The sequence below is a fragment of the Channa argus genome, chromosome 17 (genome assembly GCF_033026475.1).
Source record: "Channa argus isolate prfri chromosome 17, Channa argus male v1.0, whole genome shotgun sequence".
Lineage (NCBI taxonomy): Eukaryota > Metazoa > Chordata > Actinopteri > Anabantiformes > Channidae > Channa > Channa argus.
Window position 1 is genome coordinate 19,054,582 of NC_090213.1, and position 121,896 is coordinate 19,176,477.

Consider the following 121,896-nt stretch of genomic DNA (forward strand, 5'->3'; position numbering starts at 1 on the left):
CACACACACACACACACACAAGCTGGCTGGCAGGGTAGAGGGCAAAGGCTTCAGAGTCTGCCACATAAGCCACCTCCAGATTTTACTACCAGTGACATCTGCTGCTGTAGGTTACATGTGTGGATACAACACTGATAATACAGCAGAGTGGGATCTGGCTCAGGGATCACATCATCATCTAATCTAACAGAATCTGCAATCTTGATCAGAATAATTGAAATAGCAATTAGTTAATCACTTTACCCATATACAGTATATTAAGCTATACAATTCAATCGCAGAGATGCAAACTGAATTAAGTTATATACAGCTACTTGCTTTAAAGGACATGTTTCACAACTTAAAGTTGATCTTGATTAATTGATTTGACACAAGACCACCTGATGGTTTTAGAAGAATGGGCAGTCACAGAAGATTTCTTTGCAGCCAGTGTAAAACTCGTCACTAGTAAATGAAATTTGACATCCAAATTTGCATCTAATGTCGGTTACATTTTTCCTACTAATTTCTGTGTTATTGAAGTGTACTCAGTGAAAATGTAGGGAATTAGAATTAGTAACAGTCTGATTTTAGCAGATGCTGAATTATATGAGCTAATTTTTTTATTACTCAGACAAATATCAGTGATATTGAATGTGTTTTATTTGAAGTACCATAGTATTAAATAGAGCCCAGTGAGGGGATGCTCAGCAGTGGAAAGCAGGCCAGTGAGTGACTGAGCTAGTGTATTCCAGACCCCACCCTTCTAATCCAATCTGACTCTCATCTTAACCCCATCTCCTGCTCATTTGTTACACAATGATACAATAGCCCAGATGTACACAAACACTAACCGCATGCTGCTGCTGCTGGTGTGTTGCTCTCTGTCAAAACTGATAAGATGGCAAGTCAAAAAACTTAAAGATGAGTAAAAAAGTAGAGTAAAGTGAGAGGTTCTGTTGAAAAATAATCCTGGCAGTTCTCTTGCTGTAATATCCAAGTGTAAAATTGTAAGAGTAAAGTATAAAATGTGAGTTAAAAAAATGTCCTGATCTACAAAGGTTAAAAGGCAACTAAAGTCTGTGGACTCCTGTAGTACTAAACTGCTGTCCAGTGGAGAAAGCAGTAATCTGGCATAATCTCACTAGTGTCTACTGCAGAGATTATTGTCTGGCTTCCTCCAGTCCATACCCAGGGGACAAAAACATGGACACACGAACATAGGTAGAAAAGAAGATCAAATGCACACACACATTAAAAGACATACACCGGCATCCTTAGGCAGTTTTCTCCTGAACAGCAGCTTCAATACTGCAAACTTAAAATACACCAGCAGCTAAGGTCCCTTCAGTACCAGGGTGCTGAAGCCTAATTACAACACTAAAAGTCCCCTTAATGAGCTTTCACCTAACTCACATCTACAACTGTTTGTGTGCATTTTTTGAACGGAGGCTGGTAATAAGCAGGCTGCTTTTCAAAAGTGCTGTTCGACTGTGGGCTGGCAGGGGCCGCACCCCTGGTCTCTGCAAGTTTAATAAGCATCTCATATTAGAGAGGAGCAGTATGTGGAGGGTTTTAGGAGCTCACCCAGTTACAGCCATCAGGCTGTCCAAACAGCTAAACACATGTGGAGTACTGCTGACAAAGCAATGAGGACTATCCATTATGAGTGTGCTTCACACTTAATCACCAAAGCACGTCCTCTTATTAGGTGAATCAGAAAAACCCTGCAAGTAAGCCTACAAACACAAAACAACAACTTTTGGGGCAGGGGGGGGGGGGCAAAGATTATGAGTATGTCATAGTGAATGGGAGTGAGCAGTGAGAAATATATTTTATAGTTTGGGTACACTCTATATCACAGATGGAAGAGTGGGGAGGGGCAATGTGTGTGTGTTTATGTGTTTTGGCAGGGCTTGCAGTCCTGTTATATTTGTAAAAATATAGCCTTGTGCCAATGCACACCGACACAATTAAATCAAAGTGTGGGGAAAACAACTGCATACCAAAAAATAAACAGCACTCAGCAACAGATCTGTGCTGTTAACAGTGACATCCTTCACTGGCCCAACCCTACTGTAAAGATGACAATTAAGGGACAGACATGGAGGTCTGGCCAGAATAGGGTCATTAGATGGGTATTAGGGGAGGTGAGCATAGGGCGGCATTATAGGGGTGTAATGATCAAGACTCTTCAGCCCTGTAGGAGGGGGATCATTAGATGTAGCCTCCTCAATGGAAGTGCAGAGTATTCAGAATATTCCTGGGGTTGATAAAATGGCAGTGTTTAAAAATTGGAGACGGATTGTTTACATGCAGCAAGGAGTGATCTGCTTTCTTCTCCACATCTGACTTATTTTGTCCTGTTCCCATCTTCAGCCTTTTCTTATGCACCTGTGCTGTTGCAGATAACCAATTAGAAATCTGGCTGCGCATATAATGTATGAGACACAGAAATCAGCGTTTTCAGGCAGAAATCTACCTGGAGAAATCAGGTTTCCCTAATCCCCGACCCCCGATTTTGACTTATTGAAGTCCATCTGAACACACTGCATGTGAACATTTATGGCTTTATGTATCCCTCACACATACCATGTGTCTACTCTGTACAAAAGTAGTACATTGTGGTCCTCAACAATGTTGTCCTATTGTTGTGCTGTTCAAGCTGCAGACTCCCCTGTCTTCACTTTAACTGATACCGTATGTGCATCAGCACAAAAAAAGTTTATCAGCACACATGTTGAACAAGTAAATCTCTCAGACTAACGGTAACATCAGCTCTCCCCACCATCTCTCATGTACCAATGTGCATCAACACTAACATAAAGCAAAGACCTGCCAGTGTGTCTCAGATCATCTATCCCTAAAACGACAATTATCAACTGGTAAATCATGCAAGAGCTGCAACAATTAGTTAAGTGTAAATTCAGAAATGCAAATATTCAGTGGTCGAAGCCCTCAGAAATAGGAATTTCTTGATTTGCAATGGCACAGCTGCTGTCAGCAGGTTGCAAACTGCGGCCATAACCAGCCAAAATTAAATATTCTACACACACAAACACTGAATGGGGTACTCACACTACAACAGGGGACATTGATCATGCCATCATTTTTACAATCAGAAATTATTATTAGTATAAATATTATTAACATTTTCATGGACTGGAATCAACCTAACCCTGAATTAAGGGGTTGGGTCAAGTATAATGTTTGTGTGTACACCAGATGCACAAACATCCTCCTTCCATAATCCTAGAAAACTCATAATATTATGATTCCTCTCTGACAAACCTTTATAAATTCTATCCTGCTAACCTTTCACTCTTGCTCTCCATTTTCTATGGTGTTATCATTCATCTAAACTGAGCATTTAATTAGCAAACTCTGGCTATTTTAAAACACTAAAATTTCATTTATACTTGATATAATACATAACAAAACTGTTTTCATTACCTGAGGGAACAGGGATTATAAAGTGATCGCAAAGGGCAAATAAGTGATACTGGTGAAATATAGTTAGAACACTGGAACTCCATGTAAAATTTTGTATAATTTGTATTTACCCCAACCCCCTCTAGCACAGCTGTTGACTGAAAGTCTGTCTCTCTGAACAACCATTGTCCACAGGAACAAAGATGGAGAGGTCTGTCATGGGTTGCTTTATAGCGGAGGCTGAATGAGGCAGGACAATGTTTTCTAACTCTCAGTGCTTTTCTTTCCCCTGTTACGCCTTTCCTCCATCTTACTTGGAGCCATGACTCCACTAAATGTATGGCTAAGACACAATTGGTTGAGCCATTTGGAAGCGCTGTTGTGTTGCCAGGACAACCAATTCTGATGACTTAAGAATTTTTTTTCTTTTATTGACAGCGGGTGGGGGAGGGGGTCGAAATAGTTTGTAACACACAAAAGACATCCATGCAGTGTTCAATAACATATTAATTCATTAACTCCTTATAAGTTTTGACAAAGTTTAGTTTAATAGATTTTATATGTGTATATGTGTATAAAGATTTTATATTGAGAAATGAATAAAATGTTTGATTGTAACTGATTTTTATCCATTTCCATCCTAAATTGACTGTCCTTTCCACAATCTGACATCAGCCAAGTTACAGAGAGAAAATGTGAGAAGAAGAAAACCACTGCTGCCATTTTCCTATTGATTTTCTACCAAGGATCTACTTAGTGCCTTGGCCACATTCACAGCTTCCTTTATAGCATCAATTTTGCAGGAAGGATGTGCAGCAAAAGGAAAGAGTGGTGCAATGTCAGTACACCTTTTATCAAAACTGTGGGTGAGTACATACGGCTTAACAGATTTTGAAAGAGTGGGACAAATTACACCTCTATCACTGCAATCAAGACATACAGGGAGTGGGATTTTTTTTCCCCACAGAAGAGATGTCACAGTAGGAAATGAAAAAATAAACATAAAAATTATGACAATTGTGACAAAAGTGTTTCAGGATTCTAGTATTTCTAGTAGTACTGATGTACCTGGATACAACAGAACAGATTTAATTTTACTGTTATTAGTACCAGGTGTCTACATGTATAAATAAGTTACACAACATTTTATTATGACTTCAAATTAAATTTAAAATCAAACTTCCAATTTTACACAAACAATGAAAATATTCTGTTCCAAAACGGTCTAAACACATTAAGGTTCAAAATGAACACCAAGCAGTGTTTTCCTATTATTCAGAAGCTGTGCTACTGTGATATTATAGCATGTGTGTACAATTTGATAACTCTGTATGAATAAGAGGCCAATTTAAAAATGGAGCTGTAAGTAGTTACTTGACTTTCCCCCAACTCACAAGCTGCTCTGTGAAAAATGGTCAGATCTCTTGCTCCCAAAGCTCTTCTCTTCTGCTACTACAGTTGACACACCAAATAACTCGGTAATTGAATCTATTCATAAACTTCCCAATAACTGCAAGATTTGATTTATAGTTGTTTCCCAGCACATCAGAAGTGATACTTACTATTGTGTGTACAAACTTCTGAAATTATCAAAGTTATTCATGTCTATCCCTGTTATAAAGTTCTAGTTTTACCCTTTAAATTTGTTAAGATTTTTTTTAAAAACATCAGTAAGTTCAACCTGAAATAAACCAGCCTATTGATACTCAAAACAATTTACATTTGCTCAAATGTGCACACTGTAATCACTGTAATGTATTGTAATTAGTATAGTCTGGATGACTGGTTCAGAGCTGTGGAATTACAGCGTGCTAAACAAGGAGTTAAAAGACCTTTTAAAAGTTCAAATTTAAGCACATTTCAAGCACTTTCAAGATCAATTGTCACCCTCTCTAGCGCTTTACACTGTTGTAAATTAGGTATTTGCACAAATAGATAAATACTGAAAATGAATATCACTTTTAAAATCATATTTAAAAACATGGCATTATGTTATAAACAACATGAACAGTTTAATAGCAGACAAATAATGTTCAATAAATTACAGAAAAGTTTAAAAAGTAAGAACATTTGTCTTTGTATAGTGCAAATCAAAACAAAACTAGATTTGATAAACAAAACAGCATTAACAACACAAGCTATTTCCAAGTAAAGCAAAAGGTTGTATTATATAGCAAGTAGGCATAAAATTATGACCCCCGGTGCAATTTAATGCATTGAGGAAAAAAAACAGCTGATCATAGCAAATCATGTGAAAACCTTTTTTTTTTCCTTCTTTTTTTTAACTTTGCTATAGCCTACTCGGGTTATGCGGTGGTTTAATTTTTGCTGAGCTTTTTAGTTGCAGAAAGTTACTAAGATTACAGTTACTGTTTAACGTTACATATTTCATATGCAGTAATGATGTGTCATAATTGCTAGCATTGCTGCACTAACACACAGCCTCTCTCAATCATTTAGCTTGGGAATTCACCAGCTAGCAGTTAGCTTGAACACCTTAACATGTAATGTTAAGTTTAAGAGTATGATGTCTGAAGCAGGCTTGGAATGTTACAAGAACAAGCATTTTTGGGTCAAATAGTTTGTGCTTCCACATCTGTATCTGCGCGCTGGAATTCCTGCAATGATGTGACAAAAAATGTTTAGTAACTATCCAATGTGTAATTAAGACCTTTTAAGACTTTTAAAAAGGACTTTAATTAGTACATGTGACCTTAAGACTGCGGTCAGTCCTGTTATATCCCGTGTTTTGCCTATTTTAACAAGTGGAAAAAGACCTGTTCATCACATGGCTCCATCTAGCTTCAAACTAGAGATACAACTGTTCATGTCTCACCTGCATAATATTATGCCTTTCAAGTGAGGTAAGAGAAGACACCACAGATAATAAGTACAGTAGGTTCAGTCAGCACAACAACCTCCACTTACTTAAGTTGCACAGAAACTCAGCCAGAAGCTTTTAGATTCTAGAAGTAGCCCCTGTTCACCTTGATGATAGCATTTTACACTGCCGGTAATATCTAACCAGCTTCATGATGTAGTCACTTGAATTACATTTAATCAACATGAAATTTTTGCCTATTTATTCAGTTGTGTTGTGTCAAGAAGATGTTAATACAGTAAATGGCTATTATCTGAACTACTGTAGTAACACAGATAATGCAAGTGCCAGGCAAAGTAAATGCAAACCATAATCCATCATTAGACGAAAACATTCATCAATTGTAAGAACGCTGACCTTGTTTACACTTTGTTTTAAAAGGCCCCTTGGGCAATTACATCAAAAGGGTCAGCAGAGACATCAATGTACCCCATCATGCTCTCATCCACTGTGTCCTACACTAATGACACATTTGCGTTAACAGACCACGTAAGTTTAGTGGTTTGACTGATCAGATCCAAATCTGTCTTTGTGTTCTTTAACACTTGTGCTGTACACTTGTTATGTGATCGCCCAAGACACCTTTCAAAACTAAAGGAATATGGGTTTTTTTTTTTAAAGTGTGTTTTAGTGCAGGGGCAAAAAACCCTTTGTTGAAACTTGCTCTCACGAGGACTAACCTGAGATCGTTCAGGATGAGATAGACCAGAGTAGCCCAGTACTTGTTGGAACTGCTTCAAGACTGTTAGAAAAACCCATTCCAGGTGGCAACATCAAAATGTTGTTTGAGGGAGTGCAAAACTATTCATATCTCTATTATCAAAGCAAAAAGCGCTACTTTGAAAAATATAACATTTAAAACATTTTGCTGGTCGGGTCATGAGCAGACACACATGCTCAAGTTTAAATGAAGTGTCACAGATTGCATATTAGGTTTTAAGGACCCAAGTAAGGGAGCAGCAAGAGGAGGTTTAAAGTAAAAGGGTTAAATCAGGACATAAAACGAAATCACACATTAAATGACAAAATCCAGACTAGACAATAAACTAAAGAGTGCACACATACAGGGACTGGACAGAACAGTAAAGGGGGATTCTGATAAGGTTCATAGGAGGCACCTAAAGCCATATTTGACTTAGTTCTGAAACTCTCCCTCTGCAAGAATCCGTGAACAAATATTGAGCCAGTAACATGTGTTAAGACATATTCATCAGCTAAAACTGCAGCTGCAGAGTCTGATTTTACCTTTTTCCAATGATGCAGATGTAGCCAAATGAGCAGGCAGGGAACTTTTAAATTGTTCCAATACAATTGTATCACACAAAGTGTCATAATCTACTATGTTTGAAGCAGAGCACCAACGTTTAAAAGGAGACAAAATATCCTGCACACACTTGACATATATGTTTGCTTATCTTCATTTCATCCCAACTCCTAAACTTCTGCCTGTATTCAGGAAGCAGATAATATGCTTTTAGAACTGCAGTTTTAACTTTAATATAGTTACCACTTGCACTTGAACTAAAGGCAGAAAAAACTCTGAGCCTTACCCATGAAAACCTATAGCAACATTAAAGTTCTGTGACTAACAGGCCAACCCCTAAACTCTGCCAGACGTTCAAACAATGCAAAAAAAAAAGTGTTTTTCATCAAATTAAGGCAAGATGCATAGGGTTAGAACTGAGTTAATGTACTACAGGATGGTCTTTTCAAAAACTCAGAGACCATTGTATTACTATGATCAGTCTCCATGTTTAACAGTAGAATTAACTACAAAAGGAGAAGTAGCTACTTAACTATATCCAAAATGGCAAAACAAAGCAGTATGAACCACACATCACACAAACAAGGAGATTAAAGGATTAAGGAGAATTCCCCCACAAACTGCCCACCAGAACCTGACTTACTGCACCCTAATCTTTATGTGCGCACTGGCGCTGGGTATTTATGCACCTAAAAACCGTCTGCGTTGGGAAAGACAAAACTGTCCAAACCCAACACTTTGGGATGCTCCTGAGCCAAACGCTACTAGCCGCATGGACAACACACAAAAATAACAAACAGTTTTGAAACAACAAATCGGCAATTTCCCCTTGTGGGATAACTGCTGCTATTGGCTACCTGGGGGACACAATAAATACTCCAGCCACTCAGCTAGAGCCACCTTCACAGCTTTGTGCTTCATAACCCGCACTGCATGTTCTACTCACAGACAGAAGTTTCTAAAAACACTCTACTTCTTTAACTCAAACATAAAAAAAAAATATGTTGCTTTGCATCTCCCAAGCCACACTTCTCAGCCAAACCTTTAACAGATTCAAAGTTCATAACTTGATGAGCCCCCACTTGTAAGTATTAAATATACAAATGATGCATTAACAAAAATCACACATAAAAAAAGCCATGTGGTATCGAACAAGTAAATCAGGAGTCAAGTGAGGTTGATGGATGCTGTGAAACCTATATGTCCTTTAACAAAACAAACAAAACTATGCTGGGTGCCAACAAACCACTTGCCTTCCAAGTGGGGAAAAAAAGAGACATCCTATACTCAGACCAAGCAAGTGACTGAAATCCTCATTAAGGTAAGAGGAGGAGAGGATCAAGGTGAATCTGAAAAACAGCAGCAGTATATGACCATAGGGCTGTCACAACACATATGCTCAAGAAGAAACCACATCTGAAATGTATTCAAATGCAACCAGTTTGAAAAATGTATTTACATTCAACGATTCAAGGGTTTGTTTTTTTCATTATGCAACAAAAACAACATGTTTCTCTGACACTAACCAAAAAAATAGTTGTCAGCTCAAGACAATAAACATCTTAATCAACCTCTAGTTGCCACAGCTATAAAAATAAGTAATTAAACCCATTAAATCTGAAAGTTTGTTTGATATAATATAAGAAAGGCATAACCTGGATTATCTCCCAAAACACTGTTAGTAAATGCAGAACTGCCATATCAACATTTTAGCGCACTGCAAATTGTCCAGACACAAATAAATCTGACTTTTTTGAATGGCAACAACTAACGTGGTCAGTGAGTGGAATAACACATGCTGGATAGAATCCAGCAGTAGTCAGTGAGTTTTTTCAAAGCACAGCACACTCAGGACTGTCAGATTGGAACAGGAGTACAAACAGGATGCTAAATGATGGTCAATCTGATTGCCAGTTGGCATAAGTAGGGCTCGATACTGGCACAAATCTCTCTATTCAGTAGCAGACTGATTCACACACAAATTTGATAAATGTGCATGTATTTACTCAACATTATTTTAATAAAGGAAACATATGGATAATATTCACCAAGTCACTTTGTGAGGTGCCATTTCCCCATCTCAATGATTTGACGCAACAATCCTTCGGGGGTAGAGGTTCACCTCTGCCATGTATATTATAGGCCAGCATGTTTGCATGTGTACGTTTCAGTTGTTCACTAATGTGTTTGTCCCGCGATTGTTTTGGACAATGCCAGTTAACCGTACGTGTTGCTTGTCACTAAGCGCAGCTCTGACCAGCTGCATTCCCACAGTGCGCTCATCTGTGTGATCCGCCAGCAGGAGTCCAGGACAGCATGATGAGCCATGACAGCTCCTGAATGTGCATTTCTCTGCTCTGTCCTAGTAACGTCTCTTGCTGTATTCCCTTCCCCCCACCTCAGTTATCTTCTTATGAAATTATGTTTATTACACTTCAGCTCTGTTGGTCAGCATGCAATGAAGAGTGAAAAGGAATGTTGGTAGTGGAGGGAAAGGAATGTAAGGTAATGTCCCTTCTTGTTTTAGTTTTCCTCTTGAATTTAAATTAAAAATAGAGAGCATTTTTTTTAGTTGGAATAAAAACTGTTTGTTCTTGACCTGCAACTCAGTCCACTTCTTTCTAGGGGCTTTTCCACCACATCTCATGGTCTTCATCATAACTAAAGATCACCCATTCGAAGAGAATGTTACAGACAAGACAACTGGTTGCAGCCCTTGTAGTAATTACAAGTCTCCATGTCACAATCCTGTTCCCTGAGTTCAGTTTGTGCTCGCTTCACTTCCTGTTCCAAGCTTTTATTTTGTAGACCGTCAGTCAGTTCTCGCTACCCGTCATCTGATTATTTTCACTGAGTACAAATGGGTGAATAAGAACCAGTGTAAAGTGCACCCCCGCCAGAAAATCTGATCACAACTTTGCTTCTCACACACTGCTATGTGCCTCTGTTTAAAAGGCCACCTGTGACCATGAAGTCAGGGAGCAGATTGTCAGAGCACAGTTATGTGGCACTGCAGTGTTGTTTTCAGGCTACGGACTGGAATGCAGAATGTGAGGCACATGGAGAGAAAATACATGCGCTTACAGTGTGCACAACAGACTACATCAATCTCTGTGTAGACAGCATTGTCCCAGCAAGAACCATCCAGTGCTATCCAAACAATTAACAACAAAAAGGGGTAACAAAAGGGATCAAAGACATCCTAAAGCAGAAGAAGATGGCCTTTACAGGGGGCAATAAAGAGGAGCTGAGGGCTATTGAGAAGGACTTGAAGGTGAAGATCCATGAGGCTAAAGACTGCTACAGGAGGATGCTGGAGTGGAAATGCCATCATAACACCTTGGGAGAGTTCTGGAGTTGTATGAAGACAATCACAGTTTTAAGACCCACTGCAAGAGGAGTTGAGGGTAGTGTTGCTAGGGCCCATGAGTTGAACTTGTTCTTTAATACTGTGGCCGCCACCTCTGATGACTTCCCTGACACGTGTCTGCGACTACCACCTCTCCCCTTCTTCCCCCTCCTGATAATGCCGGCACCAATTGTAGCACCCCTCCACCCCCATTTCCTGACAACTCTTACGATGGCCCTATTCTGACTCTGAATGTGGACTCCAGCTCTCCACCTACCCCTTCCCAACCTGTACTTTTCACACCTCTCTATGTGAGAAGACTCCCCACCATTAAGGCTGCTGCCCTGGATGGCGTCAGCCCACAAGTGCTAAAAGCCTGTGCTGCCTTGCTCTGTAGAATGTTTCACCATGTCTTCAGCATCAGGATAAGTCTCAAGAGGATTCCAGAGCTTTAAAAGACATCGCCACCTTGTGCCAGTGCTGAAGATGCTGCAACCCAGGTGTGCCTCAGACAACCAACCGATGGCGCTTAAGTCAAACATTATGAAGACCCTTGAGAGACTCATCCTAGACTGGCTCCGGCCCATAGTTAGGTCCCAACTGGACCCTCTCCATTTAACCAACCAGCCCCAGCTAGGAATTAAGAATGCCATCCTCGACTTGCTGAACCACACTATACGCCCATATGGACAAGCTTGCGAGCACTGTGAGGGTCAAGTGTTTTGACTTTTCCAGTGCTTTCAACACCATCAGGCCAACTCTTCTGGTTGAGAAATTGACAGCAATGTAGGCAGATCCTCCCATTGTGTCCTGGATTGTTGAGTATCTGATTGCCAGACCACAGTATGTCTGCAGCAAGGTACATTAGACAGAGTTGTGAGTAACACTGGGGCCAACACGGACTTCAGCTACCAGACAGAGTCGGTCACAGTCAGTGACTGACTGCCATAACTGGACGTATCAGAAAGGGTGACAAGTCTGAATACAGGGGTGTGGTGGGTAACAATCACACACCGATGGGGAAGCTGCTATGCAGCTGGCCAACGCTCAGCGGGAGCAACTAAGTTGGGATTCAGTGTCTTGCTCAAGGACACTTCGACATGTGACTGGAGGGGCCAGGGATCAGCAACTGGGGCATTGATGGACAACGAGTTTACCTCCTGCACCACAGTCTCCCCCAAAACATTTAAGCCCTCTACAAGAAGGGTCAGAGCCGCCTCTATTTTTTGAAGAGGCTCAGGTCCTTTAACATCTGTCAAACCATGTTGAGGATGTTTTGAGTCTGTGGTTGCCAGAGCAACTCCGGGTTTCTGTTGTGTCCATCAACTGGCTCAATAAATTGATGAGAAGGGCTAGGGACATTGTGGGAATGGAGGTGGACACTTTAACAGCAGTGTCAAGCAGAAAATGCTGTCCAAGCTGTAAGGGATAATGTAGAATGGTTCCTATGCTTTGCATGACATGCTCAGGATGCATAGGAGGACCATCAGTGTAAGACTCATCCTTACAAAGAGCAATACTGACCACCACAGGAAGTAAATCCTTCCTGTGACCATCAATCTTTTTAGCTCCTCCCTCTGAGATCAGATACTAAAATTAAATAAAATTTTTAACTTAATTAGATTTATTTATTATGCTCTAAGGCAAGTATTTCTGATTCTGAAAGACTATATAGTCAATATGCGAGACAGAAGAAGAAAAGTGCAATGGTGTCGTGTAAATCTACTCAAACCACATCATTCCATCCCATCTGCCTCTGACAAAATAGTGGTGTGCTTTTTGACGTTCCTACGTTGGATTCTGTAAGGTCTGACGCTACCGTGGGACTTTCATCATTTGAACAAGTTCCTTCTGTACCCATCCTTAGGGGAAAAGTTAATAATCAACATGATTTGAAACATTTCGTCAGTCAATGGGCAAATCTATCAGTCCTTCAGCCAGCAGATACAAATATGAATTGATCAATGTAACCATGTCTCTTCACAGACACACTATCATGAACCAATCTAATTGAACATGTCATGGATGTCAAGAATGTGCAGCCTATCAAACAGCGTTTCTACCGACTGTCTTTACAACAACATCCGAGAATGGTAGTAGAGATTGAGTATATGTTAACACATGGCACAGCTGAACTGGCATCTTTTAGTTGGGCTTCCCCATATCTGTTGGCAGATAAGGCTGATGGGTCTGACATATTCTGCACAGATTTTAGGAAGGTCAATGCAGTCACAAAGACTGACTGTTACCCAATTCCTGAGATGGATGACTGTGTTGACTAGGTGGGGAGTGCAAACTTTGTCCCATTGTTAGATGTTTTGAAAGGTTATTGGCTGTTGCCATTGACAGCTAGGGCTAAAGAAATATCATCGTATGAAGGTATTCCCTTGGCTTGTTGCTGTTTTTCAGGTTTACCTTGATCATCGGTTCCTCCTACTTTTGGTTTGTAGTCAACTGCTAGAAGCCTATAAAGCTGGTCTGAGTTCAGGATGTTTCTCTCTCTCCCTTGGAAGGTGCCCAAAACTATGCCACCCAGCATAGTTTTTTGTTGTTTTTAGCTTGTTTTGTTAAAGTACAGATAGGTTTCACATCATCCATCGCCTCACTTCACTACAGATTTGCTTATTCAATTCCACGTTTTTTGATTTTTAAAAAAGTTATTGCTAATAAATCATTTGTTTATTTAATGGTTGCGGTGTGGACCTCCCTTCTTTGTTATGCCTTCTATGAGTCAGGAATAAGAGTGTAGAGAAGGTGGATGTCTCAGTGTACTCACAGGTACTGTCCCATACATCTTCATTGGTGACTGATGTATCAGAGCTGACCCTGCATCAAGAGCAGACACGATGCAGCAGATTTACAGCATTCCACTTTGCCATCCTCAGTAAATGATGTCATTGGCAGGAGTTTGACAAACCCACAAGATTGTGAGGGCCATGCCTCACAGGTTATACACACAATCCTCCTGTCAGTCACGCACAGTGACAAATACTCAGAGCTTGGCAAACACAGATTCCCTCAAGCACTGTAGTCTGCAATCTGCAACCTTTCCATCTGGACACTGATATTCTTCCCACTTGCATATTAAATTACTACCAGTATAGCATGTTTTCTCAAATATTCTCTCAATGCTAAATTAGAATGACACCACTAATGTCTTATTTGTTTACAGTGAAGAAGAAAGAAAGTGATCTTGGATAAAAGATTTGATCTGACAAGGAAGAAGAGAAACATCATTAAGACCAGAGTGAAAGATTAATACTGGCTTAATACAAATTTCATTAAACTTGTGTAAAAATAAAAGAGGCCATCCAAGATATATAAATAATCAGATTAGATGCCCCAAAGCCCAGCCTTGTTGTACACAAATCAGTGCATAGCAGACTGTAAACTAGAACAAAGCTAGTTTTATCTCAATCATGCAAATAGAAATCCAGGAACACACAGTAGACAGATAGCAAATGTCACAACAAAGATGATGATAAAACTAAATTTGTCTTTAAATGTTAGGTTTTAGTTAAACCTAACATGTAAAGACAAATTTAGTTTGCAACAAAAAAGCAAAATACCTTTAAAATGGTAAATCAAAAGGGCAGACATGAGAGCAAGGGAAGGCATTTTCTAAGCCTGGTCTTTAATATCCATAGTGCTCATCACAAAAAGACAAGTGAAAAGCAAAGGGAAAAACAAAGTTCATTTAAAGTGGCCAAAACAGATATACATGAAAACACACAAGACAAATTGTGTAGTAGTAGCCTAAATAATAGAGAACACATTTCAAAGTTCAGCAGTGCCTTTAGTCTAAATCAAGAAGCTGTTTTTCAAACTAAATGTATTGTAGATACATTTGACCCTTTTTGTACCCCTGAACTACAATAGAGGGATACTACCACCTTTTTTTCTTGGTACAGAGTTACTCTGTACAGTCTGTGGTTTAAACTAACTATATAAACACATACAAACTGTGTTTTAAGTCTCATTTGACAGGAGAAAGCCGAAGGATCTGGATGACAGCGGGTGAAACACTGACTGACTCTGAATAGTCACTCATACAAACGAAACCAAACACAGTCGGAGCAAAATTTTTTGGTCTCAAAACAGCAAAAAAAAGTTAAACTGCAAAGTAAATTTTGCTTTTAAGTTATGTCAGTTTCCATCTTGTAGAGGAATTCAATTTGATTCAGTTTAGTGACATTGTGACATAGTGATATCTCAAAACGACAGCAGTCCATTTTGGATCCGATTCGTTAAAGTCTACATAGGCTTAAGTGAAATTTGACAAAGTGTGTTTATATAAGAGATACAGTAATAGCTACCAAGAAAGACTGTCACACAAGGGCCATCATCAGTTAAGTATTCTGGATGTAGCAATCATGTGTTAAACAGGGCATGTGTCACATTAAAAGAAGTTACTTTACAACATTGTTTCTGTGGTTTTGTACGATCTTACAAAGCAGATAGATTTAGATTCTCATATTTTGACTGCAGTGCCTGATCATGATTGCAGCTTGTGGCAACACTTAAAGCTCAAAGTCATGTTATTCACTATAGTGACTCTCCAGGGACAAGTGTGCTTGTGTCTGCCTGCCTGCCTCACACACAAGCTGTGATTTCTTTCCTCACTCAGTTGACTTCACCTCTGCAAACACAGTAAAAAAAAAAAAAAACACATCAGCTAAAGGCTGAAACATAGGATGTGAGGGATAAAACTACTCTGGAAATAGATGAAAATCATTAAAAAAAAAATAGAAATCCTGGCTTGGACAGGCTTGCAAAGCAGCCCCTTTTGGAATTGATTTTGGGGGGGGGGGGGGGGGGGGGGGATTAAGGATGAAATGCAGAGAGAAGCTGCAGAGCAAGGAGAGGAGTTGCAAAGAGCAGAAGCAGGTGGCTTCAATGAAAACTACTGGAACAAAATAATTTCATTCTCTCATTGAATTCTTTTTTTAAATAACATGGTGGAGCTAAATTCACCATTAATATATTCAGAATTGGATTAAAGGAAAACAGAAAGACACTTTATGAGTTGACTTGCCAAGTCTTCCAGGTGATCATTCAGTTTTAATCACTTCTTTCTGGTATTTCCAAACTTATTCAAGATTACTATCACATCTCAGTCAGAGGTATAACATGACATCGGTGCAGTTTAACAGACGATCTAGAGGGAGACTTGGATCAGTCCCTGCTCTCAGATAGCAGCAATAATAAGAAAAATGCAATTTCAAAGATCTATAAACTTAATAATACAATCAAAGAGTTCTTACAAATTTCATTCTCATTAAATGACTTAATTTTTCTGGACATGGCATCAGCTCAACTAAACTTATTGTTTGCATAATAAAAGAGGAAGAAACAAGGAAGAAAGTAAATGTTCTGCAATTATATAAAGCACTCATATTCAAAGCACTCAAAGCGCTTTACACTGCTTCTAATTCATCCACACTCACAATCATACACCGGTGGGGGAGCTGCTATATGCAGCTGACCAACACTCACCGGGAGCAGCTAAGTTGGGGTTCAGTGTCTTGCTCACTTCACCGCTCATAGGACTTCGACATATGAGTGGAAGAGCAGGGGCTTGAACCAACAACTGTGAGATTGGTGGACTACCAATCTACCTTCCTGCGCCACAGTCGCCCTTAAGTCAGCCATGAGTTTGTATGTTACCATCAAGTCAAAAGTCCTTTTGGACACACTTTATTCCACGATAGGCCAAAGCAGTCTTACTGCAGAAATTTGAAGTTTTGCTATACTGGTATTATACTGGAAGTTAAGTTTGTAACTTCTTTTAAACCTTTATAATAGAAATATGCTCCTCTTCAACGCCTCTTTAAATCTTAATGTGGGAAGGTGCTATGGAATCCTACCTTGAAGTCAGTCTCACAGAAAAGTACTGGCAGAAGTGCAAAGATATTTATTTCTAAGAGTTTTTAACAGTTGTTAATTTCTGCATTAGTAGTATATTTTGTGGCACTCTTTTTTTATTTTTTAATTTGATAACTCATATCTGATGGGATGTGCAAAGCATGGCAGAGCAGGAAGAGGCAGGCTGGGCAGAGTAGATTAATTCTGAGTTTCACTGGATAAGTAACATAGTTTTGCTTTAACTGAGAACTAAATTGGTATGCAACATGGTAATAAAGTTATAATTCTTATTAGATACGGATACAATAATACAGATCATAATATTTATTTCAATCTAGTATCAAATTACAAATAAACTGGGGTTTAACTTTACAGCTGCACCTGTTTTCATGTATGACATTTGCCAAAAAATGTTATGCAGCGATTAATAGTGATCGAAACTGCAGTGTGTAAAATGTTTTCATAAAATGGCGGGGGGTGGGGGTGGGGGGGGAAGAGATAATGAAGCTATAAATCATGTCAGTCCATGGTTTCTAGTTTATGCAGTAATTCCCTGCCAGGAGCTAATGCTAGGCTAACAGCTGGCTGATATCCAAATAAAAAGTGCAGATGAGTAAGGAAACTTTCCATTTCTGTTCTTATACAATATATTTTCATTATTCTTGATTATGTTGCACATGTAGGCCTAAAAAATAAAGCTGTTGCTCACTTGTTGAATTAAGGAAAAAGTTCCCAGGGTCCTGAGAAGCGCTATGCAACATTCACATTTATTAGTGGTAAAGATAAAAGAATCAACAAGAATGGAAAACTTATACCTACTTTTCTATATTAAGATTACACTTAAATTATCTAGAGTGAATCCATAAAGTATTCCCAGCACCTTACTTTTCCTATATTGTTGTTACAACCCAATGGTGGATGAAGAACTCAAAAAGTGCGCACTAGCACATGTAGCTGCTTCCTTCAGAAAAAGAGAGCAAAAAACCAAAACAAACAAACAAACAAAAAACCTTTCAGTCAGTCATATGAATGTGTCAATCAGCAGGGGCCAGAACTCAACACAAAGAACTCACATAGCACTACTCTACATCTGCCCCTTCCTGAGCACATGGCACAAAGATGGAGAGGTAAGCGATGCAAAATTCAGTTAGGAAACATTCTGAACACTCATCTTTATATTGTTTGATCGACTTTGACAAAATGTGCAATTGTTCTGTTGCTTGTGACTCATTTTCATTAAAAAAAATAAAATTAAAAAAATTAAAAAAATGTTAACTTATGAAATGTGTAAAACAACGTGATTGTAACCTGTAGTGCAATTTGGATTAGAAATGTAGTGGAGTAAAAAGCATAGGTATTGGCTTTTAGATGTAGTGGAGTTAAAAAGTCATAGTAGCATAATTAAATCTACTTAAGTAAGTTTTTCATGCATCTGTACCCAAGTACATTACCTTCTACCACTGTTACAGCCTTATTTCCAAAATGGATCAAATTCCTTATTTTCCTCTTAATTCTACAAACAATACCTCATAATGTGAAAAACGTTTATTTGAAAGCTTTGGAAATGTATCATTAAAAAAATAAATAAATAAACATGTACATGTCCTTTGCCATGACACTCAAAATTGAGCTCTGGTCCTGTTTCCACTGATCATCCTTCAGATGTTTCTACAACTTGATTGGAGTCCATCTGTGGGATATCAGTTAATTGTTCATGATTTGGAAAAGCATACACCCGTCTATATAAGGTCCCACAGTTAACAGTGCATGTCTGAGCACAAACCAAGCCATGAAGTCCAAAGAATTGTCTGTAGACCTCCGAGACCGGAATGTATTGAGACACAGATCTGGGGAAGGGTACAGAAACATTTCTGCAGCATCGAAGGTCCCATTGAGCACAGTGGCTTCCATCATCGGTCAGTGGAAGAAGTTTGGAACCACCAGGACTCTTTCTAGAGTTGCTCAAACTGAGCAATCGAGAGAGAAGGGGCTTTGTCAGGGAGGTGACCAAAATCCAGATGGTCACTCTAAAAGAGCTCCAGCTTTTCTCTGTGGAGAGAGCAGAACCTTCCAAAAGAACAACTATCTCTGCAACACTCCACCAACCAGGCCTGTATGGTATGAACAAAAACCACTCCTCAGCAAAAGGAACATCAAAGCTTGCTTCAAGGACTCTGAAATTCTCTGGTCGGATGAAACTAAGATCAAGTATTAAAGTATTAAACAAAGGCAGTGAATACTTATGTGCGTGATTTTTTTTTTTTCGGTTTTTGTTTTTATAAAGATTTCAATCAAACTGAATTTAATCCTTTTTGAAATAAGGCTGTAACATAATAAAATGTGGAAAAAGTTGAGCGCTGGGAACTTTCTGGATGCACTGTATATAACGCATCATGTAAAAAACAAACAAAAAATAAAAAACAGCATCTCATTCTATGTCTAGACTTCATAAATTTGACTCAAAATGACTGTCTTAAGTTTTTTGAATAAACAAATATATTCTGCTTTTAATTTAGCATTCTGCTCACCACACTAATGCCTGATAAGGCTGGAACAACATGCACATGCAGTCCACAGTGAACTCCACAGTGACTGGAGGTCTTTTTTTTTTTTTTTTTTACACATCAACAGTTTCACACTGCTGCAGTTGGATAGATATAAAAAAAATTTTAAAAAAACATTCCACGCTAGATGTAGCCTAATCTCAACTCCTGTCTTTCATCTGTGGTGTGAACCTACAGTGCCTGGGTATCACAAAGCCCTTCAACAAATGTCAAGGGTTGTTACCATGGCACTTCACAGCTCCATCATCCTGACTATGCCGCTTATCAAACAGTCAGAGATAAGCTGACAGTGTAATGTGCAAACCTACGTGACACAGGGAAACCACCATTTTATAACCGGCCGTTATAGCCATCCAGTTATCTATCCATCCATTACTTAAACCACTTATTCTGTTATAGGTTGTGGGTGTGCTGGAGCTTATCTTACCTGTCATTTGCCAAAAGGCAGGATACATACTGGACAGGTACTATGAGATAGATATTTAACCAGAGCTCACCCTGTGACCTAAGTCTGTTTCACATATGAACTCTAAACAATGGTAAGAGAATTCAGCCTCTCACATTTTCTGGAATGGCCACTCACACATGTAGCACACAGCGGGAGATGGTCCGAATAAGAACTATCCTGACGTAAAAAAACCTCTCGATATCCGAGGATAATCGGCACACACGGGATGCACAACACTGTAGAAAACTTAAGTTGTGGGGCACAGTGTTTTGTGTCAGGACATCTAATACTCCACTACAACAGCAGTCAAGTGATAGAAATGTCATCAAGACACTCATTCACTCGCTTTTAATCCTTCAGACAATTCAGGACAACGTAACGTGTTACACGCACGAGCTCACACACATAATATGGACATTGTACTAGGGGGATCGAGGGATAGAGTCAGGAGAATGTCGGCAGTGTCCCTCTGACATTTCCGTTTACACATACACTCCCCCCCCCTCTTAAAAAAGTCAGGAGAATGTCAGAATTCCAGTGCATTTCTGAAAGGGGCTCTAGGCAATCAGGACACAACCAAACGTTTTTTTTTTCTTCCCTTCTTTATGGTTTTATTCTAATTTCCTTTGTGATCCTGGCTCTCGTTCGTGATGTTAAGTAATCAGATCAACAACATGCAGCTCAACGCAACATCTGGTTGAGAGCTGGAGGTGTGCACGGTGGGCCCACTGCAACTACCCATACCATCCTTCTGTCCTTCTCTAGGGCTGCGTAGACAAATACATGTAAGCACATAAGGTCGTCCTAAGCCTGCTATCAGGCAGTAGGCATCACTGGCTGTGTGATTGTAAGCGATAATCACTCCATACAAGATAGGGTGGGCTTTTTTTACTGATCATTTATAGCTGGTTTGCAGTGAATAACACATCAAATCAAACAAGAAATCAAACCTTTTAACATACTGTTTCACAAAAAAATATTGTACCGTTAAAATGCAACTGAACCATTTCTCATAGCATTGAGCTTTAATTTATGGAATCCATTCAGGCAAAATAAGTGAAAACATGAGGTTGGAGAGGCTTTGAAGCTGAATTAACAATTTAACATTGCAAGATGGCACATAGAACAAAATATACCTAAATGGCCTTCTAAGTTTACATTTACTACAAGCGATGAAAGCAATGGCTTCTAAAAAACGATTTCTGTATTTCTGGCCTTAAAATGTTCACATTTTTAAACAAAAAACAATTATCTGTGATAAATCTGATGGTTTCAGACAGAGCTACAGTTCCTGACTGCGCGCAGAGTAAAGCTGGGAAATTTGATTCACTTTTTATGCGCGGTGACTATGAAAAGTTCATCCACGACAACCTACAAAATTCTCAGCTTTCATTGCATATGATGCACTCAACACACGGCTGGTTTGTGAACACACCACACCAATGTAGCTGGTGAAATTTATCCTCGGCTTCTCCTCAGTGGAGTGGACGAACTGCACAATTTTAGAGTAGCTTTGTGGAAGTGGCCTGCATAGGTCTGCTCCAAGCAGCTGGAGTCACCAAACACACACACACACACAAGACACAGATGTTACACCCACCCCACAGATTCTGGATACACATTTCTCCCTTTGAAACACTGCAGAAAAAGCAACTTCAGCAGCTGTCATGAGTGCTGTGGCAATGTTCAATTTCAAGAACACTTCAGTTTGAACAGATACATGTTCTAAAAACATACCTAAAGGTTAAAGCAACCAATTAGAGTTCTTAAAAGGTATGAGGAAACAGAGGGAAAATAAGAAAGATGAAAGTTAGTGGTTTTCATTTTGGGACATAGACACAAGATGCAATTCAACAACTAACATTTTTGGTAACCACACTTTGGCCTACAATGAGATTCCAACAGCTGGATTCAATTAGGGGCTTTCTTAAAGGAGGCAGGCCCGAATCCACACACAGTGTGTCTCACTTTTTAAACACACACATAGATGAAGTGAGATCAGCAGCTATAAATAAATAGAAAAAAAGAAGCTTTTTCTGACGTCTGACCTTTCTGATCATACAGCCGAACATCTGACAACACTGGTGTGCTGTGTAAAGCCATGTCAGACAGAATCTAGTAAACCTGAATGCTTTCTGCCTCGTCAGCAGTTCAACATTAAGTAACAAAAACCGTTTTTTTTTGTTGTTTTTTTTAAATACTCTGCCAGCATTCATGCATGCTTGTCCTAACTTAAGGTCAGTCCTAGAACTTGACACTTAAGTGGTGAAAATAAAAAGGGAGTTTGCAAGTAGGAGACAAAGACAACTTAAGGATTCCAAGTAGAATGCAACAATCGTGTAACAGGAGATTTAAGACTTTGAAAAGCAAATGTATGATGGAACTGAAGCCAACTGGATCTAAATGAAAACAAATTACACAGCACATAAGTGTGTCCAAATCCAGTACATAAAGTATGTACATGCTCATGAGTGTTTGAGACACCATGGGTGTCAAATGGGTTCATCCTAATTGCTATGGTAGGAATTTTTATTACGATGGGATTTAAAAGGCTGTGTTTCTTGTAAAAAGTCTAACATTAACGATTAATTTTCTGTACTTGTGACAATGTGAAAAATTGAACTGTGTTTCAGAAAGGCATCTTTTTTATGTGGCAGAGTTTGTTTTAATATAACAATGTTACGTTCATGTTTAGGCTTGTGGTTATGTCCCAGACGCAACAATATTCATGGTGTATCATAAAGTCGCGTAGCCTGTGTGCATGAACTGATCTAAAGGCTCTAGACAGGCGGTCATACAGTAGGTGGACTGAAAAGGCGTGACCCTATATGACATGTGTCATCAGGTCTGTAGCAAGTGCTGGATCTTCTCGTCTGCATTTCGTGAGCACACGGTTAGTCTCTACTATTTAGAGGCAGGCGCATTCATGGGTATTTGCCAGCCATTTTCCATGCCATTTCCCGGCTGACCAAAATGTAAAAGCGGCTGTTATAAAAGGCAAGCGCCGTCGAACGCACACTTACACCCTGGCTGTGTGTGTGTGTGTGTGTGTGTGTTTAACGATCACAATGTGACATCAAATCACCCAAATATAAGCCCATCACCAGAAAGATAATCCCCTCTAACGCAGTGTGGAAGCAAAAGTGAACGAACGCCATTCCAAACCCATGCACGTCCACAAATGCAGCGCAAATTGCTTTCAACGACAACTGACCGTTACACTTTGAAAAGGTTTAACATAGCGCCGAAGACAGACACAGCATTCATTCATTTTCTTTTTTTTTTCTCTCTTTTTTATATTTGTCTCAGCACAAGCCGCTGTGGGAATGAATACATTTGTGAACAAGTGTTGCCGTCTGTGACATTTCAAAGCAACGTGTTTAGCTAATATCTCAGTTGTAGTTCTCCTCGCGCTCCAGGCAGGAGCTCGTGCTGCGCCTAACGTTGAGAGTATTGACTTTCATCTTTTTATCGCCCACATAATTACACATTCGAGACATTTAAAAGCGTCTTACCTCATGGCCAAAGTGTTGTCCGGCCAAATATATAACAGACGTCTTTCGGAACGGACGACTGGTGACTTGTTTTGTAGTTTTCACAAAAGTTCTCCACTCGGTTCAAGGCTAAAGGCGAGCAGATGTATGGGGCTCCGGCGGCGTCACAAGAGGTTTCACAGTTTGCAGGCTAAAAGGTAAACGTCCAAAACAAAAGAAATAAAAAGAAAAAAAGAAAACGGGAACTTAAATACCAAACAGTCAACTCCTACATGATCTACCGCATCGCAGCTCTGCTGGTAGTGATGAGTAACTAAGGACTAAGTGGAAAATCGCGGTGTTTCTCGGCTTTTTTCTGACGCACTCGGGTCGCTGTGATGCGGAGCTGAGCCGCTCAGACGCCGGTCTGCTGCCGCTACGCGTGCTGCTTTCACAGCCCCACTTAACTTTACAGCACCGCAGTTGCAAATGAAAGCCATTTCGGATTGAAGGCCAAATTATGGAAACCGTTCGCTTAAGGAGACACATGCAGAAAGAAGCAGACGTTGAACGTGATGCATGATTTATAAAAAGCAAGCGTCTTGGAAACAACCATGTAACACAAATTGCTCAAGCTTCTCGGGTTAGTTTATTATTATACAGTGGTAATGTTAACCCATTACTGCTTCTGATGTCAGTTACATAACATCACAACGAGGCTGTAATTTGGGTAATGGTTCCTAATTATATCTTTTGTTGTGTCTTTTAGTCGCGTGCGCATGCATATTATTTCCCATGCGACTCAAAGGCATCAATTGACGCAACTTGTGGGACGTAGCACGTACAGGTTGCCAATGACAACTTATTTGGCTCAGTTGCTGTGTGTCTGTTCTGTATTTGAGACTAAATAGACTAAAAACATGACAAAATATGCGTATTGAAGTAAATAATTACAGTTGTCTTTATTCAGTCTTGATTATCAACATTCACTGGGTTCCTAAACTCTCATATAGATCCACCGTTTTCAGTTTACATTGAGAATGAACATGGAACTATTACAACAAATCTCTGCAAATTTAAAATATGATCAATGAGAATGTCTGCATGTTCAGTGGTTATAATGGAAATTTTGGACTAATGCAAAAATGCCTATTATCAACATTTAGTTTTTTCCTCTTGACAATAATGACTGAACCAAGACAGCTAAATGTGTGTGTCTTTTACCAACCTGTTTGTTTGCTTTCATCACTAAAAATGTGACATTTCTATAAGCCTTTTTAGACCAATGAATTAAGGACACAAGACAGCAAGGTTACAATTTATGCCATTAAACAAATCTACAATCCAGACACAATTGTCTTATTTATTCATTTATACTGAAATCAAGTAAAAACTTGTTTCTCTGTTTATGATGGCGACATAGTGCCTCATCACTATTTGACAGGACAAGAGCAAAGCGCTTGTTAAAACTTCAATATAAAAGCAAAACATTTAAATAAGGGTCTTTTTAAAATCAAGAAAATTATTCACCATATGAGCTGGTGCGAGACACACAAGACAGGAGCTGATATTCAGTCACAGGTGGCCTCGGACACCAGCTGTGTGGTCTACTGCTGTGAGCATGTGTGAGTGAGATAGGCGGAGAAAATGCTGTTAAGAACAAAATGTGGAATGTTGACTCCAAGTGCCATCCTCCAAGGTTTTAATCTAAATGTTTTTATTGTCATTGTAGAGGCAGGCTTACTCGCGAGAGTCTGATGGTCCAAAAATTATACACTCCAGAGATCGTTGTATGACAGACACTGAACATTTATTGAGTTCCACATTCCAATTGAGCAGATAACAAAGTAATTCTCAACTACTTGCTCTATCTACTACTTCCTTGTAGTCTACGTCCATCCATTAACAACAAACATCATTTCCTGTACAACTGATTAGGCAAACTTCAAAGGTGGCCGTGTGACGTCATTGATGGCCTCATTACTTGTACACTTATACATACACTCCTTAATCGACCTAACAGTGAGCACAAAAAACTAAAGGGACACACATGGTAGTTAGACTAGGATTTGATCTACCCGTTGAGCTACCAGGTCACCAGCAAGACAGCCAGAAGCAAAATAGTCATTCTGATATCACCATGACAATCACAAGCTCGTGTCTGTTTAGTACGTGCATGCCAACTGCACAGCTTGTGTGTGTGTGTTTGTGTGTGTGTGTGCGCGCATGCATGTACGCGATGGCATATTATATGTGCATCATGTAACATTGCACATCGCCATTACTAATATGGCAAATGAGTAAGTAAAGGCACTTGTTCACAGAGGGACCAAAAGAGGCTTAGCAGAGCTGAGGCCAACTCAAACTGTTTACAGCCAGAACATAAGGCCATGGTTTCTTTATGTAGCTCAGGACGATACTGTTCTTAACTCTATTATACCTTTATCTGAGTGCAATTCAAAAACCCTCATTAGAATGTTGAAAGGAGAACATCCATAGAATAAATCAGTAAAAAGTAGCTGAGATGAAAACTCTGGCTGGCTTGGCTGCTCAAGCTGCTGAGGAAATCTAGTAAACTTGTGTTTAAAGGAAGCTCAGCTACTAGCTCTGATTGTGTCATGTTCTAAAAAATGATTATGAAAGAATAGTCATATTATGATTTTTTTGTCTCCCTATATTTAAGCTGCTGCACTTCACGTCTGTGGAAAGGGCAAACAGATTTTATGATTTTAAAAATATCAGTTTTGCTTTCATGATGCAGGTATTTTGGGTTGTCGGGGGGATTTCATTGTAAAGGTCTGCATAGCTAATATACAAACGGGATCTCCACAAAAGATGGGACACTGTGTATTACGCAAATACTTTGCGTAATAGAATGCTAATTTGCATTTGCCGACTTGCTAATTATTTAAAAGCTCTTTTTAGTTTCAAATAGTACAAATGTTGAAACCGATGCCAAAATTTACTGCCCCCCCCCCCCCCCCTTTTTGAAAAGAGTTAGGACAGGGGCATGGTTACCACTGTGTTGCATCACCTCTTCTTCTAACAACAAGAATTTATTATTTTTATTTTCTCATTGTGTCATTGCCTGATATATAATTTCAGCTGCTCAGTTTGAGCAAACATTTTGAGCGGAGGACATGTCTTGACTGCAGGTAGTCTGCATTTCTTTACCACTGAGCCATGCTGTTATAATATGTGCAGAATGTGGTTCGACATTGTGTTACCTAAATAAGCAGGATCTTCCCTGAAAAAAGACATTATATGAATGCAGCATATGTTGCTCTAAAACCTATACAGAATGTTTTCAGCTTTAATGGAGCCTTAATACAAGTTTAAGTCACCCACACTGTGCACTCCAGACCATCACGTATAGTGGTTTTTGAACTCTGTCAGATAATTCCTCTCCTGTTTAGTAAGGAGGACACAGTGGGCGACTGTGGCGCAGGAAGGTAGAGCGGTTGTCCACCAATCTCACAGTTGTTGGTTCAATCCCCGGCTCCTCCAGTCATATGTCGAAGTGTCCTTGAGCAAGACACTGAACCCCAACTTAGCTGCTCCCGGTGAGTGTTGGCCAGCTGCATAGCAGCTCCCCCATCGGTGTATGAATAACAGAGCCTAATAACAGAGCCGTGGGGTTACACCATATTTCACCAGGAAAGGATCAATCCAATTTATTCCTCACTGGCTTATTTCCGTCATTTGCAAAAAGTAGCTACAAGTAAATTGTAGGTGTATGAGCCAACCAGGATTTACTCTGTTTTGTTGTTTTTTGTATTGTGTATTTTGAACTGTACTGTATTGTGTGTTTATGTGTACTGATGATGTCATTAGTGAGGCCACATAGCTTTGATAGTGGCCGTTGATGGCTGGCTTTGTAGTTTACCTTTTTAAGTTTGTTGTCAGTGGTCAAGTAAACAATGCAATGCAAAGGGTTTGTTACAAGAGATGCTGTTCAGCTCAGCTACTGAAGGGAGCAGACTTGACACGGTAACTGGAGGAAAAGAACTGACTACAAGGTAGTGGGGACCACAACAAGGTAGACGAGAAAGGTTCAGTGTGTCGCTGTGGAGGTAGCTGTGAGTTCAGCCATACTTTGAGAAGGCGACTGAGGTGTAGGAAGGTAGAGCAGTTGTCCACCAATCTCACAGTTGTTGGTTCAATCCCCGGCTCCTCTGGTCACATGTCGACGTGTCCTTGAGCAAGACACTGAACCCCAACTTAGTTCCCGGTGAGTGTTGGCCAGCTGCATAGCAGCTCCTCCATCGGTGTATGAGTGTGTGTGTGTGATTGTGAGTGTGAATGGGTGAATAAGAAGCAGTGTAAAGCGCTTTGAGTGCCAATAGGTAGAAAAGCGCTATATAAGTGCAGACCATTTTTACCATTTACAGTGTACATGGCTTCCTGAAAGAATATTAGGATTTGACACGTCAGACCACAGGACAGTTTTTCACTTTACTTTCAGTCCATTTTAAATTAGCTTGGCCTCGGAGAAGAAGGTTTGTTGAAATGCGGCATGTATTTAAAATGATAAATTTGGGCCATTGTTTTAACACCATTTTCCAGGATGAAGCTTTATTTATACTAATGACATGTCACTGTATGTTTCACAAGTTACAGCCAGTTTTTTATTTATTTGGTAGGATAGCTGCAATTCTTTAGAAGGCTGTGGCGCAACTGATCCCAGATCCTGATACTGTGCAAGAGGCAGGCTACATCCTGAACAGGTCATCAAGTTATCACAGACTTTTGTATATTTCATTCTGAGCTGCTACAGACTCAGTCGATGATGACTGTGCCACCCACTGCTTACCAGCTCTGTTATTATGAAATCTAACAATGTGCAACAGTAAATGTCATGAGTTTAGGAGGAAACTAATTTTAGTCACTGTGAACAGCTAAGGACAAATGGGAACGCCCCCCAAAAAAAGTGTTGCAATGAACTTTTTAACAAAAGCTTAGCATTAAGAAGGTTCCATCAGTCTCACGAGTTTATCTGAAATCCTTGCATAGGTCCTTGTCCTGAACCTTGTCTGCCATCTGGTGGAAAAACCATAAACTATTACTTCAAATCATGCTGCCAGCTGGATAGCTTCTTACCAAAGCTGGGCCCCTAGGAAAAGGCAGCTGTACTGTATTAAGTACATATAAGTAAGTACATCTAAATTACTTGAATATATAAAATTTTGAGTTTTGCTAGTATTCAACTACATTGCAGGGGTTTAGCTATAGATTTGCCCATATTAGATGTATTTAACAGCTGTATTAACTATTTGCAGTTTGTTTCACATTAGATGTCAGTCAAGATCGGTTGGGTCACTGTGACTATGCATTCATATGTGCAGAAGGCTGTGGTGCATTGTGAGTACTGAGGGCGACTGTGGCGCAGGAAGGTAGAGCGGTTGTCGCAGTTGTTGGTTCAATCCCCGGCTCCTCGAGTCACATGTCGAAGTGTCCTTGAGCAAGACACTGAACCCCAACTTTGTTGCTCCTGGTGAGCGTTGGCCATTGGTGTGATTGTGAGTGTGAATGTGTGAATAAGAAGCAGTCTAAAGTGCTTTGAGTGCCAATAGGTAGAAAAGCGCTATATAAGTGAAGACCATTTACTGACAGATGTTGATCATACCCAGCCACCAATTTCCTGTAAACCACAACTTCAAAACCACCAGGTGTATATGGTTAGTTTATGAAACATAACTATAAACTATATGATCAATAATTAAACAGTAAGTAGACACACCTCCAACTGCTGCTCACATATTAATCTCTGTAATTATAACACTTTTTAGTAGACACTACATTTGATAGTAGTGTTATAAAATGTAGAAGTGCAAAAGATCCCCTAGGGGTTGTTGGGACTATTCTTAAAAGCAGCAGGCAGCTACAGCATGTATCACTTTTCAACCCAGGAACTACAATCACCATCAATGTGCCAAAGAGGTAAGCTTGGGAATACGAAAGAGATCAGTAGCTTTAATTAGTTCTTCTTCATCAAACATTAGACCCGGACCACTGCTACATGACGTCCAGGGGCATCTCATATTGTCAGTGCTAAAGCTCTTACAATTTTAAGTTGAAACAACAAGACATCACAAAACACTGCACCATTTGATAATAAAATTGTATTGTTTTCCCATTGGAAAAGTAACAACAGATATTATATTTAATACATTTTAGTGAATACGATATTACACTTTTAAATCAGTAGATGGTGCTACTGAGCTTCTGAGCCATAGTGACATGAGCATAGAGGCTGTGTTCTGCCTCCAGGAATTAACCATATGCTCATATGTTCCAGAGTCTTGATAAACCAACTTGTAAACATTTTACTGTAAATATATAAGATTACAACTTTTTGATTGTTTGAATGTTGATGAAGTTCAACTTTAAGCAGTGATGGTGGTGACTGAAATACAAATCATGACACCTTCAGGACGGTTAAATAAAAAAAAAAACTGCAATGCAATGTTTCATCATTTTATCAACTAACGATTTTCTGTACTATTTTATCTGAGGCTTAATACACTTAGTTGCCACTGCACAGTCTTTATAGTTATACAAAATACAGCAGTTTATTCCCACCAACCCATTTGTTTCTTGGAACCTCTCTTTGTTATCCATAATGATAGTGGAAATAAACTGTATAGCACACATCCATTCAATTCAATTCAACTTAATTTATATAGCGCCAATTCACAACAAAGTCAGCAGTTCACATTATAAAGTAAAGACAATAAAGATGTATAGAGAAAACCCAACAAATCCTTTGGATAAAAGTGGCCATTTACCAAAAGAGAGAAGACACAAAGTTAATGCGGTGGTGACAAATAAATGTATAGAAAGAAAATAGAGGAGAGTAGCTCATTGTACTTGGGGGGTAAACCTACAGCATCATAACTAAGAGCTAGTACAGGTTGACTGAGCAGTTTTAACTATAAGCTTTATTGAAGAGGAAGGTTTTAATTAGAGATGTCTGCTTCCCGAATCAGAACTGGGAGCTGGTTCCACAGGAGAGGAGCTTGATAGCTAAAGGCTCTGCCTCCCATTGTATCTTAGGAAATTCGGGAACCACAAGCTGGTTAAAGTTAGCTCAGTGGGATCTATGGGTAAAAAACAGTCTAAGAGGGGTTGGGGTCTTACTGATTCTAGAGCTGATATACATGAAGATCTATCTGTAATATTTGGGGGGAGGATCTGGGGGATTATTTCTCTAATAGTTACAATTAAATTCATAAAGAAAGTCATAAAGTCATTGCTGCTCAGAGTTAAGGGAAAACTATGCTCAACAGAACTATGGCTCTTAGTCAACCTGGCTACAGTGCTGAAAATATGTTCTTATTGTCCTCTATTAGTGATAAATAAATGCTGTTCTCGCGTCACAGAGGGCTTTTTTATGCATTATTAAACTGTTTTCCATGCTAAGCGGGATTCTTCTAAATTAGTGTAACTTTTGTGACACCTGCTTTCCGCTGCGTGTTTGTGAATTGTACCATGGAGGTCGGCTCCTCTGATTTTCTTTTTCAGAGGGGCAACAGTATCTACTTAGTAGTATCATATGCACTGAGGCTGCAGAATTTAAAAACTAGATAATCAACTCAGTAAAAAAAAGCTACCCACCTTTCAATGCCATATGTGAGGACAAGGTCTAGGGTTTGACTAAAACAGTGAGTGGGTTTGTTTACATTTTTGGGAAAACGAATTAAATCTAATAACGAATTAAATGCAGTGTTGAGGCCGTTACTGTCAGCATCTACATGAATGTTAAAGTCACCCACTATGATGACTTTATCTGTACTAAGCACTAAATTGGATAAAAAAATCTGTCCTTTGTCCAGATTTCCAGATAGAATAAAGAAACACTTCCCTCAAAATCCCTTTAATAAAAAGAAACGGCAGAAATTTCAGGAAGACCAACAGACCGAATGGTCTCAAGACATGGAAAGACAACAGACTTTACAAATGCGAACCACTAAGGGCAGCTGTGGGACATTTGGTAAAGCAATCATTCCTAAACATCAGGGTCTGCAATTTGATTCCCAGTTAAGGTCTCTACTGAGTCAGACTCTCTGTTATAACATCCCTCCTGACTTCAACCCAAGAGTCCTGTGAGAAGGGACTTAGCAAGAAACTGACTTGTTTTTTGTTTTTTCTGTGGAGGCAAACCAGAGCCTTGCATTCTGGCCTAATAACAGAGCCGTGGGGTTACACCATATTTCACCAGGAAAGGATCAATCCAATTTATTCCTCACTGGCTTATTTCCGTCATTTGCAAAAAGTAGCTACAAGTAAATTGTAGGTGTATGAGCCAACCAGGATTTACTCTGTTTTGTTGTTTTTTGTATTGTGTATTTTGAACTGTACTGTATTGTGTGTTTATGTGTACTGATGATGTCATTAGTGAGGCCACATAGCTTTGATAGTGGCCGTTGATGGCTGGCTTTGTAGTTTACCTTTTTAAGTTTGTTGTCAGTGGTCAAGTAAACAATGCAATGCAAAGGGTTTGTTACAAGAGATGCTGTTCAGCTCAGCTACTGAAGGGAGCAGACTTGACACGGTAACTGGAGGAAAAGAACTGACTACAAGGTAGTGGGGACCACAACAAGGTAGACGAGAAAGGTTCAGTGTGTCGCTGTGGAGGTAGCTGTGAGTTCAGCCATACTTTGAGAAGGCGACTGAGGTGTAGGAAGGTAGAGCAGTTGTCCACCAATCTCACAGTTGTTGGTTCAATCCCCGGCTCCTCTGGTCACATGTCGACGTGTCCTTGAGCAAGACACTGAACCCCAACTTAGTTCCCGGTGAGTGTTGGCCAGCTGCATAGCAGCTCCCCCATCGGTGTATGAGTGTGTGTGTGTGATTGTGAGTGTGAATGGGTGAATAAGAAGCAGTGTAAAGAGCTTTGAGTGCCAATAGGTAGAAAAGCGCTATATAAGTGGAGACCATTTACCATTTTAGCATTTGTTTGATGAAACTTTGTGAAGGTGTTTGTGAGATTACTATACTTAAACTTACATGTACAATTGATCCGTCATCGGCTAAGTTGAGAAGTTGAGAAGCAAATACAATAAATGTTCAATGTCCTCATACAAGATCTACGAAGTGACATCTGGGTCTATATCCCCAAACCTGCATCACCTCATCATCTGGCAAATTCATTTGTGCAGCAGTTCTTTTCTTTGAGCTGGTGGGCTGAAACTTTTATTTTCTATTACTTTAAATGATATTTGTGTACTTGTCTTCCTTATCAGATCAAATCCCTCAGTTGTTCATTTGGATTAATGACTTCCTGCTGGTCTCATCCTCAAGGAGATGTTGATGAGCAAACAGGATAAGACAGACTGTACGGTACATCCCTGTTTTCTTCTTTGTACTTCTCAAAATTCACTAGCCACTACATTTTTAACCAAGTGAAATTTATAATGGTTACATTTTCTGGATGGGGAAATGTAAGTGGCTACTGCATTTGTTTATTAATAAAAATCATTTCAAGCGTGTTAAAGCTCTAAATAGGCTCTAAACAGGTTCTAAATAAGTTGACCTTTGCACTGAAAATATCCCAATAACATAATAATAATAATTGTCTCAATAACTCTGTTGGCCAATGAAGATTAAATAATTCAATGTGGTTCCATTAATTTTTTAGAGTGAAACTGTTTTACTTAAATTTACTAAACTTGAAAAAACAAGTTCATAAAAACTTAAAATATTTAGTTGATCCAACTACATGAATAGATTTGCTTTCATTTGACATTTTCTTTTCTCTATTTTATTTATTTAAATAACCACTTACTTAACCAGGCACATCCCACATAAGCCAGCAATCTCTCCCTTTCTAAAGGAGAACTTGCCAAGAATCAGCTCTTGATTTGACTTGAAGAACTTAATTCTGCAGTTTTTGATGCCATTTGTACCAGAGTTGGTGCAAAAACCATATTGGGGACTGCTGTCTGGAGACTGTTTTTGCTATATGGAAAGAAACAACGTTTTCAAATCACATTTAATAGGTTTTAGAGACAAACAGATCAGAAGTGTTTGTTCAAAGAACAAAAACACAACGCCACCGGAGGGTTTTAACTTTCAAGCCATGCATGTGAGAGGTTTTTAGTTTAATCAGTTGGGTCAGCACTGAGCACTCCATCAATTCCAAATCATAACAACTCAAGGTTACAAGTTCTGAAGTGGCCTGGAAATAAAAACTAGACATTCTGAGTTGAATTATTCAAGTTGAAGAAACTTACAAGCCAACAGTAAGTGAATAAAAAAGGTGATTTACAAATATTAGATATGGTGTTTTACAGTGCAGTGGTGTGTGTTTGCAGAGTGTTCATTCCTAAGTCATGATATGCAAAGAAACAGTGTATATGTGACTCTGATTTGTATCTGTATCCTTCCTCAATTGCTTACTGTGAGTAGTGTATTAATGGGATTGCTGTTGAAGGACCAGTACTACAGGTTGTCCTCTTAAGTTGTTCTATAGTTGGAAACGAAGCGAGGCAGTTAAAAAGATTAGTCTCTCGAGCCAAGTTTATCCAATACACCTGAACCTACTATACATTCAGGAACAAATGGGAGTCAACCTCCTTTTACATAATACCCTCTTCTTTACTGATGTGCCTTCGCACCAGACTGCAAAGATACTGTTAGTAGTGTTCAGTTCAAATTCTCCCCCCCCTATATGGGACTAATGCAATAGTAGCTGCACTAGTATTAGAAATAGTTCAGTGTAGATTATAGAGTATGCAGTAAGTGTTGGAGTATTAGTAGACTAAGAATAGGAGGACATGATGGAGATTAAATGATTTTACATGTTGATGGGAAGAGCTCTCTATTAATCTGACCAGTGAGGACTGTGCTGAGAGATCTAATAAATTTAATCTAAGGTGTAACTCAATTACTCTTAACTTGTCTGGTTGCAACTGCTATACAATTCTGCTGTGACCGAATATATGAAACCAACTTAAATGTACAGAACAATAACATTTTATTTATTTATAATGATAGAAATGTATTTCAGCTGCACATTTGGTCAGTTCTCCTAGTGGGAGAACTTTTGTGACACCTGAGCTTTTGTGCCCCCCAGTTGCCATCCCAGACTTCGGGGGTGTCCAGTGCCACCCCAGGCCAACCCTCGAGTTCACTACATTAAAGAGGCGAATATTTTACTTTTACTCCACTACAATAATTACATAACTGTAGTTACGTTCTGAATTTGGACCAGTAATAATACAGTATACTCATAAGAAAATTGATCCCCAGTGTAAAATTTGCTATCCATCCAGCAATATATTAAGTAATTTGAATAATAATTAAAATATTATTTTTATATAATTTGTATGCTATGGCTTCCCCAGTCACCAGATCTCAGCCCTGTTTAACACCATCATCAAAACGATGGGGGGGATATCTTTTATAGGAATTATGTTTTATGCTTTTTACACGACTTTTATGATTTTACACGACTGTATAAACGCAATAAAAATGGATCAGTATCTACAGTTTAATATTTTCATCTGTAAAATGTTTAGATTCGGGGCCAGGAAGTGCTTGGTTGCATCTTTTTTCAATTAAAGATCATCAATAAAGTCTAAACCTATAGTGTCTGAGTCTTTTTTAATCCTAACTAGATTATTGTAATTCCCTCTTTACTTAGCAAAACATCTCTGATTGATGAAGTCCTTGCTGCTGCTAAGCTTTTGACAGGCCTTCAAATACGGAACGAGTAACACTGATCCTGATCTCTTTACAATGGCTCCTCATCATTTGATGGGATCCAATTTAAGATTCTTGTGATTACTTTTATACATGGGGAAACATGGAAAACGTATGTCTTCTGCAGGTCTCTAGGGTCCCTACATAATTTCTTTTGGCTTTTCCTCGCTCCAGACCTTCAGTTAAAGTAACTTGTTCTTTAAAATGTCTGTCTTTTAATCTCGCCTCATGGCCTTATGATAACAATAACCATAATAATAACAGTGAGGAAGAAAACTGATCTGAGGTGTGTTCAAATCACCAGAGCGTCACTTTTTGCAGCACATCACTACCGTCTCGGACGCAGGGATGCAGGGATGTGTTTCTCTGGTCAGGCGTGCATCCCTGGCTTCTCCAACACACCAACTGATACGCGGGTGACGCAAAGACGTCTACTTATAGCGGGATTAGCTCTGAGCGGCACATTGCGCTCCACACTCTGCTCAGTCGCACACGAGGCAACACGGGCGCGCAGGAGTTCTGCCCTAATGCGCACCTGGAGAGCGGGGAGGACAGGAGAAGTGCACGGCGGGAGACACACACACTCACACACACACACTTTCGTGCATTGACTGGCTACCATCGGAGCACCTTGGACACGAGGAGAATAGGATCCTTGAGTTTTGTGCGCAAATTGCGACTGTGATCTCCGAATGAATGATCATGGGGGAGTGGACCATATTGGAGCGTCTCTTGGAGGCGGCTGTGCAACAGCACTCAACTATGATTGGCAGGTAAGAGTTGTGGGGAAGTCAAAATGCATGTTATCTTAAAGAGGTAAAGAGTGTAGAGCTGAACATTGCATCAAGAAGAAGAATCGCGTGTTGAAGACTAACAGGCTTTGCGATCTTTGGAGGACCGTGTTTTCAGTTTTAGCTTCAGCTTTGAAGATAATGTAGAGAAGCCGTAGGTCGTGGAACCGCGAGAACTGGCAGAGCGCTGTTATTTCTGCACCATAGACAGCTCCACACTGGGCGCTGTCTACACCCTGAACAACACCCTGTCGTTCCTACTTATAGTCTGCACATAGAAACACTGGCCACTTTAATAGTGGCTTCATTTGTGGTCAATACATTATTAATGGGCCAAGTCATTAGTGGTACATACTTTGGGTTGGCCGGTTGTGAAAACAAACAAACAAAAAAAATCCTTTCATCCTGCTCAAAGCGGATGAACTGAAAAGGTGAAGGGATTCTTGGCAGCGCAAACTGATTTAAAATCTTTTCATTTGCTTTTTTGCACGTTCATGTCTGACATGAAAAATTGTTACATACAGCACATGAAATACGCATAATTCCTTCACCCCATGGCAAAAAAGCACAACATATGGTTACATACTGTAAACATGCACGCATACAAACATTCAGATTAATAAAAAATCTGAATTTATGAAAACACGAGATGTAACAATAATAACAAGGTAGAATAAACAGTTGGTGTGGAGAAATATTTCTCGTGCATCAGTAAGTGCATTAGTGAACATCCCTGCTTCTGTTGTTCAGTGAATGGCCCAACGCTGCTGTGGTAATGCAGTTAAAGTGCAGCTCCATTCGAAGAGCCTTCACTCTCCAAAACAACATAACAACACTTTGATTGATAGTTGCAGCTGATTCCAAGCCTCTACACATTGATTTTATTATACAAATCTGCCTGCAGCATACACACATGTAGTAACATTGAACACATTTAAAAAAAAGAAAAGGTCACCAAAGGGACTTTTCCATAGACCAGGAACTCTTTGTTGAACTTATTTCCTCTACCTGTGTCTCCACAGCAGGAACCAGGGTCTAATTTCAGTTTTTAACTGTGACTCTAAAAAAAGCAACTAGGAGCACTGCAGTGCAATGGCACCTATTACTATATCTATTCTGTGACATTGACATGTGATTGGCTCAAAGAGAGTGTGATTTTTCCCCCATGTGTTATCTAAATTAGATCTAATTGACTTGATATCCACTCTTATCCTTTAGTAGATCTTGGGACGTTACAGGTTGGGAACCAACCTAGAGAAATATATGGGAAAGAGTACACACCTAGACTGATTGTTTGTAACATATTGTAAAGAGCCACCTTTGAGATGCATATTCAAAATGAGCCAAGAACAGTTACCATTTCATTTTGAACAAGTGATTTAAAGGCTATATTTATTTGTTGAATATATTCCTTGTTGGGAATTTGTCCACAGGATTTTGCTGACTGTGGTGGTGATCTTCCGGATTCTGATCGTGGCGATTGTTGGAGAGACCGTGTACAATGACGAGCAGTCCATGTTTGTGTGTAATACCTTACAGCCTGGCTGCAACCAAGCCTGCTACGACAAGGCTTTCCCCATCTCCCACATCAGGTACTGGGTGTTCCAGATCATCATGGTGTGCTGTCCTAGCCTCTGCTTCATCACCTACTCTGTGCACCAGTCCGCCAAACAGAGGGAGCGGCGCTACTCCACAGTGTACCTCTCCCTGGACAAAGACCAAGACTCCATGAAGCGAGATGACAGCAAGAAAATCAAGAACACCATTGTGAATGGAGTGCTGCAGAACACAGAAAACTCCAACAAGGAGGCAGAGCCCGACTGCTTGGAGGTCAAAGATATCCCTCACTCAGTTGTGCGAACTACAAAGTCAAAATTGAGAAGGCAAGAGGGCATCTCCAGGTTCTACATCATCCAAGTGGTGTTCAGAAATGCACTGGAGATAGGGTTTCTGGTGGGTCAGTATTTCCTGTACGGATTCAACGTCCCCGCCGTGTACGAATGTGACAGGTATCCTTGCATTAAAGATGTAGAGTGCTACGTTTCCAGACCCACAGAAAAGACGGTGTTTCTGGTCTTCATGTTTGCCGTAAGCGGCATTTGCGTTGTGCTAAACTTGGCGGAGCTCAACCATCTTGGCTGGAGGAAGATCAAAACAGCTGTGAGGGGAGTACAGGCTCGGAGGAAGTCCGTATATGAGATCCGGAACAAGGATATGCCCAGGATGAGCATGCCAAACTTTGGCCGCACTCAGTCCAGTGACTCTGCTTATGTGTAACTGCATGCTATACGCATAAATGAGGAGGCTGCAGGACAGCTGAACAGAAACTAGTTATCAACAATACAGACATTTAACGTAACAACTCATTTATTCTTACTAAGTCTTCAAATGAAATAAAACATTGTGAAACTAAGCTTAAAGGGCTTTTTAGTCAAAGCCTATATCCTTTTGTGAAGAATGTTTTCCAAGATGACTGATTATTGAAAAAAGTGCTTCTTAAAAGCATAAACTCTGTGGCAACATACATGCGGACGAGTGGACAGTTGGACATAAATGTGCCGCCTAATGGCCTCAACTCCTCTGGTTTCAAACCCGGGTTGAGAGCTTTACTCCCATGCAGCCTGGATTTCAATCCTCCCTATGGTCTTGAACAGGGGGGTGAGATCTGAACAAGGGCTTGATGCAGAACAGTGTACTTCATCACAGCAAACTGGGCAAACCACTTCCTCATGGAACATGACCACGACAAACTGCACAAAGTTGGATGCACATAGTTGTCCATAAAATCACTGTACGGTGGCAGGCTAAGGTTTCCCTTTCTACAGGTACTACAGTAAAATAAAGTACGCACTTTTTATAAAGTAAACAGATAAATGAATGAAGTTGAAGCCTGTGGAGCAGAACCTTCAGTCTATATTGTTAATCAGGCACCAAAACATTTTTCTGTGTTCACATAATATGGAAGCGATGGAAGAGATGGGAGGTTTATGACTTGTGGGGGTTTATGTCAATATACAATTCAGGGTTTTATGATTAAACATACTGTGCACTGTGAGGCATCTATATTTGTTTGCCTTTTGACCACCTTGGGGACCTACAGTAGTCCAAGCAATTAACAACAACTGCAGACCAAAAGTACCACAGACCAAAACAAATATGAACACAATGGATATACATGAATTAGCCATAACATTAGTTCCCCCTGGTGGTTTTCATGTTGTGGTGGACAGGGGTCAGCATGGAGAAACTGTAATGCTGGCAAGTTGACAGGTGTGAAAACACACAGTGAGCATATTGACCACTGCCAGCCACAACATTAATACCACCAGGTAAATATTGAGTCTGCACACTTGGTCTGATATCTGAATGAAGGAACAATCTGCTCTAAATTGTGATGGGGTTTTATTTACTCTCCAATGTGTTAAATCACCATTTTAACATTAAAGCACACACTCTGTTCTTTAGATATTATAACATTAATGACATTATACACTCTCGCAGTTTCCCTCTCATTTCTAACATGTAGTGTCTGTTAGGGTCCTTGTTGTTTCAGAGGCCTGTGCTCGCACCACTGACCTTAACCTACAGTAAGTAACTAACTCCTTTGCTCTAACTGAAGTGAAGTGGTGCCTGGAAACCCACCGACATTATGTTGTGCTACACCCAAGCGCCCATTTCTTTCACTGGTGGTGTTTTCTTTCATGTCATTAAGTGCCATATGTGTGCGTATACATATATCCATATATAGTAGAGAGAGCAACATTTATCCAAAGATATAAAAGAATATGAAATCTTACTTTGGATTATTACGACTTCCTGTGTCATCTAAAGACCTGGGTGGAAATGAGGTGATGCTGTCATCTTTAAATTTAATTTGCAACACAAAAGCCAGCAAACCATTCAGTGTGCAGATTTCAATATGGACTCACTTTATTGTGACCAAGTAAAACAAAAATTTGAAATGGAAATGGAAAACAAGTTACTGCTGCTGGTGCTACCAATATGAGTATATTCTAAAGATTGTCAACTCTATATATATAACGCCAATTCACAACAAAGTCATATCGAAGCACTTTACATAAAATTGTGGATGGTAAATGTATATGAAAGCAAACTTGTAATAAAATGGAAGCCATAAGAAAAAGAAAAGTGTGGTGTGTGATTTTTAGATTTTACTACATTTTTACTACAGCAGCTGATCATTTTGGGCTGTGAAGCGAACAGGGGTCAACAGCTGTATTTTCTGAGTCATTCTCTCAATGTACAGTATCATAAAATGGCTGATCACTGATCATGATGCCTCAGAGAAAAGACATCTACCCATCATGTGTGTGTCAGACAGGAAGGAACGTGGCAGGACGGGCAGTTAAAGTAGGTACCTGTCTGACTCGATTCTGTCTCTCTCTGACATCATGGAAATGAGGCAGCTGCAGATTCTGGAACCAGGTGAAGCCATTGCACATTTGGAATTTATTTTGGTTTTGTTGTTGCTTTTGTTGCTTTTTTTCTTTTCTCTCTTCACTTTCCACTCACCCCAACCGGTCAAGGCAGATGGTCGTCCACCCTGAACCTGGTTCTGCTGGTTTTTTCTGTTCAAGGGAGTTTTTCCTCTGCGCTGTTGCCTAGGGCTTGTTCAAGGGGGACTTGTTGGGTTCTCTCTATACATTCTTTATAGTGCTTTATTCTGTAAAGTGCCCTGAGATGACTTTGTTGTGAATTGGCGCTATATAAATAAAGTTGAATTGAATTGAAATTTGAATTGAATTTATCAGGTTTCTATGATTTCTTTTGGCAAAAGAAATATGTTGTGACTTTTATTAATCTGTAAATTACGTAGTTCTCATACACAGCAGCCAATATATGATGGTGACCAGTGATAACTCAAGTGGATCATTGGTCTGTGCATTGCCATTCCTGACACAACCCTCCCTAATTTGTCTGGGTGTGGGACCAGCACTCAGATGTGCACTGTCTTGTGCAACCACAATAACTGGGACTGGGCAGTTTGCTGGTTCAGTGTCTTACCCAGGGACACTTTGACATGTGGGCAGGAGTGTTTGAACTGTTGACCCCTATGGTCAATAGATGGGCACTTTACCACCTGACTCAATCATTTTAAAATGTATTATGTTTTCCACGGTTACTGTACACACACAAGAAACAACAATTACTTGCCTCTATTCACATTTAGCTTCAGTCCTTGACCTGGGTTAGCTTGTTTGTATGTGCCACAGATGTGTTAAAACAATAAAAAAACACGTCAGCAAATTCCACTTCATCAGTTGACACATTTCTGCGTTTTAAATTGTGTGGTGGAGAATTTTTTTTTTTTTTACAAATTGTGGCCCATTTGCTCTTAATCACTATAATCCAAGCAGTAGTTTAGACAAAATCATATTTTATGCACAGTTGACTGGCTAACTTCAGACCTGTGTACAATGCTGTGGGAACTCCTGGGTCTAATAATGTGTTTTTAATCACTTTTTGGAAACAACAGACTTTTAAAGCACAAATAATTATTAAATAATGATAATTAAATAATTAAAAAGTCACATATAGTAGTCCGGCAACTTTTCTTAGATTCGATCTAACAGGATGTAAACGGCTGTCTCCCTGTAGGAAACTGTTGGTTGACTGCAGCCCCCCTGCTTCCACTGCCTGCTCACATCCTCTCTCACATCCAACGTGCCTACGGTGTAGAGAAAGGCCAGCTAGTTTCAAGTTGACCGCGCTTCTCTTGAGACAGACCCCTGCTTAATCCCCACTGTTCCCACCCTTCTCAACACCTGTTTGTTTCCACCCACTTACCTGTTTGCCAATCTCCATTTTCTGGACTGGTCTATTGTGCCATCCCAGCCATAGCTCTCTATCCTTACTTACTTACCGAGCTGTCTTCACTTTCATCAGCTCCCTCATGTTACTCACCCGCTCTCTGAGCTTCATGACTTCAATGGAAGCAAAGCAGCTGTAAGCTTTGAAATTTGGAAAGGTATTAACGAGAGGTAAGTGATTAAAAAGTAATATGCATAATATGCAGGATGGAGAATTATCTCAGCTCAGAGGCAGTTTTAAAGCTTGTGGGCTGGACTACTTACTTTCTAATATTTCCTTGTGCACACTTCCAGATAACACAAATACACAGGGCTACACCGGTAACAATAGATCCTGCCAAAAATAGCTGGCATCTGAACACACACAGCCAGTGAGATCAGCCAGTGTGTTTCACATCCCCTCCCTTTCTGCTGCAAAGTACTGAGACAGGAGTGAAGGCAGCAGCAGGCAGTGATCCACTGTGTCAAGCCTCCCTCTGATGTCAGCGCTTTGTTGTCACCACGCTTTTACTTTAAAAAACGTGAATATGTAGCGGAGTTCACTCAAGATAACAGACTTTTATTTTTATTTTTATCCTGCTTCAAGACAAAGACAGGTTTACTTCTACTAAGAATGGCACACTGCTGTCCTATTGTTGTATTGTAAAGCAATACAGGGTTGTGTGAACTCCACGTCTACTTCAAATACTGAAAGATATATTAAAGATATTGAATAAATTTGATTAATTACAAAAAAAAAAGCCCAGTGTCTCAGTCTCAGTCTTGCTGTGGCTATTTTGCATCTCTTTGTGCTGGTCTTTTGCTTTAAGGAATCATTTTGGTAATTTTGTCATTCTATGTCACTGGTGCGTGCCTGGTATTGTTTTAATCTGTAAAACTGAGGAATATGTCACAGACAAAGCAGCTGCAACTGTGGTGCAGGAAGGTAGAGTGGACTTCCACCAATCCTGGTGGTTTGATCCCCAGCTCCTCCGGTCACATGTTGAAGTGTCCTTGAGCAAGACACTGAACCCTGACTTAGTTGCATAGCAGCTCCCCCATCGGTGTGTGAGTGTGTGTGATTGTGAGTGTGAATGGGTGAATAAGAAGCAGTGTAAAGCGCTTTGAGTGCCAATAGGTAGAAAAGCACCTTAAAAGTGGAGACCATTTCACTGCGCCATTCATAGTGTATTGACTTATGGGTTGTTAGTGTGATTCTCTAGCTGTACTCAGACTGAATAGCACGCACTCCAGTGGGGGGTTAAAACAGCAGGGAAAATCATCTGGACTAATCTTCCAGAGATGGGCACCATCTACGCTACCCGTCGTCTGCATTAAGTGCACAACATCCTGCATGAACAGCACCACACTGCACATCACCTGTTCCAACTGCTGCCCTCAGATAGAAGGTACAACTCACAGCCTCTAACCTCAGGCAGTAAAGCTGCTGAAAGGACAGTGTCCCCCCTCTTTGCCTCCACTCATCATCACACAACACATTCTACCATGGTGATAACCTTGAACTGGACCTTTGTTTTATGTCCCTTTTCATGTCCCTTCACCATGTTGTTTTGCTGAGCTAATGATTATATAGTGACAATGACAATAATGCAATGAATTGAATTGAACTAAGAACTTATTTTGGATATAATATATATATTATTATATATGTATATATGACCACAGGGTCAGTGGTTCGATTCCCGGCCCCAGCTATATGTCGAAGTGTCTCTGGGCAAGACACTGAACCCCTAACAGCCCATTCCCCTCCCCAGCTGTGCAGTGCTAGTCCGAGCCCGGTAGAAATTAGGGATGGTTGTTTCAGGAAGGGCATCTAGCAAACTAAAATTAAACTTTAAAATCAAATTTTAATTGTTTCAAAGGACAATTTATCTGACTGTCAACTTGCCTTCTATGGTTCTGGTTTAGAGTGTGCATGTATTTGAATGGCGTAAAACATCTCTCTGTCTTTCCTATACAAAAACCTCCCAGCTTCTAGCTGCAAAATGACTCAGGATGATTAGTTCATGTTATGTTATTGCATTGCTCATGCTATGGTGATTGCTGCTTTTCCATCAAACATGATCTAAACTCCCTGTAATGAAAAGTAAAGCCACCCTTTAAGTGTCTTTGTAGATGTGTCACTGTTAATTCCAGTTCGTTCCCACATGGACTGGGGGCCAAATTTTAACACCAGTGGCCCCAGAGAATTTTATTTCGATCTATTTGGAATTTGGCTTACAGCATACTGTACATACTGTACGAGCAAGTTGAAATCACATTGAGCTTGGTGGAGTCACTACATGTCACACTGCCCGGGTGTATTCAATTTAAGTGGATTTAAGAGACAAAGAACCAGGCAATAGGGATGGTAAGGACGGTTTTATTTAGAATTGCAGAACTGGTAGAACCAGGAGGGAAAGGGGCATAGGAGAAGGGCAGCATCCATGGAGGGGGAGACTGGTGAGTGCCTGGAAGAGCTTGGAGTCCTGAAGAAGGAGGGAGCCATGGAGCGGTGAGTAGCCAACGGATGGTAGGGGGAAATCAGGAGGGAAAGGGACGGTGGAGACGAGGAGCTGGGGAGAGTGAGACAGAAACGGTGAGCACACAAGGATAGTTCAATGAGTTCGGGAAACATGCTATAGTTCCCTGATACCATGTGGTTAACTGAGACGATCTATATGAACAGCTGTCATCAAGTTGAGTGATTCTGTGCAGGTTTGGCCGCCGCTGCAGTTAAAGGTGCGCTAAAAGCACAAAGACACACTCACACACATACACAAAAACAGACGGGCAGTGGGGGAAAGGAGGGGAGAGAAGGATGGAGGAGGGGGTGCTGTTACACTATAAGGGTCGGCTTGGGCCTTGGTGTATGCAGTCTGTGCCTGAGTTTCCTCACAAAGACATTGGTTATCTGATAAATCTAAATTGGCGTGTTATGAACTGGCAACCTGTCTAGCATGCACATGTGCATGTACCCAACCTCTCACTTAGTTTTAGCTGGAATCAGCTCCAGATAAACCCTAAAGATAATCAGATATAGCTAATAACTTTATAGATGGATTGATACCAAACTTGGATTGGGATGTGCTGACAGTAACTCTAGCAGTGCTCTCTTTTATTTAGCTCTACTTGTTTAATTTATTCTTTTCTTCTTTACTTGCTCTGTCTGTCTGTTTCTGACTCTCCTCTCATCTCAGATGCTCATGTCCACTTTTAGCTCAAACACCACCACATTTAAAATTTAAAAGGGTCTGCTTTTTTATTTTGTACTCTGCGTAGTTCCAAGTGTTTTCTCAGGGGAAAATACAAACAAAGCCACTCACAGCTTCTTCACACACACGCACGCACACACACACACACACACACACACACACACACACACACACACACACACACACACGCACGCACGGTCACTCAGTATAAATATTCATGCCCCACAGCAGCTAAACTTACGATCAATGGCTATGCTAGAGCAAAATGCTAGAGACCCCAATGAGAGGTCGACTGGTTTTGAAAGAAGCTATTGACCCAGTTCATTTTTCAGTTAAATTCATTAATTTGATTTGATGATATTGTCTCCCAGCAGCTTGCTTTGAAGAGTCCAGTATATCTGTCATGGGCTGGAGAAGAACACGTCTAATTACTCTAAGGAGCTCAGTGAGTTCCAGCGTGGTGCTGTGATAGGATGCCACCTGTGCAACAAGTTCAGTCGTGAAATTTCCTCACTACTAAATAGTCCACAGTCAACTGTCAGTGGTATTATAACAAAGTGGAAGTGGTGGGCCACAACAGTGCGTAGAGAGCTTCATGGAATGGGTTTCCATGGCCGAGCAGCTGCATCCAAGCCATACATCACGCCACCACTGGACTCTAGAGCAGTGGAGACGCGTTCTGTGATGAGTGGAGTGATGAATCACGCTTCACTATCTGGCAATCTGATGGACGAGTCTGGGTTTGGCGGTTGCCAGGAGAACGGTACTTGTCTGACTGCATTGTGCCAACTGTGAAGTTTGGTGGAGGTGGGATTATGGTGTGAGGTTGTTTTTCAGGAGCTGGAGGTGTGGCCCCTTAGTTCCAGTGAGAGTAACTCTGAATGCTTCAGTATAACAAGAAATTTTGGACAATTCCATGCTCCCAACTTTGTGGGAACAGTTTGGGGATGGCCCCTTCCTGTTCCAACATGACTGCGCACCAGTGCACAAAGCAAGGTCCATAAAGAGATGGAACTTGACTGGCCTGCACAGAGTCCTGACCTCAACCTGATAGAACACCTTTGGGAAGACTGCGAGCCAGGCCTTCTCGTCCAACATCAGTGCCTGACCTTACAAATGCCCTTCTGGAAGAATGGTCAAGAATTCCCATAAACACACTCCTAAACCTCGTGGAAAGCCTTCCCAGAAGAGTTGAAGCTGTTAAAGCTGCAAAGGGTGGGCCGACGTCATATTAAACCCCATCGATAAAGAATGGGATGTCACTAAAGTTCATATGGGTCTAAAGGCAAGTGAGCGAATACTTTTGGCAATATAGTGTACAACACATTGGAAAATGGCCCTGGGTTCCAAACTGTGGATGCTGGTAGATAGTCTTCAGCTTCTGAGCTTTGCTCAAGAATATTTGTTGCTTGGTTCAGTGTAGTTTAAGTTGGGCAACTGTATTTGATGTAAAACTCTTTAGTGGAGCAGCAAAGTCAAATAGCAGTTGAACTGCTCATTAAACAATGAGTAGTTTACACACAGTATAAAGACTGAGTGTTGATAGCAAAACGAGAATAGCAACTAATAAAGAGAGAAGGAAAGTCTCAGTCTGCTGAGTCAAGCTTCCCTAGAGACATTGAGATGAAAAACAAAATATACCTGCTGTCATTTCTTCTATCACATTGTGTGGTGAGCCATCAAAAAATCCAGGAATATCATCAAACGGTAGCATTTAAATGCTTTAAAATCTTAAATAAAGGATGTGTTTTTACCATCAAATCTAACATTATACTAAATGGGTGACAGGGAGGCAGCATCAGACTCACAACAGATTGCAATTTCCCCTGGCAGTGACATGGCAGGCACTAAACACAGCACAATTATTCGTCCATGCCAAGCCATGAGTGTTCTCTACCCGTCTGTCCCTATGTCCCACAGAAAAGCCTCCCCTCCTCTCAACTGGAGCAGGCTAAGACTTATTATGACTGGTGTTTACAGTTCCCCCAAACTCACTCACATGTGTGAACAGTCCACTGCATAGTTCAACAATGAGTAATTTGTTCCTTCTTACAATTAAAAGGTCTAAGGGTCAAGACTTGGTTTTGATCAGTGTGATTAAAAAATGGCTCCTCTTCCTTTGCTACCTGCTACCGAATACAAACATAACGGTAATGTTAAACATAGTGAATTTTGCACACACAGCATACAAAACCTATACAATCTGATCCTTTGGTTTATATTAAATGTCTAATAGTTTAAATCTAATAAATACAAGGCTACGATCATGATGGATGTAAAACTGGTAAACATAACATGGACCCAGCCTCTCATCTCTACTTACAGTGCCTTGAAAAAATATTCATATTCCATATTTTGTCACGTTAGAATCACAAATATAAATGTATTTTATTGGGATATTATGTGCTAGACCAACACAACGTGGTTCTTTTGTGAATGATAAATGGTTTTCAACATTATTTTAAAATAAATATCTGAAAAGCCCCCCTGAGTCAATACTTTGCAAACCCACCTTGTGCTGGAATTACAGCTGCAAGTCTTTTGGGGGATGTCTCTACCAGCTCTGCACATCTAGAGAGTGACTTTATTCTGTAAAGTGCCTTGAGATGACCGTGTTGTGAATTGGCGCTATATAAATAAAGTTGAATTGAACTGAATTGAAAATAGTCATTTCAGTTTTGTTCAATTTTGGCCAAGCTGATGAGCTTCACTGTAAATATAACTAGTCTTGTCACCACACAATGACAAGACTATTGAGCTGCTTTAAGCACTCAGGGAGCTATCATGTCTCGAAGGTGACGCTTGCTGTGCGAGTCACAGGAATCTCCACAGCATCAGAATTCAGAAATGTGTGAACTAACAAATGCTGACAAAGAAAATGCTGGCTCTGCTTTGACAGCACCTCCAACGGATGTGAAAAAGAGGTTCAAAGGATGCTTATTCTGACAGGGCTGCCTTGAGTGTCTACACTCATCTAGCTCTTATACACAGGGCTGTTTGCACAGTCCGTCTTGTATTGGCAGCCAGGATTGAGTGTTGAAGTCTTCAAAAGACGTGTTGACTTTTGATTTACTCTGGATTGTATGACTTATCATTTCCCATGCGTTCTTCATGTTCTGGATGACCTTTCTTGGAATGATGTACTGAAACAGTCTTTGTGTAGCTTCCTGTGGTCTAATTGTCTGAACTAAATACAGACTATATCTGTGCTTCAGCCACAACACAGTTATGCAAATAGATGAACTCTCACGATTGAAAAGAAAGAGGTGCAGCCTATTTCCATCCATCCATTATCTACAACCACTTATCCTGTTTAGGAGCTTATCCCCGCTGACATAGAGAGGTGGGGTACAACATGGACAGGTCTGCAGTTTATCTCAGGGTCAACACAGAGAGACATACAAAGACATTTCATATTTTTTCACGTTACACCCACAAATGTGAATGTATGCTTTAAGGATTTAATGTGATTGACCAACACACAGTGGTACATATTTATAAAGTGTAAGGAAAATGTTAAATGTTTTTCAAAATTCTTTACAAATTAATATCTGAAAAGTGTGGTGTGTATTTATATTCAGCCCCCCATGAGTCAATACTTTGTGAAAATATCCCTTTTCTGGAAGTACATCTGCAAGTCTTTTGGGCTATGTCTCTACCAGCTTTGCACATCTAGAGAGGGAAATGTTTGCCCATTCTTTTTTGCAAAATAGCTCAAGCTCAGTCAGATTGGACGGAGAGTGTCTCTGAACAGGAATTTTCCTCCGTCCCAGCCTCAAGTCTTTTGCAGACTCTAACAGGTTTTCTTCTAAGATTGTCCTGTATTTGGCTCCTTCCATCTTCCCACGAACTCTGACTAGCTTCCCTGTCCCTGCTGAAGAAAAGCATCCCCTACAACGTGATCCTGCCACCACCATGTGTCACGGTGGGGATGGTGTGTTCAGGGCGATGTGCAGTTATGTGTGCTGTGATGTGCATTTGATGTGATGTTTTGCATTTAGGTCAAAAAGTTCAATTTTGGTCTCATCTTACCAGAACACCTTCTTCCACATGTTTGCTTGCATTCTTCTTCCATAAAGGTCAGATTTGTGGAATGCAAGACTAATAGTTGTCTGGTGGATAGACTCTTCCACCAGAGCTGTGGATCTCTGTAATTCCTCTGGAGCTACCATGGGCCTTATTGCTGCTTCTCTGATTAATGTTCTCCTTACCCGGCCTGTCAGTTTAGGTGGGCGGCCATGTCTTGGTAGGTTTTCAGTAGTGCCACACTCTTTCCACTTTCAGATGTTAGATTGTACATTGCTCCGTGAGATGTTGAAAGCTTGGGATATTCTTTTTTTGTCCTTTCGGCTTGCCCCGTGTGCTGAGTGTCACCACAGTGGATCATTGTAAATGGTAAACAGTCTGCACTTAAACAGCACTTTTCTACCTATTGGCACTCAAAGCACTTTACACTGCTTCTTATTCACCCATTCACACTCACCTAAAAAAACCAATTAAATCTAATTAATTAAATGCATGGTTGAGGCAGTTACTGTCAGCATCTACATGGAGGTTAAAGTCACCCACTATAATGACTTTATCTGTACTAAGCACTAAATCAGATAGAAAATCAGAAAATTCTATCAAAAACTCTGAATAAGGGACTGGAGGACGGTACACGATAACAAATAATAGTGGTTTTTGAGTTTTCCAGTTTGGGTGTGAAAGGCTAAGAGTAAGGCTCTCAAATGAGTTATAACTATGTTTAGGTCTAGGAATTATTGATAAGCTACAATGAAAAATTGCTTCTACTCCTCCTAACTCTTCTTTAAATTTCTCCACATCAAAATGTATATTATTGTATGATATTCAGTTTTGTAACATGACAAATTTGTATTTCATACAATAATGTTTGATCAGCTTCACGGTCTGTTGTGTTTGTTTCTGGTTGTGTTAATATCACAGCAGTTACCAACATTCAGCACAGTGGTTTTCCTCAAAGTTTCTCTTGCATTGCTCACTGACCTAACAGTGAGTCACAATGTGAATAAAACATGCAGACATGGTTAATAAGGTCGAGGCACTCTTTTTGATGAAGCAGAAGCGGAAATTACTGGCACGAATGGTCCCAACCTTGGCAGGAAGTGATGCTTTTACTGCTGTTGAATAGAAGCATAAAAAGGCAGGATTAAAGTGAAAAGCAGTGCTGCCTGTACACAGCAGTTGCGGGTGTAAGTAATAGTTAATAGTAAAATCTACAAGACTCCTGTGGTTTCTTTTGGCTGGTATGTAGGCCATAACCTTTATGGTTTAGTTGCACACTTTTACATTTAAATAATTTACTATAATGAGATGAGAATTTGCAAATCGTTCCATGAATATGGACCAAAATATGATAAACTTTTTTTTACCAGCTTCAATCCTCACAGTTGGGCCTTTAAGTGAAGCTGGTTGATGGATCTCAGATTGTATGAATATTGCACAGGGACAAACATAGTCCTGAAATAATGGGGTATTTTACCCAGTAAGGCCTTATAAATGGAAATACACCAGTGCTGCTTCCTGCGATTAGAAAGAGAAGTTCAACTGACCAGGTTATAGAGCCAACAGTGATGTGTCCTGTAACCAGAGTGTTATAAATCTCAGTGCAGAATGATGTAGATGTTTTATGAGGAAAATACTTTGATTAATTTTGTAATAAGGCTGTAACATAAAATGTAGAAAAAGTTAAGCAGTGGGAATAGTTTCTGTATTTACTGTAATATTAAACAGAACAATCAGAATTACTGCATGTACAAGAGCAGACTGATATAATGTCCACATTTAATGAGTAGAGTACCTGATGAGGACAAATCCTCCTCTGTGTTTCTTTAATAAATAAGAAAAAGTTGCCTGTAAAACGTGGTGATCTTGGTTGACTTTGTGTCCAAGGTTAATTGGACATGTGGAAGTGTCGAGAGTTTCATGTACACAGGAGCTCATGACTCAACATTTAGATAAACAGAGAGATGAGGAGAGTTTTCCAGGAGCCTGTTGTGAAGCAGTTGCCAAGCAGGACGTTTCCAACTTGAACCTGATCCAAAATCCATCAGAGAACCAAGGAAGCTTTAGAGTTTAGAATTAAGTTGCTCAGCTTCCCAGTACAAGCTGGTCTATTGGCCCCTGAGAGAAAGGATCATCACCATCATCTCCCCTGGTAGTAATGAGTGTCATCGTGTCAGTCAGGAAATAGATGACATGAAATATTCATACCGCTTTATTTTGTACAATGATACATACAAAATAAAGCCTTCATTTATGCAGATACTTAGCAGCCTGCTCCTATTTACGCTTTAATAAGAGTATCACGTCCTAAGGGTTTTAGTCGGACCCAGAAAGGAGCAGAACACCGAGGGATGGAAAGCAGTAAGTTTTTATTGAAAGGGGCAGACGGATAACCGGGGTGGTGATTCAGAACCGGAGAGGGAGGTGGAGCTGGGACAGAGGTGAACCATCATCAAGGCGCTGGGAGATTTGAACGGATTCGATTTCTTACTAGTTTTGGAAGAGAGGTGGCGATGCTGCGGCGTAGGTGAGGGAGAGCAGGGGAGCCAGCAGCGGGAGACCGGCGGGGAGGAGTTCAACTGAAAGCCGGCTGGAAAAACCAGGGAGACAAAAAACGCAAAAGCTCCGAACAAAGTACAACTAAAAAGACAAGCAACAAATAAAAGAAAGTATCAACTGAAAAGGCGCAGGGGAGAAGGAAACTCAAACTTTGACTCGCAGACTTGCGCAAAATCCTCTTGTTAAATTATAACCCACTGCGTTACGATCTGCGTGCGGAGAGTAGAAAAGTCACTTATAGGGTTGGGAGAAAAAAAAAAGACAAGGCGTCCTCGGGAACACGACTGGAACTAGATTTGCCTTTCACAGATTCTTGGGCCAGAGAGCCGCTTGCTGCTCGGGAGAGACCAAAGACAATCTGGCAGAGAGGCACAGGTGAACGGAGCATATAAAGGGGAGGCAACAGGTGGACGGAGTGAGGCTGATCGGGGACCAGGAGAGAGAGACGAGAACAGAGTAGAGAGGAGAGAATATGTGTAGGGGGGGTGGCTGTAGCTCAGTTGGTAAAGGAAGTCGTCCACCGGCCACAGGGTCAGTGATTCAATCCCCGGTCGAGGCTATAGGGTGTCAATGGGCAAGAACCACTAACAGCCCATTCCCCTCCCCAGCTGTGCAGGAATTGGGCAGGGTTGCGCCCTGGGGCAGTGACATGCACTGTGCAGGAAAGCAGCAAAGAGCAGATTCTACAATCAGGACAGTCCATGGTCAGATCCAACATACTCACATGCAACCATACAGTAACACAGCTGCACAGTAGTCCACCAAGTATAAAAGTATGGGGATTAGTTGATGCTAGCTACAATATCTACAATATGTCTTGAGGAGGACATTCTCCCAAACATTTTATGGTTAATAATGATAATCCTAAAAGCATTTAGATCAGCAGTGACTGATGTCACATCTGTAGTAGAGCAGACAAACAATCAGGCTACACTGTGTCAGCAGCTATTAGAGGAAGTGTCAGGCTTTTAATATGACACTCATAAACAATGGGACAACAATAATGCAAGGGAGGGTCAAATTGAGAGGACAGACAGCATCAGACAGACAGCTATTGCAAAGTGTCTTTTTCATGGTCATGTCAATTCCGGTCATGAATATTTATACGGTTAACAAGGTGCCCTGCAGTAGCAACTCTATCGCCAATTTACTGAGAAAGTTGGTGAATTTAAGGAATCATTTGGGTTTTTTCAACCTGGTCCTAATTGAAGCTCCAGTGCTATTCATGCATCAGTTGGTTGTTAAAAGTTCTCTTGCTTTCCACATTGTCACTGAATGTTTTCTCGACTAGACTGTAAGAAATGAGGATCACAGTTTACAGCCCTTGTTCACCTGAGACTCATAAAATTTCACTCATCACACTGAACTACACTCTATTGCCAAAAGTTTTTGCTCACCTGCCTTTAGACCCATATGAACTTTAGTAACATCCCATTCTTAATCCATGGGGTTTAATATGACGTCGGCCCACAAGTTGCAGCTTTAACAGCTTCAACTCTTCTGGGAAGGCTTTTCACGAGGTTTAGGAGTGTGTTTAAAACAGAGTGCTCGCAGTCTTCGCTCTAATTCATCCCAAAGGTTTCTATCGGGTTGAGGTCAGGACTCTGTGCAGGCCAGTCAAGTTCTTCCACACCAAACTCACTCATCCATGTCTTTATGGACCTTGCTATGTGCACCTGAATTCATTTATTTGGATGAGTGAGCGAATACTTTTGGCAATATAGTGTATGTTGTTTCTGAGTCAAAGTTACAGTTTTAAAAGACAAATATCATTCTTTTCTGTTCTGTTAAGCTCTGCCAGAGGGAAATGATGGAGTGAAGTTTAGGTCATTACAGAGTGATCAGAAATACAACTGTTTCAGAGTTTGAATTTTAGAAGGCTTTTACATTGTATGATGAAGCACAAAGAAGAATGGCACAATACAGGAAATGAATCAAATCACAAATGCATAACCAGTATCCCAGTATGAATCTTTAAAAGTACTCTTCCAAATGACTTGCACTCACTACTTCTTAAATGGCCTGTGAATGGAACGACCAACGAAGCACAACTCGTATTTTCGGGAGGGTTGTGCCACAAATCAACATGTGGACAATGATCCGCTGTGGTGACCCTGAAGTCACGGGATGATAGCTGTCAGGGGGCTATGAGGGGGGAAAAAAGAGAGAACATTTTCTTTGAAATGCAATAACTTTGAAAATTCCGTTTTGAGTTGGCCAGTGAACTGCTTCATGAATGAATGAAGTCTGTAAACTGTGACCCTCATTTTTTTAAGGGTGTCGTCTTGTTCCAGGTGAAAACACTTGAGGAAACTGTTGAAACTAGGAAAAGAAATGGAAACAGCCTGTTCCATATGCATAAATATCACTCAAGTTTCTATTAAAATCAGGTTGAAAAATCTCCAACATACTTTTAAAGTGGTGTCATGGTTTTGGAATTTTGATTCCATTTATATTTAATTTAGACTTGGGAAAAACACTTTTTGTTTGACTTCAAATTAAATACAGTCACTAAACAGAGAAGTGAGCAACAAATGCCTTTTTAAACATTTTTATTTAGCGGTTTGCTTGATGCTGAGCTGGGGCACCAGTCAGGTCTGACATTAGCTTTTTTTTAGTTTTATGCTATTACGCTTTGCCCAAAACCAGACACTTGGAAGAGTCAAAATCTCACAATCATACGCACAAAACATGCTTAGATAATTTCAGTGTAATATGATGTAATAAATAAATAAGACTTTTTTATATGAGGAAAAATGGTTTCCTAATTCGCTGCATTCATTTATGCAGGCTGATGGTAATAACTGAACTGATTGCAGTGGATGCTCTAAACAGACGCGGCCTTAGTCTGACAAAAATACACATGGAGCTGGAGCTAAAACAGAACACAACTTCATCTGTGGGCTGTAAGTGTAGATCAGGAAAGTGCAGTAATTTGTATTCCTGTTACTAAGATTGGGCCTTTAGTTGTTGTTGCAGGTGGTTTGGGTGCATGTCATGTGAGTCACATAGATTCTGTCTCACAGTGATATTTTGAGTGCGTGGTGTCGTCATCTGTCAGGTGTGACAGGACTATCAGCCACCCAGCAAAAACTGGGTTTGTGGTGGTCCTTCTGTGTTGTTGCAGCTTTGTCCTCATGTTTGACATCGGGAGACATCCTCCTGACATGAGGTCATTCCTCGATGAGACGGACTGTCCCTGCATTGTGAAATATCTGCTGTGACATCAAAAAGTGCTTTGTGATGGCACCTGCACACAAACACTGCCAGCGGTGGGACTGTCATGTCATCAAAGAAGAAGGATGGGTCACATGCTCTCTCTCACGCACGCACACACACAAACTTAACCTGGACCAGCAGAGTCCGGCCAGCTGTCAGTCACCTGGTGTGAGTGCTGCTGTCCTCGTTTGCTGAGGACTGCTGGGAGTGGCCTCTGGGACACTTTACCCTGAAATCTCAGCATGATAACTCACTTCAAACAACAATCCAGCACCTGGTTGTTCAGTGCAGAAGTAAACTGACCCACTGTAGCACAAACCTCAAGGAGTGAGAATAAAAAAGCTTTTATGAACACACACCAATCACCCAGGGGTGGACAGGGACAGAGACATGGGGAAAAAGCGAGACTGGCCATGATCGACAGGTGGCAGAACACAGTGCATCACAGCTTGCTGCACATGGGGCTATTTGTCTGCAGACTGGTCAAAGTGGTTGAACTACTCAGGTGGACAATCTATGTATAAGTGTGCTGAGACATTGTATTCAGGTTGTCCAACCATATGTACTGTATGTCCTGTTCTCATGTGATTTCTTAGAAATATCTTGAGGAGCTTTCGTCCTAATTGGCACAAACATCAACTTGGACTCAATGAGGAACCAAATCTTACAGAAACACCTTTTTACCACAAGCGTCCCCTGTGATTCATGGATGAACTAATCGCAATATAAATCTGGACAGACCTGCAGATACACTGAGCAATATGGATCAAATGAATTCAAATTCTTGTTTTGACAAGCGAAATGAGTCCTTTCTCAGCCGTCACTCGAACATCAGTTCTCTGGAGTTACCGCAGGAATAAGATAGATGAAACAGAGATTCATAGCATGAGGTGTGGCGAGGAAACCTGGTTTCAGGATGTGGAACATGAGAGACCTGACTGCAGAAAATGAGCAGCAGGTGTGTGGGTGAGGGGAGCAGGGTCTATCACTTCTACAGCTCAACGCCCACTGGCTTGCTGAGCCCCCATTTCTAATCTGACGTTTAGGTCTGGGAACGACTAAATTTAAAGTCTTGACAGCCTCACAGCTTATTCCTTTACATAAAGGTGCTGATACCAGTGACTTAAACAACTTTTGCACAATCTCTAAATTATGTTGCTTGGTTGAAAACCTTGAACCGCTAGTTAACTCTCGATTCTGATCATCTCTCGAGAAGGAAAACATACCACAGTCTCAGCAACCTGGCTTGAAATTACTGTACGGCACAACAACACCTGTGCTATGAGCACAAAGTTATATTGTTACTGCCCTGGACAATCATGAATCCTGTGCTGCATTTGATCTTAATATTATAATACAAAAACGTCCTTGGTAGTATTAGATGAACAGACCAAGCTCTCTTGGAGTCCACTCGAAGGATGAAAGCCGGAGAAGTAACACCTAGTCGAATGAAATGAGCTAAAAAGAAAATAATAAATAAAATGTTGAATAAAAGAATACAATTATGAATAAAAGATGGATTTGGAAATATTGCACATGGTATTGGACATAATGGATTTGTACACGTGTTTTACATATTTAGGTAATGTCACGTGTTTTTCAACAGTGTGCATTTGCCATCGGTCTCACTGTGGCAGGAAAAAAGCTTTTATGATATCGTGTTCTGTGTGTGATGATACTGTCCGCTCTACTGTTTCTGAGGTTGTAGGTGCAGTTCTAGTGTCTGAGCAGTGTGTGTGAGCAGGATGAAGTGAGTCTCTGATTATGTTCACTGCTGTTTTACTGCAGCGCTGTGTGTATATTGTGTCTCTAGCAGGACGTTTAGTCCCAATGATCATCTCTGCAATCTTTGTAAGAGCCTTCCTGTCTGCCTGTGTTGTGTTTCCATACCAGACACGTGCTCTCTATCCATCCTCTGGATGCCCAGGTGAGAGGGCAACGATTTAGCCCGGCATTCCTGAGATGCCTCATGAGGTATAGTGGCTGCTGGGCTTTCTTCACTCTGGCTGCTGTGTTCCTAGACCAGCTTAACCTAAGAACTGGTGGCTGTCAGCCCTCTCCACCTCTGTCCCTTTGATGAGGGGAAGGGTTCTTCCTAAAGTCTTTTATCATTTCTTTTGTCCTATATTGAGGATGAGCTCGTTCTCCTCTCCATAGACAAGTACCGTATGTCATTCACCAGGCTTCTGTAACCTGACTCGGCCCCCCACCTTGTTGAGGCCCAGGATGTTGGTGTCATCCGCATATTTAACGATGATGGTGTTGTCCTGGGTGGAGACATAGTTATAGGTATTCAGGGTGAAAGGTTTGGGGCTGAGACAGCGGCCCTGCGGTGAACCTTTGCTAAGGTTTGCTCCCATTTATACCACTTGTGGTCTTTTAGTTAGGAAGTACATTTACATTTCCCCTTCTGCCCTTGATAATGGTGATATCTTGACATAAAGGCGGAGTGTGTACAGTGTCACAGCTGGTTTCACTTACTATTTACTTGGAAAAGAGATCAGGATCTCAAAATCAAGTTTCAAGTCTCTTTTTTTTCTCAGCTTCCTCATGTACTTCTGTTTAAATTCATATATGTTTCTGCAGGAAAGTGAACATGCACAGGACAAATCCTTTGCCCTTTTACTGTATGTTTCCGCAGCCTCAGCAGAGAGACCTCTGTTGCCAAGCTCTGCTGGTTCCGTGCACTGAAATAGTTTGTCAAACTATGTGAATGCAGAGGGCTTTCTATGACGTTCCCATCTGTTCAGGCAGTGCAATAATACTGAAGTGTGAAGCCAAGAAGAGCATCTGGGAGCCAGTGTCAGAGTGCACAGACAGGGGTTTTAATAATCTACTGAAATAACTCATTAGACTTAGATCAATACACACTAAGCCTGCAGGTGTCACACAGTCTGCCTCTATACAAGAATATTCTCATGATTTCTATAGGTTTTCAGAGCTTCAATGGAGACAGCTGTGTTTTATCCTGGCAGTTTTAGGCTGAAAGCAGTGTGAAGGACAAACATGGCTCGCTACTATAAGTGGTGGGGGTTACAGAACAGGCTTCTACCCTGTCTACTGATGTTGTCCACCAATCTCACAGTTGCTGGTTCAATCCCCACGTACTTCGATCACATGTCGAAGTGTCCTTGAGCAAGATGCTGAACAGAGTGAACAGAAGAAGTAGGGATATGGCCACGTGGCATCATGTGACCTGATGATGTAGGTGAAAAACTAGTAGGTATTTTGAACTTTACTCATATTACTAAGTTCCTAACTTTATTGGGTAAACTTCATATACAGAAACATAAAGTCACTCAGTTCTTGGCCTGACCCTTCTCTACAATGTCTACAATGTTTATTATAAATGAATCCATCATTCATTCATCTAAGTGCATCAATGTGTGGACACTTATGTATTTGAATGGGACCAGTGTGTTGGCCCAGCAGGTGTGTTGAACCTGGCTCAGTCTGTCAGCAGCACAGTACTATTTGACAAGATGCTGCAATGGCTCATCGCATACTTGATCATATTTTTGATATCCTTCTTGTTACTTATATGCTCTAGATTGAAATAATAATTTTTTATTAAACAACACTTAAATAATTCACACAGTAGTTCACACATTTTTCATGAGGAACACACACCAATTAAGTTTAGTTGGAATTTCTCTTTAACCGGCTTTGTCCTTGTCTCATCTGGCTCCATCCCTCAATGGAGAGACCATTAGCCATATGTGGGATTGGTGTTATTCAAAAACCATGATTGTGTCTGGCCTCTTTAATCATCCAGCAGCCAGCAGCATGTGTGGATTATGGGATTTGCAGCTGCCTCACTCTCTCATTGTTTTTCAGGTGAACTAGGCCACTGGTTTGGGAACTGGGATTGAAGCTGCCACAATCCAGACTGACCACCCCAGACCCCACAGGCAAAAAAACAAAAACAAAACAAGTTTATCTTTGCATTGTAACTTTGTCTTTTCGTTGAAATCTGTGACTTCGCTCTCTCTATTAAAATGGTTCTCCCTTGGTTCCTGACTTATAAAATATGCACAAATATCTTTGGTTTAAATGGTCTGTTTGTTTTAGTGACAGTGGAGTATTTATAGTAATGAATCATCACAGCCCACAGTTAAGAAGTGCTCACAATTTATCATTTGTCTATTCTAAAACAACTTGCAGAAGTAATTTTGGATCTGAGCTGTGGCAAAGTGACAGCAACACAGTGTATTTATAAGATGGGTCATATGGGTCAGGGACCACTGCTAAAATCACTTTGAGAAGCAAAAGTATATTAAGTAGTTTTCCAGTCATATTAAAACAAGGCCTCTAAACTTTATGATGCATTTTTCAACCGTCTCTGCAGGGAGCAGCTAGGTAATAGCCACCAATCGGTGCCCAAGAGGATGAGAGGACAGCCTCACATGAACCTGCTGTACCTCCACCTCTGGGTTTTGTCTCGCTCCCTCCTTCCTATTAAACAGATTGGGTTTTTGAACAGGAACAGTGGAGACAGGACCACAAAGGATTTTTTCTGATTTCACTTTTCAGTGTCTCTTAATCTTTTGTTTACATGTCTTTTTGTTTTTTTTTATCCTGGTTTCTGTCCTCCTGTTGGTGGTGGTGTAATGAGTTTTTTTGCTGTCTCCATGCCTGAGGGTTCTGGCTCTGCGGGTGCAGACTGCCTGGCACAGGTAAAAGCTCCGGTTTCGCTGCTGACCCAAAAAGCATTGAGCTAAGCACTGCCCCTGCTGTCTGCTGTGGAAAACAAGCTGCGTGTTTCTTTCTCCACATGTGGTTTGTTTATTTTTGGCAGCAGCTTTGGCAGGATGCTGTTATTCTTCATCAAAATGTCTGTCTACATCAAACCAAGACCAAAGCACATATCCTATTAGTTACAGCAGCCAAGCAGATGAAAAGTGCAAACTCTCATTTACAAAAGCTACTTCAGAGGGTAATATCAGTATCTTCATTTAAATTCATTTTTACCTGGGCCTTATTTCATATAATTACTGTATACATACAACAAATGTGAGATCACCTCTGCCCAGTATCACTAAAATGTTATTAATGAAACTTAAAGCATGCCCATGGACACAAAGGTCTGAATGTCCTATAATTTCCCACTTCTCAATTCATACAAAACTGAAATTATTGTATTTGGGCTTAAAATATATGCTGTCTATGAATATAGTTACTCTAGATGGCATAAGTGTGGCCTCCAGTACTACTGTGAGAAACACTGGAGTGATTTTTGATCAGGATCTGTCCTTTAACTCACATATAAAACAAATCTCTAGAACAGCCTCCTTCCACCTACGGAACAAAATTAGGAGCATCCTGTCTCAAAGTGATGCCAAAAAACTGGTCCATGCATTTGTTACCTCTAGGTTGGACTACTGTAATTCCCTACTTTCAGGATGCCCCAGTAACTCCCTAAAGAGCCTGCAATTAATCCAAAATGCTGCAGCAAGAGTGCTGACTGGAACTAGCAAGAGAGATCATATTTCACCTTCACTAGCTTCTCTCCATTGGCTTCCCATTAAATGTAGAATAGAATTTAAAACCCTGCTTCTTACATATAAAGCTCTGAATGGTCAGACTCCATCGTATACAGAAGACCTCATAGCACCATATCATCCCAGTAGACCACTTCGCTCTCAGAATGCAGGCCTACTTGTGGTTCCCAGAATTTCCAAAGGTAGAATGGGAGGTAGAGCCTTTAGCTATCAAGCTCCTCTCCTGTGGAACCAGCTCCCAGTGCAGATTCGGGAAGCAGACACCCTCTCTACTTTTAAGTCTAGGCTTAAAACCTTCCTCTTTGACAAGTTTTCAGTTAAAGCTGCTCAGTAAACCTGAACTAGCTCTTAGTTATGATGCTGTAGGTTTAGACTGTTGAGCTCCTCTCATCTCCCTTCTCTCTATACATTTATTTGTCACCACTGTATGACAATAACTTTGTGTGCCGTCCACCCTGAGCCTGGTTCTGCTGGAGGTTTCTACCATTAAAGGGAGTTTTTCCTCTCCACTGTTGCCTAGGGCTTGTTCAAGGGGGAATTGTTGGGTTCTCTCTCTATATCTTTATAGTCTTGACTTTATTCTGTAAAGTGCCTTGAGATGACTGTTGTAAATTGGTGCTATTTAAATAAAGTTGAATTGAACTTAAAGTTAAATTATCTATAAACTTTATTCATTTCATAATTTTTTTGCATTTAGTCACACAAGACAATTTTTTCCTTATTTTAATTGGTGCAAGCTACAGTAAAAAACTGACACATTGTCATCCATCACATGTCATCCTGCTGGCATGAACTTAGCCCAAGGCCTCAGCTCTCTTTGCTATTCTAGTTCTGTACAGTGTCCACTAACTTTTGTCAGACTTGAACCCTTTTACTCAGGGCAAAGACTTAACATGGAGGAAACCGTACACTCACTCGTCATCTGACAGAACCATAGTCTCAGACTTTGAGGTGCTGACTTCACACTTGGCTGAAAGTGCAAGATGAAACCACAAAGCAGCAGCAAAAAGTACTGAAATCTTTACGAAATGTAGTCAGACATAGTTATGTCTGACTACAAGTTAAAGCACCAAAACCACCAGCTGCAGAGCTCCAGTAAGTTGGGAACAGAGTTAACTATATTTAACTGTTTCATTTTCTTTATGAAAGATTGTGCTGCACAAACATTTTTTAGTTAAACATCTTGGAACCGAATGGAAGGAAATCAGACCAAGAGGAAGCACAATACAGTAAGTGTGACATATGACGCCATGCAGGATGTGTGTATCAGTGCGTGTGAGATTTATGATGCATGTGTGTGCGTGCAACCCTGCATGACCACCACTGAGGGGAAAAAAATGGAAGCAGAGTAAATGGACAAAGGATCAGATCTTTATCAGAGCTGATATCAGCACATGATACTGACACTGGTGCCTGGTGCACACAGAGAACGCTCACTCTTGTGGCAACAATAGAAAGAAGGTGAAACGGTTTGATCAACCCATAGATTTAGCCAATATATCTGCATGTGTAATATATATAAAGTGCTCATCTGAACTGCCAAACAAATCCCTGCTTTTCATCCCACTTGTCTCTTTCAGCTTTATTACTGGAGAAAAAGACAGGAAATGAAAACACTGCGTGAATGCAGTGCACATCCAGTACAATGTCACCATAGTTTAATCAGTGTGGTCTATTTCAAAGAGTTCCCAACCAAACAGCCGTGCCCCAGTTCACTTGGTGGCACCTGCCAAATAGCTTGCAGGTAATTTGTTGAGGAGCAGATGTGTGGATCACCAGGTAATGAAGCAGAGAGGCCGACCTCGAGCCAGTATGGCCTTGTCTGAGCTGTCAATTTCTCAACAGCCTGTCTCTCTCTGTACGTTGTCCTGTCCATGAACCAACACTCCTCAAATACTCCTGCAACCCCTAAAACACACACACACACACACACATACACAGATAGTTGCACTCACCAATTTCACAAACCTGCCACTGTCAGATTATGGATGTTCTCTGTAAAGCTGCTTAACACATTTGTTATTCACCTAAATCACCCCGGACCCAAACACCTAGAGATCAATCTAGAAACAGTTTGCCAAAGACACCCTGGGATGGTTGACATTTATTCCTTTAACACTTTAAACTCTAAATTAATCTGCACTGGTGCTATTGTTAAACTTAACAATAGCACCAGTGCAGATTAATTTAGAATCAATTAATTCATGTGAATCAATTCATTGCAGTATTATCAGTAAAATATTCTGATGTGGGAGATTGTGCCGATACAGTACAAAGTACAAAACTGTTTTAATATATACACAAATGTTTGAAATATTTCGGCTTTCTTCTTGTCCTGTCAGCGTCAGCGTTGATTTGGCATGAGTTTTTACGCCGGATGCCCTTCCTGCTAAAACCCCTTTCATTTTTTTTTCTGGCCTCGGGACCAGCACCTAGGTGACCCTTGGTGGCGGGGTGAACCAGTATACATGTTCCAAATGTGGATATATGATCTTGTTGTGTATAATTATACTATAGTAGATTTTAGGAGCAAATGCAACACTGGGGGGCACAAGCCAGTCTCTTCTTTTATCAGTCCCAAGTCTGGATAAATTCAATTTCAATATAATTCAACTTTATTTATTTAGCGCCAGTTCACAACAAAGTCATCTAAAGGCACTTTACAGAATAAAGTCAAGATTATAAGATGTATAAAGAGAACCCAAGAATTCCCCCTTGAACAAGCCATAAGCAACAGTGGAGAGGAAAAACTCCCTTTAACGGAAGAAACCTCCAGCAGAACCAGGCTCAGGGTGGACGACCATCTGCCTCGACCTGTTGGGGTGAGTGGAAAGTGAAGAGAGAAAAGAACAGAGCAACAAAAGCAACAACAAAACATCGGGCAGGTTGTTAGGACCAGTAGCTTCACGCTGGAAGACACACAGCTTCAAAGCCGGGGGACACCTGCAGAAAGGGACAGAGAGAGGGGGACAGAGGAGGACAAAGACAACTACGGGAGAGAACACACAGAGTTAATGACATACAGTGGTGGACAATTGTGGGGTGAGAGGAGAGAGAGAGAGGGACAAGAGGAGGAAAGGAGCTCAGTGCTTCGGGGGGTGGGTCCCCCAGCAGTCTAAGCCTATGGCAGCATAACTATAACTAACTATATGATTTATTAAAGAAGAAGGTTTTAAGCCTAGACTTAAAAGTAGAGAGGGTGTCTGCTTCCCGAATCTGAACTGGGAGCTGGTTCCACAAGAGAGGAGCCACAGCCAATATGACTTCCATACTGGATTGGTCGCAGCCTGGGGTAACAGAGTCAAGAGAGTGAAGAGCCGAGTGCAGGCAGGTTGGAACGGGTGGAGAAAAGTGTCAGGTGTGTTGTGTGATAAAAGAGTATCAGCGAGAATGAAAGGAAAGATGTTCAAGACGGTGGTGAGACCAGAGATGTTGTTCAGCTTAAAGACAGTGGCACTGAAGAAAAGACAGGAGGCAGAGCTGGAGGTAGCAGAGCTTAAGATGTTGAGGTTCTCTTTGGGTGTGACGAGGATGGACAGGATCAGGAATGAGGACATCAGAGGGACAGCTCATGTTAGATGTTTTGGAGATAAAGTCAGAGAGGCCAGATTGAGGTGGTTTGGACATGTTCAGAGGAGAAACTGTGAATATATCATTAGAAGGATGCTGACGTTGGAGCTGCCAGGCAGGAGGTCTAGAGGAAGAGCAAAGAGGAGATTTATGGATGTAGTGAGGAAGGACATGAAGTTAGTTGGTGTGAGAGAAGAGGATGCAGAGGACAGTGTTAGATGGAGGCACATGATTCGCTGAAAGGAAAAGAAGAAGAAAATGAAGTTTGTATTTTGTGTGTTTTGTAGATTAACAGCACCACTTCCCTTTTTTTCACTAAGATGCTCTATGTAGAAAGTCATGTGTAAAAAGGGCACGAACAATGTTCATCATCTGATGTTACCTCGCATGAGGTAAAAGGGCTCATTCAGGGGGACGTGTGGGTGAAGCTGAAGGTGACTGAAACAGTGAAGACCATATGGTCCCACTGTGAGTGGGCTGCTGCTGCTGCGTCACACTGTTCCACTCCCAAACTTTACTTGTGACAGCATATTAACCAGTAAGACACGTCATTCATTTGAAGAATTTCTATTTTCTTCTGCCATCGTAGGTTGGAAAATGGTAAGTGGAGATGAGATGGACACAATGACATGAAAACTAGCCCTTGCGTAGCAGCTTGTACTGCTAACGTTGCCAGTTTGGATACACTGGCTGCTGCTGGGACAACACAGAAGCAAATTAACAATTTTTCTGATTCCACCATGTGCCAGGGTCCCAGCCAATACAAAAGTACTTAATACAAAACTCATATCATTATCTATATTTATATCTCATATAAACTAAACTTTTATTTAAAAAAAAACCCCACAGACATAGTTTTAACTACACAGGCTAATTATGAAATCAGAGAAAAGGACTCTACATGTGAATACTTTCTACCCAGTGGAATGGAAAACTTTTAAAGAATCCCTCTCGTTTGTTTCTCCTAGTCATACAGTAGTTGAACAGCTTTTCATCATTTTCTCAGACTGATCCTGTTGTAAGATCATTAAAAGCCTTGTGATAAATATTTTACATTACGCTCGCTGTTGTGAAACTACCCATAGTTGCACTGATTAAAAAAAGATGTTTTGCTTATCAGTTTTTTATAAACTCTCTATAAAATCTATGACACACTGAAATGACATCGTGTGTGTTCTGGTTTGTCATGATTCTAGGTCCTGCTTCCTGCTTCTCAGGAAACAGAAAAGAACCGTGAGCAATGCAGTAGGACTGAGACTGGACGAGAGACTAGCTTGCATTTCTGCACTGCTGTTCGGATCGTGTCTGCTTCTGTGTGTGGATGCTGGTTGTGCTGCACTCCACAACCACAGAGATGTTTGAATGTGAAGGCACATGCAACTAAACCACAGTAGTCTGAGACACACACACACACACACACACACACACACACCTGCCTTCCTGTCCCATTTTCATCATCTCCCTGTAGTTATGTCCATGTGTCCTTAATCCTCCTCCACAGACACAGCAGTGCTCCTCAGATTCAACTGCAACAAGCTGCAGTTGTTTTCTTTGATCACATGCTTTTCCTCAATTTTAGATTGTTCAAAGAATTCGCACGTTTATTTTGTTTTGTTCATTTACAGGTTACTTCCCCTCTTTGCTGAGATAACCATATGAAATACATGGACCTCCAGATGTTCACTGACAGATACTTTCATAAAAATAAAAAGTAAGTATAGTATAAAAGTCTCTTACTCACTCACATTCAAATCATTTTTCACGTGCTCTGATTTTAAACTGCATGTGCAAGTGAAATGTCACTCTGCATAACCCTGTCAGGAACCTGTTAACACCCTGTCTGCTAAAAGTTATCATCCCATGCAACTAAACTGCATTCATGATTGCATTTTTGGTAGAAAACGTGATCATGGGATAGATTACATATGTTCTAATGCAATATTCAGTCTATATAGACAAGACGTTAGGTCTGAACTGTTTGGGCTCACAGGTCTGCTCTTCTCGGGTAATTTAAACACTTGCAACATCCGAAACATCAGAATCAATATTAGATTACAGTGGTTGAAGCTGAGATTTTAATTGCCACTATCAAAATTTTTCTAAAAATCTATAATTCAACTTTCAATTCAACTTTATTTATATAGCGCCAATTCATAACAAAGTCATCTCAGGCCACTTTACAGAATAAAGTCAAGATGATAAAGATTTATAGAGAGAATCCGAAAGCTACAAAACCCAGGATGCAAGTCAAGATGAAAATGTAGAGTGACGGTATAATATACACCTGCTTTGCCTTTTTCATGTCTTAAAGTGAAATAATATTTTCTGGATACTTTTCAAATTAACACCCATTTTACCCTGTTTATTTACACTCTTTGGGTGATCGTATTCAAAAATTATTAGAAATACCACTGACTGTTAATCATCTTGACTTCTCTTTATAAGAAGTTATAAAGTATGCTGCATAAAAAAAAAAAATCCCTCAGAAAAATATGTTTTGTTGGAATTGTAAATCATCCAAAACTACTTCCAAAGAGCACCAAAATACAAAATTAAAAACCTAAACTTTTGCATATTTTGAAATCTTTAGGTAAACTGCAATTTCACTTTAACTATATGATGAAGTTAGTTAAAGTAAGAACAAAGTTCATATTCTACAAAGTGAGGTAAATAACTAGATTTAGCAGAAAACGTGTGTTACTCCATTTCCTATTTGGACGTCCTCTGCCAGCTGACAACCTGATATTTATTAAACCAAAAGTCATGTTTATTCCTTGACACCAACGTCTAGTACAGTGGACTTGGGGTCTGAAGATCCCCTTTGATGAGCTTCTGAACATCTTAGCAGCTTTGTGCAGGTGTCTTTACTGCTGTTTGATCGCCATCTGGTGGCCAAAAGGCGAACAGGGGACATCCTGAATGGATGTTGAAAAAAAAAGAGCGCAACACAAGTTCCCTTGTCTTATTTAATATCGTCAAAGTGAGGAACATTGGGTTAATACATAAAAGATACTTACATCCAATGTGCAAACTTTAGCTTAAGCCTTAAACAACATAAATAGAATTAATTTCCTAATTTAAAAATGTACCCAAAGTCCAAAGTGAATTACAATACTTCCACTTACTGTTTACGTCTTACATCCAAACATGATGTAATTTCAACATTTCAACCTTCTTACGTCAGCCTCACTTTTCTGCACAGACCAGCTTTACTCACCCGGCTCATTATGGAAATCCTGAACAGTCCAACATACCTGAACCAAATGATCCACCTTCACTCAACACACAGATTTCAGTGCAAACACAAAGGCGGTTACGACAATGACAGACAAGGTGACACAGTTCAACGCACAAAATTTTAAGACAATGTTTGATGGAGAACAACATAGATTTTGCAACATGACAGAGCACTGCACAAACAAACATACACATTTTTACCTCTGTCTCTGTGAGGACAATTCCTACCTATTGCTAAATCTCTCAAATTGCTGTTTGAAGTTGGGAGCACTACCCAAAATGTCCTCAAAACATTGGTATCCAACAATAATGTATCCACATAATAGACACACACACACACACATAGGAAACACATATTGATAGCAACATGGTGATTAAAAAATAATCCAGATAAGGTCAAATTAAATAGTTAGTGCAATTAAATCTGTGCAGATACACAAATGACCTATCACTCTGTGCTATACAACCTGACACTCATTCACACTGTAACTACGACAGGCGTTCGTTCAGATAATGTAAAAACCATTGGGTAAAAATAATTCAACGGCCGATGCAGGAAGGTGTGCAATGGCTTCAAAATAAATGTCACAGGATAGAGAGTTAAAGCAGAGTTAAATTATTGAAATGAATACATCTACCTTTCATTATTCTTACCAAGTGTAGGAGATTAATCTGATGCAACAGGCAAAAACATTCAAGGTGAACACAGTGCAGATGATCCTCAGATTGTGGACTAAAGTGTCTCCAACAAGAAAGGCAAAGATTAAAATTACAAGTGTATAATATTTAGTCCTCTCTGCCAAACTCAGTTATAAAACAACCAGGTTAGTCACAGTCCAAAGCCTGAGAGTCACTCATCTGCAGCCGTCACCTTAAAAACAGGTTTACACAAGGTTAGCTGCATCTGCTGAACTCAGATACAAGATTCCTCTTTATCATTATGAAGACCATCCTCGTCACAGTCCAGCAGACTCTACTTTGAATACTTCAGGGCCAGCTGCATGGACAGTAAAACAGATTATGTTATAATGTGTTTGTAGTAACAAAAAACAAGTATGAACTACATTCGCTTTGTTACATATATTATCATGTATGTTAAAGTAATATTTGAGCCACCTTGTGAGCTGTGTCTGCCAACTGCTGAGCTTTGTGCAGACGCTCCACAGTCTTGTCCTCGGCACGAGTCAGTCTTTCTCCACGCTCTCCCAGAGCAACATGAACCCTCTTGACTACATTAGCCTTAGTGCTCCCTGGGACACGCTGGCCAGACTGACCGGTTCCTAAACAGAGAAGAAAATGTTCGGTGCGGCTCAGGCATTCTCCTTCAATTTCATAGTCAGAGTCAGGAAAAGGTTTGCTTTGAGAAGATTTTTAAACACGTCCACTGAAGCAGCAGTACTTAACTCTTGTGGAGGAACATTCCACAGTAGCAGAAGCCCGGTCACCCTTTGTTTTAGGCCTGGTGCGAGGCACAGCCAACAGTCAGCAGTTGTAATAACCACAACATTGAAATTAATTCTAAATCTGACAAGGAGCCAAAGTAAGGAAGCCAAAATGGGGGTGATGCGACAATGTTTGTGTGATTTGTTTTGGAGATGACACGTAAAAAGAGTAAATTGCAATAATCAAGTCACAATAATACACATGCATGAATAATCATTTCTCAAGATTAGAGAAATGAAGTCTAGCATGTGACACAACAGATATTTTTAAGGTGAAAGAAGCATCTAAGGGTCAAGGCATTGATATGATGGTCCAAAGACAGATATCTCAATAGCTAGTAGAGTTGACAGATGGGGCAACTTGTCCATGTTGGTCGGTGACACAGTCTGACAGTTACTGACATGGATCTTCACTAGTAAACCCAGTAGTGCGACCACATCAACATGGTTGTATTTACCACCCCACCTGCTTGCTACACCTCTGTCTGTCTAAACCCGAAATTGAAGGAAGGAAAAGTGTTCATCTCATGCTAGATCCTCTCTCTCTCTCTCAGTTCTGGATCTGCCACTTTCCTGCATTGTCATTGCACATTGCACACTGTTGCCAACACAGATTTCACATTGGCTAAACAAGAAATCTCAGGTTTAACGGCACATGGTCTGGAGGTGGAACCCCTGAGAGGAGGAGCAGGAGGCCATTGGTGAAACCCCTCAGGCAGAAGGGACAAAGGCAGAGGACTTGACCACCATATGATCCTACAACAGTGAGCCCCAATAGGTAAGGCTGAGGTACCAGCCAGCGGATAACTGAGAAACTGGGATGGGAGACAGTATCCTTGGACTGAAAAGCTGTCTACCTGCCGTCCCCTTTTGGTTGTGTTTGCCTGGACGTTTTAAGCCTGTTTAGTTTCTTCCCTGAAGCCACCTCACTGCACCTGACACCTGAGTGCAGTGGATCCTTCATTCTGCTGCGACACAATAAAGCATCTTAGTGTACAATCATTATCAACAGCACCACATATCAAAGACCAATTGGTGTATTCCTGCAGCCTGGCATGTCTCCCATCCATTACACTGCTGCTGTCAGTGGGTTCAATGGTGCACTGAGCTCTCTCTCAGTCTTAGAGTCCCGGGCTTCCTAAAGGCCGGCTATTGTATCAACCTCTCCGAAATAAACAAAGTCTCTTCTCATTTGCCTGCTGCATCACAGAGAGGCCTTTCTGCTGCTGCAGCCGATAGGTGCAAACACAGTGAGGACAATAAACAAAAAGACAGAAAAGAAAATGATTCAGAAACATAGGCCAAGGATAAAATGCACCTGACCGCATGACGATCTACAGTGAAAGTATGGAGGAAACATGTTACACCAAACATTTTACCATTTTATGGAAAATATTAACTCATTTTGAATTCGATGGCAGCAAATCATCTCAAAAGGTTCTGTACGAAAAGTAATTGTCACAAGTCAAACGCAAATGTTCAAACTTTGTCTCATATACATGTTTTGTCTTGAAGTGTTTGCAACACTGCTCCAAGGTCAGTTATTGTCTAACAGCAGATCATCCGACACTGTAGTGTCCCAGAGTCACTCCATGCTGACATGTTCTTATCAAAGTGCTGGAAAGGGAAAAGGTTTCCATAAAAAGAGAAAAGCCCGGGGGCAGTAGTCTGAGGGTGGAGAATGTCCAGCCCAGCAACAGAAGCTTATAAAACTAAAAAATGTATGAAGTTCAGAACTGCATAGTTCATATATCGCATATTAGTGCCTATGGTGTGGGCAGCTTACACATCTGGAAAGGCATATGCTCCCATCCCACCACATACTGCATCCATCACAACAGCAGGGCTTCGCTAAAGAAGACTCTGGGTGCTGAACTGGTCTGCCTGCAGTCCAGAGCTTTCACCAAAAGAAAACATCATTGGTGGATAATAAAACAAAAAATCCAGCAACAATGACCCAGGACTGTTGAGCAGCTAGAATTCTGAATCAGACAAGAATGGGACACAATCCTCTCCTAAACTCCAGCAACAGGTTTCCTCACTTCCTAGAAATTTACAGACAATTGTGAAAAGAAGAGGGGATGCTACACAATGGTGAACATCACCCTTTTTTGAGACATGTTGCTGCCATCAAATTCTAAATGGTTAAATGTCTCAGTTTCAACATCATATAATATTGTTTATGTTCTATTGTGAATAAAATGTCGGTTGATGAGATTTACAAATTGCATTGTTTTTATTTATGTTTTACTCATCATCCCAACTTTTTTTGAATTTAGAATTGTATATTGGCAAAGTGCCAGAGAATGTGAATATATCGGTAGAAGGATGCTGAGGTTGGAGCTGCCAGGCAGGAGGTCTAGAGGAAAACCAAAGAGGAGAGTTATGGATGTAGTGAGAACGGACATGAAGTTACTTGGTGTGAGAGACGAGGATGCAGAGGACAGAGTTCGATGGAGGCACATGATTCACTGTGGCGACGCCTGAAAGGGAACAGCCGAAAGGAAAAGTAGAAGTAAAGAAGAAGACTGGAAAAGAGGCAAATTCTCAGTGTTTGCCAATATCAAATCAGTCTTAAGTCAACTAAAAAAGTTGAATGTCTGAAGTATGGGCAGCATGATGGTGCAGTGGTTAGTGCTGCAGCCTCACAGCTAGAAACATCCCGCTTCAAATCTCTGACTGGCTGTGGCTGTTCTGTGTTGAGTTTGCATTTTCTTCCTGTGCTTGTGAGGGTTTCATCCGGTTTCCTCCCACAGTCCAAAGACATGTTAGGTTAATTGGTGACTCTGAATTGGCAACAGGTGTGAATGGTTGTCTGTCTGTATATGTCTCTTTGTGTTGGCCCTGAGATAGAGTGTAGACTTGTCCAGGGTGGACCCGGCCTCTCCTTCGGTGACAGCTGGGGTAGACTCCAGACTCCAGGACAGTGGCTCAGTACATTCACACCTCAATTGTGTAAATGACCAAAATGGTTTTTTTTATGCAACTCACAGTGATTGAATGCTGGAGTCACACATTAGCACTGTACCTGAACACATCCCGTGCAGACTGAAGGATTAGTTGTAGCTTCATAAAAGCATGGGAACTTGTGGGACACAGACTTATTAACAGGTCCGAAAGCTTTCCACAATGCAACCAACGGTATCTTTACAACTATGCCTAACTGATAAATTCCTAGACCTTTAAATCTCTTCTTCCAGTTTATCACCAGGATTAATGTCAGCTTTTGCAAACCCCCCATGGAGGCAAGAAGATACTGCACAACAGTTTCTAGACTTCCCAAACTGAAATCAGTAAAATCCGTAACCGCGTGATGTCAGGCCTTCTTTAGTCGCTGCCTTACCTCGACCTCCTGATCGACTTTGGTTTGCCACCAGTATTTTCTTCATACGATTCAGAAAGGCTTTGCAGCGGTAGATGACCAGGTTCATGGTGCAGGCATCTGAAAGAACACAAAGGAGGACAAGTCATACATTTTGCCATTGTTTGCTTTTATGCTGTCATATTGTTATTCTAAACTGATCGTGGGACACTACCTGCCGTGAGTTTGGACTGGCAGTTGATAAACTCTGTCTGTTTGGGAGGAACATAGCTCTTCCGTCGGGCTTGCAGAGTTCTGCGTAGACTGGCTGCTGAGGAGATGGTAGGACCAGCTCCAGCCTCATTGTGAGCATCCTGACTCTTTTTTCGACGGTAGCCGAGCTTGTTTAGCTTTCCAGTCTTTCCTAGACTCCCTGCTTTCCCGTCCCAGTAGGCCTGGCAAGCGTGATACAGGATATGGACAAAGATGCACTTCTCTGCTGACGAGCTGGCCACCCACTGGTCCAAAGCATTGTCAAACACTAGGTCGAACTCTGGGGTGTCCTGGGGAAGCAGGAACCGGGGGTCTTACACCATTTGGATTTTGCATTTGTTTGGAATTTAATACCATTTGATTTCAGTTTATAAAAACACACCACAAACACTTTCTTCAAAAAATTTGCACATCTCAGAATCTCAGTGTTTAAAAAGCCCATATTTTGCTTTAATGATGTGCTAAAACTGGCATGAACTTAACTCATTACTACGAAAAATCTGATATTTTCCCATCATGATTTAACAATTTTGGAAAAAAAGCTTCTCTCTCAGCGATTAGTGGCTCCACAATGGTTTCATGGTAGTGAGGTCAGGTGAATGTGGAGGAAGCTCCACACTGGTCTCCAAGCAGTTCTTGTCAAGCGTTGAGGTGTGTTTAGGGTCATTATTCTACTGCAGTATGAAACCTTTTTTAAATTTTTTAAAACCACATCACAGCTTTGAAGAATAGACCGGCTCTTCTTCTTGATGAGGACTTAGTTGCCTGCAGGTTTCCAACTCCAGATTATGCAAAAATATTCCTACCACCATGTTATACTCGCTTTGATATACTGTGGTATCATTTTCACCTCTAAATGTCTTGTTAGAGACATTTCACTCTGTCCTCTGCAACTTCCTGTTACACTGACTGCTACATGTCCTCTCTTACTGAAAGGCACTGAGGACGCAGTGGTTTGCATCTGTTACTGCCATAAATTTTAGACTTGGATTTTTCAGTAAATAGAACTTTCGAGTGATCCACCATGAAAAGGAAAAAAATCCTCGGAGCACCACTCACCTAAAAACCTTCTAGCTAATGGGGGTCCAAATCGATTGCTCTACCTGGGGCCCCCCAAGAGTCTTGGACACCCACTGCCATTACTATACAGGCTTCCTGTCAGTGTACTGTTGTTGACTGGAATTTTGAAAAGTTCACTGAGAAATTCGGTGTCTGTCATGCTGCTGCTTTTCTACCTTGTGGTGAACAAAACCTGAGATATTGATCTGACCGATGGTGTCACTTTTGGTGGCTGACTGACCTTTAGATAACACTGATCCAGTTTCAAGAAAGTGTGTCAGAGCACTCTGCACTGCAAAGAAGTCACCAGGCGGTGCCACATATTTACTTAAAAGATGGTGCAGAACCACAAATATTTTACATTTAATAACTTATTGTATATCAAAATCTACAACTTTGGACCACGCTGACCTTGTTGGGGTTGATGCCGTTGACCTGTCGCAGCTGCTCCACATTCCACTGGGACCTTCTGGTGAAGGAGGAGGAGTCATCAAATTTCTTCACCTTTGCAATGAGCAGCTGATGTGGCTTCGTGTTGGTCACTAGGCAAACAGATCATATTAAAAAAACATCTCTTAGCTGAAAGTGGTTTACATAAAAAAGCAAGAGACTGGAAAAGCTATAATGATCATTTTTCACAAATTAATAATTTTGGTCAGTGTATATCTGATGACAGAGATCGTCGACTAACAGTCAGTGTAAAGTAACAGGGTCTACAGTTACAGTGAGCTACAGTCTTATAGAGGGTTCAGTATGTGGATGACAAAGACAATCTCCACACTGCACTCACCACACTATATATCATCACTGTCACTCAAACAATGAGCAGCTTTTAGCAGTGAAGCTACGCAATGTGTTTCTTCCTGTTGACCCTATTTTTCTACTTGGAGCCCTGGACACGCAGGGTTTAAAAAAGAAATAAACGCAGTTTAAAAGACCCCTTCACTGATTTTGAACTTGCTTCTTTTGGCTCTAGTTTGGATAGTACATGTACATAAATGCCATTAAACGTCCCTCTGACTTCCCTACATTAAAATCTCTCTCTACTTCCAGCTGAAAAATGCCCCCAGATGACATCACTTGGAGGAACCTTCAGTTCAGGTTATGTCATCTTGTTGCTCTTACTATGGAGTTTGTAATCATGGTCAACATGTTTTTCCAGAGCTGCCCCAGATGATATCATCTGAACTAATGATGAAAACTCCTTCTGATGATGTTTTTCAGCTGGATGGAGAAGAATGTTTTAATATAGGGGAAGTCAGAGGGAAGTTTAAAAGCATTAATGTTCATTTGCACCATAGAAAGCAAGTTGGAAATTGGTGAAGTTGCCCTTTACACTTGTACTGCACCATAGACTGTATACTAAGATGGGTTACAGCTCTTCAAAGTCAAGCCATCAAAAGTTAATTGCCACCTGGTGGCTGGTTGGAGAACAAGCCCTAAACTTCACCTACGTTGTGTAGATACAGTCAAGAGTGTCTGTGGATGCAGTTAGACTGATTTTAAAATCAAAGTACGTTTAGACGTATACATAGTAAATTTACATTCAAACATGGTTAGAATTAGCACATTATTACTCACACAGTAGAAAGTTACTGGGACAGAAATCCTAACAAGCTTTTAATGTCTTACCAACTTTTATTTAATCTATGTAATCTATGGCGGGATTAATAGAGATTTCGATTATTTTACAGTAGTTTGGGGGCGTTAATGACAAGATAGCTGTCACTGTGATTGAATGTGTACAGTTCCTGCAGCTCATTATCTCCCATGTGCACCAATAGCTCTGCTCCTGCAGCTCTGCCAACCCTGTATTCTCCTAAACAATGGCTGCAGTGATGCTCCATCCAACAATGCGTCTGTTCTCCACCACAACAACTGAATTTAATCTACACAAAAACAGGCTTTATTTGCAAAAGTTGATGTTGGAAAGCAAAAAGGTTAGAGACTGCATGTGACTTCAGGTCTGAATCCACAGGCGCAAACATAACAAAAGGAAATTGTTTATATTACTACATCACCTCTTAGCAAAGCTTTGAAATGAATCCAGTGATTAGTGGCACAACAGTTGGGGCCCCTTGTTCCATGTTTGTGTCTTTCCTGTCACTATCACGGCGTAAAAACAGAATGCCGAAAAGATTATAATTTTTTAAAATCATTTTTTGCCAGTGCCTTCAAATACTATTATACATATTATTTTTGTGACTATTTCCTGATCTCTCAAACCTGCGGTGAGGTTTGGAAGTCAGCGTAGCTTGGCAGTAAACTTTTGGTCCACCACAAAAGGTGGTCTTGTCACATGCTTTGCAACATGCACCACAACAGCATCCCACTTCTTCCACCTGCTCCAATCATCATCATTCAAGCTCCCAGAATCAGTGCTGAGAAGTGAAGCACTTTTAGTGTAGAGACCAAAGTCGGCATCGCCACTTCTGTGCTGATCAACTGAGCAGGCTAAAAAGCATTTTTCCTGTAGACAATTATTGCAAAAGAACGGTGAATTATTATTCCAGTCATAAACTGACAATTGCCCCTTTTTTAAAATTATTCGTTCATTATTATTCGCTCCAAAATATCCCGGAAAATCTAGAAAAGCTGTAGAATTAATTTATTTTATCCCCATTCACCTGTGCAGGAGCCTAAGGTACAACTGAAGAAGACCACTAGTACATAAAAGTGTTCATTGTTGTCAGAGAAAATTAAAAGAGAAAGTTTCTGGGACCTGCACTGGTGAGCTGACAACATTGGCTCTTATTAGATGTGTACAGTCAAATTACAATGGACAATTTGGAAATAAAGAAAGTCTCTAATTGAGACTTTACCTGACACACAGATGAATGTGGCGTAGTCTCCTTTGGCTCCAGTATTCAGGAAGGACATTGTCTTCCTTTTCCTCCTTCGCACCTCCACTGCCACCAGCATCCACTCATCATGAGGGATGAAGACCTCTTTGTTGATGGCAGACTGAATGTTCATTGTAGTCCTGGGACCTACCCAAGGTGATGGATGGAAACGACTGTGCTTGTTAGTTCTTAAGGTCTGATGACAAGAGCCATAGAGTCAAAAATCAGATCAGAGAAAGCAACTTATTGAATGATGGAATCATCTCTTCACAATTAATTATAAATACAAAAAATACACCGAGACATTATAAGCTTTTATGGGTTGGTGTATGAGCAAACTGGGATTTCTCTTTGTTTATTGTGTATTTATTTTAGGTTTTTTTTTTGTGGTAACTGTGTCAGGAGAGGTTGTATGGATTAAGAAGTGTATGTATAAGTGTACTGGTGACGTCATCAATGACATCACACGGCGGCCTTTGAAGTGTTTGCCTTTGGGTTTGCCTAACCAGTTGTTACTTGAGTTACTTGAGCAAAGGAACAGACTAAGGTAGTCAGGAAAACTGGGTGTGTGGCTGTGGAGGTACATGGTTTCCTACTTTGTTCTGTGGAATTATTTGAGAAACTTGTTCTTCGGAATTACTTTGTTAGGAGTTCAGTTCTAATGTGGGCACAATAAACGTTCAGTATTTGAGAGTAGTAGTAGATTTGTCATACAACTATTTGTAGAGTGGATACTTTTTGGACCACCGGACTTTGACCGGACAGATCTTTGTCAGCCAATCAGTCTGGTTGATCCTTTTGAATAAAATCTAACCTTCCAGTCCGAGTGTTATCCTGTTATCGTGTGTATCCTGTAATCGCCGTTCATGACATTGATTGCAAATTATAATAGTTAATAGTTGAAATAATAATGAATATTATGTGAATTTATTTTTGACACAGTCCAAGCTTCTTACATTGATGGATTATTAAATTAAATTATCAGGTTATGGCTTTAATGCAGTGTCCCACAAGGTTCTGTTCTCGGACCCTTTTGCTGGCCCTCCACATTAATCCCTTGGTATTTGCATCTTTACCTTGGTTAATTCTTGCTGATTATATCAAATACTGTAACCATTTTTCAACACTTACTGTCCTTCTAAAGTCAATTGTGAATTAGATAAAATATCCAAATAATTAAATTTGACAAATATTCTTTAAATGTTAACAAAAGAACAAATTTTATACAATTTACTTCTAAATACAAATGCAACTGTAAATTGTAATTTTCCTTTTAATTGGAAACAGCTTGACCTCTCATGTACAGTTTTCAAAGTAGTGTTTGACGGAATATATATTCAAGTGGAAAAGTCATATTCCTTTAGTTTGCATTAAGATACAGTAACAGGTATTTTCAGTGAACTAAGTTTGATTTATTGCAAATGTTTATTGAGTCTTTGTTATAGTTGATCTTTTACCTCCTAAGTCACAGTACAGTACAAGCTGCCACTTGGTGCAAAACTTTAGTAGACCTATTACTTACAGAAAGGCATTTCAGTAATCCCCACATCACCACACACCACATGTGCACAACAAAACATCTCCTGAGACTTTGGTCCCTTTTTGGTTAAGCTGGGTAGTAAACGTTACTCTATAGATTTGGTGAAAGTTTTTTTTTTTTTTTTCTATTCTAATCTATGTCCCTATTTTGTCTCTTTTCCCTAATGTTCTACAAGTTTTTTTTTTTAATTTACCACCATTTACTTTGTAACTTATTTTTGTACCAAAGACTGGAAACATTATTTAGATAGTAAACCCACAGTTAACCAAGCATAAAGAGACGAGTGTTTTCATAATAGTACATTATCAATCTTCACTTGAAGTTGTCCTACCTGTTCTTGCTTTGTTCTTCACCCAAAAGCCCAACTCTTTACTGTTGCAGCAGTTAGTCCAGGGAGAATCCCTTGTTAGTACAAATGTTAAATTATTAGCTGGTAAATTAGCTCAATATTTCCCAGGATTCCTTCATGAATTTATACCCTGGCACACCGAACGGCGTGCCTTGCAGTGAAGGCACAAATAAACCACAGTCCATCCCATTTGAAGAGGTTGACATGCACGTGGTTGAAGGCTGTAAGTCAGAGAACAGTCACCAGCTGTCTTATACACAGAGCCAGGGCAGACTAGCACCCACACAAGCTGGGGTGGGAGATGTGTGTGGCTCTGCTATGCAGACCCAAATTGTTCATCATTACACACATGATAGAGTTATTTTTGATCAGGATCTGTCCTTTAACTCACATATAAAACAAATCTCTAGAACAGCCTCCTTCCACCTACGGAATATTGCCAAAATTAGGAGCATCCTGTCTCAAAGTGATGCCGAAAAACTGGTCCATGCATTTGTTACCTCTAGGTTGGACTACTGTAATTCCCTACTTTCAGGATGCCCCAGTAACTCCCTAAAGAGCCTGCAATTAATCCAAAATGCTGCAGCAAGAGTGCTGACAGGAACTAGCAAGAGAGATCATATTTCACCTTCACTAGCTTCTCTCCATTGGCTTCTCATTAAATGTAGAATAGAATTTAAAACCCTGCTTCTTACATATAAAGCTCTGAATGGTCAGGCTCCATCATATTTAGAAGACCTCATAGCACCATATCATCCCAGTAGACCACTTCGCTCTCAGAATGCAGGCCTACTTGTGGTTCCCAGAATTTCCAAAAGTAGAATGGGAGGTAGAGCCTTTAGCTATCAAGCTCCTCTCTTGTGGAACCAGCTCCCAGTTCAGATTCGGGAAGCAGACACCCTCTCTACTTTTAAGTCTAGGCTTAAAACCTTCCTTTTTAATAAAGCATATAGTTAGTTATAGTTATGCTGCTATAGGCTTAGACTGCTGGGGGACCCACCCCCCAATGCACTGAGCTCCTTTCCTCCTCTTGACCATCTCTCCTCTCCTCTCACCCCGCAATTGTCACCACTGTATGTCATTAACTCTGTGTGTTCTCTCCCGTAGTTGTCTTTGTCCTCCTCTCTCTGTCCCTTTCTGCAGGTGTCCCCCGGCTTTGAAGCTGTGTGTCTTCCAGCGTGAAGCTACTGGTCCTACCAATCTGCCCGATGTTTTGTTGTTGCTTTTGTTGCTCTGTCCTTTTCTCTCTCCCCTTTCCACTCACCCCAACCGGTCGAGGCAGATGGCCGTCCACCCTGAGCCTGGTTCTGCTGGAGGTTTCTTCCGTTAAAGGGAGTTTTTCCTCTCCACTGTTGCCTATGGCTTGCTCCAGGGGGAATTGTTGGGTTCTCTTTATATATCTTTATAATCTTGACTTTATTCTGTAAAGTGCCCTGAGATGACTTTGTTGTGAATTGGCGCTATATAAATAAAGTTGAATTGAATTGAATTGAAATTGAATTGATAAATAAATACATCTTTCTGCCTATCGGTTGTCATCCCAAATTCTTATGTATCTTCAATTAGTTGCTTTGTTTGATGATAATTATAACATCTGTAAATGGTACAAAAAAAAAATTCCTTTGAAATTTGACTAGTTTAAAAATAAATATATGATCCTCTTGAACTTGATGCAAAGGTGCTTCATCACAGGAAAGTGCCTCTCGTAGAAATCTAGAGCCAAAAAAGTGACCCCAAGAAGTCAGCTTATGAGATTGGACTAAACAAATGAATATGAACCAGAAGGGTGATGTTTGGATGGCCCCATTTTTAATGAAAAAGCAAAGATCTATCAATGTAAAGCACCACATCAACCAAGAAGGAAGAGGTCAAGCCACAGTCCAAGGCGAGAAAAGCGGATCCATTAACTTAAAACACATCTATTCTCAGTGGACCAAACAACTCAGACTTTCTAACAACAAAGCTCTAGAGCATGTTTTCATTTTGCTTCCATAAATTATGGCACAGATAATGGTAGGCCTGACGTCCTCCACAAAAAGGAGATATTCATTTATTCCTATGACATTTACCACAAGGTAAACCACATGTAAACAAGGTCAGGTACAGGTAGGAACAGGTGAGTCCAGACGGTACGCTGTTTGGCATTAGAATAAAACTGGAACAAAAGGACACATGATCACCAGTAGTGATCTACAGTGATCAGGCAGCCACACGGTGCAGCATGAGAAAAAACAATCCTTAATTAACACTGAGTACTACTGCAAATTATACGTAGATTAGGTTTTTAATAGGGGGTTTTAAGTATCAACAAAAAAGTTATCTGACTATCAATTCAATTGTTTGCAATTGTTCTTTCATCTTCACATAATGGCATTATTCTTTATCACGATTTACCAAAAATACCCATGTTTTAAGAGGAGCTGATGAGTTTGAACTACATGGGCCCTGAGAGCTTATCACACTAAAACTAAAAAAAAAAAAAAGTAAAACACATGCAAATAAAACAAACACAAAAAACAACAGCATCAATTTGACAACACAGGTTTAAAAACCATGCAAAGACATCAAATTGTATTTGATTTCTCTCATTGCAGTGCAGTTCTGTACTTAATTTACTTTCCTCAATCTGCAGTAGTTTTTTTTTTCTATGTTGCACCTGTGTTGTCAAATTGATGAAGATGTACATGTTGGTAGGTATGTTCTAAAAATGCAGTTCAGGTTGTTTCTGGATGCAGCTCTGCTCATATTAAAACACCAATGGCCAATAAAAAGTGTTGATTTTCCTCTTACTGAGCACATAAAGTACTGACAACCAAGCCAGCCGCAGAAGAAGCGAAGAAGAAATGATTTATTGTCATGCTGCGTGCTGTTGTTTCTAGCAAGCAGACAACAAGAATTCGGAAGTTATGGCTTTGTTGCAGAGAACAGTATCGAAGAACAAGCAAATCAAACTTCTTCGTCCATCCAGAGAAACAAGTCTGACTTTTAAGAGTAAAGTGCAGCACTACTGTGGCCACCTGTTCAAGTACCAGTGTTACAGTGTATTTACCAGAGATCTGTTTTTCCTGTCCACACTACAACGCCAAGCCGCTGGTCCCAGATTTACACTCTCTGACTCTGGAGATCGATTTGGAAAAGCTTTGGTTTGGGAGAAGAAAACTGCCATTTCAGTGTGGCCAGACAGAGAGAGGAACGTATGGTTACAGATTTACCTTAATGTATACGAGGTCTTGATTTGCCAGTGTTTTATTTGTTCACATACAATATTTTGTGAGGTCTCAGTGCGTTAAGCTCTCAGAGCAATTGTATCAGACAGCTTTCCACCTGCATTGTACAGAGGTTTACAGTGTCTAGTTTTACGTACCCCGTTGATTCGAAATCTGATCTTTTTTTCCTTTGGCTGTTCCTTTTCAGGGGTCGCCTCCATCTAACGCTGTCCTCTGCATCCTCTTCTCTCACACCAACGAACTTCATGCCCTCTCTCTAATAAAGCCACTTTGAGAATAAATAATAAAAAAAAAGGATGAGCCGTTTAAATCCAGTCATTGTATGAATAACTAACTGAATGACACTGAATTTCAGTGAACCCAACAAATCCAACAAAAATCCCAACATTTCTTTCAAAACAGAACTGAAAAAAAAAAAAAACAACAAAAAAACGCTGCATCGGAACTACAGCACATTAATGGAGGCAGAGATCAAGTCCAGAGGCTCAAGTTCCAACAGATGTTTGTAGCAGTAAAACTCAGAATGAATACACACAGTACTTCAAACATCAAATATGAGAAAATCATACAGAAAGGCAGGATTGTAAACATGTGTAAAAACAATAAAAGAAAGTAAAAAAATTAAACTCCAAGCTTGTTTATGGCAGATTCCCTCCTTTTAGATTTACCAAGTTCTAAATGCATGCTGATGTCAAATGTCTGTAGAGAGGCCACGTCAATATCATGCTTTGTTGTAGCTAAACTGTAGCTGCAATTGCTTTAAAAAAAAAATACAAAATTCTTTAAAAAATATTTTATTTAGACTGACTGAAGAGTGAGATGTTTGTTCAGGTGCCTTAGGACGAAGTGAAAATCTGAAACGATGTGCTGCATGGTGTTTTCGGTGAAAGCAGCAGCAGTTTGCTCTACGTCTAAAATTAGACTTTAGCATCAAGCCGTCACTTTGACTGACTTAAAAGCTCGAACGACTCATTTGGCAAAAAAATATGAACTGCACTTTTTATCTGCTAAACTCCAGCCTTCCTACCTGACCAACTGGCATCATGAAGTGACAAATTCTAATAAGGAAGAGATTCTGATTTTCCTACTGTAATCATTCCTCCTGTCCACACCGACTACGAAGCGACTTCTGTCCCAAACAACAATGCATCAAGTAAGCCATGCTGCCGTGCTTTTCGAGCTTACACAGTAAGTCCACCAGCTGTTCATATGCCTCAACACTTCTCTGCAGTCTTTTGCAACGCACCTGCGTATTTATCAAAAGCAGATTAAAATCCCGGTTTGGTGTAAACCAGTTCTTCAGAAGGACCTGTGCTGTATAAATCAGGTTTCCTTAAACTCTTTCTCCTCTAAACACATTGATTGAGCATAGTTTGCCATAAAAAGAGGTCTACACAGAACATCACCAAGTTAGGAGGCTTTTCATTCATGTCTTTCAGTCAGAGTCTTACTCTGTGTCCTCTACAACCGTATCACTGCTAAAGTTAGGCAACTGCTTTGACAAGTGTGTTTTGGGGATTTCTGCCCTCTACTGACCAGAAACACAGAATCACTTAATGCTGCTTTAACTCAGATGCTGAGAGTTTTAAGAATAACTGTCTGTCAGGGATTGCAATCGAATCACCTGTCGTTTGGACCATTTCATTTGGAGATTATGAGAACTATGGAGAAACAATTTCTTTGGAGATTGACATTAGACATGGAACAAATACTGGGATTTTCTCTATGGCTACAGTTTGAGCAGCAAAAAACAGTCCAATACAGCAGGGTGCTTTGGCAAAAGAACCTGGGGTTGTTGTACAGAGGGTACCAGGAAACAGAAGACTGGCTTTGAGTGCAAACACATGTCTGCTCAAGTCATTGAAGTAACAGTTTAAACGGAGAGGAATTATGATGCAATGTGTGAAACGGGTAAATCATTTGTGTGTGGTTGCATCTGTGTCGGGTCAATTCATGTTCAATTCATTCGATCACAGTTAGCTTTGCTTGCAGCATACGGAAATCTCACACTGCCAATGTTAAAATAAAATCTTTGAATCGAAGTGAAATCTGATTTGCAGAGTGCATAACACACAAGCCATTCAAATAGAAATGGAGTATTGTGTTTAAAAACATATTACTGCCAACAACTACATTAACATTCTGCTGGGAAATAATTATGTAACATTTTAGTGTAGAGTAGAGTTTAATGGACATAGCAGCCTTTTAGCCACGACAGGAGCTTTAGCTTTAGTTTGGTTTTTCAAATTTCTTCCAATCAAAAAAAAAAAAAAAAAAAAAAAAGAATACATCTTTTGCAACATTTAAACAATATCAAAAAACAAATTTTCATCTACAACATTTTCTATCATTTAAATATGAGTTAGTAATCAAAGATGTTAGTCTTTCCAAAGTCAGCGTCATCATATATTTCATATTACAGATTTCAGAAACCTGTGTGAGTCAAAAGGGTTCCACTGAATGAAGCCACATTTTTATACATTCCATAACATGGGTTTGGATGAATAGAATGTGAATTGACCCCAGCTGTGTCAGTTTGCACTTATGTTACGAGGTGTCTGAGTTGTCTTCTGCAGGTACAGGTTGTTCTTGTGGTCTGTACATGAAGTTGAGCAGGAACAGAGCCACATCATAAGAGCACCAGTAGGCCGTGTGTGAGGTCACCGCTGACCAATATCGACTCTCCACCAAGCCCTCGCGCAGCTCATAGTCAATGCGTCTGTCCAGTTCCACTGCAACAGAAAAAAAAAACACAAGATCTCCATCTAGCTGTCAGTAAAGTAGTTCTGAGTCCCTGCTGGACTTAATCTCACAAATAAAAAAAAATGACAGCAGGAAGTGATTGAAATAAAGTGCCAGAAGAGGAAGATTTTTGTTTTACGTTTAAGTTTAGGTGCACAAGAAGTTGACTTGAACTTTTGTTTTAAATATTGTGAGTGAGGATGCTCAGTGTGTAGAGTTAGGTGGCTTGTTCCAACACTGTGGGACCAGCAAAAGCCTCATACTTACACGAGGTGCTGTCCATGACAGCTGAGGTGGACTGGGACATGGCAGGCTCCACCTCGCTCGTCTCTTCCTCTAACCGTTTGTCTTTGTCTTCACTCTCTGCCCCCGTTGCTCCTTCTCCTGAAGCCACATTTTCCAATTCAGCTGCTCCACCCTCACAATCTGAGGGCTCTTCCTCCACTCCGCCCACCTGGCCACTGGATCGGGAAAAGCGAGAAAACAAGATTCCTCCGATTCCCTTTCCCAGACTTGCAGCACCTGAGGGGAGGTAATATTTGTGGATGGTATAAATATTTACTGTACATAGTGCCAACGGTCGCGGTGGAGAAACTGAGGCTTTCTGAAGCACTGAATCTATATAAAGCAACAGTGTTGAAACTGGTTCAGTGTTTGGAAGAATTTGAAACAGTTAAAATGGCAGCATGTCAATGGGTGAAAAAAAAAAAAGATATAAAAGTTGATCAAAAGATGCTTTTTATGCTGCCAGCACTGTTAATTTGTTTAATAAAAGTTTGAATTATGAAGAATATCTTTTTAAATACACTTTGCAACACTAAATGAGTTTAAAATCAGTGCCATACATTTCGGATTGTGACGAAATGGGGCTTCAGGTGGTGTGGTCATGTGATTTTTCACCTGGTGAAGTGAAGCTTTAAAACATCTTTACGCTATACTTCTGCTTCAAAAGCTTAATACTGTATCTGCTTCAAGCGTAACATCACAATGCACTGAGTTGAATAGAATGACTGTGCTCAGTTCTACTGAGCCGACAACAAGTTATGGGACAAATATTAGCAGGTGACGGAGCAGTGGCATATCCCTGACTTCTGCTGAACCTTTGACCACAACTGCCTTTAAAGTGAATTCAGCCAAGGTTTCTGTAACACTGTGTTGAGTTTTCTTCTCTGTTGAGGTTTTGTTTTGTTGTACTTCAAACAATGACAGCTTGAAACTGAGCGGGTCTAAACTGTCAGTTAACATGATAAGTGCATTAAAAAGCAAAGAAGAGTTCTCATGAATACGTGTCATTTTTACTTTCTATGCAATTGTCTGTCAGATAGTTACATTAGCAGGTCCATAAAGATGACACTGTGTTAAAATAGTAAATTCACATCTGCTCCATAATATAAAACACCTGTCATCAGTTGTAAATGTCTCCACCCCATATCAGACACTTAAAGGAAAAGAAAAAGCACACTGTCAGTGTAAGAGAACGAAGCTAATTGCTTCTATTGATTTGTTTAGCTCCTGTTTAGTGCCCACTGCTTACATTGCTACATTATCAGCAGTGCAGGCAGCTTCTGGCTCAAACAAAGTTAGTAAATTCCGTTGGCTTTCACAGTGAATAAAGTCGTTTTTTACCATGAGAAAAAATAACTACCGTCTATACTATATCCTATTGTCATCCACGCAGCCATAACCCTCTAGGGGTCTGTGTGCTCACCCATAATGCTCGCCTTGCCCAGGTTGGTGATGGACTCCCCGTAGTGCCGTCGAACCTGGGGTGGCGAGGTGCAAGGACTGGGGATGCTCTCCGAGTCAGAGACAGATGTGGCCTCCTTCATGGGGTTGAGCAGTGTGGGGCGGATTTGATCGTATGGCGTTGGACTGGTGGTGTTGTACCTACGTAACACAGTCACAGCACATTTAGTCATCATTCTGCCTTAAGGTCTACTTTTCGTAACACAGACACAGGATTCAATCACTATTGGGTTATATAGTACCAGACACAAAGGAACACAACACATATTCTATTTTAGGCGTCATAATCCTTTATATATAACCACAGGCCCCACCAGTGGATTTGAACAGGTGTGATGTTACTGTAGTGCTTTAAGATAAGAGGCTCCAGCCTGTATGCCTGAAAAAGAAAATACAAATGTTTAGGCTGATGACGGTCTCTCACAACACCAGTTTACAGAAATGTGTTTCTTCCACAGTTCATTTTAATATCATTGCCAGCTCACTAGTTTTCATTGTTATGAACACAATACTGTAACTTATAAAAAAGCAAAGAAGTGGGTGCTGATTGCAATCTGACACAAGCAGATGTCGATACTGCAGCTCACCACTGGGTCTGTGGGATGGAATAGATTGAAGAGGCGTTTGCAGATAGATGTGGGGAGGATGTGGTCCTGCACGCCATTGTTTCCAGGCCGGATCCCTCGCAATGCCAAGAAAACAGCCAGAGGGGAGCCCATGCAGAAGAAGTTTTCTACCTGCAACACAGATCAGGGTGCATTGAGACCAGAGACATCGTGGTGTAAAACACAGTCAGAGCCTTAGTGCTGCTCAATGCCCCAGACAATGACACCGTTCCCTTATCTTGCACCTTATCCTTGAGTTTCAGTCAGCCCCACAGAAAACATAAAGAGGACGTGGGAGGATTGTTGTTCTTATAAGAAGACTTGAGTCACAGGGAGTGTTGCTGTCATTATATCCACAACACATGCTGAACTAAAAAAAGCTGGTCACTGATCACAAACACAGTACAGTCCAACAATTGTTACCTTGAATTTTAAGGCTGGCACTGCAACACAAGATGAGGTCTGCAGACCCTGAAACTGATCCTCCAAGTCTCTCAACCTGACGGGGGAATCAGTAACATACAGAGAGGATCAAAATTACAAAAAAAAAAAAAAAAACAATTACATAATTGACTCAAAGAAAACATTTCACTAGCTTCATCGTATTTTGTAAATACAAGCATAGATAGAGTTGTAGGCCTGGAACATGCTCAGGACATTTAGGACGGAGACAAAATTTTACTGAATAGTTTAGAAAATATATAAATGATAAAAATAAAAAATGTTATAAAAATGTTTGGAATGACGCTATGCTGTGTTCACAACTTTGACAATTGTCGAGCTGTTCAAAAAGAATTTCTCAATGCAAGACTTTACCATTTTTTTTCCCAGGACTCTGGGGAAACCTTGTAAAAGCCAAGGGCAGACTCCAATTGCATTGCATAATAACCATCATGCTACCATAAGGAATTTAGCCATGTGGGTAAATTAAGTAAAATGTATAACACCTTTTACAGAGAAGAGCTCACAAAGTGCTCCACATGAAAACAATAAAAAATAGAAAACCATAGGACATAAAAAAAAGAACAGACCAAAACAGAACACATCAAATATTGACAACAGACAAAGACAAATGTACAACACTAGTCAAAGTAACCGATTTTCTACATTTCATTCTCCTTCCTTTTATGGTCAGGGTTGGGACGAGCCTGTCTATACAGGTACAGTCGTGGTCAAAAATACCAGCACCCGTCAACTCTGTCAGAAAATGCCACCTTTCTCTGAGAAAATCCTTCCAATTGCAAATGTTTTGGTTTTCACGTGCTTACGGTTTTTGTTTGCACTGGAGCAACACAAAAATAAAAAAAAACTGAGAAGAAAAGTCAAATCTGATACAATTCCACACAGAACCCAAAAAATGCACTATACAAAATTATTGGCACCCTAAACTTAAAGTTTGGTAGCACCCTCTTTGGAAAAAAACAACGGGTTGCATTTTCTGACAGAATTGCAAGAGTCACCCTTGGTTTTAAGCCTGGTGCCAACAAATTGTGGTTAGCAGACCTGAGTGCTCTGCAGGGAGCATGAAGCAAGTCATATGATGCAGGTTGATAATTTGACCTTTCTGATACAGAGCTTCCTCTTTGTCACGACCATGGAGTAGGTCTTCTGACAGGGTTGATGAAGAAATGAGAATGATAAATGAGAAGCTACTCAATCTACTCTACAGCTACTCGCATCAGGTAAAGTGAAATAACATGTTGCCAGTTGAGACATCTGCTTTACATCCTTGTCCTGCAATACCTGAGGCGTGTCAGTCTCAGCTGCTCCTGAAGGTGCCGCTCCTCATCACTTGGCCAGCGTGCCTTTGTCTCCTCTGGGTCAGGTGCTTCTTGATGATGAAAGCGCACGGGGTCCCAGCCTGTCATGATGTCGTAGGTGATGACGCAGCCCAACGAGTGCGATACTATGGACACCTTACCATTAGTCTCAAAGTCTGGATTCCGTGAGCAGAAGAGCGAGTACAGACGATTCAGCTCTAGAGTCAAACCCCTGGTTATCTACGTACACACACACACACACACACACAAAGTATTTGTCTGTGATACTACTTTTATTGAGTCAGCGTAATTTAAATTAATTTTGTTTTATATTTTGACACTTCACTTGATTAATCATGTACTACTTTTCACAATCAGGTAATTGACCATAACTCAATCCTACACAGCCGTTTTTTGCAGGATTGAATTCTAACTGAGTTCAGTAAATTCAGACTTATGGGACTTAAGCTTGCCAACTATCAGCAGGGTGACAAAGTGCACATGCACAGTCAATAGGAGAACCCCAGGCTGAAAAGGTGTGTCAGGCTCACCTCGTCTCTGTACAGAGGGCTGGTGTAGTACATGATGTCCATGGCGCTGCTGTTTAGCATGTCTCTGAGACCTCGCACTTTATCTGGAGTGATGGAGTCCACCGTGTCTGCAGGGAAAACATGCAAATACATCCACTGTCACATAAACTGTCACATGCTCCATTCAGATATGGAACCTATAAACACATACAATCCCCTCCAAAAGTATTGGAAGTCAATTTTTTGCTCTACTGGAAGACATTTGGAGATAGATATTTTAAACAATACATAACATTTTGTGTTGGTCTCATATTTACCTTTTAAACAATAAGGGGGTGACAGGGCAGTTCAGGATCCCTGAATTACGCAGCCCAAACCATGAAAAACCTACATTCAAGTTACTGACAGACTAACTTTCACCAGCACTGTATTATTTTATTGAAGACGTGTTTTTTATAAAATATATATATATATCTCTCTCTCTCTCTCTCTGTGTCTCTGGGCAAGACACTGAACCCCTAACAGCCCATTCCCCTCCCCAGCTGTGCAGTGCCGGTCCAAGCCAGGTAGAAATTGGGGATGGTTGCGTCAGGAGGGGCATCCGGTGTAAAAACTGCCAAATCAACATGCGGCTAATGATCCGCTGTGGCGACCCTGAACTCACGGGATAAGCCGAAAGGACAAAAAAAAAAAAAAAAGTGGATATATGTGGCTAACACATATACATCTTTCTTTGTTTGTTTTTGTTCTTTTTTTTTTAAACAGACATTCCAAAATTCTTTTTGGACTTTGCCATTATGGGGTACTGACTGGACTTTAATGAGAAAAAGATGAATTTAAACAAACAAAAATAACAAGATTGAAAAAAAGTGAAGGGGGTCTGATAACGTTCTGAATGCACTGTACATAAGAAGGTGTGTTTCTGCTCCCTAAGACGGTTTATTCAGCTTGGTGAGGTGCATTATTTAATTATTGCTAAACAGTCTATCAATTACACCATGCAGTGGCAAATACTACAATAAGTAAAAATATAAACATTTATTTATTCCGTACTTTCCACTTGAGTTAAATCACTTGTATTCTTTGTTAAAGCCAAACCACTGACAAGTCAAAGTGCAGCGTACCTCCATCCAGAGTCAGTTTTGACCTCCACTCCACAGGAAGGAACTCCACATGCTCTGTGGTGCGATCAGAGAAGTGTTTCTCCTCCATCTTTCTTGCAGCATCTCTCATCCTGCACACCAACCGACATAAAGCAATTACTTCAGGAATCATTCTTAATCAAGTGAAATCTCTACGCTCCCAATGGAAACCTCCCCATATCTCACATGCTGGTGTTTCTGATAATGCGACCCTGGTCCATCTTCTGGCCAATGCCATGCACTACAAAGACAATGTGTGTTGTCTCAGGTGGGGTGTCCTCCGGCGCTGCCTCCTCCACGTATCCACGATGGAGACGTGTCCCACTGCTGGAAGCTGAGGACATTAGATTATTTTATAGCATTTGGTCTGCTACTACTAACCTGAAGCTATAACATACCAATTTTGCATCTATGCTCTATATTAGGCCACACACAAAATGTTTGACCAATAGTAGTTCCAAGAATTGCTCCTGCAGTCGATTGGCTAAACTGATCTTCTGTGTCTGGCAGCGTTTGTTCACATACCTTTAGAGAATCCTAGTTTCTGAGTGACAGTTCGTGCGATCTTGGAGGTGGTGGCATCACTGTACAGGTACACTTCATCTACACTGTGCCAGTCCACATGGCTCCGGCTCAGCTTCAGACTGTGGATGGCTGCGAGACAGTCGCACTGTGATTAACAGCAAGTGGCACACTTCAGCAGACATAATTAATTTACCATTCCCCATGGGTGTATATGTGTTAAATGTGTGTGAATTGAAGTACATTTGAAGACTGCTGAAAGCTCCTCCCCTCTCAGGTAAGGTTCCTACTTGGTTCAGCTGGAGTCAGCTAAAATAACGTCACCTGACTTGTATTGTAGCCTTTTACTGAATGTTAGAATAACAAACAAACACACACATTGTTACCCATTTTATAGCACCTGTAGTCTTTAAACACATTCACCTCTTCACACACCTTTACTTTCTTTGTCTGTCACACACATACACACACACACACACACACACACACACACCATGTCTTACATTCCTTACCATCCTTGCTGTCCACTGTGGTCGTCACTGCCTCCATCTCGTAGGTGTCCCTCATCTGTTGCCCCCGGAAACGGGCGAGGTGCTCCAGCTCGATGAGGTCACTTTCATCTTCCTCCAGAGGAAGCCAGGTTCCATCAATGAACCACTGACCCCTCATCACAGGGATACGGTCTTGTTCTGAGGACACGCCATGGCATTTAAGCACACTGTCTGAAAGCTCATGCAGCTCATACTTGCTTAACTTACTTCCATAGCTTAAACAAAGTACAGGAAATGCTTTAAATACGAGCGGGAGAATAAAAATATTTGAAGTGAGCAAGACAAATATAGAAAGGGTGTTCATGCTCACAAGGCATAAAGTGAAAACTTGATTGTGAGTGAAAAACTTTAACGCGGGTTAAAAAAGACTTTTGTCAAACAAAAATAGATCAATTGAGGAAGCTGCCATCACTGAAATATTATCTTTGCAAATACCAAAGGATATCTCCTTCTGTCTCTTCTCATTTTGGAATGTTGGTTGGACAAATTAGGGCATTTCAAAAGTCCTTTTGAGCTCAGAAAGATTTGTTGCATAACCTAAGAAAAATTGATTTGACTTGACTTCATCAGCCATATACACGTTAAATATACTTCTTGCAGAGTCAGATCATACTGTGTAGTGTTTTTAGGAGTTGCATTCACAGCAGAAATCATCTCAGAGGCATGAGTGTGTCTATTTCATGGGTGATCTTGTGAGGAATTTGAATTTGAACTGACAAATCAATAATGACTAAAATAGAAGAAATTATCTACAATCTGCTGTATATAAACTGATTCAGTTAGACTTGTAGCAGTTTTATAGCAATAGCTATTATTTATTAATGATAGTCAAAGTAGGTTAACAGTAAACTGTGGTAGTGGAGTATGATTGGTACAGACGAAGATGTCGAAGCCCCCTAGCCGTCCTATACAGGAGACTGGATTGGAATGTGTTAATGTGTCTCTCATTAGTCATTTAGCATCAATATTCCATTGTTTATAGTTTTTATGTGGTCATTCTGCGTATCTGCTTAGTTATTGAGTTTTTAGCCATTTTGCATCTTTAAAAAGTAACTTTTAACATTTCTGCTCTAATTTTTGTTTTGTCGTCATTTCTCATTAATTGTTTGTGGCTCTTTTGCACTTGTTTTCATTAATTCTACTGGGTATTTTTACATTTTGTTTGTTTCTTTGTGGTTGTTTGATCACCTTTGCAACAAGGAATATTAACCCAGTCACTTTTTACTGATCAGGGAACCGCATGAATAATCTATCCGGTAACTGTAAAGGATCTACGCAGTACAGAGGTAGTGGTAGTAGTAGTTGTACTTGTAGTAGTAGAGTACTGGTAGTAATAATAGGATTTCTCACTAATCAAAGAAGGTAAGGTAGTAACTTCAAGGCTGTGGTTTGCTGAATCAGATTTATCATTATGTGCATAAATCATTGTCATGCTCACGGTTCCAGTAAACGGGATAGCATTCCTTCTCCCTGATATCCACTTCATAGAGCCCCCCTCTGACACACACTGCCTCCACGCTGGTGTTGATGTCGTCCAGAACCTCCACACGGACACTTCCACTGTCCAATGCCCCGCTTTCTGGCAGGATCTCTCTGGACACGGTTGCCTCATTCCCTTCGGCCTCGGCCTGATCGATGGGGCGTTTGACCTTGTCAGGGTTCTGCTCGCAGAACCTCCGATAAACGATCTCGATTTTTAAAGAATCGTGTCCGACGAAGGGCTTCCACGTCCGCTTGTCCTCTTTGTAAAACCAGCGCACCTCTTCTGGACCCAGCTCCGCGACAATCTCACCGCGGTGCCTGGAGCTGTTGGACCGTACGCGCTTCTTGGTGGTGACATTCCCATCACTTTCAGCGTAGTCTGCTTCGATATCTAGGTACGAGGAGCCCGTGTATTCCTCCCCTGGCAGGCCTAGCATGATGCCATCCTGGGATAAGCGGTGCGCGTCCCCCCGTAGCAGGGGCAGGTGTCTTTCTAAGCCGGGCTGCACTGTGCCCCTATCCCCAACACCAACGCTGTCTCCCAGCGAATTGTCGTCGTAGCCGGACACAAACACATCATTTGCCATATCCCATTCACTACTGCTGACGGAGTTATTCTCCGAGCTCTGCTGGCGGATAGTCGTTTTATCATCCATAGTTCTCACGGCACAGCCCAAAATGAGCGGACTTACTACATGAAAACAATGTGATACAAACGTACAATGACGTCCCTCCTGTTTGACTATTACAGACGATTAACGGAATATGTTCCATCAGCTGGTAACATCTGTATCCCTAACTGCTCTTACCACGACAAAAATTTCCTACATTACGGCCACGGCGTAAGAAGCGTTTCCGCAGACTGCTCTAAACTACCCCAAAACCTTTGTCCTGTCGTTCAACACTTCCATTCGCATTCCCGTTTTTTTTTTCCTGGTAACTGCTTCAATCTGATCAATGAACGCTACTAGCTAGGGCGGTAATCTCAGTCGCTTCACAACGTCACGTCAATGGCGACGAGCTGTGCTTCCTGTTTCAACCATTCAAAATAAACTCCAAATCCATGAGCAATAACACGCACTTTAAAATGTTTGTAAAACAGTGAAAAGCTATGGAAGATTATATAGCGAATGAAAATATAGGAGGTAGTGTTTTATACTGTAGGTGAGTGCTCCTATAATAACAGCTTGCACTTTTGCCAAAATTATGTGTACTTCCGGTTGTTTAATTTTGATGGTTTGTTCACTGAAAACATTGATTCTGTTTGGCGTTTTCACTAATTCAGGTTGTTAGTTTACAAGTAGATAATATTGGATCAACTTTTAGTCAGTACAGCATTTTAATAATTATATGATTTTGAAGTAACTACTGTTTTAGTTTGTGGCTAACACAATTGCAAAAATAGTTTAACTTAGTCCTGTATAGTATTTTAATATATCTTTTAGGCCACCGTAGTTTCAGCCGAGGAGTTCCTGTCATGGCCGCTGCATCAAATGTTTACTGGAGGGATATTTGTTAAATGCGTTTCTTTTGCGACATAAATAATATGAAATGGCAGCTGTTTTCCTGGTGACCTTGTATGAGTATTCTCCATTGTTTTACATTAGTGTGGTTTCTATGTGTTTTGTAGTTACCGCCGCTATGGTGCTTGGCTGGTAAGTGACATTTAGCCAAGTTATCTTAGCAACAGTCTGATACATTATTGTCATAGTTTGACTGCTTCCACTCAAGCGTCTCTCGAGTATTATCGGCGTAACGTTACAGTCATGAATCTGTCATTATAGACAGAAATATAGATATGTTATATGTTATGTTGTCGCAGGCAACCATGGCGGTATAGAATCAGTGTCAGCTAACGTTAAAGCTCTGTTACAGTTTCTGTAGATTCCTAACAAACATGTTCATAAATTCCATAATAAATACTTTTTATTTCGCTGTTGCAAAGTACAATTTAAGAAAATGCAACCGTTGCTTTAAATAACTAATTGCCCTTATGCCAAAGTGCATTAAAACAGTAAAACTCTCTTTATTCTTGCTTCACTCTGCCTCGTGTCCTGCAGGTTTGGCTTCGATGTCCCCGTGATCCTACGCAGCTCTGACGAGACGGAGTCTATTCAACCAACCCCTGAGAAGCAAATGGTTCAGGTGACTAATCCCTTCGCCCTGGAGCTGGGCTCTGGGCCGGCCTCCGTCACTGGTAAGAAGTACTGTCACTGTAATGGGTGAAGTTAGGTGTAATTTGGTTTTAAAGTGTCTGGGAGTGTTAAATACTCTCTCCATCTTGTTTTATGTCCAGGCCATGATAATATTAGTGAACACTCTTTTGCAGATGGTGTGTCTTTGAGGTCTTGCTGTTTGGAACCCTGTGTCCTGAACTGTTTTTGGGGGTGTGAGGTCAGTGCACTGCAGGGGGTGCTGCAGGCTCATCAGCATAGCCTGAGGCTCAGCACCCCTAAACATTTCCAGGAGGCGCTACACCTCAGCTACTACCACTGCCAGAGCTTCTAGTATCCTTGACAGTACTGACAAAGGGTCACATAGTTGTAGGACACTTGCATTATCAACGTCCTGATGTTTGTCTCTTTGACCACAACCTATCAGCATTGGTGGTGAAGAGAGAGAGGAACATCGCTCACAGCTTCCTGCTGAGAAGGGGATCAAAGACTTTGGTCCGTTGCCAAGGGAACGCTACCCACTGGTGGTAGTGCTTATGCTGGCAGAGCCTGAAGCCAGAGACAAGTACAATATTGTGAGTCCATCTCTTGTTTAGACATTGAAGTCTGGTTGTTTGCTGTTTATTTTTACCATGTCTGATTGCTGATAAGGTAAAATGACCTATTATTATTTATACTTCACATACAGGTACAAGGCTATTGAGGAAACTAACACCCACATATTGAATTAAAAACCTTAAAAAATGTTTCATTGCTGTTGGATCTGATAAATATTTAACTGACAATACTCAAACCAAGTCAAGAGTTGGAGTTATGTTCATTTACAGAGTCAGTGTAATAAGCCAGAATTAATAAAGTTTTCAAACATACAGCTTGAACACGAACTCACATTAGGTTTCCTCTCTCTCTTTCAGGTGGCCAATGTGACAGTTATTCATGTTCCTGACGACAAGTATCGCCTTTCTGCACGAGTTCTCTTTCAGTACCTTCTCACTTCACAAGGGAACATGTATGAGTTAAAGGTATGTCACAGTTTGTTTTGTCTAAAATTGCTCGTTAGATAGCTGGTAACCACATTTTGACCGTGAACATTTCATTGTCTACCAACTCATAGCTACACAGAATTAAAGGACAGATTTACGTTTTTAAGCTGATAGTAATACAGGAATTACATCTCCTGATTATGTGTTTTACATTTGTTACTCTGCAGCTCAAGTAGAAAACCCAAAAGAGAGATTTGGCACTATTGTAACTTCAGACAAGAACTTACTTGTGTATTGAGGGTTGTTATCCAGCCTTATGATCTACTCATTATCTGTTGAGCTCCAGTCCACGGATCCATACCTTGACATTTTCCTGTAAAAATTGCACAGAATCTATAGGTTCATTCATAATGACAAGCTGTCCCGGACCAGCGGCAGCAAAACAGGTCAAAATTATGATACTGAGATCACAACTTCTTACAGATTGGATATGGAAGAGTTTGGTCAAACTGTAGACTGGTGACAATTTTTCTTGTAGGAGAGTAGCGGCTTCCTTCTTGAAACTCTGTGATGCACACAATTGTTTACTGTGCTGCTGATAGTGGACTCATAAAAAGAAGTGTCAGACTCTGCAATTTCCTCAACATTATCCTTGGGCTCCTTGTGGCCTCCCAGACAATTCCAAACCTTTCTCTTGGTGTGATCTTTAGTAGATCTCCCCTCCAGATGGTAAAAATGATTTTGAATGTTTTTGTTTTTTATATATATATTTATATAAGCAATCAGCCCAAATTGACTGGTGGAGTCTAAACTCTTCAGAAATTCTTACTATGAAAGTGATATAGATATTATTAATTTGTAGTTCATTTGAATAATGAACTGTCCTTTTGTATAAAATTAGTGATGATTCCATTACGATCCCGGTGCTGTCAGTTGGAGGTATTGTTTGAGTCATGTTTTCTCTGCTGACATTCCATGTTTCCTGTACCCTGCAGCCTCTCTTTATGTCAGCTGACAGTGGGGGGTTGTTCGGGTCTCCTGAATCAGAGCAGACTACCCCGGCCAGTGAACCCACAGAGGCCGCCAGCCAAGAGGAGCAGAGTTCAGTGCTGGAGGAGGATTGGTCAGAGAGGATGAGCAGAGACTGTGTGGTCTGTCAGAACGCCACAGTAAACAGGGTGCTGCTTCCCTGCAGACATGCCTGTGTGTGCGACAGCTGTGTGTCACACTTCCAGCACTGCCCCATCTGCAGGGCCTTCGTCCTGGAGTCCTTCACTCTGAGGAATGGGCCGGCTGCACAGCGTTGACTGCACTCTGAACCGCTGAATGTCCTTGAAGCTCTGCAACTCCTTGGCACTGACCTGTGGCAGGATTTTTACACTCCGCTTCCCCTGCTAGAAAAGTTAAGCTACTTATACATCCACTATTTGCTACCTGCCTCGCGATTAGCATCCTTCAAAAGTTCTATTAACAAACATTCCCCCTAGTTTAAGGTTGAGCTTTAAAACATGATTAGACACTGTAAAAAATAAAATATAAGTGATGGCCTAGATATTATGAGATAGATAACATTCTCAGGTCATCATTAAATATATAAACTGAGTAATCAGTATTGTTGTTACAATAAACAGGAAGGTGTATGATTCATGTCACAAGTGATCAGTTTGTTTTCATATTTATAAAGATTGTAAATACTTTAACCTTTTTATGTAAAGAATACACAATACAGAATACACGTTTTCTAATTTACGAATGTACTGGATGGTTTGACGTGGTTTATATGACCAATGCAGTATTTAACCCCAGCCAATTAATTCCTAATCTTTAATGTCATGGTGTAAATGAAGAAGACAGCTGACTATTATCTGTAAGAAAGAATTAAAAGATCTAAAACAAATAAGTAGAAAAACATGTTTAGTGTTGGACCACTCCATGAAATCACACCATGTTTAATCTAGTTAGAATTGGGGTTTATCTCTCATTTGGGTCAAAGATCAACAGCTTTTGGCTTATCCCTTTAGGGGTTGTCATAGCAAAACGTGTCCCGCACGTCAAGTTGGCATGAGTTCTTAAGCTTGATGTCCTTCCTGCCGCAACCCTCCCATTTATCTGGGTTCGGCACCAGCGTGGCCCCTTGGTGGCTAGGCCGGGCCGTAACTGATAGGGTGGGATTCGAATCTGCAGCCCTCTGCATCCCAACCCAACGCTCTACCACTAATCCACCAAGCCCCCCCACCATTGCTGGCATATGAGTGGTGTGATTTTAATCCTGTCCAGAGCACATGTAGGTCATGTTTCTATGGACTGCTCCAGTCATTTCATTTGCGTTTTCTGTGGTGTGCATTTTATCAGCTTAGTGTGACATTTATTTTTTGGGTGAAGTCAGATGTTTGTGCTAATCTGGCGGATGGAAACATGTGAACACCAACATGTAGGTCTGTTTATTGAAATTGCTACGATTTTTTGGGGGGCGAGTCAACAGACTCAGGTGCACCAAGGTTGTCCAACTACAGCTTGGCCATAAATTGTGACTTGGGGATAGTGGTGGTTTATTTCCAGTTTTTCACTTTTTTGTACTTCGCCACTGACTTTTTTTAGCGATTTCCACCTTACTATTGTTCAAGTTTACAGTGAAATTACTCGTGCTGATAAAGAATGTATGCAGCTGGAAGACCTTAAAAGTTAGTAAGTGGATCTTGAGTCAAAATGAAACTGAACAACATGGATTATGTATAATATAATGGTATATTTCAGTACATCAACTTATGTTATACAAATGTTTGGTGGGACACCACACTGATCAGCCACCCTGAGGTGAGTCAGACTAACAAGTGGAAACAGGTGTTTCTGAGTAAGTTTCACTTCGTTGGTGACTGCGGGACAAAGAACTCTAATATTGCTTCCCATAAACATCAATCAATTTGTATCTGGCCTTGAAGAATAGAATAAATCCATGAAAATGCAATGAAAAACATCAGGTAAAGGGAAGAAAATGACAAAAGGGAGTTTATACAGGCTTGTAGTCCAGCTTGGACTCCAGCTTTTTCGAGTCCGCCACCTTCCGCACAGCTTTCATGAAGTCTTCCTGAGTGACATACTCCCGGTCAGAGCGGATAGCAAACAAACCTGTGAACAAAAGTCGGCGTGAATGCAGTTGAACAAGGAGTGGACATGAATCTGATGGTGAAAAATATCTGACCTGCTTCCGTGCACACATTTCTAAGATCAGCTCCGTTGAAACCGTCTGACAACTTTACAATGGCTTCAAAATCTGAAAGCAACCAAAATAGATGTGACTGTGTACACCAATACTGTCTGACCTTATAATTTACATTATCTGGATGGTGAAGATGTATGATGTCAGCCAAATGTTTTCATATGTATTGAAAATGTATAATTTCAGAAGGAGCACTAACCTATCTCTCCATGCTTGGTGATAGGACTGGAATGGATCTTGAGGATATCCAGCCGGGCCTGTTCATTAGGTAGTTCAATGTCTGAAAAACAAAAGTACGACACTTTGTTTTGCTGTTCACGCAGAACTGCTGAACAGAAGAGTGGTAGTAACTGGAGCAGATCTTACGGATTTTACGGTCCAGTCTGCCGGGCCGCAGCAGGGCAGGGTCCAGGGTGTCGGGTCTGTTGGTGGCCATGATCATCTTGACTCTGTGCAATGTGTCAAAGCCATCCATCTGGTTCAGCAGCTGATGGAATGAATGGACAGAGAAACACATGCAGACACACACCACATTAAATTACTATTAATCACCACCTCTAATCATCACAACTGCTGGTGCTTGTTGTTAATTGGGTTATTTGTTCATTTCAAATAAGCAGTGCTGTTTGACTACCAGGGTTCACGGCTTGTACAACAGGAATGTGCTCTTAACTTTAAATGCTTAAAAGCTGCATCACTGAGTACCTATAAGACATGTCATGATAACAGAGACGAAGGCTACATTGACCATATATGCTGGTGTTCTAAATCTTTTGACCCTGAGTGAATCACAGTTTGTGGTGGAACTGTTCAACTAAAAAACTGACCATTTTGTTTTGCTAGACATGGTTGGCGGCATGTATGTATTGTTAAGTCCATTTTATACAGGTTGAGGTATTGAGGGTTGATGTAAATAAAATACTGGTGGTAAAGTCTCAAAATCTGCCCAATAACCCAGGGACAGTAGTTGGTACAGATGACGGGTCAAATTCAGCTGTCATTCAGTCTTGAAAAGTCTGGTCTGCTGTATGTGAGGACAGATTTAGTGTTACTAATGATTATAACAGGAAAATGGTGGTGGGTGAAACCGTGTACAAGCACTGTGGAATAGGTGGCTTCTGCTACCAGCAGTAACTCTAATATGATGAGACATTTAAATAAATGCCAGCCCAGTGTGTTGAGCAAGTCCTCACTGCAACTGTGAGGACTTTAGTGAAGATCAGATTACATTTTATTACCAATTTATGCAAAAAAAAAAAAAAACCCAGGAAAGTACAAACTACTGCCACTACTTTTTTTGTGACTGTACGCAGTCTAATACAATGCAGGTTTTTCAGTTATAGTTGACATGCTTAACATAAATCCAAACTAACTTATGACATGAATGCAGAAGTGCAGCATACAGCTGCCTATAGGAGGCTAATCCTGCTGTGGAGACACTGACTATTTTTAATATGTGAAGCTCAAGCACAAAGAAAAGTAAAAGAGAGAAAAGGTGCAGAGCCTAAAATTTCATTATAACTAATGTAACATGATCTTCTGCATGTATATATCTTCAAAGCAATGAAGACAGCTGATTTCACTGTTGTGTCTGCTGCTGCTTGCCATTTGATGGACAGCAGATACTGTAAAAATCAAAGTTTTATTTTGAATAATAAAAAATCAAAAATGTAAATGAATTAAAATAACCAATATGTCACACAGCCGTAGGTTAAGTAGCACCGATAGAGCTGTGCGAGATGGCCACATGCAACTCCTGTTAAACATCCTTATTAAATGTGGATAGATGCTTCAAACTAGAGCCACTGAAACTACTGATCATGCTCAGAGTTCACCTGTTGTGTTAGGTTCTCAGAAGAAAACGGTAACAGTTTGTGTGTAAGCTCACTGAAAAGCGAACAGCGAGACAAAGGCTGATATTTTTTCCAGTTTCTCATCCTGAGGATTGGGTGCACCAAGTTGGAGGAGCGGTGATGTGATAGAGTATTCTCCTTAAAGAGCATTTTGAACTCCTACAGCATATTTCTAAGATTAAATGGAACAGTAGTAGGTGTAATGCCTGTGGTCCACTTAAGGTGTGGGACTGTTTTGAAAGAATAAGACACTGCAGTGATTCAGTTACCTCCATCAGAGTCCTTTGGATCTCTCTGTCAGCAGACGTTCCCTCAGAGAATCGTCGGCCACCTACAGAGAACATTTAGTGAGAGCTCAGAATAGACAGGGTGGCAGGATAGTTTTGTCAACACAGTGAATGCGGAGTAAGCAGTTGCAAACATCAAGGAAAAGGACTACAGGAGACTTTGGCATAAAATATATTTCGCACACTTTCCAGCGCAGATAAGAAGATTAATATGCACATTTTAAAAACCCTTAAACCTAAAACAAAATACTTAAAAGATCGATGGCTTTTGGCCTGTCCCTTCAGGGGTCACTACAGTGGTACGTGTTCCGCACCTTGATTTGGCATGAGTTTTTCCCCCAAGTTATCCCAACCCCACGCTCTACCCATTGAGTCACCAGGCTCCCCAAAACAAAGTGCGTAAGCCCTAAGAAAAACCCACCAGATCCTTTAAATCACTCACCGATCGCATCAATCTCGTCCATAAAAATGATGCATGGCTGGTGGTCCCTCGCATAGTTGAACATCTCTCTGATCAGCCTGGCACTTTCACCAATGTATTTGTCTACAATGGAACTGGACACCACCTGCAACATACACACAATCAGCTGACTGACTACACTTTAGTGTGATAATACAACCTGAATGTGGCACTGACACTCACCTTGAGGAAGTTACAGTCCAGCTGACTGGCCACTGCTCTGGCTAGAAGAGTCTTCCCAGTACCTGTTTCAGAATAAAAATGATCAGTAAAAGATCCAAAGGTGATAATCAATCACCTAACAATACTGATAATATCATACAGTCAGGTTATATTTAGGTGTGTATGTCGCACACACACACTCTAAGTTGTGAAAGGTATTTTCTTCACAAGGATTCTTCTGATATCCATCACAGTTGTTTTATTTGGTCTTCTAGCCTTTGATGTTCCCAATTTCACCTGTGCATTCTTTCTTTTTAAGAATGTAGGTGAATGTTGATTTGGCCACTTATTATTTTCTCATAGACTTGTTCTGATTTGTTAGTTCAGATACTTTCTGACCTGAAGGCATTTCTATCATCAACTTCAAATAAATAATGAAAAAACATGAAATAAATATTGATAAAATAACATGTATGTTAAACAAATACACGCTTAGCTGTGTTTATGTAACAATGTGATGTTGGTGTATGGCTTGGCCTAATAGAGACAGGTGTATTTTCACTCGGCCAATAACCTGGAGGACCGTAGAGCAGGCAGCCTTTAGGAGGGATGATCCCCACTCTCTGGAAGAGCTCAGGGTTTGTCAGAGGGAGTTCAATCACCTGCCACAGAATAAGAGCAGCATTGTTTTGGGCTCAACAGACAGAAAAAAGTAATAAGAGCAGCATTGTTTTGGGCTCAATATACAGAAAAAAGTAATAATATCTAAAATCTTGTCTTGATACTCATCTTAAAAAAAATCCCTCTAGTTAATGCCAAACTTTATAAAACATGGACTGGCTCTAACTTTAACATACACTGCAAATCATGTCAATATATGCATCAGAAAGTGTATTTGCCTTGTATGATTGGATTGCTAATTGTTATAGGGTTTCTTGTACCTCTCTCAGTTCACGGATCTGTTCTGACAAGCCTCCGATCTCAGAGTAGGAGACGCTGCCAGGGTCCTCATGGGACATGTTGTACACCAGAGGGTCTACTTCTCTGGGAAGGTACCTTTGTGGGAACAAGAAACACATGCTGAGTACCAGACGATAGCCAGTTGCATGTGTATCCAACTACTATGTACTTCCAATTTGTGGCAGATCTTCAACAAGATGCTAACTGAATGTGACAGGGAAAAGAGATGGTAACATCCAGCCTACCTCATTATAGTGAGTGTTGTCATGTCCAAAGCCACTCTGGTGCCTGGCTTCAGCTGTGACTTGTCCAACTGTTAATGAAAAATATCACAGTTTAGATTCTAGACACCGACGTTAAGATTTACAGAGACTGCTTTGTGTTTCTTTTCCCCAGAAGCATCTACTATCAGTTTTGATTCATAAAACTCAATCATCTAAAAAAAAAAAAGTACATGTGGACAAAATATGCACTCGTTTAACACAGGTACCCAGTATGATGTTACAAATGTATCTGTATTAGCAAGATATTTGTTTGTTGAAGAACAGATACAATAACATAATCATGCAATAATCCAATAATCCATAAAGCAGTCTTGCAGCAGAGATTTGGAGAAGCAACAGAGGTATAATCAATGCTTCTAACCCCAAAACCTTATTTTGCTTTTAGAACTATCCGAACATGAACTCATGTGAGTACAATCATGAGACATCACACAGTTCCCACGGGAGAAGATCTTTATGCTTTTTGCACATATGGTATAGTCCTCTAGACGCCTGAAAACACACAATGATATGTACAAACTGGAGAGTTCCATTTTATTTCAAATAACACCACCGTAACATTTGGCTGATGATTTGAAATATGGTGTATCAGAATTCCTATAGAACACAATGCATTACAGTAGGCTTGATGAATAATAAAACACTCTGTTTAGGACTCACCTGTCTGCGGCATCCAACCACATATCGAGGCCCATTGGTAGCCTTGACAATAACTGGCAAATTAAAAAAAAGAAAAAGATAGTATAGTATCACATAGTATCACAGTCACAGGACAGGAGGCAAAGTTGCTGACAAACCACTTTTGCTCTGGGGGCATGTGTCAATTCTGAGTGGATTGTCATTGTTGCTCATGGTATGTTGCTGCAGCTTAGAGAAATTGTGAAGTTTTGTCACATCATGTTAACTGTTGTGGGATGCGGGCATCAATCTCTTAATAGAGACACAAAGGTTTTGTTCATATAGTGATACTCAGTCGTATGTGTCAGTTTGACTATTGGTGTAGTGTGTCACTTCTTTTCCACTGCCTTGTACAACTCCAGTGCAGCTTTTGCAGTAAATTCCCTACTAGCAAGTGCTGTTCAAACCTTGCAAGTAAACCTATAACATTACAGAAAGGCAAGACAGAAGACGTCGATTTGGGAGACATTATATGGCTACGACACCAGGATTAACTATATAGATCATTTTAAGTAGCGATGTTACACTCAAAGATGATTGGTGAACAGAATATCCACCAATCAATCACCACCTCAGTATTTAAATGACCATCCCAAATTACCACATCTTTACCACATCAATCGTTTATCAGGGATGTACTATACTTCTCATTATGATCATTGTAGAGATGCAGAGTCTATTTAAAAGTGACCACATAGAACAAAATAGTTTAATAATAATTCATAGCTTCAGAAAGTGTGGGTTCCTTTAATCATATAGTTCTGAACAAAGGACAAAGTTTGACAACTTGCACTAGCAATATTCCAGAAATTTAATATTGTTTGCCATTTGTTCATCAGAATTAAGCGGTCATTTATGTAAGTAGAACTTAAAGCCAGTAGCTAGTAATAGTGGTTCTAACATTTAAAGCCAGGTTCATAAATATTGGAACAAGTTTTTGGGCATTTGGCCTCTGTACACAACCACATTCAATTTCAAAAAGCCCAGGGACATTTCAACTTGTCGCCAGGAGGACTAGGAGGACTAAGGGTCCCGGGAGGTGAATGGTCTACCGACTGAGCTAAAGCCCCCCCCGGAGAAAAGGCCTGAAAGACCACTAATAACAACTAAAGTGGATGAGACAATATCTGCCCACGTCAAGAACACTGTTAAGGATGTAGGCATCACTTATTGACAAAGATCCACAGAACAGCCGCAGCTACAAGCGTAGCAAAGCATATCATTGAGGAAACTCAACATTTATTCATGTGCATGGATTCCAGACTTTAGGCACTCACTCACTGTATAGTATTTTCAAATAAATATTATACAACTAACAAATATAAGGCAATGTTTGGTATGATGTGATGGCTTTATTATTTATAATCTACTAGAAGTAGTATGTGTGTATTAAAATAGCTTTATTTCCTGAATGGTTGATGCAACACATTTTTGTAAACCCCCTTGAATTATAGCTGAATCTTGACTGATGCAAATTGAAAAAAAAAAAAATATTGTACTAATAAAACAAGTGAATGTGTATTTGATTTGACATTTAAAAATAGTAGTAGTTTAACAGATATATTTGTTCCTGCTCTACAAATATTTTTTATCAGCATTATAAATGTGCCACTGGCTTCCCTGCTCCCTAAAAATCCGAATCAGTCATTGAAAAACCCATAATTGTCACTAAGCAATGACAAATCGCTAGTCGAAGTTGCATAAGAACTCACATAAAACACAATAGTAGCACTGAAGATATATCACAGAGAAGGATGAGAGGGAAAAAAATAATAGAGAAATGGTAACATCTGCATGGAAAAGGCACTGCTATCTGCTTACTAACTTACATTTCTCCTCAGTCAGTTGTTTGAGCACCTCTCCAACAATCTGCAAACAATGTGGCACATGAGGTAAGTATTGACAGAATAAATCATTCTCCCTTCTCCCCACTCACCTTTTACACACAGACAAGCAGACCCAAGTCATTGAGGCTAAAGACTCATTCTCTTTTCTATGTGTGCATTTCTGCAATGATTTTTGTGATGTAAATTTCATCAGCTGCACACGTCTGTCAGGGTCTGATTCCACATACACACGTGGACAAAATTGTCTGTACACTTCCGTGAAAAACAAAAACAAAAAAATGAAAACCCACAATGGTCACTGAAATAAGTTGAAACTGAGAAATGTCATAAATTAAAATGTACTGAAAATTAAGTTAGGAAAATCAGATGTAAGCATTGATGCATGATAGTACCCTTAACTTATTTTTTTCTTGTTCAAGCTTTTAATGCAATCACTGCAATAAAATCATTTCCAACTCTTGCTAAGTAACTGGATGCTTGTTTTAAGGATCTTACATTTTAATTTAAAGCCATTCTTTTACAATACAGTTTTAATTTTTCAGCCTTCAGATGTTTTTCAGCCAAATACAACAAAGAAAAGAACTATTTTTACTGTCGGCATGTGAACATAAACAGAAAAAATTCCAAAATTTTGTATTTTGTATAACCCTCTAAATTTTGTGATTCAAAAAACAATTGTAGTTTAAAAAAAAAACTTCCATCTTAAAAATAGATTTGTTGTAACAAAGCCAGGTACAGTATAGGATCCAAGCAGGAAAAATATAAATTCCTGGGTCTCAAACTTTGCAAAGTGTGAACTGCATGTTGCAGTGAGAACAGAAAAAGCTACAGTGTTTGCTTTCAGTCACAAACACAAGGAGGATGACTCTGTGAATACGTTACCTGTCCAACGCTTTGCAGAGCCTTCAGGTCATTCTCTGATTTCTCGTACTGTTTAGTTTGTTCTCTCAGCTGTTCTCGCACTGCAAATTAAACAGAATGCATTGTTTCTTCAACTCCCTGTTAAACACAAACCAGCGCTAACTGCACTCCTGGCACACAAACATTGTTATCGTGGCTAAAGTAACCTCAGCTGTTAGCTGCCACACGCTCCCTTAAATTGAAGCTCTTGATAACATATTGAACAAAGCAACAAAATGCCAATGAAATAAAGTTATCACTCCAGGAACTAAAGTTATCTAACATTTAGAAGTTATTAACCAACTTACAGCGAGTGTTTATCTACTAGACGTGAGCCAAATTACCACTGCTAGCTTTAACCGGTTCGCTTCCATTCATTTCTACGAAGATGCTAACTGCATGACAAAGCATTAGCTAGCTAGCCCACTTGATGACATCAGCTATGCATTAATATGAACCAAAACAAAGCATGTTAGATTAATTTAAGCCACCCCGCAATCGTAAAAGTTAAATGGCCTCTTACGTTCTTTTAATCGCCCATCAACTTCTTTGTGTTCGAGTAGTTTTTTTCTGTAGTCTTGAAGCGCTTTCTCCCTAGTGTCCGCCATGATAACTCGCCCCACTGAATTCTGGGAAACCGCAGCGTCACGGCGTTGCTAGCTGTCGGCCCCCTGCCGAGACACGCGTTTACCGCTGGGGGGCTCGCACAGCTAGAGACATTCATCATTTCTGATTTCAGAAAAGGCAAACGACATTTTTAAATAATTATACTCCTATTTAAGTTAATCCGTGATAGTAAATGACTTTGTGTTTATGAGGGTTTATTGATCGTTTTTCGTGTGTTAATTAATTTAAGTAGCATTTCCTTTTCTGTCTGGAATACTGAGCTTTAATGAATCATTCAGCAGTGTTTCTAAAGTTTTTCCTCTTAGGCATTTACAAAATCAGGTTTTAAATGTTGATAACTGAAAATGTGATGTCTGATGATGAATCTCATATTCACTCTGTCTTGTCAAATAAACTTTGTGCCATTAAATGCATTTTACTACTATTCTGGTTTGATTTGAAGTGTAAGTGAGTGTAAGTGACATTAGCTATGTCACAGTGACAACCAACCAATTTGTTGTTTACCTCAAAAAAAAGCAAAATTATAAAAGCTTCACATTCTTACCTGTCCAATGTGGACATCACATCAACAGAAAATGTCCAAAAAACATTTCGTAAAAAGTGAGGATGTGTTTTCAAATGGCAGTAAGACTTAAGGTCATCGAATGAATTTGTTATTAGCCTATAATTTTACTTAACTATATTTATTTTTCTCAAAACATATTATTTACAAGTAAAATGATAAATGTGTTTATTTTCAATATTATGCACATAAATCATGTTTTATACTTGTAACTTAGTATTATAAAGAGTTCAGCTACTATTTTCTGACATTTTAGACTCATAGTTTTAACTACTGGCACAACTGAAGCACAGGTATTAGATACTATGCTTAGTAGCTTAGTATTAGATACTATGGGTTTGTGGCGGTGTTCTGTATGTTATTGATGGGCATGTTCTTAATGTACATGATCTTCTACAGTAGATTGTACTGTATGTTATATTTAAGTGTATGTATTGGTGACCCAGAGAAACTCTGACAATGCTTTGGTGAAGGAGGAAGGTTATTCCAATATATCTATGGAAATATTTTTTTTCACTAATGTTTGTTGCATGTAAGTAAGTTCTTTGTAAGTAGAGTAAAATGTGACACAAGAAGTACACAGATCAGAGACAACATTAATATTGCAGTTTTAATTCAATAATGTACAGGGGTCTGCATAGAATACTACAAAGGTCCCCATGCTGACCCCTGTCGACCACAACACTGAAACCACCAGGTGGTCTTAATGTTATTTTCAGAATAGAGAAGCTGAGGTTATGATCTGATAGTTGAATACATGAACCTTGATGTGATTTGTTCAAACTGAATTTTTGTTTCAAGAATATAAGAAATGCATTTTTCTTCTATGGATGTTGAGCCCTGTTGTGCTCTAAATAGTAACCTTGCTATGCATTGCTATGAGTTAGGCAATGTAACGTTAGGCTTTCGGCTTGTCCCTTTAGGGCTTGCTACAGCGGAACGTGTTACACGCGTTGATTTGGCATGAGTTTTTACGCCGGATGCCCCTGCTGCCGCAACCCTTGCATTTTGTCTGGGCTTGGGACCGTTGCTGAGGTGGCCCTTGATGAGTTAGGCAAAAGTTAAATAAAAACTAAGGACAAACTCCTTTAATTCTATCCCAGGTGACATAAGGATCACGTTCATACTGACATAAATATGTTTACATTATCCTAAAGTGCAGAGGGGAAGTCAGTGAATCTCAAAGATGATTTGTTAGCTTGGCTCTCAGCAGATGGCCAAGAGCCTAAAATAAACTTGTGTTAGAAAGTCACGGCATAAGTCACATCGACCTCATCCCCTTCCCATCACCGCCCCCACAAATCCTCCACTCAGAATGCATGTTAATGGCCTGACTGTGTAAAACAACAGCTTGGAAAGCTGCCCCTGCTCTTCAAGTACTATTTAAACCTAAGCCAGCCTAAAGCCCTGATTCAGAGTGGCATATAAACACTGGTCTGAGATCTGAGATCAGATGTTCCTCAGGCCTTGTTGTCATCACATCCTGTTACAGAGCATGGGAAAATATCTCATGATATACAGAAAAGATTATGTTGTGGTCACAACCACTAATCTTCTGCTTTTCTGTTGAACATTCCCTTTTACTTTAATTTATGTTGACATCAGAGACACAGGCACCACTAACAGCTTGTGCTAAAGAAACAAGAACAATAAAAATGTAAATTAAAAAAACTACTGTATTGATGCATTTGGTGCTGGTCTTAGTACTGGTGCGAGGTGACCAGGGTTTTGGTATAGTGAGCAGCTCCATCTCCTTCTGTTGGACCAGTGCACGATGATGAAATTTTGGATGGGAAATAAAGGTCACCGAAAAAAATGTTTTGTTGCAACAGTGTAAGCTGAATTTCAGCTGAAGTTCTCATGGCTCTTAAAGCAACAGAAATATATATTTAGTAAAGTAATGTTCCTGCATCCATCAGTCCATTATCTGTAATCGCTTTATCCTCTTCAGGGTCAAGGGAGGGGGGGGGCACAGGCCTCCAGTCTATCTCAGGACCAACACAGAGAGGCATACACAGATAGACCACCATTCACACTTAAATACACACCCACAGACAAATTAGAGTCACCAGTTAACCTAACATGCACGTCTTTGGACTGTGGGAAGAAACCAGAGTATCTCGAGGAAACCAACTCAAGTACAGGGAGAACATGAAAAGTCCACACAGAAAGGCCACAGCCGGCCGGGGTTATGAGCAGACTCTGATAATGAAATAATTTTATTCATTATCAGTCGATGAACGGTTTGGGTGCCAGCTCACTGTACTAACCCCATGATCCCGCAGCATACAGTAAAACACAGGTTTTAATCAAGAAACACTTTGACGCCTTTACAACTTTAGGCCAGTGCAGGTAAAATGATTGATAGAAAGTGCAAATAAAGGACCAAAAAAAAAACAACAACACATATTTACAGTTTAGCAAAGAAAATCCTTGAGATAACGCATGCGTTCCAGATGCGGCTTTTGTATTGTTTTCCCTCCAATATCCAGGCCCTTTTTAGGCATAGCTACTGTAGCCTTCAGGAATGCAAGCCGATCCCCTAAATCCAGATGTTTAGTCTTGGAACAACAGCTGTCAAAAACACCTCACTGTATGAAAACCCTGGTATGAAAGCACATCATTGTGACAAATGTGGCTCGTTCAGCAGATCGTAGTAACAAAGCCAGTGAGTAACATATTATGATAACTGACCACTGCCCACACTCTGAAATCGGGACTCTCTGAAGTTTCTGCTTCAGCTCATGCAGTTTTAGGAGTTGGCCACAATGTTGCATCCCTAGAGCAGGGTGTGGGGGGGCTCACTTACAGTATTCACTGAAGGAGAATGAGATGAAGAGAGTACAGTAAGCCTGCGATGGGTTGCAGCTGTCGTGATGCACGTCACCCTCAGATCCCCATCTCCTCGGTACAGGAAAAGGGGGAGGCTGTCGGTTGTCTCACTAATGACTCATGAGTCACAAATTGCAGAAAAAAATGTACAAACTCACAACAAGTTTGACATAAATGCATCTGAGGATTGGAGATCACGTCATCTCTGTCTTCGCAGACCTTTAAAAAAAATTTCACACATTTTTTATTGATTTAATCAGCTTATGGGTGAGTCAATTTTATACGGAAAACTCTTCCTCCTTTACGTCTGCACATATAAAACACTTCAGTTGTAAGTAATATGTGAGTGTAAATTACATTTTCAGTCCTGGGTCAACTGCTGTCACCAGTTAGCCATCAAGTAGCCTTAACCCAGTATACCTTGATGCAGTAATATGGATGAGCCTCAGAATCAGTCAACTTTGCTCTGACCAGCCCTGCTTCTCCTTGCTCTGCTACGTACTGCTACCCCCCACTTCTCACTATAAAATTACAATAAATTAGAAGCAGCAAAACGCACTAATCAAGTAGAAACTGTGAACATTTTCTCATTGGCTTAGAAGCTTTCAGAAGGGAATATCTCTGCACTGCTACCAGTGCTGTTCAATAGAGTCTGTGTCATGTAATATTGCAACTTGTCATTTAAGTACAATTATAAACTATCTCACTCTTACCTCTTGTAGAAATTGACTAACAATAATCCTGAAGAAATCTTTGAAATGAATGTTGGTTTAATCATTTTGGTGAAGTGCTACCAATTCCAAGATCAAGAGCATGTGAATATTTAGACAGTTAATGTCAGAGGCGAATGCATGTTCTGTGCAATTACAGCATCAACACTACAATGTTATAAATGATGGACAGGGAATTTCCCCATGTCAGACCGACATGGGGAAATTAAACCGTTTCTGGCAGGTCAGTGGAGTGTCACAGCTAGTCGTTGATAACCCTTCTGACAGTAGGCTGAATTAATTCCCTGAGACTCTAATGTGTGCCACATACTTCCTGTATCTGATAAATGAAATTGTTTGATATACATAATGAAACCTAATGTGTGATTATTCGCTCATCACTGATCTCACCTCCTGCTGGTAATTGCACATCAAACACAGATAGGCCCCACTGTCATGCCAACTGTTTCACAACATGTCATCTTTGTGCCGTGTCATGTGACCTCCTACTGCAACAAACTCTCTTCCTGTTTTCAAACCATGCTGTCTGAGATGTGCTAACATTAGCACTTTTTAGTTTTTAGTCTGACGGAGACTAAACCCCACGACGAGAGACCTCAGGTAGCTTCTCCATATCCACTGCCATCGTCATACTCCGGATTCTGGAGCTGCAGAACAAGCCTTCTTGCCTGTCTGGTTGGTCTCAGCACCAACAGTCTTCGCCGACATAAACATGGACTTATTTGGTTTGTGCAACTTCCGCCACAAGATTCTCAGAACAGAGGGGCGTAGGATAATGAAGACCCAGGGATTGATGATGGAGTGGGCTGACAGCAAACGGAGAGCGCTGAGGTCAGCAGAGTGTTGCTCCACATGCCCCCCTGTGAAGTTTAAGTAAACCTGGAGCTGTAGATATGTGGAGGGGGTTATAAGGAGAGAAAAAAACAGACAATTCAATCCAAAGAGCAACATGGCAATAATGAATATCAGTCTATGTCTGTCAGCGCTGGTTTTGGTCTCCACTAACTCCTGAGGGAAACACAGAACTGTTAAGCTGCTTTAAGGCTCCACTATGATGTTATCACTTAGTCTCTGACTGTGTCTGTATACAGTTTGCTGCTGTGCATTGTTTGGCTTTGTGGGGGGACTTTTACACTAAAAATAGCAGATTTCCGTTGCTGGAAATCAGCCTAATAAGAGCAGGGACTAAAACAGAAATGTTGCTGGCCAAAACAATGAGCCTAATGCTGCTGTAAACTAAAGCTGCAAAGCTAGTGTGGAAATGTCAGCGGGTTGGACACTGTCAGAGTCATATGATTCACTTTTTATGTACAAATACTAACCATAACTCTTTAAAATATCAAGCATAAGTGTGTACATTTTAATACAATTGCAATGAGTTATTCAGCCAACGCTTTCAAAGTAAGATTATCAGACACCAATCAAACCACTGACCCTGTGGTCATGAATGACTGATGTACCAAATGAGCTACAGACACCGAATTATAACACACAGTGTATGTGCAGAATAAATTGTGATGTTGATGTTATATCTTAAGCTACAAGTCAATGACATCAATGGTACCTTTACACATATCCAACTTACTCAATCTGTGAGTTCAGATGCATCTATGATCACAGATCAGTGAGCTGATTTTGCATCTTTCACTGAGAGTCTGGGTGTCTGAAGTATGGCTTTCTCCTTGTGTAACAGAGTTTCAGTTTGCATGTCTGGATGCAGTAAGAGACTGTGTGTCACAACTCCTTTCTCAAGTACTCCCAGAGCCCATGTGGCTATATTTATTACAGTAGCTTGGAAGTTTCTCTTGCAATGCCGCCTGAGGGCTCGGATAGTCCCTGAATCTTTTCACAATATTACGAACTGTAGATGCTGAAAGACCTGGAATTACTGTAGTGTTGTGTTGAAAAATATTCTTTTTAGTGGTGAGCCACACCGACTTTGCTTACAAAGACTGAAGCTTAAGTGGATGTTCCTTTTATTCCCAGTCATGATGTCTTCACCTGTTACCAGTTACCCTGCTTATTTCCAAATCCTCTTTTTTTTTCTCTTTTCTAAATGTTTAAGTGTGTTGCAGGCATCAAACTCAACATTTGCCTTTATTAGTTAGTCAGTGAAAACAGAAAATCTTTTCTTTGTAATTTTGACAGATAAATAACGGTTCAAGCTAACAAACAAAACATTTTAATTTGATTATTGCATTTAAGAAAAAGTCCAAACTTTTCTTAAAACGGTTTGTATACTGTAGTATATTGTTGGATAACCATCACTGATAAAGTGATTTGTAAAGAGCTGGTTGAGGTGAAGCTGTAACTGTACGTTTAGTAGTTTAAGTAATTTTTAATGTGGAAGAGCAAAGATGCTTTTTGATAGATAGAATCTGTCATGTAGACTGTTCTCATGGGTGACTGACAAAAAGTGAGCCATTATAACATGTTCATGTTTGAATCACAAACTATTTACAGATTTGATTAACAGCCCTGTAAATCTTCAGACTCGGATTGTTCCGTTGGAGAATTCTGCGCAACTTAAGTGGAACAGACCTGCAACATTATCTGTGTTAACATGGAAATGTACTGTGCTCATTTACTGCGTAAAGTATGTTGTTTGTAGCTTCTCCGGATTGATAAAATGTTGATTATTACTCTCTTCTTCCACGTGAGTAACAGAAGGAACTTTTTGTGTTATTGGTTCCTGATTCATATGACACAACTGTGAGGCTGGATTACAATGAGTTGGTTTTCAACCAGAAGCAGGGCGCTTACCACAGTGGGAAATGTGCAGCAGATGAAGACCACAGTGATGATGGCCAGCGGCAGGAGATATTCCATTTCCTCCGTCATGGACATGGATCTGGTTTGCCGCGTGCGAACAGACATTCCACTGCGGCGCACTTTGCCCCTCCTGTACATCTTTACCAAAAGGAAAATGACAGACACGTTGCACACCACCGTGCCCAGGGTCATGACGAGGATGAAAGACGCGTAAAGTCCGATGTAAACTTTGCTCTTTCCATCTGTCTGGCTCATCTCCAAGAAGCACCAGGTCCCCGGGCAGTACTGCACGTACTTCCCAAAACCCTGTAAAGGACCCACGCAGAAAAGCATACTGCTCGTGTATATAAGAGCAACAATGATGTAACCACAGCGTTTGCTCAGGTGTCTCTCGTAAAAATAAGGGTGGCCTATAGAGAAGTAGCGCTCCAGCGCCATTACGCACAGGATGGCCAGCGTGGAGAGAATCAGGAAGGTCATGACAAAAGCAAAATAGGAGCACACCTCCTTGTTTGTGCTCATGCCCACTAGAGTCTTCCTCTGGGCATAGGCTACCAACACCACGGGACTAACAGACAGGGTGCCGAGCAGGTCCGTCATAAGAAGCGCAATGGCGAGGACCTGGTACAGGGATTTGCTGGTCTTCTTACGCCGGACCTCCATAAGGACTAGCGCCACGATGTTTCCTACCACACCGGTCGAGAACATCACCGCCGAAGGAATGGGCTGTCCGAACGTCACATTGGTGAGGTCGTGGCATTTGGAGTGATCTGAAAGGTTTGCCATAGACAGGACCGGTCAGTGAACCTCGGTGGTAGACTTCTGAACATCGGCTGTGGAAAAGAGAACATGTTAAGACCAAAGAGCTTGGGTTCGCGCCCCTCCCCTCATAAATTTGTGCGGCTTCTGGGGAAACACCCCTAGAAACAGACTTGCAGCGAAGTCATGATTCGTAAGGTCACGGAGCATTACGCACAGCGCGCGCGTAAGTATGTAGTTCCACAGAAAAGCGGTGTGACTTGGGACTCGAGAATAACTTTTATTTTACTTTTAACTTAAGGAAATGTCTGACGAGCTGAATGTTTTTTATCCCGATGGGAAAAAAATTTACAATCTCAAGTGCTGGTGCCTGTCTGAGCCGCGCGAACAAGCAGCTGAGGGACAGAAATGATCTGATCTCTAAGGACGTCCCAAACGTCAAGGAGGCGTTGTTCTTGAGTTAGAAGTTAATGTACAGGCATAGCGTCTTTAGTCATGTTCGCCCATCTTCAGGAACACATCCCAGATAAAAGTATGTGTCCCATTTATAATTTATAAAATTGTTTTCCACTGCCGAATTGCCTAAGAGCTCTGCTGCAATGTCCTTTCTAGTTTCTGAGCTGAATAAGTTTGACACTGTGTCCTTACTATCCCTACTGATGAGTATTCAAAGTCGAGAACATGCATCTTAGATCCTACTAAGCCAAGGAGCTTTGGCCAGTTTTGGGACCTTTTATTTAAAGAAATGACCAACTTTTAACTTATGACTGGCATTGTGGCTCCAAAACGTTTTTTGAAAAACACACACACTTGACAGATTACATTTTCAACTATCATTCAGTTTTTAATCTACATTTTCTATCTAAGACAGGAAAGGGTTGTGTTTCAACAGCTGCTCTCTCATATATCTAATTACAATTTATGTAAAATGAACCAGTCGACATTAAAACCCCAGAACTCAAGTGAGGGAACAATCACGAAAGTGGTTCACAATGTTTTCATTAATACTGTGTGGATTCTGATTATGTGTCTGTTTTGCTTTTGCCCAGTCTTAATGGGGCCTTCGACACAATAGATCATGGTTTGATTATGGTTTCTTTGGTCTCACTCTTGCATTTTGAATTCTTATGTGATGGGGGCCAACGTGTTTCCTATAAAACTTCCACTTCAGCTTTTGCCCCAGTGCTTTGGTCTTGGCCCTCTGTTATTCTTTATTATCATTTCTTGTAATAGCCAAATTATAAGTGGTCAAGATTTACATTGTTATGCTGATGATATTGAGTGATACGTCTGAGTGAAGCTCGATGATGTTTTTGGTATTGCTAGACCTGAGACGTGTCTACCAGCTCTAAAAAATTGATTGTTGCATTTTTCGCGCTTACATTTTGAAACAAACTGAGATGTTGGTGACTGAATAGATACAAATGTCGGTGTAACCATTTACCAAAACTGCATAATTTCTCAGACTGTTAGGAGCCTCTGAGTTATTTTTGACTGCTCTTTCCTTTGATCAACATATCAACAAGACTGGAATATTGTCATGCCACGTTCTCACACGTACAAGTACTAAAAGCCTCCAGATGGTTCAAAATGCAGCTGCACGACTCACAACCCAAACTAGGAAATTTGATCATATCACCCTAATTTTGCCTTCCTCCACTGGCTGCTAATCCATGTTAAGGTTTTTTTAATGACCTACATCTTCTACATCTGACTTTTTCTTTTATGCCCCAGTTCCTTGGAACAATCCTCCACTGGAAATAAGCCAAGCTGGTTCATTAGGCTGCTTCAAGTCTACTAATAAAACATATTTTTATACCCTGACTGTAACTAAATGTGATTTTCGAGTATAAAGATGAGTGCAAAACTTTGCAGCTCCTTCTTTTAAAATGGCAAAACATGATACCATTTAATTCCTTCATCATCAGAAGTAACATAAATGTCAAATAGTGTAGAAAAAGAAAACTATGGTAAAATAATAAACATCATTGCAAAAGTTTGCATCCCTATTTAAGAAATCCTCTCTGATAGTTATGTACTCCATTTTGCCCTTTTACTACTTTCCAAACTCTTTGGGGAGACTCCATTCAGGATACTATTGTATTGTATATTGTGATACTGTAATACTATTCACCACATTTGGCCAGATTGCTTGGTTATCTAGCCACAGCTTTTCAAAAATATTAAGTCTGAAGACTGGGAAGGTCATAGTAAAAAAATAAAAACCTTTTTCAAATAAGACCATGATCCAAACTGCAAAGCAAATCCCCCTCAGGAATGGTTTAGTTAAAGGATCCACTGGCTGTTAATGTTTTAACTTTTTGGCTGATGACAGGACGCTTTCCTTTAATATCCTTTGATACTGGGCTGCATTCATTCTTCCTTGCAGCTCCCTGTGCCTAATGCAGACACCTTTTTTCTAACCACACATACCTGTGCAAATTATGACCAAATTATTCAACTTTTGTTTTTATCAGGCCACATAATCATGTTGCAAAACTCCTTCGGGTTGTTTTTATACTCATTAGCATACTCAAAGCCTTTAGTTTTACTCTGTGTATCTTCCACTTTGGATTGTGTTCTTCATAGTTGCTGCACGTAAATGCTTAATATTTATGTACCTCTCTCTAGCTCTCTATGTTTACCCACTTTATTTTGAGGTTTTCCTGCCTGCATCATTTTTGTTGTCCTTGCTTGGCACTGACCATGGAGATCTACCCACTTGGAAAAAGACAGACACCTGATTTACATGATAAAAGTTATTTACGTCAAGGGTTTATCAAGGTGGATGCAAATTACTGGACTTATATAAAACTCATTCTTTTACCGTAACTTTCTTTTATACATTTCTTGATGTTTTTTGTTACTTTTGTTGATGAAGAAATAATTGCTCTAGCGACCGTTGTGCAGAAGGTGGAGCGATCCTTCACCAATCCAAGACACTCAACCCCAACATACACTAGTTGCTCCTGGTGAGTGTAGGTCCAGCTGCACAGCAGCTCCCCAATTGGTGTCTGATTGTGAGTGTGAATGGATGAATGAGAAGCAGGGTAAAGGGCTTTGAGTACCAATAGGTAGAAAAGCACTATACAAGTGAAGACCATTGATTAGTCGAGTATGTATGCAAATATAATATTTATTGTTTTATTCTTTTTGCTATTTCAGTGTAAAGAGATACAAATTTTTTCACTAAACTTTATCTGTATTTTACATTTAGTTGCATTTTGTGTATTATGTATATTTTTGTTTGTTTTAAAATTGTATGTGTTTTTTTTTTTTGCAAGTATGTACTTATTCTTATTTCATTGTTTGATCACATAGTATCACGACTTAAAGGAATTTACCATTAAGTATTACACAGTGCCTGATGCAAGGATACGCCTGGTGAATGGGCTGGGATTCGATTCAGGCAGCTTCTCCATCTCAGGCTTATTCCCTTCCCAGTAAACCAAGCTGTAAACATACTAAATGATGACTGTAGCTAAATTTTAATCCTTGCTCATTCCAGGAAAACACTTACACTTTTTTTATTTCATCACTGCAGCTCAGAATATCAGGAGGAGAGAATGATAAATGTGATGATACATGGAAAGTAAAGCTAGAAAAATATCTTGCACAAGGTACAACAATCACATACACACATGTACAGCCTTTTTCTCTAGATACAGTTATAGGCAAACATTATTTAGTTACTTAAATGCTTAGATTTCACCTCATGTTTCACTGTGAATGGATATTTATGTCACTAAATGTAAATAGATACTATGGATGAATGCACCATAATAACAAGGGGCCTGAAACTACAGTGAATCCAGTTTAAAAACTGACACATAATAACATCATGCCATTTTAAGGGTAGAGTGCACTGTTACATCACATTTTGGCATGTTGGTCTGAGCAGAAGACATTGGAAAAACTAGTCAAAATAATTTAGTCTACTGTTGCAATCTGTGCAATTCGCTGTACTGGAACATATTCATTGAACATAGTTCCTTCTGTGTCTTCACAGTTTTTGTTTAGAGTAAATCTGATGCTGGCCAAGGCAAAAAGTCTTACTCATGTTTTGGAAAGGCCGTGTCCAGTAAACTGTTATTTATGTGCAGACTATTTACCATGTTCACCTGTCATTTTTTTTATGTACAATGTTGAATCATGGTTGAAGGAATAGCTCACGGGTATAAATAGAGCAGGACTGGTGCAAAAACTGACTGTACAAAGGAAGCTCAGTGCTGAAGGCCACTTAAGGCACCTATAACTGCTCTGGGAGTTACAAGCTTCAGTAGCTGAGATGGGAGAGACTGTACAGACAATAACCTTTGCCTTCTTCTAGGTACATTATTATTATTATTATTATGTAAATGGTTTTACTCTGAGATTGGTTATTTTGACAGAATATAGTTACTTGCACTATAGTTGGAGTATAAATACAATATTTTAATTAAATCAACAACATCTTTTAATCTCTTGCAGTAACTATACTGTTAAACCTAATGTAAAGTATAACTTTACATAAAATCATTGATAGGAATTCCCCCGACCAAACACAATATGATTTTTATCTGTGATTTCCACTGTACATTAACAACAGACTGATAACAGATTGGTGTGTTTGTCAGATAATTATCTTGATTCCGGTTTCACAAGTGAACTGAGGAAGAAGTTACACAAATAACTTGTGACTTGATAACAGTGTTCAGCTTTGAAATGTTGGAAATTCATTGATGCAAGCAGCAAAAAACAGTCCTTTAACTGGACATTACAACCTTAAAACACATATGCGGCAGGTTTAAGTTAAACCTCAGTTAAACTGGGCCTGAGGAAGGTTGGAATTAAAACTCCATTTAAGCAGGAGATTTAACGGTAAACCTCTGTTAAACTGGCTCCACAGCACGTTTGAGTTAAAGTTCAGTTATAATGAGTTGGCAAAACAGTGACATCTACAGGAGTTAAGGTAATTGAGGCAGTTCCCACAGAATGGATGCTAAAGAAGAATGGGTTCAAATAATATTCTGAGACTTCAGCAGGGGGCTTCAAGAGATTGTGTAACTTTGTTCTAGAAAACACCAGTTTACACCCATCCTAAACCCTAAACAACAGCTAAGAGTGACATGGCAACAACCTGAGTTTTGAGTCATTTTTAAAAAACTCAAAAACAAACTAAAACGAGTTTTTGCTGCGGTGGTCTCAGGGCTCTGGACAAATGTTACCTGAAACAACTCTTTCATTTATGTTGTTGTAGTTTGGTAAAGTGTGTGTGATAAAGTTATCACACAGGCAGTTTGTAAGCATATGTTGTGTTATTAGTAATGATGGCGTGTGGCTGTAAAGTATAGGAAGACGTGGGGCAGCCAAAGGAAATGAGGTCATCAGTGGTGATATCAGACTGTTCCTCTCCTGCGGTGACGCTGCAGTCTTCTTGTTGATCAGCAACACTTCCATCCCAACTGGTTCTGTTTGAGTTTGTCTTTTTAAATTTATGTTGACCTTTAATAAATCCACTGACGTGGGAACAATATAAAACTCCTATGATAACAAGTGGCCTGGTTACAGCGACTAGACATTATGTAAAGGCAAAGCTTTATCAGGTCCACCAATGTTTCCTAGTGACACTGTCAAAATGTCATAGATAAAACCTTCACACAAAGTTACTCAGCTGCTATCTGCTGTCTTGATATGTCTGCTTTAAAAGAACACTTTTGTCTGTCTATAAATCAGTGCAAGTAAACTATGCATTTCACAGAAACATGACATGATACTTGCTCCTTTAGAAAATAACGAGCAGAAGGACCAATATGAAAAGACGCCAGATAAACACAAGGTGTAAGTACAATAAGATGAATGCATTTCAATTATTGGGCTTCAACAGCCAAAGATCTTCCAGCAACTCTTTGCATCCACTGTGCTCAGGTGACTCTGTTAACAATGGATGGAAACACTTTTAATGGCTAAATACAGTCACCTCACCCACATTGTGGGAAAGGGGCCCCCAGGTGGAGGCACCTGAAATCAACTGCCCTTGCAATCCTAAATTGGACATATAGCAAAAGATGGAGGGACTCATTCCACTAAGCTGCTCCAAATTTTCTTCTTCTTTTCCTTTCGGCTGTTCCCTTTCAGGAGTCGCCACAGCGAATCATGTGCCTCAATCTAACTCTGTGCTCTGCATCCTCTTTTCTCACACCAACTAACTACATCCATAAATCTCCTCTTTGCTCTTCCTCTAGACCTCCTGCCTGGCAGCTCCAACCTCAGCATCCTTCTACCAATATATTCACAGTTTCTCCTCTGAACATGTCCAAACCACCTCAATCTGTCCTCTCTGACTTTATCTCCAACAAATCTAACATGAGCTGTCCCTCTGATGTCCTCATTCCTGATCCTGTCCATCCTCGTCACTCCCAAACAGAACCTCAACATCTTAAGCTCTGCTACCTCCAGCTCTGTCTCCTGTCTTTTCTTCAGTGCCACTGTCTCTAAGCCGAACAGCATCTCTGGTCTCACCACCATCTTGAACATCTTTCCTTTCATTCTCGCTGAGACTCTTTTATCACACAACTCACCTGACACTTTTCTCCACCTGTTCCAACCTGCTTGCACTCGCCTCTTCACCTCTTTTCCACACTCTCCGTTGCTCTGAACCGTTGACCCAAAGTACTTAAAGTCCTGCACCTTCTTCACCTCTGCTCCCTGTAACCTCACCGTTCCACCTGGGTCCCTCTCATTGACACACATGTATTCTGTCTTACTGCGGCTAAGCTTCATTCCTCTGTTTTCCAGAGCAGACGTCCACCTCTCTAGATTTTCCTCCACCTGCTCCCTGCTCTCACTACAAATCACAATGTCATCTGCAAACATCATAGTCCACGGAGATTCCTGTCTATCCTCATCTGTCAGCCTGTCCATCACCAGAGCAAATAAGAAGGGGTTCAGAGCTGATCCTTGATGCAGACCCACCTCCACCTTGAACTCCTCTGTCACACCTACAGCACACCTCACCACTGTCTTACAGCTCTCATACATGTCCTGCACCACTCTAACATACTTCTCTGCCGCTCCAGACGTCCTCATACAATACCACAGCTCCTCTCTCGGCACCCTGTAATACACTTTTTCTAAATCTACGAAGACCCAATGCAACTCCCTATGACTTTCTCTGTACTTCTCTATCAGCATCCTCAAAGTAAATACTGCATCTGTTATTCTCTTTCTAGGCATGAAACCATATTGCTGCTCACAAATGTTCACCTCTGTCCTTAGCCGAGCTTCCACTGCTCTTTCCCACAACTTCATTGTTTGGCTCATCAGCTTTATTCCTCTGTAGTTGCCACAGCTCTGCACATCTCCTTTGTTCCTAAAAAATTGACACCAGTACATCTCCCTTGTTTGAACAGCTCCAAATCCTGGTGTTTTTATTTGAGACTGCTTTATTTGACTCAATGAGAGACCAAGTTGGCCTTTACTAATAAAAATTTAGTATGTAAAGAATAATAAGTTTGTGTAATCTGGTGTGCTGCTAAAATGTCAGGTTTTATCTTACCAATTCTGTGAACTGGTGAATCTGGATTTCAAATCAAAAATGATCCCAACTAATGAAAATATTGGAATCAGAATCAGAAAACTGTTTATTGCCAGTTAAGAACATTGAACAGAACTAGGAATTTGTCTTGGTGTCAGGTGCAAACACATAATCTAAAATATAAAGTTAAAATGCAAAGGTGTGACACAACAAAAATGAAATATGTACACATATGGAATAAAATACAATAAAAATAAAATAAGAAGGTATGTACAGAAAGTTAGTGTGC

General features: G+C 40.4%; 7 protein-coding genes across 11 annotated transcripts in view; 2 read left to right on the forward strand and 5 right to left on the reverse strand.

Annotated features, from left to right (window-relative positions):
* The window catches only part of enah (ENAH actin regulator), a 115,423-nt gene extending 91,712 nt beyond the window's left edge, over positions 1 to 23,711 (reverse strand). Inside the window, exon 1 of the mRNA XM_067481866.1 lies at positions 23,298 to 23,711. Within this exon, the coding sequence (XP_067337967.1) occupies positions 23,298 to 23,302 (5 nt within the window). The 5' untranslated portion in view covers positions 23,303 to 23,711. The remainder of the gene's footprint in view (positions 1 to 23,297) is intronic.
* Positions 23,712 to 35,308: 11,597 nt separating this feature from the next.
* Positions 35,309 to 40,354, forward strand: gjd2b (gap junction protein delta 2b). The gene is made up of 2 exons (XM_067483132.1): positions 35,309 to 35,734; positions 37,186 to 40,354. The coding sequence occupies exons 1-2, from the start codon at positions 35,658 to 35,660 to the stop codon at positions 38,027 to 38,029; spliced, it is 921 nt and encodes a 306-aa protein (XP_067339233.1). The 5' UTR covers positions 35,309 to 35,657; the 3' UTR covers positions 38,030 to 40,354.
* A 26,246-nt stretch (positions 40,355 to 66,600) lies between these two features.
* On the reverse strand, positions 66,601 to 77,924 carry stxbp6l (syntaxin binding protein 6 (amisyn), like). Of its 2 annotated transcripts, XM_067481310.1 has the most exons (7): positions 77,679 to 77,924; positions 75,787 to 75,954; positions 73,376 to 73,506; positions 71,868 to 72,195; positions 71,675 to 71,773; positions 68,006 to 68,169; positions 66,601 to 67,886 (listed from the first exon to the last, which is right to left on the reverse strand). In XM_067481310.1, exons 2-7 carry the CDS (start codon positions 75,938 to 75,940, stop codon positions 67,863 to 67,865), a joined length of 900 nt encoding a protein of 299 aa, XP_067337411.1. In that variant the 5' UTR covers positions 75,941 to 75,954; positions 77,679 to 77,924; the 3' UTR covers positions 66,601 to 67,862. The 2 variants fall into 2 exon arrangements, with proteins under 2 accessions (XP_067337411.1, XP_067337412.1); XM_067481311.1 differs by lacking the exon at positions 77,679 to 77,924 and having other exon boundaries at positions 75,787 to 75,976.
* A 3,484-nt stretch (positions 77,925 to 81,408) lies between these two features.
* Positions 81,409 to 93,021, reverse strand: ddhd1b (DDHD domain containing 1b). Its single transcript, XM_067481305.1, has 13 exons — positions 91,960 to 93,021; positions 90,483 to 90,659; positions 89,974 to 90,102; positions 89,635 to 89,782; positions 89,431 to 89,540; positions 88,328 to 88,434; positions 87,760 to 88,016; positions 86,440 to 86,515; positions 85,999 to 86,148; positions 85,726 to 85,790; positions 85,374 to 85,552; positions 83,933 to 84,187; positions 81,409 to 83,655 (listed from the first exon to the last, which is right to left on the reverse strand). Exons 1-13 carry the CDS (start codon positions 92,657 to 92,659, stop codon positions 83,471 to 83,473), a joined length of 2,538 nt encoding a protein of 845 aa, XP_067337406.1. The 5' UTR covers positions 92,660 to 93,021; the 3' UTR covers positions 81,409 to 83,470.
* Positions 93,022 to 93,271: 250 nt separating this feature from the next.
* On the forward strand, positions 93,272 to 96,807 carry cgrrf1 (cell growth regulator with ring finger domain 1). Of its 2 annotated transcripts, none has more exons than XM_067481309.1 (6): positions 93,272 to 93,580; positions 94,064 to 94,200; positions 94,333 to 94,510; positions 94,605 to 94,752; positions 95,092 to 95,199; positions 96,156 to 96,807. In XM_067481309.1, the coding sequence occupies exons 1-6, from the start codon at positions 93,555 to 93,557 to the stop codon at positions 96,465 to 96,467; spliced, it is 909 nt and encodes a 302-aa protein (XP_067337410.1). In that variant the 5' UTR covers positions 93,272 to 93,554; the 3' UTR covers positions 96,468 to 96,807. The 2 variants fall into 2 exon arrangements, with proteins under 2 accessions (XP_067337410.1, XP_067337409.1); XM_067481308.1 differs by having other exon boundaries at positions 93,275 to 93,658.
* Positions 96,808 to 97,886: 1,079 nt separating this feature from the next.
* Positions 97,887 to 106,468, reverse strand: psmc6 (proteasome 26S subunit, ATPase 6). The gene is made up of 14 exons (XM_067481306.1): positions 106,332 to 106,468; positions 105,791 to 105,870; positions 104,891 to 104,930; positions 103,044 to 103,096; positions 102,345 to 102,412; positions 102,081 to 102,195; positions 101,714 to 101,801; positions 101,161 to 101,222; positions 100,960 to 101,083; positions 100,500 to 100,561; positions 98,744 to 98,864; positions 98,577 to 98,657; positions 98,360 to 98,431; positions 97,887 to 98,286 (listed from the first exon to the last, which is right to left on the reverse strand). The coding sequence occupies exons 1-14, from the start codon at positions 106,414 to 106,416 to the stop codon at positions 98,168 to 98,170; spliced, it is 1,170 nt and encodes a 389-aa protein (XP_067337407.1). The 5' UTR covers positions 106,417 to 106,468; the 3' UTR covers positions 97,887 to 98,167.
* Positions 106,469 to 107,339: 871 nt separating this feature from the next.
* ptger2b (prostaglandin E receptor 2b (subtype EP2)) lies at positions 107,340 to 114,619 on the reverse strand. Of its 3 annotated transcripts, none has more exons than XR_010911197.1 (3): positions 113,324 to 114,619; positions 110,543 to 111,445; positions 107,342 to 110,048 (listed from the first exon to the last, which is right to left on the reverse strand). XR_010911197.1 is itself a non-coding variant. In XM_067481307.1 (2 exons), the coding sequence occupies exons 1-2, from the start codon at positions 114,116 to 114,118 to the stop codon at positions 111,188 to 111,190; spliced, it is 1,053 nt and encodes a 350-aa protein (XP_067337408.1). In that variant the 5' UTR covers positions 114,119 to 114,619; the 3' UTR covers positions 107,340 to 111,187. The 3 variants fall into 3 exon arrangements, 1 of the variants encoding a protein (XP_067337408.1); XR_010911198.1 differs by having other exon boundaries at positions 107,343 to 110,048; positions 110,951 to 111,445; XM_067481307.1 differs by having other exon boundaries at positions 107,340 to 111,445.
* Between the last annotated feature and the right edge of the window lie 7,277 nt (positions 114,620 to 121,896).

Excerpts from the sequence above, each read along its gene's own strand:
- ptger2b (XM_067481307.1), bottom strand. The coding sequence starts at position 114,118 with ATGGCAAACCTTTCAGATCACTCCAAATGCCACGACCTCACCAATGTG. Across the intron at positions 111,446-113,323 it reads GCTGCACATTTCCCACTGTG|CTCCAGGTTTACTTAAACTT; the intron begins GTAAGCGCCCTG and ends ACATATCTACAG.
- cgrrf1 (XM_067481308.1), top strand. The coding sequence starts at position 93,555 with ATGGCAGCTGTTTTCCTGGTGACCTTGTATGAGTATTCTCCATTGTTT. Across the intron at positions 93,659-94,063 it reads GCCGCTATGGTGCTTGGCTG|GTTTGGCTTCGATGTCCCCG; the intron begins GTAAGTGACATT and ends CGTGTCCTGCAG. Across the intron at positions 94,201-94,332 it reads TGGGCCGGCCTCCGTCACTG|ATGGTGTGTCTTTGAGGTCT; the intron begins GTAAGAAGTACT and ends ACTCTTTTGCAG.
- stxbp6l (XM_067481310.1), bottom strand. The coding sequence starts at position 75,940 with ATGAACATTCAGTCTGCCATCAACAAAGAGGTCTTCATCCCTCATGAT. Across the intron at positions 71,774-71,867 it reads CCAGTCCAAACTCACGGCAG|ATGCCTGCACCATGAACCTG; the intron begins GTAGTGTCCCAC and ends GTGTTCTTTCAG. Across the intron at positions 68,170-71,674 it reads AAGTCGATCAGGAGGTCGAG|GAACCGGTCAGTCTGGCCAG; the intron begins GTAAGGCAGCGA and ends TTCTCTGTTTAG.
- psmc6 (XM_067481306.1), bottom strand. The coding sequence starts at position 106,416 with ATGGCGGACACTAGGGAGAAAGCGCTTCAAGACTACAGAAAAAAACTA. Across the intron at positions 101,802-102,080 it reads AGATCCGTGAACTGAGAGAG|GTGATTGAACTCCCTCTGAC; the intron begins GTACAAGAAACC and ends ATTCTGTGGCAG. Across the intron at positions 98,432-98,576 it reads CACCAAGCATGGAGAGATAG|ATTTTGAAGCCATTGTAAAG; the intron begins GTTAGTGCTCCT and ends GGTTGCTTTCAG.
- gjd2b (XM_067483132.1), top strand. The coding sequence starts at position 35,658 with ATGATCATGGGGGAGTGGACCATATTGGAGCGTCTCTTGGAGGCGGCT. Across the intron at positions 35,735-37,185 it reads CACTCAACTATGATTGGCAG|GATTTTGCTGACTGTGGTGG; the intron begins GTAAGAGTTGTG and ends ATTTGTCCACAG.
- ddhd1b (XM_067481305.1), bottom strand. The coding sequence starts at position 92,659 with ATGGATGATAAAACGACTATCCGCCAGCAGAGCTCGGAGAATAACTCC. Across the intron at positions 90,660-91,959 it reads CTATCCCGTTTACTGGAACC|AACAAGACCGTATCCCTGTG; the intron begins GTGAGCATGACA and ends GCGTGTCCTCAG. Across the intron at positions 84,188-85,373 it reads GGGCAAGGCGAGCATTATGG|GTGCTGCAAGTCTGGGAAAG; the intron begins GTGAGCACACAG and ends ACCTCCCCTCAG.